At 40.5% G+C, this 121896-nt stretch overlaps 1 protein-coding gene and 2 long non-coding RNA genes across 10 annotated transcripts; 2 read left to right on the plus strand and 1 right to left on the minus strand.

Moving 5' to 3' along the window:
* Window positions 1-14206: 14206 nt before the first annotated feature.
* On the plus strand, window positions 14207-66331 carry CD47 (CD47 molecule). 7 transcript variants are annotated; one of them, XR_006732709.1, is made up of 11 exons: window positions 14207-14412; window positions 25169-25516; window positions 33742-33831; window positions 45820-45927; window positions 47164-47256; window positions 48288-48380; window positions 49755-49847; window positions 51586-51654; window positions 62192-62223; window positions 63545-63569; window positions 66091-66182. XR_006732709.1 is itself a non-coding variant. In XM_045540349.1 (11 exons), the coding sequence occupies exons 1-11, from the start codon at window positions 14367-14369 to the stop codon at window positions 66093-66095; spliced, it is 966 nt and encodes a 321-aa protein (XP_045396305.1). In that variant the 5' UTR covers window positions 14207-14366; the 3' UTR covers window positions 66096-66331. The 7 variants fall into 7 exon arrangements, 3 of the variants coding, with proteins under 3 accessions (XP_045396305.1, XP_045396306.1, XP_045396307.1); XR_006732706.1 differs by having other exon boundaries at window positions 51586-51632; XM_045540349.1 differs by lacking the exon at window positions 51586-51654 and adding an exon at window positions 64182-64214 and having other exon boundaries at window positions 66091-66331.
* Window positions 66332-73616: 7285 nt separating this feature from the next.
* On the minus strand, window positions 73617-74897 carry LOC123630574. Its single transcript, XR_006732710.1, has 2 exons — window positions 74798-74897; window positions 73617-73797 (listed from the first exon to the last, which is right to left on the minus strand). It is a non-coding gene; the product is annotated as an uncharacterized LOC123630574 (long non-coding RNA).
* Window positions 74898-80603: 5706 nt separating this feature from the next.
* On the plus strand, window positions 80604-105585 carry LOC123630575. Of its 2 annotated transcripts, none has more exons than XR_006732711.1 (4): window positions 80604-80902; window positions 81564-81689; window positions 101054-101261; window positions 103154-105585. It is a non-coding gene; the product is annotated as an uncharacterized LOC123630575 (long non-coding RNA). The 2 variants fall into 2 exon arrangements; XR_006732712.1 differs by lacking the exon at window positions 103154-105585 and adding an exon at window positions 102205-102391.
* Window positions 105586-121896: the final 16311 nt, after the last annotated feature.

The raw sequence follows: 121896 nt of genomic DNA on the forward strand, positions 1-121896 counted from the left end.
AAGTTCCACCCTACTTCAATATGACCTCATCTTCTTAACTTTACTAACTACATCAGGAATGTCTCTCAATCACCTTTGTACCCCCGGGGAATCACACAATCTGAAACTAAGTAAATCTTTAACAAAGGTTGTTAAATAAATGACTTTTAAAAACACAAAAAGGAAAATAAGAAGAACTCTGAGAGTATGTAGATAAGATATCATCCATTAAAATGAAATGTTTTCTAATATATCTATTTTACCTTAAAGATAATGTGATAAAAAATGGACATTTAGTAATTTTTCTTTTTTTCTCCTTTAAACTTCAAGTATTTCTGCAATTTTTATTCTTTCATTCAATGTATTCAGTACCGATTGGGCACCAGGCACTGAGCTACACATTCCTTTGACAATTTCACCATGGGTCATGAGAAACAGCCAAGCACATAACAGTATATTTAAACGTGACTTTATGCCTCTCTGGTGGTATCAAGGAAAGGAGTGATTAATTCTAAGCAAGAGATTTGGAGAGAACTTTGCAGAGGATGGGATCCACACCTTCCATATATAATACTATAAAGATTCATACTTTGAAACTCTCATATAAAGACAATATGAAGAAATATGTGATTTATTCACTGATGGCACTTTTCACAGTCTCTCAAAAATAACTGAAGGTAGGCATTTCCCCAAAAGTTTATTGCCTTCTGTCAGGTGACTTGGGGCCCTTCTGCAGACCTGACATCACTGTTAAAATTGACCTTTCCAAATGGGATGGCAGTATGATAGTGTTCTTCTCAAACAGGTGATTTAGAAATTAATATTGTTGTCTTTTTCCCACTAATGTCTTGAGTTTGGTACCTGTGTCCTGAGGAAATTTACCACTAAAACCATATACTTCTTTAGTTCAAATAGCAAATAGAATAGGTTTTGAATATATCTGCACTTTTAGGAGTGGGTTGTGGGGATGGCAGTTAAAGATTAATCTTTAAGAACAACAACACCTGTATCTGCCTCATTGTTCTCTGTCTCAAAGTATTCTATGGCTTCTGCCCTGTCTGAGGCATGTAACAAACACTTATCAAATGAGTTAATGCATGCATACAGAAATGAAATGGTCTGTATTTCCATTTGTTCTGAGCTTCAGAATTTTTATTAAATTTACTAAGCTTTAAGGATATCAAAAATATTAAGGGGAGCAACCGGGAAGGATTTTTTTCCAGTCCTAGAGTGAATGCTGTCTTTGAGCCACCAAGGACTCAAGGTCAGGGAACGTTGTGACCTCCCGAACCTAGCACAAAGGTGGCCTTTTTTTCCCCTTTCCTTCTCTTCACTGGTTTCATGAGCTGGTGCCAGCTGAGTCTAGATGTGCGCGCTTTACACTTGAATGAAACACTCCCTGCCCTCAGTTCTGGGAGCTCCACTCTGCTGCCTCCATCTGCTGCTCCTGATAAATGCTCATATTTTAAATATATTACTATCAGCACACTCCCAATGTGGTTTGCCGGCTCTCCATATAGCAAACAACCCCACTGGCACAGAGCCACTTCTTGGGTGGAAAGAATTTAGGCAGACAGACGACAAATCTCCCAGTGAGGAGGGATGAGAGCAAAGAGGGAGGAAATTGCCTGCAGAAGCTAGTGAATGGCAAAGACCACGGCTGTGTCCTGCGGGTGTTGAAGCCATCAGGATCCATACATGGCTCCGGGGGATCTTTGCAGAGGGTGAGCACATCCCAAGTGCAGCCGTCCTGAGAGTGGAGCACATGTGAAGTTTAAGAAGTTCTATTGCTTTTCTCCAACAACGAGTTGAACGAACTGATCTTAGCCTGGTCGGCTGACAACACTCCATTATTAATAACCTCCTGGAAAGTAAGATACACAGGAATTTGCCTCCAGCCCCGAAAGACTCTTTGGGTACACGTACCGTTTATGACAACTCTTCCAAGTCCCCCTGCTAGTTTCAACTGGCACTTCCTCCCTTTCAGCGTTTCTTCCTTCAAGCAACTGATCTCTAGCTGGCATAATCACCAACTGCGTTTGGGAAAGAGGGAGTAACGTGGTGTGGACGGTCTCCCCGGAGAACACGATCACAGCAGAAGCCACTGGGTAGATGCTATTCTCTCATGCTTGTGGAATCATACAATATTAGAGCTAGAAGGATAGTTAGGGAACATCAAATCCAATTTGTTTTATCCTAAAAGCATCTTAAATTTTCAAGTTCCAAACTGATTCCATATACCCCTCCCTTTGCCCACCTCCCTTTTCCCCAATTCAATAGTGGTGACTCAGTTTCTCCAGTTGCTCAGATGAAAAACTCTGGGCTCATCTGGTCTGAGAGCAAATCAATACACAGCCTGTGTCTGACCCCTTCTCCCACATCTCCTGCTACAACTCTGATCCAAGATGCAATCTCTCCTCTGGATCATTGCAATAGTCCAGGGGCAGCAGGGGCCAAGTCTGGCCTGCCACCTGCTTTGGTAAACGAAGTTTGACTGGAACACAGCCCTACTCATTAGTTTACCTTGTCTGTGGCTGCTTTCGTGCGACAACAGCACAGTCAGGGAGCTGCAGCAGAGACCTCGTGGCCTGAAAAAACATTTGCCATCTCTGGCCAACCCCTGCAAAAGCCTACTGAATGGTAAGTTGGATAACATCACTGCTCTGCTCAAAACTCTCACTCAGAGTAAAAGTTAAAGTCTTCCAAAGCCCTGTATGCACTGCACCCCCAGGAGCTCTCTGACCACATCTGCTGGTATCTCCCCCTGGGTCGCTCTGACCTGACCATACTGGCCACTTCCCCTTTCCCGATCTTCCTTAAATAAGCCAGGGAAGATCCTGATGCAGGGCCTTGCGTTTATATCCCTCTGCCTGAAATGATCTCCACGTTGACATCTGCTTGGCTTGCCCACTCTTCACTCACTCTTTACTCAAATGTCATCCTCTAGGGAGCCTTCTCTGACCACCTGCTTTAAAGCGGCACTCCCTCACTGCTCGAATTTTCTCCATACCACCTATCGCCATTTAATGTACCACATTTCTTTTATTAGTTATGTCTATAGTTTTTCCCCATCTTTCCACTAAAATGCAAGCTCCATGAGGGCACAGGTTTCCACCTGTTTTGTTTCCCTGCTACACCCACAGTGCACAGGCATGTACAAGGTATTTAATAAATGAATACATGGATCCTTGTAAGTAATAACGCTACAGCACAGGTAAAATATATCAGTGTCTCAGCAAGGGTTTCTACAAACAGTCCTGCTTAGAAAGAGCCACCAGGAACTCCAGGCAGAAATGACCTGTGACCGTGCAAAGGCAATTTTATTTGCTACCTTCCTACTTCTATTTTTCCACCTTTTACCACCATATAACCAGTGTCCTCATGCTATGCCTTGAGTTGATGGCTATAGTTTCTACAGTGTTTCAGAACTTATTCCTCTTCTACCTGTCATTATTAAAACATATCTCTCTGGCTCCTATTACCAAAAGACCCTGGCACATTCTCTTCTAAGCTGATAAACTCATTAAAGCCCAAATATTAATGAATAATAATGTCTCTACCTCCTGGAAAATAATTTGCATTTAAACAACTTTTAATGCCTGAGTCCAAAGAGGTAAGTGATGTGGGAATTCCCAGCAGGCACTAGGCCTAGGCCAGCTGGATGGCTGTGGAGAGATCCCTGAAGCAAAATCAAATCCCAGCCCATAAGCAGCTGTCCACTCCACCTCTGCAGGGCGAGTCCAGCCATGTATATCCCCTTTGGAGTGTGCATGCACACAGATATGCAGGGTGCCAATTAGTGACACTGAGAACATCTTAACTTTTATGGCATTAGCCTGTCCCTTGTGATATGCGTACACACTTAAATATATTACCATTGATTCCTCCCCTTACTGCCTTGGTAGCTTTTTGTCTAGCTTACACTCCTGCCAGCATGAAGCCCCTTCTTGGGGAGAAAAAACAAGCCGAATAGCCATAGGACTCCGCCCCAAACCAGGCAAGATGGGGGGGGAGGGGGTCATTAGAACATAGATCACAAGCAGGTTCTATCGGCCTTCTGGGGCTATACTTACCGCACTCCAAAGTACAGTGAGGGTTTTGAGGTGGAGAGGAGGAAAAGATTGAGAATTACAACTTTTTCACTACAAAGGAAAAAAAAAATAATCCTGGTTCACTGATTTTGTGCTGTGCAAGAAACCAGTGGATTTTCTCAGGCAATTCTGTACTATCAGACAAGATTAAGAGACTCATCTGAACAACTGAAGAGGAGGCATTTATCCACTGATTTGTCTTTCGGGAGCCTTGTTAGACTTTTAGTGGATGCGGCGCTCATGCATGCCCCACATACGGAATGGTGCTTACCTTTCCAGGACAGAGCAGGCTAGCAGGAGCCCTTTACCTCAGTTTACCAGAACCAGCTCCAGGTGGTCTAGCCCATTGGGCTGTCAAAAATGAACAAATCATTTTCTTTTGAATTGTGATTGAGTATAACTCGTTTCTTCCCCACTCCACACACTGCCATGCAGGACCCTCTAGGAATTTGCCACCTGGAGAAATGGGTATTGATCTGTCATTCCTCCAGGGAATCTTCATCCTCTAGACAAAGAGACAAAATTGTGTAACCATATGGAAACGTTCTGCATTTTATCAAAATGGCACTTTGTAAATGGAAACTCACAAGAGATTAGCACAGATTTCAGTTACTAACTACTTTGATGGACACACAAAAAAGGCATTTTGTAAACTATGGTGAAACCGGTTTCTTAAACAATTTCTAAACTCACTAAATATAGAACTAAAGAGATCCTCAGGCCACTTTGAAGTGCACATTAATTTCTATTGGAACAAAGGTAGAATATGTGCTGTTTTAACGTGAGGTGTTAGAGACCCTGCTGTCCACATGAGAGGCTTCACTTGCAGCTGACTTGCTTCTGCCTCCTGGGTGCTGCCCCGGCCCCACTAGCACTTGTGACCTGCAGCTAATACAAAACACCCAGTGGGCCAGTAGACAACTGGGGTTCCCAGGGATTCTCCACTGTACTGCAGGGGGGTCCCTCCCACTCAAGCTGAAGAGACAGAGGAGGTGATGATATTTTTATTTATATTTACCAAGATGGATCCCCTCATAGGCAAGCCACCCGACTTCTGAGGTCAGACACTATGCTAGTGGCTCTCAAACTTTAGTGTACATCAGAATCACATGGAAGACTTGCTAAAACACAGATTGTTGGGCTGCACCCCAGTGTGTCTGGTTTAGTAGCCTTGGGGTCGGGCCCAAGAATTTGCATTTCCAACAAGTTTCCAGGTGCTGTGGATACTGTTGATCCAGGCACCACATTAAGCTCAGGGTTTGTATAGCTTTTTTCTTTCCTGCTACTGCTGGGGTTCACAGGGCCTATGGTTGGGGAAAAGAGGATGGAAGTTGCAGCTTCTGCAGTAGCAGTTAGCATGTGGGAGCAATCAAATCCAGGTGGCCATTCAAGACTGACAGATAAGCGAGTAAGATAGATAATCAGGCAACCTTTCTCATGATTCCAGATATGTACGCCTGTCTTGTCTGGCAGTTTGAACCTACTTTATCCACTTCACTTTTAAAGCCCACCTGATGACCGTTTGAGTCCACTGCCCCACACCCTTGCTAATACTGACAGCAGTCAGATCAGTATTAGAGAAAAGAAGATTGGCAGATGTACTCAGAGAACTCACATAGCATCAATAAAAGCACTTCATGAGGCACCGTTTCTCGAGTGATTTTGCACAAGTGGCCATAGAGGGGCAGGGAAGGGTGCAACTAGAGAGCCCTCGTGTACGAAGAGAACAAAGTTTTCTCAGTCAACATTCCTGGCTGCTGCTGGTGGAGAATTCATCTGAAACTGGAGGTGAAACTGTCAGTCCAAAATGCAGACAGCTACTCTGCAGCTAATTTCAAAGAACACCCATGTGCTGTAGCCTTCATTCTCTTTTTATTGTTTGTTTGTTTTCCCAGAAAGCTTGCTCCTCTAAGGATACAAAAGGCAGGCTTTGAAGATCTATTTCTTTCTATACCCTGGCCCCAGAGAGGAACTATAGTGCAGAAAATGTTGCCAATGGAGTTGGGACTAAGAGAAACAGTGAGCTTGGGGAGTGGTTTCGGTCAATTTGAGGGTGCTTTTGTGCGTGATGAAGGAAGTGGGAGTTGCTGCTGGCAATATCTCTGAAGGGCAGAACAGTGGTCATGAAATACTGTACGTGGTGCCCATCGGGAGAGATGACACCTTTATTTCTATTCTTGTTACGTTTCCTTTGTAGGTCAGCTGGGGCTCTGCTCTGCCTCATCCTCGCTCCTGGACCCAGGCTGAGGTGGCAGCTACTGTCTGGGCACTGCTGACTGCCATGGCAGAGGGCAGAGAGAGTGGGAAATCGCATGCCAGGTCTAGGATATTTGGCCCAGATGCAATATGTCTCTAGCTATTGTGCATTGACTATAATCCACCACCCACCCCCAAATTCATGTCAACCCAGAACTGCAGAATGTGATCTTTGGAAACAGGGTCTTTGTAGGTGTATTTGGTTAAGGATCTCTAGATCATATCATACCAGATTCAGGGTGGTCCCTAAGTCCAATGACTGATGTCCTTAGAAGACGAAAAGACATAGAGACAGAGAAGGAGACCATGTGAAGACAGGGGCGGGGATTAGAGAGATGCAGCTCAGGTTGAGGAATGGCAAGGATTGCCAGCATCCACTGGAAGTAAGGAGGAAGCAAGGGAGATTTCTTCTCCAGAGCCTTCAGACGGAGCATGGCCCTGTTGACACCTTGATTTCAAACTTGTAGCCTTCAGAATTGGGAGAGAACAAACTTCTCCAGTTTTAAGCCTCCCATCTATGGTGATTTGTGGCAGCAGCCCTAGGAACCATCACGCTGACCCAAGCAAGTCACACTGTCACTCCAGATTTCAAGGGGGTGGGCAGGGACAGTCTTGCAGTGCGGGATGGTCTTTCTCAGATCCACTCTCCATTTTCCATACTCTGCTCTGAACCTGGAATGCTAAAATTTAAGAACTGCATAAACAGACTCCGCTTCCCTCTGTCTTCTGGTTGAGGTTTACCAACAGTGGGAATGCAGAGGGAGGGAGGAGACTGAGGTCCGAGTACCTACTTTGCCACCTCCCTCCCTGCCAGGCTGGTGGTGGCTGTATTGAAGGACACAGCTCCTGCCAGGCAGCCCCTCCTTCAGTTTCTCTTTTCTCTCAGAATTCTGGTAACTCTTTCTTCCCCATTCTCCTCTGGACCTGGGGCGCGACCGTGGTTGTTAGTCAATAGGTTTTGCCATTCCTTGCCGGTTTCCCATTGCAACACCCACAGCCTCATAAACAGTCCTTTTGTTAATCTCTCCTCAATAACTTCATGTGAGTGTGCCATCTGTTTTCTGCTGGGATCCAACAGACGCGTACATCATGTAACTAGGAGAAGAGTTGGAAATCTTTGGTGAACACAGTGATGACCTCACTAAATTGAGAAACAATAGTGAGAAGTGCAAGGAGAAGCAGATCACCTGACAGCTTTGCTTCTGCTCTTCCCTCTCTGGTGGAGGAAGGAATGTGAGCTCAGAAGCAAGATTCAAACCCCAGCTCCACCATTTATCAGCTGTGATAGAAACCTCTGAACCTCAGTTTCTTTATGTGTAAGATGGGTATAACGATGCTTTCCTTATCTGCTGTTGTGAGGATTAAGGCAGGAAACATGAAAAAACCCTAACTCTGGTAGGCAGAATAGTGTCCCCTAAAGATTTCCAAGCCCTAATCTCTGGGACCCCATGAACATGTTACTTCACATGGCAAAAGAGACTATGTGGATGTGATTAAGATTACAGACCTTAAAATAGGGAGATTATCCTGGATTACCAAGGGGGGCGATCTAATCACTTGAACACTTAAAAGTAGATGAGAGATATGGCAGAAGGAGAAGCAGAAGAGATAAGACATCACTGGAAGAATTTATGTGCCATTGCTAATTCTAGGTGTTTGGAGACTATATATAAGGACCCAAAAGAAGTCTCCAGATGCTAAGAGAGACCCCTGGATGGCAGCCAGCAAAGAAACAAAGACCTCAGTCCTACAGGCACCGAATTCTGCCAACCACCTGGACGAGCCTGAAAAGGATCCTCCCATAGAGCCCCTGGAAGGGAGAGCAGCTCAGCAGACGCCTTCTTTTCAGCCTATGAGACTCGAACCAGAGAAACCAGCTGAGCCCACTGGATTTCTGACCTACGAAACTGTGAGATAATAAACGAGTGTTGTTTTAAGCCTGTAAATGTGTAGGGATTGGTTATAGTAGCAATAGAAAATAAGCACACTAGCTCAGTGAGGTGTTGGTGCGTGGTAGACCTCCACTACATGTATGCTATCTGCTCTCAAAGAGGAGAGGTAGGCAAGATACAAAGGGGCCTTCCCAGGACCCAAAACAGTATGAGCTCTCAAAGAAATATGCCTGCCGTGATTTTACAACCTAACCTAGAAGCTGCCTTTCTCTAGTGCTTTCCAGCTGTCATGTGTATGGGCGCCCTACGTGAGTAGCCTCCAGCTGCAACAGCAGGGGGAGGAGTAGGAGGAAATGCTGTGCATCTCCTTGGTCGAGGCAAAATAAGCCTGTTGTGCATCTGACACGCAGAGAGAAATTCCCACCAGATCAGATTGTTGCCTCTGTGATAGGATATCCCTTACTTAAAACCCTCTGTTCTATCACCCTCATACCTTGAGGCAGTTTCTGCTTCTAATATTTGCTCCTAATTAAAGCACAAGCTAGCAGGGAGATCATTTCCTGCTGTTGGAGACTCACTTCTATTCCCTTCAGCCAAATCCGTCTCTCCAACCCCACACTCCCCGGCTCTCCCTTCCAGGGGCTGTACGGGAGGATCCTTTTCCAGGTTCATCCAGGTTGTTGGCAGAATTCGGTGTCTGTAGGACTGAAGTCTTTGTTTCTTTGCTGGCTGCCATCTAGAGGTCTCTCTTAGCCTCTGGAGACCTCTTTTGGGTCTTGCAGCTCCTTAACCATCCCAACCTAGTCCTTGACCGGACAGCAGAGACCTTCATTGTTCTATTGCTTTATTTAGTGACTGGGTCTCCTGTGCTTGTACAGCTGGGTTAAATTGCAATAACACCCTAGGAAACTGGGTTCTGAGCCAGGTGTCAAAGACATGGGTCTTGAACCACCAGTAAAATGTGCAGAAGAATGAGCAAGTTAAGGGCTGCCCACTAGGCACAAGACATGTGCATCTAGCTGGAATTAAAACTGCTGACACTTCCCCAGCTCACAGTGCCCCTTCAAGGGTCCTGACCAGCAATCAGTGATTCTGTTGATAATAATTTTCGCTGCCCTTCTAGGAGACCAACCTTACTATATGTGAAGATTGTAATAATAAAGGCTAATATTTATTGTGTGCTGAGTGTGCCTCAGGTACTAGGCAACTGCAAAAGTGTTAACATGTTAAATTTTCAAGGCAATTGAAGAGTTAATTTCTATTATTTTTATCTTCCCTGCTTTACAAATAAGAAAACGAGGGCTCAGAAAGGTTAAGTAACTTGTCCAAGGTTAACAGGTAGTAAGTGGCTTAAACTATAATTGAAACCTAGGCTACAGTGACTCTGTATACCACACTGTAATTTCTCTTGATTGTTTCAACATACTTAGATCTCCATTAGGTACTATGTCAGACCTTGGAGATTGTGATGGTTTATTTTAGATGTCAACTTGACTGGATAAGGGACACCTAGAGAGGTAGCAAAGCATTATTTCTGGGTGTGTCTGTGAGGGGGCTTCCAGAGGGGATTGGCACATGAGTTGGTGGATGAGTGGGGAAGATCCTCCTTTAATGTGGCCAGGCACCATCCAACCAGCTGAGATCCTGCATAGGACAAAAAGGCAGAGGAAAGACCAATTTGCATGCTCTTTCTCCTGGAGCTCCTATACCCTTCTTCTCCTGCCATTGGACGTCAGAACTCCAGGTTCCTCAGCCTTTGAACTCTAGGACTTGCACCAGCAGTCCCTTGGGTTCTCAGGTCTTCGGCCTCAGACTGAGAGTTACATCATTGGCTTCCCTGGTTCTGAGGCCTTCTAACTTGGGGCAACCAGACTGCCAACTTCCCTGGGTCTCCAGCTTGCAGATGGTCTATCGTGGGATTTCTCAGCCTCCACAATTGTGTGGGCCAATTACCCTAATAAATCCCTTCTCCTCTATATATCTATTCATCCTAATAGTTCTGTCTCTCTGGAGAACCCTTTCTAATACAGTGATATAAATATACCCAGAACAAATTTCATTTTCTCCCAGCTAACATGATAGAAAAGGAGACAGATTTGTAGAAACAAACATTTATTGCCACATTTTTTAGGCAGAATGAACAAAGAAGCATGGGCCAGTTGATTAGACCCATGGAGTGGCAGAGAGTTATGGGAAGGAGGAAAAAGTAGGAATGAGAAAGACTTCTCAGAGGAGAAGATGTTTGATCTTGGCCTTGAAGGATGAGTTGGAATTCCTTGGGTGGAGGAGAGAAGAAAGCATGGGGAAGAACATAAGAAGCAGAGAGAATAGCATGATTGAAGCATGATCACCTGAGAGTGGAATAGTCCAGGCATGGAATAATCCAGTGTTATTAGTGTAAAGTGTGCCTGACCATGGAATAGAAGTTAGCTTGGATCACATTGGCCAGTACTGTTAAAAATATAAAATCTTTATTACAAAAAAAGAAAAAGAAAATATTCAGAGATACTAAGAAGAAAGAGATAATACTCATGAACTGCAACCAGCTGATGACTGATATCCCAAAAATAGGACCTTGACGCTAAGAACCTCTAATATGTCAGATGAGCTTCAGGGTTAGTTCAATAGTTCACTTCACAGATATTTACACAACTCCTTCTTATGCTGGGTACTTTGCCAGACACTGAAGGAAGATGTGGGTCCTGACTATGAGAGGTTTATTTACTCATTCATTCATTCACTTATTCATTTATACTTTTAACAACCATTTGTTGAGCACCTACTATGTGCCAGGCAATGGGGCTAGTAGTGAACAAGACTCATATGGTCTCTCCCTTCATTGAGCTTATAGTCTAAGAAGGTATTACTATAAAGAGGAAGACAGCCATACAAACAGATAGTTTCAATATAATATGGCAACTGATATACACCAAACAAGACCGAAAAAAAAAAAAACCCCACAGAGAAGGGCACTTAACATATACTGGCATTATCTTGGGCTTTGGTCTGCTTGTGGGATCTTTGCTGTAGGTTCACTTAGTAGGGAGATATATCTGGCCTACACAAAGCACAAGACCTGAGTAGTTAGGCACATACAGGTCTAAGACAACTCTCAAGAGGATCAGGGGACAGTAGTCTGTCTCTCCTGCCACTGCATGGCATACCAATATGGGGCCAAAAATATTTGCTGAGTGAAAAATTACAATAAGGATACAAATGTATCTATATAAACTTGCAGACAATATCATATCGATACCTACTATGTGGTAGGATGTAGATGTAGTTTGGGGAGAGAGATAAAAGTAGATGTATTGTTGAGAGGGTGAGGCAAAGGGGAATTGGTCATGAATTGAGAAAGGAAGCTTGTGAATGTTGTCACTCACCTGGGACTCAGGGAGACTTCAGTACAACTGTAGCCCCTCCCTGAGCTTGTGACCAAGCCACACTTTCTCATCTAGAAAGTGATAACAATGATTGTTTGGGGGTTGTGAGTTTACTCATCTGTAAAGGGGAAACTATAACAACTTTGATGTTGTAGACTAAAAAGAAAAGGTAGGGAAAAGAGGACAAGGAAGAGAGACATTCACAAGAGAGAGCATTATCACAAATAACTGTAGGCAAAGTGTGCATCATCCCTCTTTCTGTTTCCTCATCTCTAAAATGGAGATCATAATGCTTAGCCTTTCTGAGGCTGTTATGAAGATTAATTTAAGTAATATAGTTAATGTGTACTATTTCTGTTCAAAATGTCCTGATACGTATAATCCCCTCCCTCTCTACCCAATAAACCCCTTATGTAAAGATGTAAAGATGAACTCAACATACAAGTAAAAATGCCTGGAAACGTTAAAAGGGAAACCATTAAAATGGTTAGATACTGGACAAAGAAGCTTAAGGGTATCTCAGAGAGAAGACAGCCAAACCCAGGCAGGTTGCTTTGGATTGTCTCCCCTGGGAGAGGCCTCTTTTTGCTCCCCCCCCCCACTCCCCAATACATATCCCAACTAGATTCCCAAGAGCAGTGGTCACCAAGGGGGCCTCTCATTCACCTGACTTAAGCCCATTCCATTTTTTGCACAAAATGACATTAAGCCTATAGCCTCAGCAGCTCCCAGTATAAAATAGAGCATCACTCGATCTCTACCTCTGAAGGTTGGGGACAGTCCTTTCTAGTCATTCTTCAGCTTTAGGGGGTTTGGTTGGTTTCAGGGACAGCTGACAGCCTTATTTAGCCAACCAGCTGCTCTGTGATACACAATGTCCCTAATGCTCAAAGTCTGGTGGATGATTCTTTTGTGTCCATATAAGCAGCATTTGGAGGAGAATCGATCAGTCCCTTTGGTTGCCTCAGGGTGTCAAGGCTGCCATTCAAATCATTGCCACCATAATTATTAAGCATTGTTTTAGTGAGATGTCTGCCAGACAATTGTTTTTCTTTCTTTTTTCATCATTAAAAAACAACCAGATTTCACTAGAGCAATGCTTGCCTCAAGTCACATTGACACATTTATTAAACCCCTTCTGTTTGCCCAGTTCAAGGGAAAGTATTGAAGGAGGAAATACTTAAACTACTCTCTCTGATTTTAAAGAATTGATAATGCTGTGGGGAAGATGTTCACATAAAACAACAACAGGAAAGAGCGCTATAGTATACAATACACTGGTACAGAGTATCACAGTAGAAATTTTATTTTCTGGATTTTATTACTGTGACAACGGGGTGCTTAGGAGACTCTCTGGGTATAAGATTTGCAGAAGCAGGCTATTGTGGTGGGTATAGGATTTGCAGAAGTGGGCTATTGTAGTGAGCATGGGATTTGCAGAAGTGGGGTACTGTGGTGGGAAATTGCTTTCTTTCCCAGCAGGTAAGAGAAAAACAACCAAGGGAGTGGACAAGATACTCAACCCCATTAGAGCAGCCACCAGAGCCTAACATTTTGACAAGAGAGTTCATCAGTTAGGATAAATGTCAAAGGTAGCTTTACAAGGGCTTTTGCTTCCGTATGAATGATGTGGCCTGTGTGATTCAGCGATATATTCAAAGGCCTTGTCCATATTGTGGCTGGGAGCCACACTTCGAACCCTTTTTCAAGCATGTTAAACCCAAACACAGAGCAGAAGACTGCATATGGTGAGGTCAGAAACCAGGCTCAATGACATTGCTGGTAGGGATGTCATGGATGTGTCTGCTACTGCCTGCTCGCAATGAAGCCTCACAGTCCCCGCGGTTTCAGCGTTCACCACATTTTCAGATGTTTACCATCACGAATGGAACTTGTTTGATCAACCCTGTTCAGAGGATGAAGACACTAAAGAACCAAGTGAGAAAGAGGAAAAAGAGCCGCTTCGGCCGGGAACAAAGCCAGGGCGGCTGACGAGAGGGGCGCGGAGCCCGCGCGGGCGGAGAGCGGAGGCCCCCTGCGGGCAGGGCCCGGCCCACGGCCCTGCGCGGCCCCCGGGCTCCCCGCCCGCGCGGGGAGAGGGGAGGCGCCCACGCGGGCGCGCTGCGGGCCGGGCGGCGGAGCGCGGGGAAGGGGTGCGAGCGAGAGCCCGGGGGGCGCGCGGCTCGACGTCCACCGGCGGGTGCCGGATCGGGGAGCGAAGGGAGGACGGCGACCGGTGCGGGGTCCCTGAAGCGTGAGGCGGGAGCGACAGCGAGGCGAGGGGACGTGGCGGGAGGACGGGCCAGGGCTGTGCGAGGGGCTGGAAGGGAACCGCGCGCAGAGGCGCTCGCGATGAGGTGCCCCGCAAGCGTGGGAACACACGCTCAGCCTCCCGCGGCGGGCGAGGACCCGGACCCCAGCGGGTGGCGGGTGCGGCAGGACGTGACCGGGAAGCTGGGCGCGCGCCACCGCCCCGGAGCGGGCAGCCGGCCTCAGCGGAGCGGGTGGGAGCCGGTACTCGAGCCCGCAAGCGGGGAGGGCGCCGCGTCCAGCGCCGCGGCGGCGGGGCGGGGTCGAGTGCGCGTGCGCGGGTCGCGCGGGCGGGGGAGCAGGCGGGGGGCGGTGAGAGCGCGCATGCGCGCGGCCGGGCAGCCTGGGCAGCGGGTCCTGCCTGTGACGGGTGGCGGCGGTCGGTCCTGCCTGGAACAGCGGCGGCTGCTCGTCCAGACACCTGCGGCGGCGGCTACCCCGCGGCGGGCGCAGAGATGTGGCCCCTGGTGGCGGCGCTGTTGCTGGCTTCGGCGTGCTGCGGTGAGTGGTTCCTCCCTCGCCCCCAGCCCTGCGGCTGCTGCCTCCTCGCCCCCGCGGGAGTGTGGGCTGCGCCCCAACCCGCCCGGCGCCCGGGGGAAGGCGGCGGGGGCGCAAGACGGGGGAGGGCCCCGCGGGGATCGGGCGCCCCTTCCCGTCCTTCCCGCTGTCTTCCTCTTCCCGCTGGGGCAGAGCGGGGCTCGTCGCCTTCACCCCGTTCTGTCTCCAGATACGCACATCCAGGAAGACTCCAAACCGCACGTCGCGCAAAAATTAACTGTAAAGAAAGAAAAGGCGCGATTGGAGGCGAGGGGGTGGCGGTTGACAGGGACCCCCTTCTTTCGCCCCTCTCTCCTTCTCTCTTACACGCCTTCGGGGTTGAGGGCGGGAGGGCCGGGCCTCCTGCGATGGAAGTGCGCATTTTGGCGAAGTCCACAAGAAGGGGATTCTGCTGTTTGCCTCCCACTTGAACGCAAGCGCAAAGGGGAAGTAAAGGACACAAGTTTAATTTCCAACTCGGCATTCAATCAGAAGAATCTTCCGGCCACGTATCTTTTGTTGTTGTTTTTAATCCTAGAAATAAGCTTCCTGGAAACTCTTTCCTTTTCGTGACCCCCCACGCTCCATCAGCCACTTTAATACGTACATTCCAAATTGTACGTTGAAGTTTTCCCACTTTATCTGGGGGAACCTTTTTAAAAGTAATCCAGATTTCGCCTGAAATATGAAGATAGTAACCTCGAGTCGAAACACATGTGTGCAGCAGAGTAGGAGTTGGTGTCTTTCAGCGCCAGAGGAGCCCCCCACTCCACCCCAAGCTTTTGGAATCCATTTCGCTTTTTTAAAACGAGTGCTTCATCTGTAAAACATGAGGAAGGAATAGGGATATTCGTGACTCTACAGTGCCTGTCACATTTCACATCTATAGAGCCTTATGTGAACTTTTTGTAAGATTTAGAATTGCGCTTGAGCACCAGTAACAGTAATTGTTACATTTATCCCAGAATGCTAAATTAATTGGGTTTTAAAGGGATTATTAGCCTGTGTGCTGTTCATAAAGGCTTTTGACTTTGAGTGGTTTCCAAGATGCCCTTAAGTCCCTGCTTACCACTTTTCCCCCTCCCCAAGCATCCTGGCATGTTGGAGCTGTTAATAATCAAGATCTCTATTATCTAAATGGTAGGTGTTAGGTAGTGTTTCTTGTCATCATCTTTAGTACGCTTGTTGCCATTATTGTCATTATAGCTAAAATAATACTGTTTTCAGGTATCTGTTGTGTAATCAGAAGCCTTCATATTGAACCAAATATAAATTTGTAATATGTTATCACTAATTCAAAGCTAGTCTGAATTGTAAAAAGTGTAAACCGTGTATTATTTTTAAAAACAAGTGTCCTATTTTCAAGCAGATTAAAACTGTTGGAATGGTATTTTGGGGGACAGGAATTCTGTTAGGCCTTCTTTAGTAATAGTTAAGATCACGTATAATTAGCACTTATTTACACACAATAGGAATGTGTTCAAATCCCTACAGAGTCATAGAATTCATAATTTATAGTATTTTATTATGCTTAGTTAATATTAACATGAAAACAATACAGGCATTATGCATTTGAGTTCTTTTAGGTGTGGAATATAAAAGAGGAAATGATAATGTCTGTCATAAGATAAACTAGATTTGTGTGTGTGTTTAATATGTAGCTTCAAAAGGACCGTGTATGAAGAGATGTTAATAGTCTCAGAACAAAAGTAGTTATAAACCAAAGGATTGGGGACTGAATTTAGGATCTAGATTGAATAAGAAAGGCATGGATTTGTACATTCATTAATACTGAAGTTTGGTTTTGCTTTCAGTTTCATTTAAGCAGTGGTAATCAGGCCATTTCCTAGCAATCTCTATGGTTTCAGTGACCTTTGCTGTAAAAGAAGTTATCTCAAATACCCATTTCATCCATTTATAGGCAATCTGCAACCCACTGTAATGGTTTACAAGATGTGGAATGAATTACTATGTTCCTTTCTTCCCTGTTTCCCCCATATGTCCAATTATACTTTTTTTAAAAGCACATCAACAGTTTTGGTGGTATTCACTAACTAGTAAATAAAGCCTTAAATAAATAAAAACAGTGATATGAACTGTCTTTTTAATGGTTGATTTTTCTTTGTTCAAAGTGAGAATTTAAAAGCAAGGATATACATGAGTAAATTTAAAAACATTTTTATTGTCTGAGTCTAGTAGTAATTTGGTTTGTTTAGATGAAAATGTTTTCTTTTCTCCTAAAGAATATATTATTTTTAAATACAAATTGCCATTTTAAGGAAGTAAATGTCTATTTAAAAGTACTTATTAATGGGGCTGCCCCAGCAGTCTAGAAGCAGTGTGTAAAGCATTACACTAAATGCCTGCCATTAGGACACTTGCTCATGCTGTCTTCTGTGTTTTGGCAGATGTTTTGTCTTTGCCACTGAGTTGTTAATGGAGATTTGAAAGGCCAAGTTCTAAAGATGAAAAATAGTTGTTTCCCCCCCAAATTGATAAATATTCAAAGTCTAAAATAATCACTCATATTACAAAAACTAAATTTGTATTCCTTAATGTGAATTCAGCTATAGCTAGTATAGGCATTGTTTTTAAATACAGTAATATTCTTTTTGTGACACAATTTGCATACAGCCATTTTACCTGTCTTAGGTTTTTGCTGTCCTAGCTTTTTATACAAGATAAAATTTTTCCATTTTTATATCTTATGTCTCAGTTTAATATAATACACTCTTGGGTTATCATAAAGTTACTTTGTATATTAATGAAGATATTTCTTCTATAATAAAAGAACCAGAATAATAGCATTGGATCTATTTTGCTAAAATCACTGTAGACTAAAGTAAAAAATATAGGGCACCCAGGAAATTTGATTCTGATATACCTAGACTAATACATAGAACCTAGGTTTTCTTTTTTGTAGCTACATGGAGTTGAAACAGAAATTAGGAGCTACACTCACCTCTGAATATTTCTTTCCAAATCCATGGAGCAGTTGCACAAGACTCAGAATCTGGTAAACACCAGGGTTTGAGATTTAGACTAGGAGAATTAATATATATATTTGAATACATATCACATTTGTAGGTTAAAAGGGAAGGCAAAGGGTTTGGCAAGTGCAGGGTCTATTAGAATTGCTTTTTTCATGTCGAGCAAGTATGAGCCAATGCTATGCTCTAAGCCCTTTATAAGGCCCTCTTGGGCAGATAGACAAATTGCAAATTGTATGTTTCTTAATAACTTAAAAAGTAGTTTATAGACAGTAGGGATATTTTGATTTTATCCTTTAGTGGTACTTAATATATTTTAAGTGCTTATGCCATAATTCTGTATTAAACTTCTCCGCCCCCTGTAATTCTAAATTGACCACTTCCATTCTTATAAAACCACTTTTAAATCCAGTGGGGAGATTGGTTTGAGTCAGAATTAAATAAAATTTGTGGACACCCCCAGTCTACCCCAGACCTTTATTTTAGTCTCCATTGAGGAGAAATCTGACTAGATCTTCTTTCCTAACCCAATTCAGTTTGAGACTCCAGTTCTTTATGCCAGGGGCCTGTTCTGAGGGCAAAAACTGGTAGGATTTATTTCTGGCAGGTATCTTTACTCATGAGCTTTGTTTCTTTATCTTAGTGGCTGCTGGGGCTTCTCACACCATTCCTGAACATCCATTTTGAGCAGATAATTAACTTCCTACTCCACTGCAAAAAATAGTGATGTGTGGTTTGGACTCCCTCAGTTTCCCTCCCACCATTACTAAACAAATCTATAATATCTCAGACAACCTTCTTCTCATTCTCCTCCCTTACCCAGTTTCAGAAGAATATCTACTTACCCTTCCAGGGAAAGGACAACCTGTCTACCACTCTTTCACTTCCACCGCCTTAGAGACCTGCTCAATTGGCTTAATTCTTCAGTCTTGCATCTTAGATTTTTCCCTCTCCATTGACTCTTTCCCCGCTTCGCTTGCAGACATGATCAAGTTTTACCCCATATTAAAAACAAAACAAAAAGCCCCAAGAAAAACCACAATCTCTGTTGTTGCCTTCTCTCTCTGCTTTCTTACACTGCCAAATAAATTGAAAAAGAATCACTGCTGCTTCTTTCTCCTGTCTCATTCACTTCCCAAATGCAATCTGCATCTGATCCCACTAGTCCATTGACATTGCTACAGATAAAGAAGCTAATGATGTTATAATTTTCAATCCAGAGACTGTTTTTACTCATCCCACTTAACATCCATTTTGTCCATATTAAGACTGTCCCTTGGTGTCTGCAGTGGTATGCTTTGCTGCCTCTCTTATTTCTCTCACTTTTTTCTCACTTCCTTGGCTTGTTCCCCTTTGACTATTTGTTCCACAAATATTGTTATTCCCCAAGATTTTATTCTCTGCCACCTGCTCTATTTGCTATACAAGAACTCTTTGGGCAATCTTGTTTATGCTTATGATTTCAATTACCAGCTTTATTCTTGGTGATTCCCAAGTCTTTTCTTCTTAAATCCAGATTCATATATCCTGGGATCTACTAGATATTTCCATTTCACTGTACCATGGGTACTTTAACACTCAGCTTAATAAATGTTGAAAGAATATTCTCCCCAAATCTTCAGGTCCCTTTTGTCTGTAGTTACTCCACAATCTAACTATTAATAGTCATACATACTGTTTTGGTTAACAGTTTTAGTATTTCCCTCTTTATCTCCCTCACCTTCCACATCTGACTTCTGATGATTACTGTAATTTCTAGGCCATCTCTCCAGTTGCTATTTACGTGGACCATTGCAGTACTCTTTTAATGGGTCTCCCCTTCTCCTTTCCCTTTCTACCCTCAGTCCGTCCTTTACACTCTGTAAATGTTACTTTTTAAAATGACAATGAATCTGAGTGGTTTGCTATTGCTTATATTATCAAGTCTAAACTTCTCAGCATGACATTCAGGGAAGCCTTTACAATTTTCTTAACTATCTTTTCCAACCTCATTTCCTAGAGCTCACCTGAATAATTTTCTGTGTTCAGTTGTTCACTTTCTTCATTCTGCTGTAGACATGTTACTCTGCCTAGAAATCCCTTTCTTTTCCATAACATTCTTACTCATTCTTCAAGACCCAGTGTAAACAGCACCCTCTAGGAAGATCATTCTTAGACACATTCATATGATTTTTAAGGAACTTTTCTATCCAACCATACAACTGACTTGAAATTTTCGATTAAACTATGCAGCTTCCCAGTTTCATGATCAAGTCTATAGAATTGAGAAGCAGTGGGGGATTCTCTTAAAATATGGAAGAAGAATGAATCCTCTCCCATATGAATTTTAGATTTTCCTTTCTTTGGATTCATACTTAAAACTTTTTGCATTCACGAGGAGTGTATCATATCCTGCTCTCTGGACCCTGGGTTAGATCCCTGGGATACCAAATGGAGCCATTGTTTTACTCTCTGAGCTTAATGGAGATATCAGTTAAGTAAAACAGTAATGATAATATTTGGTAGTAGGTACAGTGACAACACTGGAACAGGAGGAAATGGGAGCAATAAGGAGGGGAAGAATACAGTTGAGTGGTGGAGGGAAGGGGAGCAGGGTTGAACATCTCAACTGTGCTTTAGCAAGAAGAGCAAAAGTTAGCAAACCATAGCTGCCATGTATTGAGCACTTGCTGTGAAAGGTACTAGACTAGAATAAGAACTTTAAGTTCATTGTTATACTAAGTTTTAACAAACTCTCCACAAGGTATATACTATCAACATTCATATTTTGTAGATGAGGAAACTGAAGTACAGAGATTAAGTAATTTGCCTAAGTATATACATACAACTAAGAAGTGTTTGAGCTGAGTCTTGAACCAGGGTCTGACTCCAAAGTGTGTGCTGTTTAACTGTTACACACCCTTGTACACCCAGTGAAAGGTATAGGCCTCTTCGGGCTGGAGGAACAGCATGAACTAAGATATGGAGATAAGAATGCATTTGCATGACTGTGCATTTGCATAGTCATGGCATTGCAAGAAGGTCCTTATGATCGGAGGATAGTTTGGAAATGATGGAGTATAGGAGGTAGGGCTGGAAAGGATGTTGAAGGACCTCGTTTGTATTCCAGGCTAACGTACTTAGAATTTAGCCTGAAAAGACAGGAGGGTGTTGTTAAAGTATATTAGGGAAAGGAGTGCACATTTGCATTTAGAACAGTTATTTTGGGAACTGTTGAAAATACATTGGGGCTGAGATGGAGAAACCTTAAGGATGGAGACAGGGAGCCAGTTAGGAGGTTATGGCAATAGTTCAAGGGAGAAAGGATGAATGTCTAATTCATTCATTTAGCAGACATTGGATTTAGGAACTATTAACCAAGAATTTTCCACAGCTAAGGAGAGGGAGGAATCTAGAATGATTCTTGGGTCTGGTTGACTGGTAGATAATAGAAAATTCTCTATTTTCAATAGAAAATATCTACCAGTAAGGATGTCTGCGAAGGGTAGGGAGGGGGTAAGTAGATTTTTAGACATTGTTGACTTCAAAGTAACTGTACTACCTCCAAGTAGAAATGCACAACAGACAGTTGACCATCCAGAGTCAGTGGTTTAGAGGAAAGACAGGGCCTGGTTAAGTTTAAAAATCGTGTACAAGTGGATAAAACCATGGAAGTCAGGGAGAATATTGGTGGGGGTGGTGCTGCTGAATATGAAGCCCTTAGGAACATGAACATTTAGTGTGAATCAAGAAATAGATTTCAACAAAGAAAGCAGGAGGAAATTCATAATCAAGAAATACCATAAAGGCCAAGAGACCAAAGCAAGAAAGGAGCTTCCCGCAGGCTCAGGAACTGTAGAAAAGTCAAGATAGAAAGTGAACCATGCACATTTGATTTTTCACAAAGGATTACTGGTGATTTTGGGAAGAGCTGTAGTAGGAAAGAAGTAGTAGGGGTGAAGGGGTGGAGGCCAGTTGATGGAGAATTAAGGAGTGGATTGGAGTGAAGAAATGCACATACATTATTATTTTGGAATGCTAGGGAAGAGGGAGGCACGTATGAGGGAATGTTTTTTTTAAGTTGAAGAATACAGAAGCATTTTTTAAATACTAAAACAAAAGAACAGCACCTTATAAATAGGATATGGAGACTTGGAAGGCTGATATTCAATTAGGGAAAGTCCTTGAGATTGATAGGTGTGGAGGCAGAAATGGAAACTAGCTCTCAGTTAAAGGGATTCATTTGCAAAAAGGAGGAAGTGGGAGGAAAGAGGCATGGATAGTTGGGGTTGCAGGAAAGTTTATAGGTGGGGAGTGTTGGAAGCTTCTGGATTCTCCTCTGAAGGATTCAATTTCAATTAACAAGTAGGGAGGGAGGACTCTTGGAGAGTATAGGGTAAGAGGAAAAAGGACAATGATTTAGGTGTTATTAAAAAGGAGAACAAATTTACGTGGAAAATGTAAAAAGGTAAAAGATTAAAAGACCTGTGACACACTTCTGTGCTTCTCTAGTAGCAACACAAATTTTCCTAGAAATTTGTAACACTGATTACTCTTCTGCCCTTCCATAGTATATTGTCCACACAGAAAGGAAAACACTTGTGACTTTGTATTATATAAAGTACTTATCATCCCCCATATGAGAATTGTAAACTCTTAAAAGATAATTCCTACATTTTTTTTCATTGTTACTTCCCCACATCCTATTACAATGTTTCATATCAGGTAATTCTCAACAAATGTTTGTTGCATTTTTAAAGTTTCTAAGCTGGACTTGTGTGCTGTGACTACCATGGATTGAGCCTTCTCTGCCACTTCATAGCTGTTTTAAGAACTGTGGTCTGAGACGATTTGGGTTGGCAGTGTGTATTCATCAACACTTGCAAAGTCCAGTACTTTTGGCATTTGATATAAAATAATTGTCCCATTTTATTTGCTAATTTGTAACTCTCACATTACTCTTGGTCACATTTTTCTACTTCTATCTGATTTAGACTGCTATAAGCATATCTGTTTATTCAGAATTTTCTTATTCATGTTAATTGTCTATGTTCCTTTATTTGCTCCCTATATTTTAAATCTTTTCTTCACTTTGCTATTTCATCAGAAGGCAGTAGGTAAAACAGAAAAAAACCCAAATCAGGTAATTTTACTACTTAATAGTTTTTTATACATGTTTATAGAGATTGAAGTTGTAGTTAATAGTTGGGGTGATATTTTTGGACTACCCTTATTTATTAATTATTAGTGCAAAGATTATTAAAATTATGGTTTATCCAGGTCAATTTTACTTTAAAGTTTACTGAAAGTTATTCTACTTAAATTGCTTCAGCTGTAAAATGTTTTTATTACACCCAACAATGCAGTGCAATTAATGGTTTTGTATTTTTTAGAAAAATCATTTTCTAAACATAAGTTATGAAAATGTGGAGTGTTCACCAATCACTTCTTGCTTACTGAGAGCCTTCTTAAAAAGTTTGGTAGGATAACTGAGCTCTTTGTTTGTATCTCTTTTTTTAAAGGATAATTTTTAAAAAGTAAAACCATGATTCATACAGATATAAAATGAACACATGTCAAGGATTTCATTTCACTCATTAATTAACAAGCAAACCAGCAAGAAGGCAAAACCCTTTTAAAAGAAAATTGGAAGAACAGACACAATTTATAGGCAATCAGGAATGCTGAAATGAATTTGCTAATAAATGCAAAATTGGACAATATCCTCAGGGCAGTAAAATGTAATTTTTTTGGAATCTTCTCTTCCACCAGGTGGAAATCAGTTGCCAAACAAAATTTATTTATATCCATATGGATACCAATCATTTGCATTGTCATCAATTTTCTACAACTTACACAATTATAATGTAGCCCAGTCAAAGTCAGTGAAAGGCACAGGCCCCTATAGAATCAGATCATTCCAAAGGATATGTTAAACAATGCCCAGTACTCTGTTGAAAGGACACCCAGTAATCTTTGTGTACATTTCAAAATCTTTCACCATATTTTCTTACACTTGCCTTCCTTCTGAATTCCAACATCATCACCCCTTTATTCTCTCTCACAGGGGAAGTAATTCACAACTCCAAGGTTTTGAAGAATGCTATTGGAAGTCTAAATTTTGCCTGGGGCTTCCTAATGTTTGGGTGGCTAGAAATGTAGAAAACTGGGAAGAGATAAGCTATGGATGTCCACAAGGTTGATTCAGACTGTAAATCCCAGAAATAGAACAATTTGGACTAGTCAGAGAAGGTCCATATCATTACATTAAAATGCCAGATTATCTAGTTTTTATAGTATCACCCTACATTTTTACAGCACAATGTTTAAAGTGCACTTGCCCATATATTTTCTCCTTTAATGTTCACAATTCTGTGAAGTATCCCAGTGTTTGTTTTTGATCCTCTTACTTTCGGAGAGTAAACCAAGGCACAGACAAGTGAGTTGCTTAAGGGTGGCATACTATAAAAAGTAGTAGAGATAGGATCTGTACTCAGGTGTTTTGACCACTGTCCAGTTCTTATTCCACTATGCATCCTTGCATTCAATTCAATGGGCATTTATTGAATACTAATAATATTCTTAGAATAATAATATTCTATACCTCTGATTTTTATTCCAGTTTGTGTAAAAGGAAGAAATGTTAAGAAAGAACTATTAACAAAGTTGAAATTTTATTTACATTTCTTAGTGCTTTGTGCTTTTTCGTGGGAAAAGCCAACTAGCTACTTATATAAAAAGAGTTACTAAATGGCTAAGGAATATGGAAGACAACTACAATTTCCCCACATTCTCGTACATTTTAGTTGAATGGTGAATGATTGCATTTATGTACCTAGTCCCTCTTTTATAAGGCAACAATTGGTAGTTTATCCTATTGAGAAGAGTTGATAGGATACTCCCACTTATTAGCAGTATCTGCTCTTGGTTTCAGCATGTTTCTTAGCTTTTTGAGTGGCTTATGGTTTCTTGAGGAAAGAAATACCTAAAATATACATTTGGGAATTGTCATTCTGTAGTGTCAATGAAATGTGGGGGCAGGAAAATGCCATTTATTTGGATATAATCCTTTGTAAGACTCGTATACAAAATGTCTATTGCTATCTATATTTTGCAGTGGGAACATGGCCATAGTGAAATGTTTTTTTCTCATTAGTATTCTAAGGCTTTCCATCCTAGTGGAAAGATGTGATTTGATTCATCTGATTTACTTTGTATATTAAAATACAGTAGAACCTGCCACTGTTTTTGGAAATGCAACATAACGATAGAGATAAATTTCATATCAGTTCAGCAAGTTCTATTTAGAAGAAGTGTATTGCAGTTGAGACTGAATATAATATTTGGTTTGATTTTCTGTTCAAAATTTTCCCATGGTAAGGACAATATTTTCCTACATATATCAGTAGGCAATAATGATTACTTCAGAGCTTCCAAAGCCAGATACTACACCTGCATGTTCCAGCACAGTAGTTGAATGTATTCCCAAGATGCATGGTAATGTATACTTTGTATTACTGAGAATGAATAAAGAAAAGTTATAGTGTTGTCTGCCAGTTGTGCAAGTTAATATTAAAATAATTTGTTTCTGTTTTCCACCTTTCAGGTTTTCTCTTCATTGCTACACTGCTTACATAAGTGAACAATTGAAACATTGCTCTTTATCTTAAGGATTTAAAAATTAACAAACTTAAGATCTTATGGTATAGAATTCTATAATTAAATAAAATATTTTTCTTTTTCCTTTCCAGGTTCAGCTCAGCTACTATTTAATAAAACAAAATCTGTAGAATTCACGTTTTGCAATGAAACTGTTGTCGTCCCGTGCTTTGTTAATAATATAGAGGCAGAAAACCTTAACGAACTGTATGTAAAGTGGAGATATAAAGGAAAAGAAATTTACATCTTTGATGGCGTTGTCAACAAGTCCACTAGCTACAATAATTTTAAGAGTGCAAGAATGGACGTCCCAGAATTACTAAAAGGGGATGCCTCATTGAAGATTGACAAGAGTGAAGCTGCCTTAGGAAATTATTCATGTGAAGTGACAGAATTAAGCAGAGAAGGCGAAACATTCATAGAACTAAAATATCGTGTTGGTAAGACTTCTCTAATAGCTTCCTTTTTATTTGTCTTGATACAACCTGATCCTATTAGAAGGAGGGCAAAAGAGGGTTAGGAGCTCCTTTGAATCAAAAAGCAGGCTATTAATAATAAATGTTGATGTACTATTTAGCAGCTTTGAGATCATGAGTCCTATCTTATTTACTCTTCTAGTTTTTGCAGTACAGCTCATTTACTGTTAATTTGTATCCTGTGTGGGTCTTAAACTTTTGGTTTGAGGACGATTCTGTTTGGATGGTTGGTCCTGGGGTCATCTAGTCTGCATTTCTCATTGCTGCTATCAAAAGTACTTTCTTTCATTTGATTACTTTTCAAGGCTCTTTCCAATTATTTAGCCATTTTTTATTTATTTATGTGTGTATGTATGTATGTAACCTTACACTTTCGCCAAGGGTTGGCAAGTCCCAGCCACATTCCTTCTTGAGGGAATAGATTAGAAGGAGAATCGGGAGATTAAATCAGGTGATCATGGATGACTTCCTGAGGCTTTCTGTACTTAGCCTTGCTTTGGTGTTCTTTTCCTTGTCAAGATGTGGAAGAGCTAGGGATCCAAATTAATTTATTTGAATTCAGGCTTGGTTATAGCACCATGATTCTGCCCTCTCTTCACAGACGTGGGTTGGTGAGTTGTATAAAGTAGTAAAGTTAGCTGAAGTAAACAGTCTCTTTTCTTTGCTATTTCTTGCTTGATTTCTTCAGACACATACAAGTACATTCTGACTTTGTGTTTTGAAATCTCTATTTAGGATCACCAGTCATATTACTGATCTTGGGATGAACCATACTTTGAGAACCTCTGCTCTAGATGGGATCAGAACAGTTCCATTGGGTCAACTATTTGCCTAGCTTTTACTATTATGAAATATCTGCTGGCAGATTGGGAATGGGGTCTCTGGTTTGATGAAATATTTTGGCATTGTTTAGGATTGGAAATCAGGAGATCTGAGTTATATCCCCTGTTCAGCTTCTTACTATTCACCTATGTGACATTGAGAAGTTACTTCACTGAGTCCAAGTGACCTGATCTCTAGAATGGGGATAAAAGTAGATATTCTTTTTATGTATTCTATAAAATCTAGTGAGCATCAAATGAGGTCTCACATGGACAAGTTCTTTGTAAATCAAAGTGTGTCGCAAACGTTAGTTGTTTTCCTGGGATGTTTATTTTGTAAGGTATCAAGTTGCTGAAGCTAGCCTGAAGTGATACGAGAGGGATTTGTGTGCAGTGAGGAATGGGCAGGCTGGCTCAGAGCAGGCAAGGAGAATTCAGAGCATTTTTCTGCTCAGAAATCTCTCTTACATTGTAACTTTTACTACTGATATTAATTGGGGCTAAGGAGATTTTTAATACATATTATATTACACACAGCCACACGGACACACCCCTTTCAGGAGGGATCTAATCAGTCAGTCGTATGTACTGTGAGTGGTTGGAGTTAGATAATCTAATACCTCCTTGAAATTTTCCTGAGAAAGTATAAAGTTTCATGGGAATGAAAGAATAAGACATGGGGGCACAGTAATTTTGGAGGGTAATGTAGGTCACTGAGGTGTAAACGGGTAAGCTTAAGATACGAGATTTGAAAGGCCAGAAGATGAAAGGAAGGTGGATGGGAGAGGAATACCAGTATCTGAGGTGAAGGCACAATTAATGATTTTGCATGTGATTGTTTTATATTTCCTTTTTTTCCCCAAAAATACCCTATGAAAATAAGAACTAGGCTTTCTTTTTGGGCCCTTAAAATGAGAAAGTATTATTTTATTATAGAGAATGTAGAAAATTTTACCAGAGGCTTGAGACATTTGGCTTTATACCCATTTTTATTTTTTGAAATAATTTTTGATTCATAGAAAGATTTAAAGATAGAAAGGGATTGTGTGCTCTTTACCCAACCACCTCCTCCACCAGTGGTTACCTCTTGTGTAAGTATAACACAGTATCAAAACCAGGGAGTTCACAATGGCATAGCGTGTGTGTGTGGTTCTCTGTCCTTCTATCACATGTGTGTATTTGTGTCACTACCACCACAATCAGAATATAGAGCTCTTCTGTCAACACACACACATCTCCATCATGCTAACCCTTTGTAGTCACATCCCTTATCTCCTACTATCTCTTACCTGGAAAACACTAATTTTTCCTCCATATCTTCAATTTTGTCATTTCAACAATGTTTTATAATGGAATCATACTGTAGGTTACCTTTTCAGATTGGCCTTTTCACTCAGCACAATGCCCTTGACATCTATCCAGTTTGTTGTGTGCATCAGTAGTTTCTTTTTTCTTTTTTCTTTTGTTGTTATTGTTTTTTGCTGAATAGTATCCCATGGTGTGGGTATATCACAACTTGTTTAACCTTCACCTCTTGTAGGACATTTTGCTTGTTTCCAGTTTGAGGTAATTGCAGATGAAGCTGTTACGAACAATTGTGTACAGGTTCTCATGTAGACATAGTTTTTATTTCTCTGGGATAAATGCTTAGAAATACAGTTACTGGGTTGTTATGATAAGTGAATGTGTAGATTTTAAAGAAAGTGCCAAACTGCTTTTTTCCAGAGTGGCTGTTTCATTTTATATTCCCATCAGAAACGTAAGAGTGATCTAGTTTCTCTACATCCTTGCCAGCATCTGGTGCCTCTATTTTGCACCCATTTTTCACTGGAAAAAAATACAAAAAAGTTAAGGATTCTTACTATGGAATACAAATTTGTTGAAGTAAGGATACTTACCTATCATGGGGACTTTGAGGATATAGGTATTAGAAACCATTTTTACTATGTTGTGCTTTCTTGCAGATATACAGATATAGGCATAAATGAGAAATAGAAATTGCTCAATAGGGAATTGAATTCCACTTAATAGAATGCAGATAATGGTGACCATTCTGTGTGGAGTTTTTTTTTTTTTTGAGCACTAGGACTGAATACATGGAAACACAGTAAGATATAGTTTTATATACCTCTGATGCCTATGTATACTATAGTACTATGGAAGGAGCACCAGATTTGAATTTAGAAAGTTATTTTTCTTTGTGTTGACATTTTCTAGCTTAAGAAAACTTGGGTGAGAAACTCAACTTATCTGGCCCTCAGATTCTTATCAGTCCTATGGGGATACCATCTTCATTGCGGAAATGTTCTAGATATCAATAAGATAACATCTCTCTTACTTAACAAAGATTTATTGTGTCAGACACTGTGCTAGGCACTATGGATTCAATGATGACTAAGACATTAACCCTGATTTCAAGGAAGTGATTGCAGTACAAATAAGAAGAATAAAATGACCTAACATTTATTTGAACACATGCCAGATACTTTATGTATGTTGTGTCTTGTTATCTTCTCAAGACCTCTGGGAGATAGATGTAGGTCTTACCAATTAACAAATGGGGAAGCAAAAGAGATTCAAGGTACTTGTTCAAGGTCAGAGTAACAGCCAGGATTTTAACCTAGACCTCTCTGGCTATAAAACCCAACATTTTTACCACCATAAATATATGGTTTCTGTGAAAATACCTGGTCAGTAACCAAACACTAATGTAAATAATAGTAGTCATAAAATTTGTTATTAATATTTATATTATTAATGATATAAAAACTTGGAAGTTTAAAATTTATTTTTCTCTAAGATATTAGAGTTTTGATTTAAAAAGTTCAGTTCAAGTTCAACAAAGTTGTCAATTCCCTTATTATCAACATGATATACACTGTTTATAATGATGACATAAAAGCATTGTAAGATCCTTGTATTGGTTTTCTAGTGCTATGTAACAACTATTTTCCTTTTGTTGAATCTCTCTTTCATATTGAATTCATTTTGCCAGAAAGAGCCCAGACCCTTTTAAGGGATCTCTTGATTAGGTCAGACTTCTCTCCTTCAAGAATAATCTCCCTTTCTTAAAGTCAACTGATTGGAGACCTTAATTATATCAGCAAACTCCCTTTTGCCAGGTGACATACCATAATTATAGAAATGAAATCTAACATTCATAGTCTTACCCCCACACGAGAGGAGGGCATTATGAAAGGCATGTATGTCAGACAGGGGCTTTGGGGCCACCTTGGAATCCTGGGTTTGTTTAAATAAGAGGACTGTAGCCTAGCCAAGTCAGCACATCAAAAAAGCCATCACAATCCTGAAACATCAAGTCAAAATTTGGTTTGAATTTTAGTGTTATAAATGTTACTGTGATTTTTGTTTGTTTTTTGGTGGACACGTGTTCTCTGCATTTATGGAGGTTTGCATGTATCTATTTGAAGGAGAGACACATTCAGTTGATCAGAGTGATCTCTTTTTCAGGTTGTCTCATTTTTGTACACAGTGATAAGAAAAATGAAATCCTGGGGTTTAATAACACTTAAGCTTGGAAGCAAAATTTAAACACTCATTCATATGCCACACCCTCTTAATATCATTTCTTTGCCTTTCCAGTAGTAAGAAGTTAATTTTCCTGGGAATTGCTCTGCCTGACCAGGAGTTGGGGGAGAGTGATGGACGGAGTTATTAGCCATAGCTCAGGTGGAATAGGATGTAGATGCCCTTGGATTACCTTTCTTAATCCTGAGATGGGAAAAAATTTCTGATCTTGTTCTTAGTCCATTTCAAGCTTAATTTATTATCTTAGTGTCATAGAAATTCAGAGCTGAAAGGGGTCTCAGAGACGTATCTTGTCTTACTTCCCCTTGGGGAACAAGAGTTAGCATCATCTGCTGCTACTACCATAACAAATCAATAGCTTAATGGGCATATGAATGGTTTTAGATAAAACATTGGGGATTTTTCCCCTCAGCATCTCAGTTGGTTCTTAAATGTCCAATTCAGTGATCCTCAAATTTTTCCCATATGATAAATTAGAAAGAGGTAACACATTCTTGTCAGTGACGGGAGCTAAACTCCAGCAGAAATCTGCAGCAGTGATATTAAGCTGAGAGCATCATGGGCATCCATCTCCCCCCACTGCCATCCCCCACTTACCATCAGGGAACATATTAAAATCTTGGGGTGAGAAGGGAGAGTGTGTGAAGCTTGAATAAACCCCAAGTGATTTTGATAAGTTCCAATTAAGAATCATATTTTTTTGTTCTATAATCCCGCTCTCTTTCTGTCATTGAAATGTCTCTTATATTTTTTATGATTTCCGCATAGAATCTTGGAGTCCTTGAGTAGTCATGTGGTTTATCTCACCATCTAATTCACAGATTACTTCTATCGTGCCCCAGGTAGTTGGCCATTCAGACTTTTTACCTAAATCCTTGACATGATGAGACATTATTACTTCCCAGAGGATCTTGGTCTATTATCAGGCAGTCTCATTTCTTCCTTAAGTCAAGCTAAAACTTGCTACCCCTGTAATTTCTCACTCACTGGGAGGGCTTTAGTATTTCTCCCAAGTTTATTCTTCTCTAGGATAAAAATCCTCAGCTCTTTTAGCCATTGCTCATGGTTTCAGGATATCCCTTCTAGTCATCTTCCTTTGGAGCAGTTCCCTGTTATATCTTTAAATGTGATGAGTAAAACTGAACTCAGGACTGTATTTGTTGGTCATACCCTTCTACCTTCCAAGTCACCGTTGTTTCTGTAACTTTCTGGCAGGTCTTTCTTCTCTGTAATCTATTCTCACATGGCTGCCAAAGAAGATTTTAAATAAGTCAGGTCATTTTTCTTCCCTATTTGAAGCCTTCCAGTCACTTGTCCTTGATCTTAGAATAAAATCCAAACTCTTAACAAGCTACTAAGACTCATCATGATCTTGCCCCAGCAGATTCTTCCCATCTGATCTCATATCACTAAGTTCCAGCCACAGTGGCTGTCATTTGGTTCCTTGGACTTGTTCCTTTGGCAGCTGTTCTTCCCTGTCTTCACATGGCAGGCTCCTTCCTATCCAAGGCTGTCTTCCAGGTTCTCTCCAGAGGTCTTTCCTTACTGCCCCAAGAGAGTCTGTTCCTCAGGTCCTGCCCTCCTCCAGCTCAGGGCCACCTGCCTTGTTCACTGCTGGACTTTCAAGAGCCTAGAGGAGTAGCTACCCATGGTGGAGCTTTCAATAAATGTTTGTGGGATAAGTGAAAAATTAGTGGTCAGACCAGAGTCGTATGCACTTCTTATTTTTACTAATAATTTCTATTAGTGTATCCTAAGATGGTTCTGTTCAATAGGGGGCGAGGCCAGTGAAAGAACACTTCATTGTCAGCTCATACTGAGCATGAGATCAGATACCGGCTGTGTTTTGAGGGTAGAGCTGGCAGGATTTGCTGTTGGACTAGATGTGGGATGTGAAAGAAACCAAGGGGTCAAGTGACTCCAAGGTTCTTGTCCCTGAGCAGCTGGAGAAGTGGAGTCTCCCCTACTGAAATGAGGAAAACTGGGAGGGGAGGTTTGATGGGAGGTGGGTGGGAGAATATCAGGAGTCAGTTTGCTACATGAAAACTTAAGAAGCTTAAGAGCCTTAATTCACTGTGCCTCAGTTTCCCTGACTATAGGGAGGGGTTTGTAATTCCTCATATGATAATTGTGAGAATTTGAAGAGTTCATATGCATAACTCACAGCAAAATAATGACAGTAGTAGATAAGGAGGAATAAATTGATTAAGCATAGTTATTAAATCATTGAGTTTTTACCAAATCCTTTGGGCATTAGATATCAAAAACCTAGGCATGATTCACAGCATTTTTTTCTGGTAGGATTTTATGCTGTATTAAAGTGGAGTTTTGGGGGGTATAGGAAGATGACCAATTATATGGTTGGAAATTAAGGTATTAATACAGAGTATCTAAAAATATCTATCTCTTGGAAGAGATCTAAAACCATGGGAGCATCAAAAAAATTGTCTTCCATTCACTTGCTAAACTATCATGACTATTGTAACTTTGTATTGAGTCTCTAGTATGTATAGGGAAAAACACTAGATTCTGAGAAGCTAATTTCTCTAAGAGTTCATAATTTTGTTATATTCTGGGGATTAATATAAACATTTTTACAGGGTTTAACATAAGCTTAATACAAGAAGTGTGTGTGGCTATCATTATGGGATGGAAGGCCACAAAGGTCCTCACCCACTGATCCTGCGGGGCAGAGCAGGGTAGGGTTTGAAGAAGTGCTGATTTCAGAGGACGCCAGTGCTTGCTTAGGGCAGTATTCAGAAGTGCTCTTCCTACAGCATGGCCCTCGGTACAGGCAAACGTGGGAATGCTTTCCTTGCATTCATCTGGCTTTATTGTTAGAGAAGAAATTTCATAGCTAAAATTATGAGCTTAAGGGCTTAGAAAATGCAATTAAACTTAATTTTTTAAAAGTTCTAAACAAATCTTATTTGAAGTCTTAATATCTTAATTTCCTTTATATAGGATGTGTGGATATCTTTTCACCGTAAAAGTAATGTAATCCACTTCATAACAGCTTCCTTAATAACCTAAAGCCACTCATGTTACTTTACATGCAATTATTCATGAATAAGTCTAATATTGCAGAGTAAGTTGAGAAAAGGCAGGGCTCATTTCTCTTGGTCTTAGTCATGGAGAGGATACCTAGTGATAGAGCTTCTTCCCGTAGGTCCCCTGAGTCAGTCTTTACAGGAACACTTCACTGTTGCTTAAAGGTAAACTCTTGGCACTTTACACGTACATATATTCAACATACAAACATATAATAATAATTATATTACTAGTTAACATTACTGAGTACTTGGTAAGTGCTGAGCTTTGTTTCAAGCCCTTTGCATATACTTTATTAACTGTTAGTAGTTATAACAGTCCTTCAAGGTGTAGGTACTATTAATATGCTATACCCAGGTAACAATGGAGGACACTGAAGAACAGAGAGGTGTTAAGACATTGTCAAGGTTATATAGATTGTTGAATTAGAGTTGGGTTCAAACCCAGGCATTGTGGCCACAGAGCCCTGTTCTCAGCTACCGTGCTGTATTACCACCTTCCATAAAATATAGGTTAGTAAAAATTTAAGAAACAGTAACTATAGTTTTTTGTTTCATAAATAAAATTTGTTATATAAGTAAATTATGTATAATTTGTTTTGTGTATGTATATACACAAAAAATATATAAATACATGTAAGAATCAAGGCCACTGCTTTAATCATTTTTATTTTCATCTCCACATTAAAATATATGTTATAGACCATTTGCAGGATTGGAAATAATTATAGTAAACATTAATTGTGATTTTTGTTTTCTTTCTCCCCAGTTCCATGGTTTTCTCCAAATGAAAATATTCTCATTGTTATTTTCCCGATTTTTGCTGTACTTCTGTTTTGGGGACAGTTTGGTATTAAAAGTAAGTATTCCAACTTTGCATTTATGATTCAGTGATGAAATTTTTATTTCTAGGAGGCATTATTAGTGAAATATTTTATTTAAATAAGTTGTTTTAGGAAGAGTATTATTGTAATAAATAAGAATATGCAGTTTGCCCTTGAATTGTACATTGTTGCCCATATTTTGCTACAGTTCACTTTTGATTCCTAAGAAGATGGTTTTTTTATTTGTTGTTGTTTTTATTTATTTATTTATTTCAAAATATTATGGGGGTACAAATATTTTTACTTACATGGATCACTTTTGTTATGCTTGAGTGAGGGTTATAAGTGTGCCCATCACCCAGATAGTGTTCATTGTGCCTGTTGGTTAGGTTTTTGCCCATCCACTCCTCCCTTCTCCCCCTTACTTGATTTCCACTGAGTTTTACTTCCCTCTGTGTGCATGTGTGCTCATTGGTTGGTTCCAATTTAATAGCAAGTGCATGTGGTGTTGTTTTTCCATTCTTTAGATACTTTACTTAGGATAATGGTTTCCAGTTCTATCCACATTGTTGCAAAGGCCTTAATTCATCCTTCTTTGCAGCTGAGTAGTATTCCATAGTGTATGCATACCATAATTTATTAATCCACTCATGAATTGATGAGCACTTAGGTTGATTCCACATCTTTGCAACTGTGAATTGTTCTGCAATAAACATTCAATATTTTAAAGGTTGCAGAATAAATTAAATCAGTATTATTTATTCCTTGCCTGGATAAATGTTTACTAGTCTTCAGGTACTACTACAGGGAAAATAGGAATAAATCTTAGATTTATCTTTTTGATAAAATGACTTCTTTTCCTTTGGGCAAATACCCAGTAGTGGGATTGCTAGATCGAATGGTAGGTCTACTTTCAGTTCTTTAAGGAATCTCCATAATGTTTTCCGTAGAGGTTGTACTAATTTGCAGTCCCACCAACAGTGTATAAGCATTCCTTTCTCTCTTCATCCACACCAGCATCTACTGTTTTTGGACTTTGTAATAAAACAACCATTCTAACAGGGGTAAAGTGAGATCCCATTGTGGTTTCTAATTTGCATTTCCCTGAAGATTTAGTAACACTGAGCATTTTTTCATATGTTTATTGGCCATTTGTCTTCTTTTAAAAAGCTTCTGTTCATGTCTTTTGCCCACTTTTAATGGGGTTGTTTTTTTCTTGCAGATTTGCTTGAGTTCTTTGTAGTTTCTGATTATTAGCCCTTTATCGATGTATACCTCGTCAATATTTTGTCCCATTCTGTAGGTTGTCTGTTTGCTCTGTTAATTATTTCCTAAACTGTGCAGAAGCTTTTAATTTAATCAAGTTCTATTTATTTATTTTGTTTGTTGCTGTCATTACCGGTGGGGTCTTTTTCATAAATTCTTTGCCTAGGCCAATATTTACAAGAGTTTTTCCTACGTTTTCCTCTAGAATTCTCATGGTTTCGTGCCTTAAGTTTAAGTCTGTTATCCATCTTGAATTAATTTTTATGAATGGTGAGAAATATAGATCCTGTTTCATTATTCTGCCTGTGGCTATCCAATTTCCCACCACTATTTATTGAATAGGACTTCTTTTCCCCAATGTATATTGTTGTCTGCTTTGTCAAAGATCAAGCGACTGTATGTGGATGGTTTTATATCCGAGTTCTCTGTTCTGCTCCATTGGTCTATGTCTCCATTTTTGTACCAATACCATGCTGTTTTGGTTACTATTGCCTTCGAGTATAGTTTAAAGTCTGATAATGTAATGTTTCCAGATTTTTTCTTTTTGCTTAAGATTGCTTTGGCTACTCAGGTTCTTTTGTGGTTCCCAACAAAGCATAGAATTATTTTTTCTAGAATCTGTGAAATATGATGATGGTGGTATTGTTTTAATCTCTCAAGAATGAATAGTGGGAATATTAGTAATAACAACACCTAAATTCATGTAGCATTTTAATATTTACAGAACACTTACATACATAATATTTTATTTGGTAAACAGTAACAGGCTACCTTAGTGTTAAGATAGAATGTTATACTTTGGAGAATTTAGATTCCCCTCTTTTTATTTTCCCAGTTTGAATTTCACTGTGTACATATGTTCACTCTTGGAAAGGCCCAGTTGGAACCATGTTTTGTCATCCTCTTCATGCAGTTCTGTAGCCTCTAAAGAGGCAGCCATGGGAGAGTTGTGTTTTGTGATCTTGCTTTCCTGTAACACTCATATAACCAGACTTCTGAAGCAAATCGTGATGCTGCATCAGATTTAGCATCAACAATATAGAATTGTCATTACTAGGTCCATAGGTAATATGCATTCTGATTAATGTTTATACTCAACTATATTTGCCTATTTTGGTTAAGGTAATTTACTAAATTACTGAAATCCTGAGGTGACAGTCTAAATTTTTAAACTTTTAAAATGTAAGTTTTATTCCTACTTTCCCTATAGTATCCTGAAAACCAGTAAAAATTTATCCAGGCAAGGAATAAATAATACTGATTTAATTTATTCTGCAACCTTTAAAATACTGAAAGCTAGTAAAATATTGTAGTAGGTTGGCCACTACAATATTCCGTATTTCATGAATTTTACTTTTACTCAGAAGTTTAAGCCATGTGTGTCTACAGTGATATATAAAAATGGTAGGGAGATGACTGATTATGTTTTAAGAGCTTTTCTCAATGTATGGCACTCTGGAATTGCTTAGTGATTTCAGAGATGTTCTCAACTTTTGTCTAAAATGATAAAAAAGGGAAGAAAGGGCTGAAAGTGGCAACTGTCAAGTCATTTCACAACTCGCACTTTCAAGACAGTAAGCCTTTTATATCAAGATGCTGGTGCAGCATCAAGACCTATTCTGTCATCACTGATATTAGGGAAAGCTTTTAACCATATTGGCAGACCCAGGCTTTAAGGGCTAAGTCATATGATTTGGGCAGGGAAGACTGTGAAATTATTTCACATTAGTGTGATTTGTTGAGTTTGGATTGATGGACATTTGCTGATGATGGCATTATTAGTGACATCATTTTTAGCAGAATGAACCAGGAGTGAATCTGTTCACTATCAGCTGAATTTTTATAAAATGAGCTTTACAGGTTTTTTTCCTGACCTAAAGTAATACATGCCACTTTAGAACACCTTACACTATGTAGGAAGTTATAGAGAAAAAACAGAAATCATCTGGAGTCTCAAAGCCTAGAAATAAACTATTGGTGTATTCTAGGGAATTTTCTGTTTCCTTTGTTTTTTTCTATTCCTTTTTGTTACCTTTTTTAAAAAAGAAAACCATAAATGGACTCATATAGCTTACACACTTGTGCATTCTGATTATCCCCCTATGTCTTCAGAAATCTTGTTATAACTGCCTGTGCTCTACTTTTGTGGATGTACTATAATTTACTTAACTCTCATCTTGATGGATTTTAGGATGTTTCCAATTTTTTTTTTGATACTATGAAAATAACTCTACTAAAGATATGTAAGCCTGGAAATGGCAGAGATATTTTAAGGCTCTAGTTATATGCTGCCAAAATATTTCCAGAAACATTGTATCAATTACTATTACAGATGAGAATACCTGTCTTTTACCTCACAGTCCTGACATTATTATAATTCTAAAATCTTTGGTAATTTGATGGGTGAAAAAGCATGTTGTTTTGATTTTTATTTTTGTGTTAGTGAGGTTGAATGTTCTTTTTTATATTTTTTCTACTGGTCGTATTTTAAGGAACATACTTTTGAACCTAAAGAAATATTTTTTGGCTCATCTTAAAACAAGTAGATGCGGTATGTGTACGTGTGTGGAAGAGGTGTCTTTGTACTTGATTCACCCAGCCTGGACTCATTTAAAGGCGTTGATAATAGTAGCTAAACATTTGTGATACTTTTGCTCTGTGTGACAGGCACTGTGCAAAATATTCTACATCTGAAATCACATTCATTTCTGTCAAGCACGCAATGGGCATAGGTACTATTGTTATTCCTATATGGTAGATGAGAAACTGAGGCACAAGTTTCTAACCTACACGAAAACAGGTTAGGCAATTTGCTCATAATTATGCAGCCATTTGCTAATAGTACTGGGATTTAAACCAATGCTGTTTAGCACTACACTATAGTTCCTCCCTGTTTTGAAGTTATTTTGAGGATTTTCTTTCCGTAAAGGGTGAACCTATATTTAGGTGCACACACTAGATGATTAGATGAAACTTATTGATACAGCAGAATGTTAACCTAATTTGTTTATTTAATCTGCAAATACCTATTGACAGGGTGCCTACGATTGCTAGGCACTAGGCTAAATGCTTGGAATACAGAAGTGAAGCTCATATTGCCCTGGCTTGGTAGTGCTCACGTTTCGGCTGAGGAGACATGTACGCATGCCTGTCTTTTGCCTTCTGTCATGTCCTGCATAGATCTGAACCTAACTTTGCTGTTAAGAGCCCTTTGTAAGAGGCCTCCTGTTCATGGCCTGAGCTTCCACCAAATAGGAAAGTGCCTCTCTTTTCCACCTGCTTGGTTGTGTGTTTTATAGGATCTGGTATCTTACAGTCCTTAAGGTATTAATAGTAACTCAGACCCCTTGACTTTTACTTTCCAGATTTCTAGTTCTCTTTAACTTCTCCTAATTACTATATATGGTCTGCCCTTGACTACAGGGGATTTCTCTCAGTGGTTTTTCTGGTTCTGCATGTGAGTCTTTTTGTGATCCAAGATAAAACCTTGGCCTTTACTAGGCTAAAATTTCATTAAAGACAGCAGGTCATGCCCTTTCTTTGAGAAGAAAGACTTTTTTTATACCAGAACTATATCCTGAACTGTATCTCCTGATGCTGTGGGTCCTACTGAGGAAGAAGCCTGTGAAAACTTCTAAACTCCCAAAGCCCAGCCAGGACTTGGTGAGCCCTAGGCCACGTTTCAAAGACAAAGGTCCCTTACAGGGAAATGCTCCCAAATATCTTTGCCTTTAGCTTTAACTTACAAACTTTTAAGCAGGATCTGTATGCTTAGCAAACAGCTCAGAGAATAGTAGACTCAAACGCCAAGCCTTCATTGATAGTGTTGCCTTTCAGACACTTTGTGTTCTGAAAGCAATACTAACTCAGTCTGCCCCTCCACTGACAATTAAGTTCCTAGCTGATTTTCAAGGGTTCTCCTAATTCTTTGATATCATAACAGGTTCTTTCTATCATTTAGATGGTTACTAAATGATTTCAAGTGCTATCCACATAGTCTTCTAGTTCTTGCAGAATTAAGGTCCAACTATATGTAAAGAACTGGCTAACATTGTGAAATTCTTTGACATAAGCCTATCTGTTCTTTCTTTTCCTTTCCTATACAGGGAACCTTTCCTTTTGTTCTATACAGGGAATCTTTGCTTTGCACAGAACTGCAAGACCACAAACATGACCATGTGAGCTGAAACTTTGCAAAGCAATCTTAGTAATGAATGAGAAAAATTACTATTGTTCCATGACTTTTAAAATTTTTTGTCAAAACATTTAAAAACTCACTTACTATCAACAATAATTGCATTGGGAAATGAAAACACAATAGTAAACTAATATTTAGTACATGGTAAATTATATCATTAAAAACATTGAGAATTATTTTATCAAGAGTAGTTTGAACAACACTCGTGTTCTTACATAATTTTGGATATAGAGCAAGCATCTTTTCTATGCCTTGGTGAATTGTCATTGTTAAAAAATTTTTTAAATGTTTAAATTTTTAAAAAATTATTATTTCATGGATTGCTTTTGTTATGTTTGAGTCAGGATTAGAAGTGTGCCCATCACCCAGATAGTGTTCATTGTACCCATTAGTTAGGCTTTTGCCCATCCCCTCTCTTCTCTCCCTCCTACTTGATTTCCACTGAGTTTTACTTCCCTTTGTACACATGTGTGCTCATTGGTTAGTTCCAATTTAATAGAGAATACATGTGGTGTTTGATTTTCCATTCTTTAGATACTTCACTTAGGATAATGGTTTCCAGTTCCATCCACATTGTTGCCAAAGGCCTTAATTCATACTTCCTCGTGGCTGAGCAGTATTCCATAGTGTATATATACCACATTTTGTTAATCCACTCATGAATTGATGGGCACTTGGGTTTATTCTACATCTTTGCGCTTGTGAATTGTACTACAAATAAACATTTAAGTGCAGGTATCTTTTTAATAAAAAAACTTCTTTTCCTTTGGGTAAATACCCAGTAGTGGGATTGCTAGATCAAACAGTAAGTCTACTTTCAGTTCTTTGCGGAATCTCCATACTGTTTTCCATAGAGATTGTACTAATTTGCAGTCCCACCAACAGTGTATAAGCATTCATTTCCCCATCCACGCCAGCATCTACTGTTTTTGGACTTTTTAATAAAAGCCATTCTCACAGGAGTAAGGTGAGATCTCATTGTGGTTTTAATTTGCATTTCCCTAGTGATTAGTGATGTTGAGCATTTTTTCATATGTTTATTGGCCATTTGTCGCTTTTTGAAAAGCTTCTGTGAATTGTCATATTTTTTTCTAAGTGTAGATCAGCTTCCAACATGTTATCCTTTGTGCTCTCAATGTCATGAAAGAGTTACTTTAATGTTTAAAGTTTGTGTGTGTGTGTGTGTGTGTGTGGGCGTGCGCGTGTGTTTTGTTGTTTGTTTGTTTTGCCAGAGTCACTTCCTCTGGGAAATCTTCATTCTTTTTGTTATAACCTCCTCCTCACTTTGCTCATTTATGCCAGTATGTCTACCTTCACTGAGTTCCTCTGGCTGCACCTCTAGAGTCTCTTGTGTGGCACCAGTGTCCCACCTTCCCACAATCAGCCATTTGTTCTCTTACTCCATTAATGGTCTGTTTGAATTTTGTACTCAGGATTTATCAGTTTTTATTTCTTTGCTCTTTACTCTTTCTTGCCTACTTTCCTCTTTTGATTGTTCATTATAAAATATCATGTGGGTTTATCACTGGAATACAAGGAGGTAACACAATTCCATGCTTTGCTGCCTTTGCATGATCTGAATAACAGATGTGCAATGATTAGTCACCAACAGTCTTCAAAAGATGTGATATGATTGATCATGGATCATGGTGCACATCTGCTATTTATGTAGTGATTTGTTGACTGAAGAGATAGCAGTGAAGTTGTACTTATGCAGTTACTCAGTTAATGTATTGTGGTGATTAAAATTTGAACTGTGTTTTGGGGAACTTATTTAACTAAACCATGGTTACTGGAATTCATGAATATCAGAACAGTGCAAAGTGAAGACTATTGTAATTTATTTCAAATTCATATGTTCTAGACATCTTTCCCTTTCCTTTCTAACTTTCTCCTCCCTGCTCAAGATTATTCCACTGGGATTTTGGTCAGAGATATTTGGGTAGATGTTCCTGTAGGAATCATTGTTAGGAAATTCAAGGAAAAAAAATTCTCCATCACAGCAGCCTTGAGATTCCTATTAAGTCCTTGAATCCAGACTTGAGGACCAGCTTAATAATGAAAGTAATTAGGCCATGAAAGCACATTTAAAAGAAGTAACAAAACAGAGAGTTTCTTCATTGATTAGAAAAATCATTCTGAAGAAATGAAGACATATTCTAATTTGAACTAGGACACATGTATACAAGAAAGATATCATTGCAACAAATATTATTACAAATAATCATTCTATGACCTGGTTGATAGCCCCTAATAATAGGACTTTGTTATTAAGTTTACTGTGAATTCTATTCAACCATCTTGGACTCCCAGTGCTTTCCCTTGGTCCTGTCCACATAATCACATTCTGTTATTAAACAATGTGATCATGTGCTAGTTTTATTGTAGGCAGAACTGAATAAAACTTTAGCTCAGCATTTTACTTTTTTATAGAAATGTAGTTACTAATCCCCTGAGCCTTTCCAGATATCCCAACTTCCTTCATAAACTCTGAAATTTTGAAACCATCATCGAGACCAAGAAAAGTTTGAAGCCAAGAAAAGGAAGTTAGTCTGTTGGACATCCCCTTCTTTAATCTTTTATATTGAAAGAATTTGCTGCACAAAGCCTAGGCTCTTTTATTTCTAGTTCCTATGGACTGGGAACGTGATGTCTAGTCAGTATTCATTGTACAAAATTGTTTCATCAGAGCAAATTGGATAGTGTATGGAGTTTATTATAAAATTATTTTACTTCCCTTCTGGTAAGTAACCAGCATATAATTGGCATTAATGTTTGTTTTTTCCAGCACCACTTTCACAAAGCCTTAGTGTGTGTGTGTTTAAATGAATGTGCTAAATATTTGAAAAATAGTAATTTAAACAATTTTCAAAATTGATATTATAATTTTATGTAAAAAGTTACCAGATGTGCTTTATTCTGCATTGAAAACAATATTGATTTTCAGTTCAACAGACACCAAAAAGATTCTAAAATTACTTTCCTGAAGGTATCAGAAAACAGCCCTGTAATAATGAAATCAAACACATCTCCCTGTATGAGTTAGTCTTAATCTGATACGCGTTATACTGGAAAGCCTTCCTGTTTCTCTGATCACTTACTGATCACTCGGTAAGGGACCCTCTAACTGTCATGTCTTTGAGCAGATGTTGAAATCTTGGATTTTGGGGTTTTGTTGGATGGACTGCAATCTATATGGGCCTGTATGGGCAGGTCAAATCCAGTCTTGAGAGTATCTTGAAACCTTAACATGATAGATTTGATTTTATCCCCAAGTTGACTTAGTAATTTCACTAGGTTTCATCATCCCCAACCTACGTTTTATCTTATATGTGCTTTCTATCAGTCACAAAGAGAACAGAAAACCTTATTTTCTATTCATAACATTAGCTGTTTCTTCAGGTGGCTAAAGGGGCATGTCATTGCTTTACTCACATGGATTTGAAAGGTTAAATACATAAAGGAGCTTTCTTAGACTGGAGTAAGTCCTCACCCTCTGTTTAACTGGGGAAGAAGATCTGCAAGTAACAGCCCCCAACCCTCAAAGACACACACTCACCTATTAGAACGTAAGGGCCTTGAGGCAGGCCTCGTGTTTGCCTTTTTTGTTCACTGACAGACTTGGAACAGTGATTGTCACATAGATTGATAGTGCTCAATCAATTATTGTTGAGTAAAGAAATCTTCCACTTGTTCTGTGATTTGGACTAATAAAAGGGCCTGGTACATTGTCGGTACACAGTAAATATTCATAGAACAAATAAATGAATCAACCCAACACATTTCTGAGAAGTAACCTGCTAAGTCTAATTTTTTTATGGAAGATATAGAAGGGAAAATTGTAGAATTCCTAATTTGTTCACAAAAATGTTATATTGTCTCCCATGATATTTGGTATTCCTATGTCAGGCATATTTTTTTGTTGTTAAAAATGTAAATACTATTATTCTTCATATATTTTGTGTATTGATTTCAGTAGTTTTAGCTGAGGGGAATCTTTAAAAGCAGGCAGATTGTCTTGCCAAGCAGCCGGAAAATCATACCAGGAAGTTTGATAAGAGCCTGCTGTTAAGAACACATTAAATTATTTTTATCTTAATGCTAAGCATTTGGGGAATTACTTGAATTTATTTTCTTTGTTGCATTTAATGTTTTGATAAATTTGATAAATAAGGATAAATCCATTTATTAATGGACAATAAAAGATCACCAGTAAAAGGTCCTTGAGATTATTGGGTTCTATCGCATCTATATCAGATTCCTTGCCTGTTAGCGACACTGAGAAAATTGACAACTGGGCTAGCAACAAGATACATACCCTTCACTTGCTTAAATGTGGGCAATATGAGCAAAGAAAATGAGCCTAAAGAAACTCTTTAAGAAGGTTCACTAAAAAAAACCATGGAGATACTTTTTCATTACCTGTGATTACTTAAGTCGACCCCACTAATACAGGTTAAGTGTCTTTATCCAAAATGCTTGGGACCAGAAGTGTTTTAGATTTTGGATTTTTTCAGATTTAAGATGTTCAACCTGTATATTTGTTGGAAATGGCTGCTATTATAATGTAAGGCTGAATTTAAGGTAGCCTTGAAAATAAGTAGTAGTTGAATCAATCAACAGGAACTAAAGCTATATCCAACACATAGTGCACTTATACTCCAAGAGAAAAGCCATTCTATGGTCTAACACTGACTATAGTAGTATTTTTTGGTATTTTATTTTTGTTGCTATTGTGGGCATTATTTTCTCCTATAGCAGCTCTTCTAAGCCTGAAGAGGTGGAATTTTATATGAGATTCAAACTCTTATTTTTTTTAAGAATAACATAAGTCAACCTTTTGCATGAAATTTTACTATACTCTAAGGCAAATTCTTGTTGCTTGATCTTAGTAGCTCTTTTATGTGTTGAATTAAACCTGAAAGAGTCTCTTAAGAATGTTTGATTTTGAGGTGCGTTTGACAGAACTTCAATTTTATAACCCCTTGCAGAACTTTCAAATTCTGTTTAGATAACAATATACATAGAATTTAAATGGAAAGCATGACGTATGTCTAGAGAACATTTCTTTTTCTGTCTGTGCCTTTTGTGACCCATACACTCAATTTCATTCTGCCTAGTATTTGAGCCTAGAAGACAGGGAAGCTGTGAAAACTCTGTGCCTTATAACAAGGCAGGGATATGACTGACTAGGGGTCACATAAGCTCCAAGACTGGGTGGAGGTAACAGATCAAATAAAAATTGGGGAACTTGCCATAAGATATTTTCTGATTAATGTGTATTTCTCTTTTCTGTTTAATGTGAATTTCAGTTATTCAGCTTCAGGGTTGGTTATTTATTGCTTAGACCTCCTTCTCCCTCTAGACTAAAATTGAGGTTATAATCTAAAATATAGGTAGATAGAGATTCAAAAACTCTTCAGTTGCCTATAGTATACCTTAAACATAGATTTTATCATGGTCATTTAGGGGCCTATTTGTTGTTTTTACTATATTTAATCTGTGATTTTTAGCAGAGGAAAATTAAATGCTAAATATAACATTTAAAAATATTCTCCCCCTCACGACAGTTGCCCATTGATTACTGGCATGGAGAATTCCATGTGTGGATGGAATACAGCAGCATTTCAGTCACACACTCTGTTTCACTCTGCTATTCAAATTTGCTTTGAGGTTACCTTTAACAACTTTGTTGATAAAAGTTAATTTCAATATTAACCAAAACAAAAAGGTCAATATGTAGTAAAAGAAATAATATTTTTAGGCTTATCCATTACATTATTCTTTCAGGAATGGTACTAGATACTTGACAATAGAGCTAGCATTAGAAGCAATAATATGTATGATGAATTCTGTCGAATCTCTGTAGTTTATTTTTATTAAAATATTTTAGTTGAACAACTTAAGCTTTTTTCTTCCTTAGGATTTCACAAGGGTGTGTGATTTGGCCAATGTTTATTCTATCCTCTTTCTCAAAACAAAATATCCAGATTTCTAAATGGTTTACTAATTTTATGTAAGGTGGAACAAAGTTCTCTTTTTCTTGATATTGTTAAACAGCCAGTTATTTCCCATCAGCGTGGTGTACCTGAGTGTTGTATTGTCATTCTGGGGTGATTTTGCTCATCAGGGGACATTGGCATTGCTTGGAGACAGTTTGATTGACATAACTGGAGGCTGCTACTGGCGTCTAGTATGGAGAGGCCAGGGATGCTGCTAAATATTCTGTAATGCACAGAGCAGCCCCCCACACAAAGACTTATCTAGCTCAAAATGTTAATAATGCCTCAACTGAGAAAGCCTGACATGTAGAACTTCATTCTTTAAAGTGTAAGGGACAAAGGCGTCACCTGTAAATTCAGCATCCATGTTTATACTGTCATGACCCTGTCCATTTGCTTATGAAAAAGATGTGAAGTGATTTGATGGTATGAAGTTGTTCCTCAGAGGTTAGTCAATTATAGTAAGTGTGCTAGTTTGTCTCTGTACCTTATAAGTTACCAAAATGGATTCACTCCTGATTGAGTTAATATAATTCTTTCTGGTTTTTTTTTTTCAGCACTTAAATATAAATCCACTCATATGGATGAGATAACCATTGCTGTACTTGTTGTTGGACTAGTGACCACTGCGATTATCATTGTTGGAGCCATTCTTTTTGTCCCAGGTAAGATGTACAGTTGCTAGGAGGGAACGTAGGATGTAAATGAGTGTGTTCCAAGGGGGAGGGTATTAGTTTCCTAGGGCTGCTGGAACAAATTACCACAAACTAGGTGGCTTAAAACGACAGAAATTCTCTTGCTGCTCTGGAGCCCATAAGTCCGAAATTAGGGTGTGTCGTCAGGGCCACACTCCCTCTCGAGGCTCTGGGGTGGAATTCATTCCTTGCCTCTTCTAGCTTCTATATTTGCTGAGGAATGACAGTCCTTGGCATTCTTTCGTCTGTGGCAGCGTAACTCCAATATCTGCCTCTGTGGTCACATTGCCTTCTCTTCTACCTTTGTCTTCACCTCTGTGTGATTGTTTTTTGTTGGTTTGTGTTTTGTTTTGTTTTAGGTTTTTTTTTTTTTTTGGTCATATCTCCCTCTGCCTCTCAACTAGGGCCCACCCATATAATCCAAGATAAGCTCCTCTTTTTTAAGGTCTTTAACTTAATCACATCTTTTGCCATGTAATGCAATACTCTTTTGCCATATAAAGTAATATTCACAGGTTCTAGGGATTAGCAGATGGAAATGCCTTTAAGGCTACCATTCCACCCACTACAGAGGCAAACTTCAGTGTTACAGGGACATGGAATGGAACTAGATTTTCCTGAAATGGCAGTTGCATTTGGAGGAGGAGAGTGGGGCTGGGAAATAAGGGTGTATAGCACATGAAAAGAAAAGCAAAGAAAGCCCAGGACTCAAAGTGGTAGGCTGTAGTACACCATTGTTGTTTTTAGAGAAGCATGCAATACAGGTGTAACATGTAGGGACAAATTTGGCAGCTCTATTTGCCTCTGGAGTTAGTGAGGGCATGGGGCAGAAGGAGATGAATTCAGAAGACAACTTGAAAGAACAATTAATTTGACTTTGGGACACATTGAATATGGCAAATGAAGGGAATGGTAGAAGATGACTACAAAATTCCTCATTTGGAATTCTGTAAGATAATTAGGAAAGAGGTAAAGCCAATCCAAGCTTTCAACATGTTGAGATTCACATGTTTTAAGTTTGGTCTTAAGTAATCGAAAAATAATCACTTATTTTGTCCGAAGCTTTGGGGGAAACATATATTTTTAAGCCTTTTAGTTTATAAGAGTATTATCGAGATTAATACATTTAATAAATTAAATACTTTAGTGTCCTGAAGAGTAGAAAGTATGTAGGAAAATATTTTAAATATTTTTATTTATTAACAGGTGAATATTCAATAAAGAATTCTACTGGACTTGGTTTAATTGTAACTACTACAGGATTATTATTATTACTTCATTACTATGTGTTTAAAACAAGTGAGTATTTGTTATTACTGCATCATTTTGCCTACAATTTTCATTTTAAAAAGTCACTTTTGGTGTAAATAGTCTTACATGGATTTCTTTTTACAATTCAATAAATACTGATTTATTAAAAGATTTTCCATGCTGTTCTTAAGTGACATTTTTCCATTTGGATTAATTTTAAGGTTATCCTAGGTCTTCAAGGCATTCAATTATTTTGAAAAAAGTGATTTTCATATGTATTTTATACCGGTCAGCATGATTTTAAATTATTCTATATAATACCTTAATAATTATCTTCATATTCTAATTTTAGTTTTTTTGAATTTATAAGTAGAAATTAAGTATAGCCGTTCTCTTCTTTTGCTAACCATCTCCATTAAAAAGACTAGTTCTATAAAATGGTGTTATAAATCACAAATAGTAGAAACATATTTTTTTTAGTTCTTAGCAGACCTTGACACTTTAGTTTTAAAAGATGGTATAGATATCCAAACTATGATTAGTATGATTTTTACTGCATTTTGAAAATAAATCACTAACATATGTTTGTTAGTTACATTTAACACTTGATCTTAGAGTCTATGTCTGACTTACTGTACATCAGAAAGGTATTGATTTGTTATAAAATTATAGATCTTCTAGATACACAAGATAGAGTCTGATGTTTACAATCAAGTTTGCTAATGATTCTCTCCACCAAAGCAATTCTGTGTGCATGTGAAGAAGCCAAACATAATAGCCATCCCAACTGCAAAATGTACAAGTGAGGTAAAAGCAGCATTGTTCTAAGAGTTGGGATAAGGACTGCCAGTCCAGCTTAGCTAACTGTGAAAATAGAAGGCTGATAAACGTGTGAATTTGGATCTGACTACTTGTGTGGAAGGGTTAGGTCACTGGGAAAGCATCTACCACCTGACAAGGAACTCCAGAGTTGGTCTTTAGTCATAGGATATTCCTGATTGCACCAAATGCAAAAATAGGAGTGATTACTTCTTAAATGCGCTGAACATACTTCTGTTTAATCTTTTTCCTTCGCCCAGCAATCGGGATTCACTCCTTCATCATTGTCATATTGGTTATTCAGATGCTGGCCTATATACTCGCTGTGGTTGGATTGAGTCTCTGTATTTCGGGTAAGAGTCACATCCTTCTGTAGTCCTGATTTGGATTACTGTTGGACAGAGCTCTTCTTTCTTTTCCTTGTTCTTTTTTTCTTTTTCTTTTAATATATAGACTTTATTTTTTTAGAGCAGTTTTAGGTTCATAGAAAACTTGATTGGAAAGTACAGAGAATTCCCCTGTACCCCCACCCCCTCCATACACCCCACAGCCTCAGCCTCCCTCAGGATCCCCCACCAAAGTAGTACTTTTGTTACAATTGATGACCCAACATTGACAACATCATTATTGCCCAAACTTCATAGTTTACATTAGGGTTCACTTATGGTGTATGTTCTGTGGGCTTTGAAAAACATATGGTGACATGTGTCCACCATTGTAGTATCATACGGAATAGTTTCACTGCCCTAAATATCGCCTGTGCTCGCCTATTCATCCCTCTCTCTCCCCAAACCCCAGCAATGCTGATCTTTTTACTGTGTCCATAATTTTGCGTTTTCCAGAATATCTTATAGTTGAAGTCCTACCATATGTAGCCTTTTCAGATTGGCTTCTTTCACTTAGAAATATACATCTAAGTTTCCTCCATGTCTTTTCATGGCTTAATAGCTCATTATTTTTTAGAGCTGGGTAATATTCCATTGTGTGGATGTGCCACAGTTTGTTTATGCATTCCCCTATTGAGGGACATCTTGATTGCTTTCAGTGTTTTGTAACTGTAAATAAAGATGGTATAAACATCCATGTGCATATTTTTGTGTGGATATAAGTTTTCAACTCCATTTGATAAATACCAAGGAGTGCTATTACAGTATGTTAAGGGTATGTTTCATTTTGTAATAAACTGCCAAACTGTATCAAAATGGCTGTACCATTTTTGCATTACCGTTACTGATGAATGAGAGTTCCTGTTTCTCCACCTACTTGATGACATTTAGTGTTGTGAGCTTTTCTTTTTAAACTAAGTTTTCCTGCAGTAAGAATAGCACTTTCCACATTGCTATGAGCATAATGCCTATATATATATATGGCTTATGTGCTGATTATTCAAGTAGCCGAACTGCTATGCCTATATTTGTGGAAGAACTTTTGAAATCATCAGGCTCCAATTGGTTGGAGCATTAGATTTTACACACTATTTCCCATTAGTCTTGGTATGCTAAGATGTGTGCTATGCAAAGGTGGGCTTTTTTCTTATAATAATTTGGAGTCATTTCAGTGGCTGAATTAATAATAATAAACATAAGTAGATAATTTTTGGTTTTTGATCATTAGAAATATAATTACTCTCCTTAAAACTTTTTATTACTACTATTATTATGGATTTCTTTAAAAAGTTTAGTTATTTCTTACCTATTTCTAATACAAAATTTTATTTGTTTTTACAGCATGCATACCAATGCATGGCCCTCTTCTGATTGCAGGTTTGGTTATCTTTGCTCTACTACAATTACTTGGACTAGTTTATATGAAATTTGTGGGTAAGTCAATCTTGTTTTTGTTAGCCTATGCCAAGAATTTCAGATATGTAACTTGGAAAATGCTTTTTATTTGTTTTTTTCAGTTTAGGACCAAAGAAATGTATTGATAACCCCCAAAATGACTAAATATAGTTGGAATGATTTGAGGGTAATTAAGGAGGGTAGAAGGCATATGAACTGATGAGAAGTTTGGATTATTAACTAATTTAAAAGAAAATGGCTTTATGTGTTAGAATGTATAGATTTGTTTATTCTAAGTGAAAGGGGCACCATTTGAAACTCCATTTTAAGTAACAGAAAAGTATGTTTAATTGTTGTTTCTGTGATAGAGCTCTCTTACAGAGACCTGTTTGTCACTTGCTCTTGTTTTTGCACTGTTTGTAAACATGGATGCCCCTAAGTAGACAGGAATTGAAATTCAAAATCATTCAGTTTTGTTAATTTAAAGAGCAGTGACCTCCAGTGCATGACTTAAAACATTTCTCCGTAAAACCAATATAATAAAACATTGAGTTTTACAATTTAGGCTTTTACTACTTTTAAAATCAATTCTTAGTAAGCATGGAATTCACTTCATTGTTTCTAACCCTTGTATTTAATCTGCCAATTTTCATGCAACAGATTTTTGCATAAATTCTTATTTTTGACATGTAGAGAGATAGATGCTACTAATAGTGCCTGTAACTTGTTCCCTATAATCTGATTTATACTAGTCTCCCACTTAAAAAAAATTCTTTTTATTTATGAAATAAAGCAAAGTTACAAATTAATGGATTAAAAAAACAGTGTTTCTGCTTTGCTTTTAGGTGAACTTTACTGTATGTGTTTCTAAAAATTAATGCAAAACTTAAATTGTTATAGTCAAATATTTTCCCATATGACTTTTGTAATACTTTCAAAGAAATTTTACCTTTATTTCTGAATTTTAATTCTTAGTGACTGATAATTAAGTTTGATTCTGTTGTATAGTCTCTGTCTTCCTTTAATTAATGCTTATTAGATAAATAATTAAAATACTTAACCAAAATCTACCTGTCTTCAGTTTGTATTCATAAATGCTAATTGTTTCTCAATGAAATTCTTAGTTTATGTCACGTAAGTCCATGCAACATAATTAAGACATCTAAAGCAGAATGGCATTCATGTGGTAGCTATAGTGAGCATCTTGAATGTTGATGCATATTCTACTTTTGTTGAGTCTTCTGATCATCATATGTCTTGTCCTTGAAGATGACACTGCTGATTTTGTTGCTCCTCATGAATGCCTGAGCACAGTATGTGACCTGCAGTATTCACACAGTTCTGGAGGAGTAGTATTAGGTGTCTTTGACAAGTGAACATCCTCACTATCAGGATTTCCCTCTACTCCCATCCCCCCCACCATGCCTTCTATATCTAGCAAAGAATGATACTCAGTACAATCACCGTCAGGTCTGGGGATGATACCTCAAGTGGGACTCAGCACTGCCTGGCTGCCATCCCCTTAACCTCACTCTCCCGCCTTCTCCATAGCTTCCATACCCAAGAAGCCAGCGAAACCACTGTCATTGCAAATGTCACTGTTCTGACATTAAAATTAAAATGAAAGTGAAATCCCAACAAATACCTAAAATTATTTTTTCTTTATCATAGGTTAGCATATAAGTATACTATATGTAAATTAAAAACTTAGTTCAATTTTATTAGCATTTTGAAAATATCCTAAATTAACTTTTCAAATCAACTTGTCTGATGCCAGAGTTCAGAGGCACACCACCGTTCAGTTGAAAGACAAGAAGAGACAAGGTACAGGAAAGTTGCTCTTTAGGTAATGTAGTAGACTAGGAAAATTAATGTTTTGCTCATATAATCTGACTGTGTAAATCTGAATATACGTAGCATTAAGGTTGCAAATTTGAGCATTTGTATCAGGAAGTGAAAATTGTAACTGTTTTCAAAATAATTTTTACTCATTGAAGATGTTCTGTTTTAGAAAAGCCTAATGATTGTTTCTTGATTTAAATGCAATAAAATTCTCAGATAGTTAAAAAAAAAACAAACAAAAAACCCCAAGCTCTCTATTCAAGAGTAAGTTAATGTTACTATGAGAATTTTAACTTTTATAATTTTCATCATTTCCAAGTTTAAATTTGTAGCCTTGATTGTTGTTGTTTTAAAGAGTAGCATTTTGACTTTTATTTTTTATGGCCTTCTTTTTTGACAGTATTAGATTTTTTTCCTTTTTACTGGAAGATTTTAATTTTATAAAATGAGATAAAGGGCTGGGAACGATAACTTAATGTTAGAGTATATATAAAAGATTATAAGAAACTAAACTCAGTAAAGTTGGGCTAGTTTGTATAGGACATTTATATCCATGATTTATAAGAGTCAATACTTTTTCATTATTTAAAGCTATTACCAGTTAATTCATTATAAGGGCAGATGATAGTGTTTTGCTACAAATCAACCTAGTAGCAGTCAGAACCATATTTACCACAATATCTCATATTTTAGAATAATGCAGATATGGAATATAGATGTAGAATTTATATATGTGTGTATATATATATTCAGAGATATTTTCTTTTTATAAAATTGTATAAACCCTATAATTTTTATTATCTATATAATATTTTATTGGTGGACATAATTAACTATTCTCAATTCTTTTTATTTTCCTTTTTATTTATACAAATGTATAGGGTACATGTGATATTTTGTTACTTGCATAGATAGCTTAGTGATCAGGTCAGAGCTTTTAGGGTATCCTTCACCCAAAGAATGTACACTGTACCTATTAACCAATTTCTCATCATCTTCCCCCTTTCATTCTCTCACTCTTCTGAGTCTCCATTATCACTCCACTCTCTGTGTCCCTGTGAACACATTTCGTAGCACCCACTTATGAGTGAGAATATGTGATATTTGTCTTTCTGTTTCTGGCTTATTTCACTTAAGGTAATGACCTCCAGTCCCATCTGTGTTGCTGCAAAAGATATAATTTAATTCTCTTTTATGGCTGAGTAATATTCCATTGTGTATATATATCACATTTTCTTTATCCATCATCTGTTGATGGACACATAGGTTGATTCCATATCTTTGCTATTGTGAATACTGCTGCAACAGACTTACAAGCACAGGTTATCTTTTGGATATATTGATTTCTTTTCCTTTGGGTAGATACCTAGTAGTGGGATTGCTGGATCGAATGATAGTTCTGTTTTTAATTCTTTGAGAAATTTCCATGCTGTTTTCCATAGAGGCTGTACTAATATACATTCCTACCAACAGTGTATAAGAGTTCCCTTTGCTCCATATCCTTACCAACATCTATTGATTTCTGTCATTTTAATAACAACCATTCTGACTGGGATATCTCTTTGTGGTTTTGATTTGTATTTCTCTGATGATTAGTGATGTTGAGCATTTTTTCATATACCTATAGGCTGTTTGTATGTTTTCTTTTGAAAAATGTATTCATTTCCTTTGCCCACTTTTTAGTGGAATTTGGGGGGGGGGGTTGTTGTTGAGTTATTTGAGTTCCTTGTGTATTCTGAATATTAGTCCCCTGTCAGATGAATAGTTTGCAAATATTTTCTCCCATTCAACAGGTTGTCTTTTCACTCTGTTGAGTATTTCTTTTGCTGTGCAGAAGCTTTTTAGTTTAATTAAGTCCTATTTGTCTATTTTTGTTACCTGTGCTTTTGAGGTCATAGTTACAAATTCTTTGCCTAGACCAGTGTGCAAAAAAGTTTTCCCTGGGTTTTAATCTAGTATTTTCATAGTTTTGGGTCTTGTATTTAAGTCTTTAATCGATCTTGAGTTGATTTTTGTATATGGTGAGAAATAGAGGTCCAGTTTCATTCTTCTGCATATGGCTATCCAATTTTCCCAGCACTTTTTACAGAAGAGGGTATCCTTTCCCCAATATATGTTCTTGTTGGCTTTGTGAAAGATCCACTGACTGTAAATATGGGGCTTTATTTCTGAGTTCTCTATTCTATTCAATTAATCTATGCCTATATTTTTATACCGGTACAATGCTGTCTGGGTTACTATAGCCTTGTAATATAATTTCAAGTAAGGTAATATGATGCCTCCAGCTTTGTTCTTTTTGCTTAGGATTGCTTTGGCTGTTTGGGCTCTTTTTTGATTCCATATAAATTTAGGATTTTTTTTTCTAATTCTGAGAAAATGATGTTGGTATTTTGATAGGGATTGCATTGAATCTGTAGATTTCTTTGGGCAGTATGATCATTTTAATGATATTAATCTGATCCATAAGCATGTGATGTTTTCCCATTTGTTTGTGTCATCTTCAATTTCTGTCATCAGTGTTTTATAGTTTTCCTTGTAGAAATCTTTAACCTCCTTGGTTAAACTTATTCCGAAGTGTTTTGTGTGTACGTGTGTATGTGGTTTGGGTTTTTTTGTCGTGTTTTTGTTTTGTTTTGTTTTGTTTTGTTTTGTTTGCTATTGTAAATGGGATTGCCTTCTTGATTTCTTTCTCAGCTAGATTGTTATTGATATATGGAAACACCACTGATTTTTGTACATTGATTTTGTATCTTGAAACATTAAGAGTTTTTTGATGGAGTCTTTAGGTTTTTCTTGATATAGGGTCATATCATCAACAAACAGGGAAAATTTGACTTCCTCTTCTCCAATTTGGATGCCTGTTATTTCTTTGTCTTGCCTCATTGCTCTGGCTAGGACTTACAGTACTATGTTGAATAGGAGTGGTGAAAGTGGGCATCCTTGTCTTGTTCCAGTACTCAGAGGAAATGCTTTCAGCTTTTTCCCATTCAATATGTAAGCTTTGGGTATGTCATGTATCACCTTTATTATCTTGAGGTATGTTCCTTTTATGTCTAATTTGTTGAGGACTTTTGTCATGAAGGTATGCTGAATTTTATCAAATGTTTTGTCTACATCTTTTGAGATGATCATATGGTTTTTGTTCTTGATTCTGTGTATGTGATGTATCAAATTTATTGATTTGCATATGTTGAACGATCATTCCATCCTTGATATAAAACCCACTTGATTTTATGTTGTACTATCTTTTTGATGTTCTATTGGATTCAGTTTGTTAGTATATTTTGTTGAGGACTTTTGCATCTATGTTTATCAGGAATATTAGTTTGTAATTTTCTTTTTTTGTTATGGCCTTGTCTGGTTTTGATATCAGGGTGGTGCTGGCCTCATAAAATGAGCTAAGGAGAATTGATTTTTTGGAACAGTTTCAGGAGGATTGGTGTTAGTTCTTCTCTGTATGTTTGGTAGAATTTGGTTGTGAATCCATCTGGTCCTAGGCTTTTCTTTGTTGAGAGATCTGTTACTACTGATTTGATCTCATTACTTGTTATTGGTCTGTTCAGATCTATTTCTTCCTGGTTGAATCTTGGGAGGTTATATGTTTCTAGAAATTTATCTGTTTCCTCTAGGTTTTCTATTTTTCTGAGTGTATCGTAATTCATAATAGTCTCTGATAATCTTTTGTATTACTGTAGTATCAGTTGTAATGTCTCTTTTTTCATTGCTGATTTTGTTTATTTGGTCTTCTCCTTGGTTAGTATAGCTAGTGGTTCATAAATTTTGTTTATCTTTCAAAGAACAAAGTTTTCATTTCATTGATCTTTTGTATTGTTTTATTAGTTTCTGTTTCATTTAGTTCTGCTCTGACCTTTTTTATTTATTTTGTTATGCTAATTTGGGGTTTGGTTTGTTCTTTCCTAGTTCCTTGAGGTTTGTTGTTGGATTGTTAATCTTTCTACTTTTTTGATGTAAGCATTTATAATTATAAGCTTCCTAGTTAGCACTGCTTTTACTGTATCTGACAGTTTTGGTATGGTGTATTTCCATTTTCATTTGTTTCAGAATTTTTTTTATTTCTATCCTAATTTCTTCATTGACTCAATAATGGCTATTCAGGAGCATGTCATTTAATTTATATGCATTTGTGTAGTTTCTGAAGTTCCTCTTTGTATTGACTTCTAGTTTTATTCCACTGTGGTCTGAGAAAATGCTTGATATGATTTTGATTTTTAAAAATTTGCTGAGAGTCATCCTGTGCCCTAACATATGGTCTCATCTTGGAAAATGTTCCATGTACTGATGACAAGAATGTATATTCTGCAGTTGTTGGGTAGACTGTTCTCTAAATGTCTGCTAGGTCCATTTGGTCTAAAGTTTAGTTTAAGGGCAGGCGTAATGACTCACACCTGTAATCCTAGCACTCTGGGAGGCCAAGGCAGGAGGATCGCTCAAGGTCAGGAGTTCGAGACCTGCCTGAGCAAGAGCAAGACCCCGTCTCTACTAAAAAAATAGAAAAAAAATAGCCAGACAACTAAAAATATATAGAAAAAATTAGCAGGGCATGGTGGTGCATGCCTGTAGTACCAGCTACTCAGAAGGCTGAGGCAGAAGGATTGCTTGAGCCCAAGAGTTTGAGGTTGCTGTGAGCTAGGCTGACACCATGGCACTCTAGCCTGGGCAACAGAGTGAGACTGTGTCTCAAAAAAAAATAAAAATAAAAAAAAATAAAGGTTTAGTTTAACTCCAATATTTCTTGATTTTTCTGTCTAGATAATCTAATACTGTGAGTGGTATGTTGAAGTCCCCCACTATTATTGTATTGTAGTCTATCTCTCTCTTTAGGTCTAGTCATATTTGTTTGATGAATCTGGGTGCTTGGGTCCATGTATATTTAAAATTATTATATCCTCTTTTTTTTATTTTTTACTGTTTTTGACTCAAAGTTTGTTTTGTCTGACATAAGTATAGCTACTGCTGGTTTCAATTTGCATGGAATATCTTTTTCCACCCCTTTACTTTCAGTCTATATGTGACTTTACAGGTAAGGTGAGTTTTTTATAAGCAGCATGTAGATGGATCATGTTTATATCCACTCAGCCAATCTATACATTTTAAATGGAGCATTTAATTCATTTACATTCAAGGTAATTATCGATATGTGAAGTTTTATTCCTGTCATATTGTTAACTTGTTTTTTGGTTGTTTTATAATTTTTTGTTTCTTTTTCTATTGCTATTTGTCATTGTGCTTTGATGGATTTCTGTTGTGCTGTTATTTGATTCCTTTCTCTTCCTCCTTTGTGTGATTGCTTTACCAGTAAGTTTTATTCTTTTATGTGTTTTCATGGTGGTAAATGTCATCCTTTTCCTTCCAAGTTTAAGACTGTCATGAGCATTTCTTATAGGGCTGGTCTAGTGGTGATGAATTCCCTCAGTGTTTGTCTGGGAAATAATTTATTTCTCTTTCGTTTATGAAAGATAATCATCTTGATGGATATAATATTCTTGGCTGACTTTTTTTTTTCTTTCAGCACTTTGAATATAGCATCCTATTCTCTTCTAGACTATAAAGTTTCTGCTGAGAAGTCTGCTGTTAGTCTGATGGTGACTAGATGTGATGCATGTCTCTTGTGTTTTAAAATTTGCTCTTTCACTTTGACTTTGGACAGTCTAATTATAATGTGCTGTGGTGAAGACCTTTTTGCGTTGTATTTGTTTGGGGATCACTGAGCCTCCTGTAGCTAGATGTCTAAGTCTCTTCCCAGGCTTGGGAAGTTTTAATCTATATCATAAAATGGATTTTCTAAACTTTTGATCTCCCTTTGCCCTTGGGGATACCAGTAATTGAATCTTCATGTTGTCCCAAACATTTTGAAGATTTTCTTTTTTTTTTTTTCTTTTTTTTTCTTTATTTTTGTCTGACTGAATTATTTCAAAAGACCTGTTTTCAAGTTCTGAGATTCTTGCTTCTGCTTGGTCTAGCCTATTTTTGAAGGTTTCAAATGTATTTTGTACTTCCTTTATATGAATTCTTCAGTTCTAGAATTCCTCTTTTTATTTTTGTTGTTGTTGTTGTTGTTGTTTTGTTTTTTTATGTATCTGTCTCTTTGGTAAATTTTTCATTCATATCTGGAATTGTTTATCTGAGTTCTTTGTATCAGTTTTCAGATTTATCTTGTATCTCATTAAGCTTCTTAAAAATCAGTATTTTGAATTCTTTCTCTGGGATTTTGAGAATTTCTTTTTGGGTAAGATCTATTGCTACAGAATTATGTTTCTGGGGATGTCATATTTCCTTGCTTTTTAATGTTTCCTGTCTCTTAAAGTTGATATTATCACATCTGGTGTAACGGTCACTTCTTTGTATATTTGAATTTACTTGCATTGGTGATAGACTTTTGCCTGAAGATATATCTGTGATGTTGGTTGGGTAGGGCCCTTTGGTTTTGCTTCTAGGTACATGCAGTACTGAAGTCTCTGTTTGATTTCTTTAGTTAGTTATAAACAGCACTTGTGGTATCTGTGTTTTCCTTGGTGTATTAGGGTGTGGTTATAGTGGAGGTGGTGGTGAAGTTGTACTGGGGACTAAAATGTCAATGGGTGCATCTTCAGGCTTCAGTTATAACAATGGTGGGCCAAGCATGTCTGTCCTTGTGCCCCAGGGCAGCATATGGTGGTACCTGTATTGGTGGTTCTAGGCAAGCCAATTCTTAGGTCTATAAATAGTTTTGTCAGATGCCAATTGTGGTAGTGGTAGACTGGGCAGGTGAGTGAGCTCTTGAGCCCCTGGGTGGCTGGTATGGTAAGGGCGATGGTGGTAGTTGTGGTAAGGTGTTTTTCTGGGTCCCAAGCCCTGTACACTTGTGTTGGCAGTGGTTGCAATGGGCTGTTCAGGCTTGCCTCCAGGCCAGTAGATGGTGCCTGCTGGTAGGATCCAGCTGAGGTGGTAGTGATAAGGTGGTTAGAACCAACCTCAGTTTCCCGGGAAGAGTGCTCAGGTGCCCTAGGTGGTAGATTGGGTTGTACAATCCCCAGGACCCTGGGCCATGCACTCTGTCTTGGGGTGGGTGGCACCAAAGCCGGGTGACACTTGACCAAGCAGGTTTGAACTCAGGTCCCCAAGTACATGTGCCAGCCATGACTGGCAATCCTCAGGCTCCTGGCAGAATGCTTTGGTGAGGATGGCAGCTGCTGTTCTGAGGCCTTGCCATAGGAGGATAGGGCTGGCCCCAGTGGCCACAGTCTTGGCTGGCAGGTGGGGGGTGCACATCTCTCTAACACCCCAGTCCCAGTGTGTCTTATTCCCGAGTCCCAGCTGTTGCAGCCAACCTAGCTGTCCCATCAGACCTGGCTGTCTGCACCTAGCATACATCTCAGCCCCAGGCTATAGGAGCCCCTGTCTAGCATGGGACCAAGCCTCTGCAGTAACTTGCATCCTGCTCAAGTCCTGATCTCAGTCCTGGTGACGCCTGCTTCCCAGTGCCAGCAGCCACAGCTCACGCCACACTCTTTTCTCAGTCCTAGCTGTGGGAGCCACCCCCCGTTCATGTCCCAGTTCTGTAAGCAATAGCCCGAGTTTCCCTAATGTCTAGGAGCAGCACTGCTGGGTCCCAGGATGCTGCACATTTTGTTATAGGCTAGAATTGAAAATGGCATCTTGCTGTAGGCACTTAGTTTTCAAAAAGAGCCATGTGACCAAGGCAAGCTCCCTCCTTAGAGCAGCTCCTTGTTACAGTCTCCAGGAAGCTCCATAAGTTAAATTCAGGGCTTGGTAGGGTCAAGGTGCTGTCTCATGGTCTGCATTTCATCATTCCCCAGTGGGAAAGTGGACCACAAAGAGTCTCTTACTTATCCTCTTCCCATATTGGGGAGCCAGCTTTGAGCAGGCTGCCTCTTTTCCTTCTGCTTTCTAGTTTTTGATGTTTCCTCTCACTTTTCTGTTGAAATTCCATGTTCTCTCTTGGATAATGTATTCAAAATGTGACTGTCTATATACTATTTTGGTTCTTCTCAGTGGGTGAAGTGAGCATGAATGTGTCTAGTCAGCCATCTTGAAAAAAATTCAGAGAGGTTTTCTTGCTCATTGTTGAGAAGAGGTAAATCTGGCATCACTAGAAGAAGTGTTTCTGAAAAATTTAAAACCTGGAAATACATATATAGCATGTGATTAGGATAGGTTTTCAGGGAGAGAAGAACAAATCAAGAATCATTGCAAGTAAGCTCATATGGAATGCTTAAGGCTTGTAGTTAAAAAATATATACATATGGCTGTTAGTGCCAAAGGCCCGTAGTAGCAGCAAAGCAATCATAATCATCCTTTTCTCACATGGGTTCTATCCATATTGGAGAGAATTAACTCAGGTGAAATTAACTTCTCCACTGTTTCATTTTATAATATTAGAGGGATCATCTCTGACTGTGTCCCTTTGAGTCACTGTTCTTCATTGATCCTTTTTTTTTAGAATGGGCTAGCCAAATATGACATCTCTTGAATCCGAAAATTAGAACTTAGAAACTATTCTTTACACAATTCTTTACAGATTGTTAGGGAAGAAAAGGAGTTACTTGGCAGTTCTTAATATTAATTCTATTTTTTTTTCTTTCTTTCTTTCTTTTTTTTTGTTTTCTGAGATGAGATCTCACAGCATTCCCCAGGATGGCCTTAAATTCCTGGGCTCAAGCAATTCTCCTGCCTCAGCCTCTAGAGTAACTGGAACTACAGGTGTGCACCACCACACCTAACAACTTTAATTCTGATTAATAAATTTATGAGCTAAAAAGATAACTATAGGATCTTATATCTGACCTTTCATATTACCATCAGAAATTTAGATACCTGTTCATTTCTCTTTTCCTTTATAAGACATAGATGTAAGACATGGTTTAGTTGAAGTAAGTTGTATATACATGTGACTATCTTGATGGTGGTGGTCCCTAACAAAGGTCTATAATTCAGCTTGGTTTGTTTGGGAGATGGCTAAATGTGGTACACCCCAACCCATTTTGCTCCATACTGCTTTAAAAAGAGGTTGCCTTCTTGTTTGGATGGAAGGACCAAACCATACCCCTGAAGTGTCTGCACAGTAAGGGAGTTCGATTAAAGCCACACATGGCACTAACAGAGACAGAAATCTTATGAGTTCAGATACATCACCAGCCCTCCCAGAGAGTAGAACAGCATGTGGTCTAGGAATTGGAAGGATCCAGCACCTCCCTAAGGACTGAGTCATCATGGTGCCCTCTCAGCAACAGGAGTGAGTTGGTGCCATCCGTCAGTGGTAGTTACAGAGTCCCTCTACCTTTGATTCTTTATCTGTTAGCCAGCTAGCTCACCCTCTCCTTCATGGCCCCAGTTGTAGGTAGCTTTTCTTACTATAGCTCCAAGCTTTGAGCTCCTTCTTGCCTCCTTTCTCTGTTTCTTTTTCACCTCCCCTTCCCATCACCAAGTCTCTAGTCTGCTTTCTTTTTCTCCTCTTCAGATTCTAGTGGGAGAGAGAAGCTCATCAGGCCAGTCAGTGTGGGTTTTCCTGTCTGAGAGAGCCATGCCAGCTTCTGACTAGCCCACAGATTGGCTGTCCTTAGGTCGGGACTCCTTGTTGTCTTGCTAGTTTTGGGAGTTCAGTGGAGTAAGAGTGGGGAGTGGTAGTGAATAAGCAGCAAGGAACACACATCAGGCCTGGGGCTGCCTCAGTCTCCTTGTAAGAAAACCCGGCGCCATCATCCAGTCCCAGTTTCAGTGGTGTTGACCGCTCTGTTCAGTAGGATCACTCTCTTGCCAAATGATTCATGGCATGTTGCTGGTGGACACTTTTGTATTTGTACAACTCTAATTCTGTATTTAGGACTGGCTTCAGCTGCCCTGGGTTCCCTTCACTTGGTTTTTATAAGGAAGTTGTCTCTTCTTCCTACCCAACTAGAGTCATCATTTTCCCTTTTGTCACTTTCTTCATGCCCTATATTACTTCATCTTCATTAACTAATCTATTTAGAAAGAGTGCAAAGGGTAGCTCAGAAAGCTAAGAAGGAATACATAGAGGAACTCTTTAAACTCAGGGTCATCTGAATAGTTTGTTAGCTATTTGGGGCTTTAAAAACTGGAAAGATGGAGGCAGGAACTAGCTTACAAGGAAGAACAGTGAGCCAAGGGTGATGGCTTAGTGGGGGATCAGTCACTGCACATTTTGTCCACCTTCCGGCTGGATAGAGTAGGGAGGATGGAGAGCCCACGGTGGGGGTGAGTAGGTGACAGTGTTTTTCCACCAAGAAGTGTAACAGTGGCTGATTTGGGGGAAAGATGACATACACAAATGAGAGAAGGTGTGTGCTAGTTATTTGATGTAGGTGGGTTATTTGCTTCATTTTTTTAAAACTCAATGCCAATATAATCTAAGAATATTCTGTAGACCATCAAAGCTGGAACTCTTAGAGTCTCTGGTACCTTTAATTTCAGCCCGATACATTTTCTCTTAAAATTAAACATTACATCGCCTTAATTTATTTCATTTATTAAATTTGTATTCTTATGTTTTTTATTTCTGTCAGCTTCTGATCAGAAGACCATAAATCCTCCTAGGGTAAGTTAAAGTTTATTAAATGAATGGAGAATGATCACTTGATGGGTTAAACTGAGTAATGGTAATGGAGATATTTTGTTATCTATTTAGTGTAACATCAAGTTAAGAAAATGTTGAAGTCATTTCATTACCTTTGCATGAATGGGTCCAGTTCTATTTTAAAGTCTATGTTTGGTCATTTTGGTATCAATGGGATAGAATAAATGAGTCCTTAAGATTGTACTGATTTCTTACACCCAGAACTGGAAAGTTTATGACTAGGAATAATGGCCATATTGTATCTGCGATCAGAAGGAAGCTAATTACAATACATTCTCTCACCTGTTAGATTCATTTGATGTGCATATGCAGAATGACAATTTCAGGCTTAAGAATGAAAAAGAGAAATTTATATTAAATTGTCTTCATTAAAAATGATAATCTATAAATATAAATATTGCTACAAATATCTGTTCAGTTATGATTTATTCCCCTCTCATAAAAATGTTTTATAAATTTTTTTTCCTTAAAACTGTACTCCAGGTTTCACTGTACCTTGGATACCTTAATAATCTTTCTGAGAAAATTCCAAGAAAGGAGCAAATTTAGGAGGGCATAAATAAAGAGAAAAAAGTCTTTATGAGTATAAACTTACTATAGTGACAGGCCCGAGAGCTAGTCAGTAAGATCTGGAAGGGACTACATTGTACTTAGCTTCCTCTGAAGGACTGATGAGAAATCTTCCTGGAATGCCGAAGAGAGTCACTGTCTCTGTCTCTGGATCCACGTGCTTCCAAGTCTGACAAGCCTCAGCAAACGCGCTAAAGGGCAGGGGTGGGGTGGAAGGTGCTTGTTCTAGAAAAATTAGTGCCATAGCTACATTGGTCACAAGCAGCCAGCAGTTTATAAAGTGCCTCTTAGAAATAGTCCAACCACGGGACCTGTAAATACTAACATATTTTCTCTCCCTGTTAACTGATTTCAGTTTGCATGACTTAAAAATGATTCTGTTTTGCTCCCATCTCTAGTTTAACTGTATTATTACTCTTTTGTTGCTATTTATGTTTGAACTTTAATAATTTTTGAGAAGTTAGGATTTCTTGAACTGAAGGAGGCAGGGTAGGTGGGAAATTCTGCTTAGAAAAAGAATATTAAGAGAATAATACAGTTATTATTCAGCTATTAACTAGACTTGGCAAGCTTTGCTTATAGCCTTATTTTGTTTTTAGACTAGAATTCACTGCTTACTATATAGTTTAAATGTTGGTGTATATATGCTTTAGTATAAAAGGACATGAAATAAATTATATTTTTATATAAATGTATTTTAAATATTTTGCAGAAAGCTGTAGAAGAACCCCTTAATGGTATGTGGTTATTTCAGTCTTGATCCCTTACCAGATCATAATTTGAACTGGCCCTCAAAGCAGTTAGAATGCCCCATCTATGCCTTAGGAAAAATCTAGGTTTTTTTCCCCTTGCCTTGGCCTCTCTTCTCTGAATTTTTCATCAAGGATTATGAGTATTGCTTTTGTAACATTCTCACCTCTGGGAAAATGTGCTGTTCTGTGCCTCTTAAGTAGTTACTTACTCTAGCCAAGTGATAACTTGGGCAAGGAGACCATTGTCCTTTGAAATTGGCCAAGATGAAGCTTAACACCCCCCAGTAGAGAAGAATCTCAGTTATTTCCAATTTCTGATTTATAAATTTCAGAAAGATACAGCTGTCCCCATGGAGTGAGACCAAATAATCTCACTTTCTCTCTATGTAAATCTAGATCTGTATTCCCAATTAAATCTCTTTCCTTTGTGGATACTTTGGGTATGATCCACAGAAAGGCTTTGTAATAAAATGATAGCCTTAAAATTAATTTGGCTGTATAGTTGAGTGGTTAGCATATTACTGTATATTTGTTTAGAAATGATTTCTAATTGTAGAACCTTACTAACTGCCTGCTTGGCTTGTTACTAATCCTTAGCATTTAAAGAATCAAAAGGAATGATGAATGATGGTAAGTATGAAATGTACCTACAATTATAAATTAGATAAAATATAGACATTGAAAAATGAAAAAGCTTCTTAAAAGTATGTCTTTCTTTTAGTAAAAGAGACACTGTCAAATGGTAAAGGTCTGCATTTCTTGATGTATAAAACTTAAATCTCCTTTTCTAAAAATTACAATACTACTACTATAAAAGCTATAGAGTATCACAAGTTGACTCTGATCATATGGCTCCCAGAAAAGAGAAATAACCACTTTTTGTAAAACATTTTTCAGATTCAATGTCTGTGGACTGTAACTTTAAAATACTTTTTATATGGCACATAAATAGTTTGACATAAATCTTTATCATTTTGACAGAGTTTCTTTTGTGCTTGTTCTGGTGATTTTGTTGCATTTAACCCATGGGGACTTAATATCTCTGCTTTTCCAAGCAGGAACTTGGCTCTAACCTTTTGGGAGACCATTAAAAAGAGAGAAGGAAAGAGATGTTTAGTCACTCAGCTTTTGCTTCTTTTTTTGGAACTGTGGACTAATAACTTCCAGTCTTTACTGAATGTTTCAAAGACATATATTTGTTACTTCTTAAAGATAAATAAGTTTGAGATATTGAGTGCTGCAAGCATTCATTTGATTGTACCTTAATGTGTTGTGATTCTTGAGGTTTGTTGGCATTTAGTAACTATTGTGTTTTTCTGTAATTGTTAAAAATTTCTTTTTACCTTTGGTATTTGCAGTCATTCTTTGATCATATAGTTTGCTCTGTAATTTAAAGCCTGTGACCTACCTGCTCACCTCTGTAGCCAAGTGCAGCATTTAACACAGAAGGCCATATTGCCCTGAGTGCAACTAATTTTTGCATAAGATTAAAAACACTCCAATCATGTATTGGTGACCAGAGTTTAAAACATTTAGGCTTGTACTCAACAATGAGTCTCACAGAATGATCCCACTTTTATAGATTTGTGTCACAGCCTTTAAAAGCATGTTTTGTCATATGAGCCGCTGCCCTCCTTTAAAAAAAATGTAGTTAGTAGGAATAAATTAAGAGACATTGAAAAAAACAACTGGTACCTGGAATTGAGGTATGGTTGTCCATATTTACATTCTGGTGTCCTGTTTTTTAATTTTTATGTTCTTTCATTTTCCTACTGTCATATTATTGTTCTGTAGTTGTATGAAGAAACTATTCTCCATTTTCAGAAAATCAGTATAAGAACCTTGAATGCCCCTTCCTTTGTTAATTTCCCTTAAACATGACTTTTTTTGAATCTACTGCATCAGTAGATATTATAAAGAAGTTTTGCCTTGAATATTTGCATGTTCATAAGACATGAAATCTATGATGAAAATTTGCTTAATTTTGCTAATATTTAGCTGATGAGAATTGGTTTGCTTTTTAAATGTCTGTCTGGTGGGCTTTTCTTACTGACAACTGCCCAGTCCTCACAGTGTGTCTGCCTTGTCAGTGATTGAATTTTGTCCCATCTTCCCAGGGATCCCAGTCAGTACCATTTTCTCTTTCGCCTATACCTGATCATATTTCAGTTACATTAAATGAATGGTGTCGATCTAAAGTGAATGTGATAGAACATTATTCCAGAATCAATGTCTTTTGCTTTGAAAAATCAACATCTCTTAGCTTTTCCTCAGCTAACAGTGGTTATCAGACTGTGTTGATTTTTATTTTCATTTGGGATTGGCCTTTTTCTTACTGAAAGTAAAAAGGCTAATGATTTGCCTGGTTTATTTAACTCTGAGCTTTGAAGATCTATGTTCTTGATTTTTAGATATTGTATATCTGAAATAAATTTTTCAATGCATCAACTTCTTAATGGATAGAAAATAGATGTGAATAGTGATTGTCCGTTTTTCAATTTTCCAGAATAACTGAAGTGAAGTGATGGACTGTGATTTGGAAGGTAGTAAGACGTGAAAGGAATACACTTGTGTTTAAGCACCATGGCCTTGATTCACTGTTGGGGAGAAGAAACCAAGAAAAGTAACTGGCTGTCATTGTGGGAAAAAGTCATTGACCCTCCAATGATTGTTACAGTTAAGTTTTTATTCAAAGCAGCTGTAATTTAGTTAATAAAAGAATTATGATGTGCTGTGTGCCCAATTGAGATCCAGTTTTTGATTATTTTTATTCAATTAGGGGCAAAAGTAGAATGGGCAGCTTCCAAGAATGATGACTCTCAGATCCTAGAACCTCTTGACTCCAGGTCACCAGTTTAAGTTAGTTCATGGTGAGAATTACGTAGCACTAACCTGGTGGTTACCCAGAGATAGCAGTGAAAAACAGTGGCTTCCATCAAACCTTAGCAAACTCAGGTTCACAACAGCATTGGCAGTTACGATATTAGCTGAATAATGTGTCTGCCACTTCAGGGTCAAGGGAATAGTGAATTAGTACAGACAGGAATTTGATTGGGAACATCTTGTATGCCACCCACGTGTGATGTGATATTGACAGAGATAGTGGTCTTCATTCTTGGGGGTTGCCATTCACACATTCCCGTTCAACATACAGTGTAATAAATCCTTTCCAGATTTAGGGTACTTTGATTGATGGATGTGTTTTTCTTTTATTCACACAACTCTTTAAACCCTGTCTTGTCCTCCTGTTATTTGCTTCTGCTGTACAAGATGTAGCACCTTTTCTCCTCTTTGAACATGGTCCAGTGACACGGCAACATGCAGGAAGGAGCCAGACTTGTTCTCAGAGCACTATGTTCACACTTTTCAACAAAAATAGCTATGGTTGTAACATATGTATTCCCTTCCTCTGATTTGAAGGCAAAAATCTATAGTGTTTCTTCACTTCTTTTCTGATCCGAGGCATGAAAAAGCAAGATTGAAATTTGAACTATGAGTCTCCTGCATGGCAACAAAATGTGTGTCACCATCAGGCCACCAGGCCAACCCTTGAAAGGGTGGTTTTATTACTGTTGTATTCTGTGTTGCATGATAAACACTCATCTCCTTCCTCCTGTAGTCCTGCCTCATACTCCCTCGCCTTTCCCTAAGATTGAGAAGTAAAACAAAACCCACATTTCCTATCCCAGTTAGGAGAAAATTAATGTTCTGACAGTTGTGATCGCCTTGAGTACTTTTAGACTTTTAGCACTTGTTTTTTACCTCTTTGTGGGTGTGTGTTTGTATGTGCATATGTATAAGATAGGCACATGCATCTTCTGTATGGACAAAAGTGAGCTACCTACAGGAGCGCAAAGGTTAATTTTGTGCTTTTAGCAAAAACATTTAAAAACAAAGATCTTTATTGGGTGGAATTATATTTGATGCAAATATTTGATCACTTAAAACTTTAAAAACTTCTAAGTAATTTGCCATGCTTTTTGACTGCTCACCAATGCCCTCTAAAAATACATAATTCTTCCTGTTTGTGTAATAAGACATCCATATGTGTAGTTACATTAATAGTTATTTCTTAGTCCACTGAATGTTCCCATGTGCCTCTTTTATGCCAAATTAATTGTCATATTTCATATTGGGACCAAGTGGTTTGCCCATGGCAAACCTAAATTTATGACCTGCTGAGGCCTCTCAGAAAACTGAATACACTAGCAAGACAGCTCTTCTTGAAGATGAAATATATATATTTTCTTCCCTGATTGTGTATCTGTTCAAGATATTAGCATATGGAGAGGGAGCTGTATTCCTTTATACAAATCTGATGACTCCTGCTGATCTTTTTCCTTCTGAAAATATTTACATTTTGCTAATATAGTTTGTTACTTTAGAAATCAGTTTTGATGAAAGGAGGAAAAAAGCAGATGGACTTGAAAAAGATCCAAATTCCTATTCTCTATTAAGAAAGTCAGGTATGAAAATCTTTATAGTAAAATTTTTTATAAAATTGTACCTTTTAATATGTCACAGACTCATTTATTTGGGGTTCGATCTTGGGTCTCATCCATTCATTGTGTTCTCTTTAATGCTGCCTGCCTTTTGAGGCATTCACTGCCCTAGACAATGCCACCAGAGGTAGCAGGGGACATGCCCTTCCAGTTGTCAGCTCCTCTGGATAAGGGACCACAGCTTCAGGAGTCCTCTTACTTGGGCACCATTGGGCCAGTTCCTTCTCTTTAAATCAGACTCGTAATGGCTCCCAATCTCTATCACATCAAGTTTAAATTGCTAACTACATACATAGCTAACCATGTTTTGAGCATCATATATCTGTTTTGCTCCATAATATGCTCCCTAATCCCAGTTTTTGCTGTCTACCCTTCCATTTTTATTTATTGTATGTTCTCAGAATGACATCATTTGTCATTTTCTGCAACAACCTTTCCAGGCTATTCGGCAAAATCAAATTTTTCTTCTCCTTCAAAACATTCTACTCCAGCCCTGTCCCCTACCCCACTGCTTTGCAGTCTGTCCCCATCTGTCTAGCTGCCTCTTTCATCTCTCTTACCTTTCCTAGTACTTTATGCATCTGTTCTTAGTTCTGTTGGCTTTTTATGTCTTGCTCCTTTCACATGATTTTAAAGTTCCTTCTATAGCAAGAGCCTTTCTTTTCTTCCTCTCTTCCTGCAATGTTTTATATACATTAGAAGCTCAATACATAAGTTAGATGAGTGAGAGTTTTCTGTATTTAGATTTTTCACTGTTTTTAATAGAGTGAGCTAGAGAGGTTTTTTTTGTTTTTTTGTTTTTTTTGTTTTTTTTTTTTTAACAAATTTCGCATGTTCTAAAAACCTTGAAAGGTGATGATTTTTCACCTGGGAACTCCGAGTCCATTCTGTTTAAATTCCTGAGAATGTCAGAATTAAAATGATGGGGCCGCCCCAAAGTTGGGAGTATTGTTCTTTTCAGGATGCTGTAGTCAATTTAGTAAGTGACCGATCAAACTAGGATTTGAATTAATAACGTTCAAAAAGTGATAAGCTTGTTCCTCCATGTCATTAATAAAAATTAAGCTCTATATCACCTTGTAGATTTCTCTTGTCTTAAAAATGGGTATTCAAAAATGTAGGTCTGCAGTGTATGTATGGAAATACCCCTTTATTTACCTGTTGTTGAAAACTGGAGAAATAATTGTCCGGCAACCCTTTATCTTTCTATTGTGTTTTATTTGATTGAGGGCTTTTTTAGAAACAGTTTTACATGTGTCATATTTTCAAAATTACTAACTGCCATCACCCACTGGAGGTCCTTTGTTAAGTCATTTTCAGTGGCTAATAGGGATAAGCCAGGTAACTTTGAAGAGATGAGCAGTAAGCGACCAGAAAGTTTTTCTGCCTTTAGCTCTGGCAGCTCTTAATTATGATCATTTAAGACCAGCTTTCCCATAAATTTAGCCTTTTGGAAAAAAGAAAGCATTTGTAAAAAGCTTCTCTGTAAGACAACATCAGTGGAATCTTAAAAGTGTTGTTATCGTGGTTGGCAAGAGAGGAAAACAGTTTTGTTTTTATCAAACGGAGCATTATTTACAAAAAAGCCATTGTTGAGAATTAGATCCCACATTGTATAAATATCCATTAACCATTCTAAATAAAGAGAACTCCAGTGTTGCTATGTGCAAGATCCTCGCTTGGGGGCTTTTTTGCATAGCAATTAAAGGTGTGCTATTTGTCAGTAGCCATTTTTTTTGCAGTGATTTAAAGACCAAAGTTGTTTTACAGCTGTGTTACCGGTAAAGGTTTTTTTTTTTTTTTATATGTATTAAATCAATTTATCACTGTTTGAAGCTTTGAATATCTGCAATCTTTGCCAAGATACTTTTTTATTTAAAAAACATAACTTTGTAAATAGTACACTGTAATATTATATATACTTAATAAAACATTTTAAGCTATTTTGTTGGGCTATTTCTATTGCTGCTATAGCACATCATAGGCACATTTCTGAGAAATTTAGTTAATTAATGTTTTTTCAAGTTGTTCATAGTCTAGGTAACCATGTAAAGGATGACTTAAAATATTAATTATAAGTTCTTTTTTTAAAGTATAATACCCAAGAAGTAAACTTTTAATTACAACAAACTTTTAATTAAAAGTTTTAAACAAGTCTAATAATTATTTCATAATTATTTTTTAATTAATTTTTCCATAGTATAGTGAAAACATCAAATGAGAAAACAGGAGACCTGGGTTCTGATCCTGGCTATACTACTAACTAGCAGAAGACCTGGTCAAACCACTTACCTGTGCCGTAGGTCCATCTTTATCTGTACATTGAGATAAGCCTCATCCAAGACTGAAATGTATGGTTCTCCATTTTAATTGGTTATCAATTAGGACTATTTTGATTGCAAGTAAAAGAAACCTAAGTCTAAGAAAAATGGGATCTCTTGGCTAATGTAACCTGAAAATTCAGATATACAACTGGATTCTGGATCTCCAGAGTCCTGAGGACACTGAGTCATAAGACATTGGGTCTTGCCAGCTCCCAGCTTTACTCTCCCTGGTGTGAACTTCCTTCCCAGGTTTCCTGTGATGGCAGACAGCTGACTACAGTCCCAAGCCCACGTTCGCCCAGGTTCAGGGAGAGTAAAGGGCTAAAAAAGAGTGCATGTCCCTTTCTCAATAGTCCTGTCCACCCTAGGTTGTACCTCAGTGCTCTGTTTCCCATGCCATCCTTCTTTTATTCACCCAGGCCAAGCATTTCTGGTGCTCTGATTGGGCTGGGCTGACTCCCATATCTAGACTGGAGTGGAGGTTTTGGGCTCTGTCTGTAGCACATAAACCTAGCTGGGGTTGGGGAACAGAGGGCAAGTTCACCTAAAGCAAAATCCAGGGGTCATTACCAGATGATGAGATGTCATTAGATTCTGAGCACAGGATTCCTTCAGGCCTGCACTCTATGATTCTGCATTATATGTGTGATTGTAGACCATTTGAATGGAAAATAATATTTAGCAGCAAAGTACCATTGCATTCCTTACCTCATACACAGTTTAAATTTTATGCATTTATGAGAACTTTTTCCCTCTCAGCAGGAGTAACTAATGGAGTTCAGAAAGCATTTAATGGCCTTCCTCCTGCCCTGAAAGCTGCTCTGTGTAGCACAGAACTGTACTCAACCTGATTGAGCTCCCACAGAGGTGTAGGCTTCCAAATGCAACTGGATTTCATTTTTGTGCAGCACCTTTCCACCTCAAGGCCTCAGGTTTGACAGCTTTAGAAAATAACGGATTATGGTAGCACCATCCAGGTAGGATGTGATTTTGCCAGTAGCTCAGAAATTTAAGCACAATTGGCAGTGTTTGGTGTTAGAAGTGAGGCCGTATGCCAGAACTCACACATCCAGTCTTTTTTTTTTCCGTAAGCTTCATACTCAAGTACCCATCCACCAAATCAGAGGGAAATGAAGTGTTTAACCCTAAATTGTGGATAACTAGACTGAAGACAACATTACAGGCTATACCGAAGTGATAATAGACTTAATAACTAATAATATTAACTAATAATCTAATAGTGGATTAAAACTCTACTAATTTAGCAATTATTTATTTATTTAGTCATTTTACTAGAAGGCAGCAACTTTTCAGCTCTGGTGATGGCCAGTTGTGAAAGATCAGGTATCTTTTCCCAATTTGGATGCTGAGCAATGCTTGGTAAGGAGTCCAGTTTGGAGAGAAATGATTTGTAGTTCTAAAGACTGCAATCCAGCCTAAGTGACAGAGCAAGACTTCATCGCCAAAAATAAAAAATAAATAAAGACTGCAATCTGATGTCAGTCTTGATGCCAGATAGCATGCTAGTTTTGCAGATTTGCAAAACTGATGCTATTGCCATCGTAATGGTCAGACATTGTAACACCATGCTATGGTGCTAGGCTTTCTGAGAGCCTATACTTAAAATAATCCTATTTGATCATAGACCTGCCTTCCAAAAATAAATAAAACAAAACTGTAGTTTTGCTTTCAAATTCTGAGTTGCCTGAGAAATTCCTCAAGGTTAAACTGACAACCTGCCATACGCTGTTAGACTTTCTAAACAAATGGATTGTTTGAAAGTTTAAGTGTATCGTTTAAAACACGGAATATATTTTTCATGGAGCTCTCTATTTTTTTACTCATTTTTATTAAAGAGAATGCTGTAGTTAAGCTGCACTGTGGGTAAAGTGAAGTCTTGTGTCTGTGCCAGTCATCATGTATGTCACAGACTCTGTGGGGAAATCTCTCTCTGGCATGCCCAGGGCAACTGGAAAGCACTGAACTTTTGCTGTCCCACTGTTACAGCCATGCCATGGCACACCTCCAGCCCCTGCCTCCCGGGCAGCTTGCTCTAGGAGTGACTCTCATTCTCCAGGGAGTTTCCATCCCCAGCTCAAACAGACGTTTTATAGAATGTGACGTTCATAAGCCTCACGCCTCACTTGTGCAAGGTGCATACATTTGGTTACCTGAAGAAACCTTTCTTTATTCATGTTATTAAGTGTTCTCACAGTTGACCTGGTTAGGTTTCTATTTTGGATTTTTTAATTTGATTATCATGGATTCAGTAGAGCTCATGTCTCTACATATCTTTAGCTATTTGCCTAGCTATCCATGGAAATTGTTCTGGTAACAAGTATTACTACAGGGAACAGAAAAGATTACCCTGGATCCTACGCAGGAATATATTTGAAAGCATCAACAAACAAATATTAATTTTTCTCATCTCTGCTCCAGGAAAGTTGTCAGAAAATATGGAACTTTTATGCTTTAAGCTGATTGACAGATGGTAGGCCATTTATTAATTGCCTGAAAGAATGATACTTGAAATTAAACAAAAAAAATGTTCAGGTTTTTTCAAAAACATCACATTTAGTAAAATTCAGTATTCTTGTATTATTTTTATGTTTCTGGAAAAGTATTAAATACATTCTCATGGAAAAACATTCAGCTAATGGGCTTGGCTGGGGTAGTTTACCACATCATCCTTGGGCCTTCTGGGTAGAATCACTTTTCTTTATTGTATGCAGAGACTGGATTTAGCAGAGAGACTAACAAGCTCTTTGCCCCCTCTTCAAAAGCAACTGGGATTCTCCGAAGGAGTCCCAATGTGATAAAAAGGCCTCAGAACAGATTTTTCCTGAGTGACTGAGCCTGGGGGGGGGGCGGGGCCCTTGGTTGCTTTAACACGTGCTAATGAGGCCAGCATCGCCAGTGGACCCCCACCTGGGCCACTTACTTATTTGTGTGACTCCATCTTGTTCCTCAAAGGATTTCAAGTGCCGAGAAAATCTGCTTTTCCTGATCACAGGCACATCGGCGTGGGTGTTCCAGGAGAGCAGAGCCACAGCACGTGGATGGCTCCGTGCAAAACCTCGCCGCTAACTGCCTTGCTCAAAGCCAGCCGGCACAGAGGTCGAAAGATTCATTTACTTACATAAAGAACAGTTCTTTCTTTATTTTTTCCCCTGAGAAGCAAAGCCACCATAATAATTTTCACTACATACAGAAAGACTTGAATTTATTTAAAAAAAAATCAAAAACAAAACAAAATTCCTGAATCCACAGATTCCGAGACCCTGGATGCTGTCCAAATCAACCTGGCAGCGACACAGGTGCTGATGAAAACAACATTTTATGAGTCTGCCTTCTCTCTGGTCCTCCTGGGTATTTTTATTCTTCAAACTGGAGATAAAAATAAGGGTTGCTCTCTCAAGGTGAGGAGGGAGAAAACAGCATGTGTTCTTCAAAAGACTCAATAAGATAATAGATTTTTTTTTTAAGCTGTTGCAGAGGGTAACTTACTTAGAGTTTCCAAGGGCTTTTTTAAAGTGAAATCTTTGCAAGCAATAGTAAGGAAATCTAGAACCCCCCGAGGTGATAGTTAAGAGTCCTGTCAGGGATTTAAATCTAATTATTAGCCTGAAAGTAAAGAAGAGAAAGAACCGGCCAAGTGTCAGCCTGGAAAACAATAATAGCCGTGGTGGTGTTCAGCAGCTCAGTTATTAGCGCCTTAAAGGATAGTTCAGCACATTTATTCCTGCCCTTGAAAGAAGGCCACAGAGGCTTCAGTGTTTTCTGATAATAGTTTCTTTTTCTGCGGAGTAGAGGTGCTTCCTATGCTACAAGACTTCATCTCTCCTGAGCACCCGATGGAAGACACTGGAGCCCACACTAAGTGCAGGCACTTGGAGAAGGGCCAGCATGCGCAGCCAGTGCCCCAGCCCTGTACTTCCTCAGCCGTGTGACCTTGGGCACGTAACCTGACTTCTCAGTGCCTCGGAGTCTTCAGTTGTAAAATGGAGAGTAAATGTGAAGATTGAATGAGAAAAGGCATGCGAAGTGCTCGGCACAGTGCCTGGCTCAATGTAAGCACTTCACTGAGTGCAAGCTATTTCTCCTTTTCTCTTCTTACTATACATTGGCCAGGGTGGAAAAAATTTAGCATGACAGAGTCTAGAGGTGAGCATAACATACACTGGAATATGTATTTCCCTGTGCTAGGTTATTGCCAAAGGGGCAAACAGAGCATCAAACGGCTGAGAATATAAAACAACATAACAAGTGCAGCTAAATAACAGACATGTTCACTCCAAGCACAATATTTGTGTTAGAACACCCTCTGGTTCCCTTGTTGAAACCAGAGGACAGAGGGTGACAGTAGGAATTGGGTAATCCTATTTACCTTTTCCGGGAGTGCAAAGAAAGTGGAAGGGAAGGAGCCCATTCCTGTAGTCCATGGAGAGTCTTTGGAACCCGACTCCTTCCGACATTACTCAGCTCGTCCGTTTATTCTTATCAGTGACTGATTCTCAAGACATCTGAAAATGTGTTAAGAGCAGGCCCTCCAATCACACTGGATAGAATATTATTAAGAACTTAGAGCTATCTTTAGGCTAATAACCAGCAGAAACTAAATCCAAGAATATGGGAGTGAAGACGCATGTTAAACATATTGAGACCTGGTAAATATTAGTAATGTCACAGGTGGAAGCATTTTGGTCGGTCGGGGGTTCCTGATAAGGCTCAGGTTAAACTGTAATCTGCCTGCTGTCTTCTCTGACGTGATCAGAGTCCTTGCTCCATCAGTCTCCCGGGTGGCTGTAGAGCCCAAAAAAGGCAGCTGGTGACATGCTGTGAATTGGAAGTGGCTTCTATTTACTTCTTCTCTGCCTACTCATATGGCTACACATAGTGCTCAGTTCAGGCAGGAATAAACACCACGGCTGACCAGCCCAAGTCCCTCGAGGGGAGAACAGACACTGCTTTAGAGAGCAGCTGATCAAAGACCCCAAATTCATTTTAAGCCGTGGTTTTCCATTAAGCCTTTAGTGCTTACCACATTACATACTTTCTGTAGAGAAGGAAGCCAAACTGTCCTAACATGTTAGCTCCTGACTCCCAACCTGGCCAGATATGCGTGGGGAATAGATGTGTCACATTCCATTAAGAAATGCTTCATTGTTTGTTTGTTTGGTGTTTAGAAATGGAATAACTATCCCAGAGTCCTTTCTCAGTCTGTCATCTGTCTCTGAGGGAACAGAAAGTGATGCAGAGCCAATCTCAGCACCGTAATTATGTCAAAATGCAAGCACTTGTGTCCTTCATTAGGAACGTCGCCTCTCTGTGCTCCCAAATGAAGAGGATTTTATAGACACATCCCTCCCGTCTCTTCCTCCAAACCAATCCCATTCAGAGAGAAAAGTACACTGTGAATCGTGGCATAATCAATGAATTTTCAGTGGGAAGGATGCTCTGAGCAGTGAAAAATACAAATAAATTGATTCTACAGTGGAATTAACTGTGGAACCAGAAAGACAAACACAGGACAACTAATTACATCCAAGCAAGATTAACAAGAATATTGTTCTGAGGAAAGGAAAAGTCTACCACATTAATGAAAATTAGGCAATATCTCAGTGGTACTAGTAAATAAATAAATATATATCTATGTTTAATTAAAAGCAAGACCCAATTATGTCTCACTTCTTAGCTGCTTAAATCAAGAAAGTCTAGTGTTAAATGAGAAAAATCAACTCAGGACATCTTGTCATCTGCGTTTAATCAAGACTTCTGTGTCTCATACGAGCTTTCAAGATGAGTAGCGGCAAGGATGTATTTGGGAGTCTCAGGCAAACTTCCCTTTGGCTGGCATTTGACAGGTCTATAGATCTCTGATCTGAGTATAGAAATCTAGAGCAGCAGTTCCCCACCTTTTTGGCATCAGGGAACATTTTCATGGAAGACAATTTTTCCATGGAGTGGGGGTGAGGGGGCAATGGTTTTGGGATGATTGAAGCACATTACATTTATTTGCACTTTATTTCTATTATTATTACATAGTAATATATAATGAAATAATTATATACAAGTCACTACAGATTGGGGACACCTGTCCTAGAAGAATTGTGCCTGTAAAGCCACTTATAACTTTCAGCCTGTGATTCTGATGAAAAGATACCTTGTTGGGCTAATAGAAGCACAGCTTGTATCGTTATCTATAGCCAAAATTATTAGGATGTCGTTATTTTTTCTGACAATAAGAACAATACATAAATGCTCAGCAAAATGTTTACTTAGATTTTGTTTCTTCTCAGCTAAATTTTTTGCAATATTCTAGGCATTGCAGTACACATTAAAGGCCAGATTTGGGGAGAAAACAGATTTGGAGGGGGGGTTGTTCCATCTGCTTTATTTAAATACCTTGCCACAGTTTTCTAAGTTGTTTCTCTTCATCCACCCCATTAACAAAAAACCCAAGGTGAAATGTGAATCCGTGCTCCTTGCTGAGTTTAATGGCAGTCTGTTTCTAGGGGGTGGAGACAGAGCAGCCAGCAGAAGGTATTGCCCCAGAGGAGCCCGCAGAGGGAGTGTGCCTCAGAGACCCCGGGGCTGCAGGCAGGAGCTGGGCCTAGAAGCAGGAGACGACTGTGCCTGGCCCTCGAGTGGCGTGTTTGGCCCTCACCAAATCATTTCTTGTCTCACCTCCCCTCGCTTGCCAGGAATATTGCCAGGATTAGGGAAAAGACCTGTGGGATAAAATGTCAAATACTGCAAAATCCTTGAAAGAAAGATGTTATGACTTATAAATCAGAGTCATTCCTTATTTCACTGTTAATTAATGCAAACGTCTTTCTTTTCTCCTTCATCCTACAAGGTATCTTTTTCATCTTTCATGAAGGTCTGGTTATTTATTCTTTCACCCAGGAAATAACATTAGCGGCAACTATTTATTGAGCACTTGTTCCACGTCAGGCACTAGGCAAGGGCCTAAAAATACACCCAGGATCGGGTAGACACAGTCCCTCCATGTGGGGGCATGTAAATTTAGTAAGTTTCTTACTTTCCCTGAACCTGGATCCCCTCATTTGTTACATAGAAAAAAAATTTTTTAAATAGTAATACACACTTTCTAAAAATGCTTTGAGGACGTCGAATAAAATATATAAAAACACCTAGCTGAATATAACTAAGAGCTCAACAAAGGGTTACCCTTTTTTCCCCAATCGTAAGCAGGAAAAGAAAAAAAAATTCTAAATTCGTGTTTCCCCATTTCTTAACAGTTTTTTTTTTAAAGGGTGTTACTGGGTAGAAACTTGAAGCTTTCGATTAAAAGAAAAAAAAAAGAGCTGTTTAGGATTAAAAGGCAGATCACACGTCAGAAACCCCAGGACAGGCAAAGCTTTCCGCCAGGCTTTCCGTGCCTGGATACTTCCCATCCGGGGAGCAGCTCCTCCACCTGCAGTGAGGACCGGAATCTCAGCAGGTGGAAGCCCCGAGCTCTAGGCTGGGGAGACCCTGGGGTGGAGCTGGAGGAGCTCAGAGCCCACGGCACGGCCTCCCTGGCCACCAGCAAGAGTGGCCCCTTGAAAATTGGTGGAAACTTGTGGAAACGCCACCGCCAGGTCTGCCCGGGATGGCCTGACAGGCCCCAGGAGCAAGGACAACCCCAGACCCTGGAGACAAAATAAGCAACAGACCCTTTTCTGGATGGATCTCAGGGAAATTCTGCTCATATCCAGAGGAAAATGAGAGAGTGTTGGAGATCCGCCCGCCCCAGTCTTCCCGCTGGCTCTGCCCAGGTTTCCCAACTTCTGTACTGAAGTTCGGTCGGTCGGTTCGAATCCCAGCTGAACCCCAGGGCAGGCCGGGAGGGGCGGAGGCCCGGGATGTCACTCCTTAGCTGTCACCGATGAGCTGTGGCCCCAAATGGGACGAGTCGCTGTGGCTTCTGCATGGCAGCTTGTTCATGGGCGAAACGAGGGGCGGGGCCTAGACGCCCGAGCAGCCCTCCCCAGCGCCCGCCCCGGCTGTCGCCTCCCCCGCGAAGCCGGTCAGGACGCCAGGATTGCATTTCTTCTCCAGCCTCCACCCAGGTTGGCCGGCGCTCAGCTCCTACCTCGGGGTCATAGAGCGACCCCAGAAAGGAAATTCTGCCGAGAAAAGGAGCTCACACCTCTGTCCAGCCTGCACCAGCCCCTTGGGCTCCCCTGAGAACGCAGGGCCCAAATCAAGGTCAAAGACACCAAGGCCCTCCGGGTCAGTCCGGATTCCAGAGGCTCCAGCGGCAGGAGGAGGGTTACTGGGAATGCTAAGGTCCCACAGCTCGGCAAGCACCGCGCGGAGGGTGGGATGCAAACAGGCCAGGAGCAGGTGGGTTTTATTTGGTGGACAAAAAGGTTTTTTTTAAAATCTGTACCGTGAAAGAAATGAAGGAAAAGAAAAACAGCAAAAAGAAGAGAGTCTGCATTTTTTTAAAATCCGTTTTTCCAGCTTATGTTAAATAAAAAAGGAGAACACCTGGCTACCCTGGGCCCACCTTACTCCCCCCGCCCGCCCCCCGACGGTGCGCTGCACAGCTTCGGCCCGCTTTGGGCGGAGTACGAGCTCCCCAGTCCCCCAGGGCTCCTTCCACCGTTCCTACTTGAGCCTGTATTTTAGTGTTTTGCTTGTAGTGGAGAAATATTTCTCTGTGCTCATGAATCTACAAAAAGTGAGAAAACAAAACATATACCCAGAGGACTGTGTGTTTTACCAGCAAGTAAAGAAAGCAGCTTTGTGGAAGACAGGAATATCGCTAATGTTTACTATGCAAACCCCTAGCTCACTCCACTCATTTACATTACCTGCCTGGCTCCTAAAGGCTTTTTATTAATATTTTGTACCCTCTGCCTGAAAGACTTGGAGGATGGAAATCTGCAGGTAGTCTGAGGCTATTCAACCAAGCCCTCCTCCTCCTGAGGTCGCGGTGGGCTTACCTTGGCAGCCAACCTTGGCAGGGGTACTGTAGTCTTTAGCCCTTGCTTGCTTCACCACCTGCAGCAAACTTGGTGAATCTCATCCTTCAATCTTCAAACTGGGAGTAGTTTGGGAAACTAACCTTTAGCTTGTTTGCTTGGAATACTAATAATGTGAATTTCTATTATCATCTTCTCCACCTTTCATAAAGATGAGGAAGTTCAGGCTCAGACAGGTAAATGATTTACCCAAAGAGTGGCACTGGAATATCAGCTAGTCTAGAAAGGGATTGGGAAGGGAATCTTTCCTTGTTCCTGTCCCTAGAGAAAGCAAGGTGCCCTTCCCCCATCCCTGTTCCCCCAGCATGTGTGCAATATGTGCCCACACTAGCCTCCAGTTGTGAGCTGGCCAGCTCCTCCCAGCCTCTCCCTGTGTCACCCTTATCTAGCAGATGAGGCCAGGCAGGGAGGGAAGCTGCTGGCACCTGCTGCCTGAGGGATGGGCACTGCCAGCCTAGACTGATCAGAGCTGGGTCCTGGAGTCGTCAGCAAAGCACTGGCTACCCGTGGACAAGGACGGGCCAGAACCTCTCCCAGTTTTCTGCCTCTGACTGCCCAGGGCTGCCTAGTTCCCAGCTGGGAGGACAGGGGGAAGGAGGTAAACACTCATCTCAGATGCATAGAGGGTATACAGATATCCTAGAAAAACAGCAAACCAGTGGCATTGGCATTGGTGGTGCTCAAGTACAGCCCAGGACGTCTGTTCAGTCACAGGCACTCACTCAAGCTGTCTCATGAACACCTACTACGTGCTAGGTACTAGGCAGACACAGTTTCCCCAGCATCCCCAGCTAAGGCCACATGATCTACAGAGACGCTTGTTTGCTGAGCATCAGTCAGATCTGGAGAAAGTGCTGAGAAAGTCCCAAGGCTTCTGTGTCTGAAGTTGTAAGTCAGGGTGGAAGCAGCGAATTCACCTGCTATGGACTGAATGATTTTGTCCCCCAGGTTCATATGTTGAAGTCCTAATCCCCAGTGTGATGGTACTTGAAGGTGGGGGCTTTGGCACGTAATTAGGGCTAGATTAGGTCATGAGGGTGGGGCCCTCATGATGGGATTAAAGCCCTTATAAAAAGAGGAAGAGACATGAGATCTCTCTCAAGAAACTCTCTCTTCACAGCAAGAAGACAGCCCTTTGCAGACCAGGAAGAGGGCCCTCACCAGACACGGGATCTGCCAGCACCTTCATCTTGGACCACCCAGCCTCCACAACTGTGAGAAATAAATGTTTGTGGTTTAAGCCACTCAGTCTATGATATTTTGATATAGCAGCTTCACTAAGGCATCACCCATGTCAATGCTTTAGCAATGAATTCACCACATGATTGCTTTGTAGAATAATCGGTTAACTACAGGTACCAGTCAGAAAATTAAGTCAAACACTTCCACGCAGAGCATATGCTGATGGAGACTTACCTGGGCTCCAGGAAAATGTTAAGAAGAATAACAACTTAAGTTTCTACTATGTGCTAACACTGCACTAAAGGCTTTAGGTATGTTATTATTCATTTAAATCCCAGAACACCCAACTGCAGGTCTCTTTAGACATATTTTATCCATGAGGAATGTGAGGCTCAGAGAGTAAGAAGAATATCCAAGGTCACCAGGTTGGCAACTCTACAGGCAGATTTCAACCCAGTTCCTCTGGCTCAAAGCCCCAGCTCTGTTCTCTGTGGTGGTGCCAAGGAAGACTGAGCTGGAGAAACCTCTTTTGGTCTCAGACTGTTGAATTCCCCTCGACTCCTGGGAAGCAGTTTACACCAGCTGCAAACATGGTTTCTACAACTGTGTTCCTAAAGAGCACACACAGAGTTACTTCTCGTATCGGCATCTTCTTCCGGATGACTGAGATGTGTCTGCTGGTGATAAGAACAGATTAACCTATTTCACATTGATGGCTGGATTTGACATACTGGGGGAAAAAAAGCGCATAAAGGATAAAAACCACAGTTACACTGAACACAGTATTTTCCCTTAGAAAACTCTCAGATTTTACAACCAAATGTTTACTATAGATCCAAAGGAAAATAGAAATTACCATTCTTGCTTGACTCTAAGATATATAGTTTGGATAGTCTGCAATCAGGATGTGTCTTAAAAATCAATGTGTCATTTTAATGTGGTGGTCTTTTCTCTTCCCCTCTTCCCCTAAAGAGAGCATCGACCTTCAAGTCAGGAGACTTCAAAAGCTGCAATTAAAATAATTGTGTGTCTTAAAATAAATGGCATCTTACAAAGAGGAGATATGAAGTAATGATAAGAAGTCTGGCCAGAAGAATGGTAATTTGTTTGTTTATCTCCAATACCTAGTGTGCAATATGGTTTGTTCAGAGAACAAATACATCAATAAAATAAATGCTGAATTTTTTATTAGGGAAAATGCCAAACATATACCAAAGAAAAGAGTGTATTATAATGAACTCCCTTTTACCTAGCTTCAATATTTTCAACTCATGGACTATCTTCTTTCCTCCACCTCTACCCACTCCCTCTCTGCCCCAGATCATTTTGTAGCAAATCCCAGATGTCAGAGCATTTCATCAGCAAATGTCTCAGTGTGTATCTGTAAAATACAAGGACTACCCTTTTTAAAAACAACCATGACAGCATCTTCACACCTCTCTAAAAATCATCACATCTCCCTAAAATCAATATTAATAATTCTTTAATATTATCAAATATTCATTTAATTTGGTCATCCTATAAATGGTCTCTATCTCTTTTCTTTTTTGACAAATTTTTTTTGCCTCATAATCCAAATAAGGCCCCAACTCTTTTCCCCTGTTTATTGTAGTGGTGTTATTAAAGGAACCTGGTCTTCTTGTCTGGTAGAATTTCCCACATCTTGTCTTTGATTGATGGCTTCCCTATAACATTGTTTAACATGTTTCCTTTTCTACTCTACTTCCTGGACATTGGTACTTAGAGCTGGAGGTTTGTGTGGACTTAGTTTGAGTTTTTTTGTACTTCATCAGGAAGTGCATAATGCACCTGGTTGTCAGTTTCTTTCGATGTTATTAGCTATTGATAAACTGCTTAGGTCATAACCAGCACTTTTGCTATGACTGCCCCATTTACTACAACTACTCAAAAACTATACATAAAAAACGAACAAATCTGAGATATTGGGTATGCCACCTGTTCAGTGCCTTTGATTACAAGGAAGAGCAAGAGGAACTGGCCCTGGGTTGGACTAAGTAACAGGAGGCTCTCGTACAGTCTGTTCTGCAGTGACGTGAAAGTTGTGTGTGTACCAGGCACCCTTACCTTAACAAAAACAGCATTATACAAATTTTTGTTTTAGTTAACAAAGAAAATAGAGGAGGATGGGGACTTTCTATAACTAAAGCATTGTTCATAGTTTTAAGTGTACAGCTAGAACACTATACACACAAAAATGCAGCATGTGATTCCATCTGCTCTTGCTCAAGAATCGTGTCTTAGGTCATCACAACTCTTCTTAGACATTTCCATTACTTTTAGCACAACAAAGGGGTTGTGTCACTAAAGCCACAGGTGTTTCCCTCTGCCGACACAATCTACTTCTGTATTGGCCATAGGATATTTCTGCACATGTCCCATTAATCAATCGTGTTATGTTCCATTTAGCACATGGGAATTCACACTGTGTACACACATAGCAAGAAGTGTCTCATAGTCACTCAGGGGAAGAATCACGTGTGTGAGCACACCTGGAAACCTCGTTTGTCTGAGGCAATGGTAGGGACCAGAGTGGCCACTATTAGTGTGCCTCTATATGTCCCTTTCTTTTTGGCTCTAGCATTTCTTTTCCCAGTACAGACTAGCTTCATCATGCTTTACTCTGCATGTCTCTGCAGGTGAGACAGCCATTAGAATAGCCCAATACAGCAGAAGCCTTCAAACTGTTTTTTTTTCTTTTTAGTTGACGTATAATAATTATACATATGCATGGAATCTAGAGTGATATTTTGACACATGTATACAACGTGCAATGACCAAATCAGGGCAATTAGTATATCTATCACCTCAAACATTTATCTTTTCTTTGTGTTGGGAATGTTCAAAATCCTCTCTTCCAGCTTTTGGAAAATATACAATAAATTATTGTTAACTATTTTCACCTTAGGGGGCTATAGAACGCTAAGACCTATTCCTCCTAACTAGCTGTAATTTTGTATCTGTTAACCAGCCTCTCCCTATCTTTGCTTCCCTCTCCTTCCCTCTAATAATCACTAGTCTACTTTCTAATTCTATGAGCTCAACATTTTTTAGCTCCCACATGTGAGTGAGAACATGTGGTACTTATCTTTCTGTGCCTGGTTTATTTCACTTAACATAATGTCCAACAGGCTCATCCATGTTGCTGCAAATGACAGGAATTCATTCTTTTTAATGGCTGAATAGTATTCCATTGTGTATAAATACCACATTTTCCTTATCCATTCATCTGTTGATGGACACTTACATTGATTCCGTATCTAGGCTACTGTGAACAGTGCTGCAATAAACATGGGAATGCAGATGTCTTTTCAATATACTGATTTCCTTCCCTTTGGATAAGTACCCAGTAGTGGGTTCGCTAGATCATATGGTAGTTCCATTTTTAGTTTTTTGAGAAACCACCATACTGTTTTCTATTAATATAAAGGCTGTACTAATTTACATTCCCACTGACAGAATTTGAGTTCTGTTTTCTCCACGTGCTCACCAGCATTCCTCATTTTTTTTCTTTTGATAATAGTCCTTCTAACTGGATGGCATGATATCTCATTGGGGTTTTGATTTGCATTTCCCTGATGCTTAGTGATGTTAAGCATGTTTCCATATACTTGTTGGCCATTTGTATGTCTTTTTTTGAGAAATGTCTATTCAGATCCTTTGCCCATTTTTAAGTTGGATTATTGGATTTTTTGTTGTTGAATTGTTTGAGGTCCTACTTTCAAACTTTTTTGACAACCATTTGATTTTTATCATAACCAAGTACACATAAACATATAGGTGTGTAGGTGAGTGTGTCTGGTATGACATAGATATATAAATACATGCAAATATATTGTCTTTGAAACTAAAGTTGCACATGCTATCATCCTTGCTACGTGATATACTGTGACACCTTATTTTCTATTCCAGTCCTTTGTAAAAGAAGAAAATATTGGTTGTGACCCACCATATTTATTTCAAAACCCATTGATGGGTCATAACTTCCATCTTGAAAACCACATCCTACAGTGAAAATAAAGATTGAAGAATCATCAAAGTAAAGTTCTTGGGAACCAGACTGATTCCAAATGCAAGAATTAAGATTCTTAAGAAACTGGAACATCATTACACTGTGAATTAGATCAGAAATCAGAGCATGTCTATATTTGTCACATAATAGGACATCACGTGACCTAGGTGATCAGACAGCTCTTTGGTTGTAAATTGTGATCAGGTTCATCTGGGAAGTAAATCAATACATCACAGCAGTCCATCAGGGAGAGAGAAGCCCACTGGCCCACTAAAAGCTGTCCAGGAGCCCTGCCTCCGCTATTGTGGCCTTGATGGGTCTGCACTTCCAAACACTCATCATCCATCACACCAACCCAATTCTATTTTTCTAGCTTGACAGGACATACTGTGCTCTCTGGAGCCACAAAGGAGAGAAACTGTTCCCTCCAACGCTGCTGCATGATGAATTTTTCCACCTCTACATAAAGCCCAGCTCACAGGGCATGTCTTTTTGGCTTTTTGAGAGTACTGTCTATGACGGGAGAGCGGGGCTGAAGACCAATAATGCTGCTGCTGCGGCAGACTTATTGCCTGACCTCTTTCACCTCTTTCCTTATAAAGAGTTTGCAGCTTCAGGGAAAGAAAAAAGATAAGAGGAAAGAAAAACCTACATGGTATCAATAAGTTTACCCTTGAGATGAAGTCACTTTTTCAGATGGTGTTTTCACAACATAAATTTTTGATGCATTCTGCTTATATTTTAAGATGTTTGGGCAGAAATCAAAATTTCCCTCCAGATTGTATTCAGCACCAAGTGCTAGGTTTCCTCCTAACACACACACACACTCACACACACACACTCACACACACACTAACGTGTGGAAAGGGATTTCTATGACAGAGTTAATTTCCCATTTACTATGATCAGGGATTTTCTAGGATATGATCAACTTAGAGGTGTTAGTGTATGAGTTTAATAATATTTTCAGCAACTAGAAAAGAGGAAATAACCCATGAGTCATGAAAAACCTGAAAAGATTATTCTGTTGTTTGTTTATCTGGAACTAAATTTGCAGGGAAATAAAATCTCTGTAGCAGCTAAAACTGCACACTCACATTCTTTTATATGAATTAATTATACTTAACTGCTCTGTAATGTCCTGATTAATTATTTCCTGTTCCAGTCAGTTGATTGTGCATTTCGATACGAAACCTGCATCATGATGAGAATCTTGGACCTATTTCTCATCTTGCTTAAGGCCCCTGTAGAGCTGATCTGAACTAGCTTCAAAGGAATCCTGCATCTTCATCAGCGCCCCAGGAGGGCTGTGTCAGACACAAGCGGTGACAGACAAACTGTATTTTTGGCCCAGGGCATGGAATTACCACTTATGCATAGGCAGCAATGAGCTGTGGGTTTTAACACTGCAGTACCATTGAGAAATACAACTCTCCACCCTGCACAAACCCTGGTGACTTATTTCCCACCAACAGACTCTCCGATGTGTACGGAGTGATCGGGCTCTCCAGAGCTGGAATAAAATTGCCAGGTAGGTCCTGGAGACAGGAAAAGACAAATGCATCAGTTTCTTATTGCTGTTGTAACAAGTCACCCCCAAAACTTAGTGGTGTAAAACAACACAAATTTATTATATTAAAGTTTTGTATGTCAGAAGTCCTAAAATCAAGATGTCAACAGGGTGGTGTTTCTTCCAGCGGCTGTAGAGGAAAATCTGTTTCCTTGCCTTTTCTAGCTTCTAAAAGTCAACACATTCCTTGGCTCATGGCCCCTTCCTTCATCCCCAGAGCCAGCAGAATAGCATCTTCAAATCTCTGGCCTCTGCTTTATCCTCATGTGGCCTCCTCCCATTCTTCTAATTCCTTCTTTCCCCTATAAGGACACTTGTCATTACACTGGGTCCAGATGATCCACCATCATCTCCCCATCTCAAGATCCTTAACTTAATCCCATCTTCCGGATCCCTTTGCCATATATGGTCCATATTCACAGGCTCTAGGGATTAAGACATGGATACCTCTGAGGAGGGGAGTTATTCTGCCCACCATATTTAGTATCCTGACTGAGCAGAACCCAGCATAGATCAGGCCAGAGTCTGGGCATGCTGTCCCCCCAGTGGCAGCATAGAGTGTAGCCAGCCCTGCACAGACACCAGCAGAACAGGGTGGGAAGTCTATAGATGTGAGTTCTGATCTTGGCAAGATGATTTAAATGATGCCCCAAAGCTACTCTACTTTCTACCTGGTTACAGGCTGATTCGCATTCAGCTTTTCCTAAAACCATAAAGCTGTTTCTGACTGCCCAAGGTACCCAATTAGCTTGTAAGTATGACTAGGACTGAGGACAGCAGGCAGGTGCCACCAAGAACCTGAACCATGGGAGTATCCTTAGGGTTAAATTCCTAAAATCAACACAAATGTTGAATTTATAAAATTATGCTGTCAATGAATCATTCTAGACTACATTAGCATTCCCACGTATAAAAGAAGAGTATGAGAACACAGAGGGTTAATGAGCACTGGTACAAAGAGGTCACTGTGGGCCGAGTCCCCACACTGCTCCTTTCCCCTGACAAGCCCTCTGAGCCTGTCCCCAGCAGGAGACGGATGCATCAGACATAGAACCTGGGGTCTATAAATCTTCAGGTCATGTAACTAACTGCTCTTCCCTCTGATTTCAGGCTCACCGTGAAACTCTGGGATAATTGGGCTTCCCGGGGAGCCCCCTACACAGGGAGAGGATGGGCTGTCAATCTCTGGTCTACTTGACAGATAGACTCTGTTCCTCATGGAAAATTAACAAACCGGCATGCTGGCTTGCATATATTCACGTTTTGGGAGTTTAGTTAGCATGAGTCAGCACCTCAAAGCTGTCAATCTCTGTCAGTGTGACAGATATATGCTCTAATTTCTCATGAAAATTAACAAACAGCTATGCGGGTGGGTTTGTATTTATTAATGCCTTATGAGTTTAGTTAGCATGAGTCAGTATCAGCACTGATCAGCTTAGAGGTCCCTGCAAGACCTGGGCTGCAATGAACTTCCCAAGATTCTCCTCTGACCATAAGTCCAATCCCACCCTCACCCGTACCTTAGTTTTCAACCCTTATTATTGGCCATGTCCTTGTGCAACCCCAGGGGATCCAGTGACAATTAGTGCAATGGAATAGGAGCCCCTGGGGTTGTGCCACCCTGCGCCGCTGCAGCCCTGCACTGAATAAACTCCCTGGGGGCTCTATTTAAATTCTGCTTCTTGGAAAGCCTCCCATATTACCCCTCAGAGTTCTTCTTTGGGCTTCCCTGTTTTATGCTCTGAGAATCTTGTACTTTCCTTTCTTCTACTTGTCACCCTCATTTGCTGTCCATCTGCCCCACCACAAATGGGGCCAGGTTGGTTTTGGTACCTCTTAGATGCCCAATGCCTAGCACAGTGCCTGGCACAAAATACGTACTCAATAAATATCTGTTGAACAAATAAATGAATAGATGCTCCTCTGACTGTCCCTCATGCTTCTTTTTCAACAACTAGAGATGGAAAATGGATGCTAACACAAAAGATATAGGAGTAGATATTATAAATTAAGGGAAAGGTCACATTCAAGATAAGACAAAGGATGCTTCTGTGGAGTTAGCACGAGGTTGTCTTCCCAGGAGCGATGGAGACACAGCCCATCAGGACAGACTGTGAAAGGACAATGCTGCGCAGTGACAGTACAGCAACTAGCCATCTCTAACAGACAGTTGGACATTACAATTTGAATGTCCTGACATTATCGCAGCTCAACATGTCCCAAGACAAACTCATCATTTTTTCAATCTTGACTCCTAAGTGTCCTGATTTCTGAGTGTCTCCCAGGCTCCTAACCTTGGCATTATTTGAGATGTCTCTCTCTCTTGACAGTTCACACCAATTAGTAAGTCAACAACCCATACAAGTTTTTAACATTACCGCTGCCTTAATTCCAGGTTCCATCCTGTCATACACCTGGGCAACTGCAACAGCATTTTTTTTCCTGTATGATATATCAAGAAATAATGGCTTTTTATTGTTTAGAAAAATAATTTGAGGGTATATATATTAATTAAAGCAGAAAGTATTTAATTAGATTACAATAGTTGCCTAAAATACTGTAGGCAAGAACATTATAGTATACTGCAGACAAAAATTTTTGTATTTTATACAGTCTAGTAAAGTAAATGGTGATAAAATCATTTTAGACTTCCTTACATTTAAAAGCTTTTTTTTTTTTTAACCAAATGCCCATCAATTCATGAATGGATTAGCAAAATGTGGTATATGTATACCATGGAATATTACTCAGCTATAAGAAATAACGGTGATGTGGCATCCCTTTGGTTCTCCTGGAGAGAGTTGGAACCCATTCTATTAAGTGAAGTATCCCAAAAATGGAAAAATAAGCACCACATGTACTCACCAGCAAACTGGTTTCCCTGATCATCACCTAAGTGCACATTTGGGAATAACACCAATTGGGTATCGGACAGAGGTGGGGGCTGGGGGGAAGGGATGGGTGTATACCTGCTTGATGAGTGTGTTGTGCACTGTCTGGGGAGTGGACACACTTGAAGTTCTGACTGGGGGGGATGGGGGGAGGGGATGAGTGCAACAGCATCTTGAGTTGGCTTCTAGCTTCTGGCCTTTCACCCTTTCTTAGTGTCTTAAATACTTTTCTTGAAAGATAAATGCTACTTTTATAACCTCTACTCCTATTTCTCCACCCATTTTGGAATGCCTTCAATGGCTCTATGACACCACACTTGCAGCAGACTGGCCTCTGAGGCCCTGCACGTCTGCGGGTTTATCCATCCTTATCTCCTAAACCTTGCTCCTCTGTTCCCAAGCCAGTTCCTCCTCCTCTTCAGGGCAGTAAAATACTTTTGTTCAGGCTGGGATGAATTGTCCTCCCTTCTCTTTCCGCCTGCTGAGGCCTAATCTAGGTGCACGACCCAGCTTAAGACCCTGGGCCTTCGTAACACTTCCCCTGGTTATTTCAACCACATACAGAGACTTACAGAGAAATACCCAGTGTTGAAAACAGTTAGACCACAGAGCGCAGCTGCCCTTTACAGCTCAGGAAATTGAGCCCAACGAGCCTAACGTTCTCCCTTTCTGAAGCCATCGCTTTTCTTTACCATTCATCATGACAAGCAATCATCATCTGCCTTATCAGGAAGCTGAGCCCCAGGAGGACAAGGGAATCTATTAATATTAGGCTTACTCAGTAGCAGCCTCAACATCTCACTCCGTGAAAGGTTTGAAAGGCTCTCAAAAATCAACATTGAAAGACACTCAGAGAAAGAGAGACAGGTGAATATAGGGAAATGAAAGCAAAAGAGAAAGAGTTTGGCCATGGGTATTTCCAGTCATTGCCAGGTGACAAGGTGACCTAATTTTCAGGGACTCATCTCAATATTCAGCCATCAGGTCACTGGGCCTAATGCAGCTCTGTTATGGAGCTGATCCCTAAGAAGTCCCTGGAATTAGGGATCTAGTGGGTTGGATGGTGGACCCCCAAAAGATATGTCCATCTCCTTAACCCCCAGAAGCTGTGGCTGTGATCTAATTTGGAACAAGGATCTTTTCAGATGTAATTAAGGTAAGGATCTTGAGATGAGGTCATCCTTAGGGTGGGCCCTAAATCCAGTGACAAGTGTCTTTGTAAGGCACAGAAGAGAAGACAAAGAGGCCACATGAAGACGGAGACAAAGGTTGGAGTTGGGCAGCCACAAGCCAAGGAACAGCTGGAGCCACCCGAAGCTGGAAGAGGCAGAGACGGTTCTCCCTTGGAGCCTTAGAGGGAGCGTAGCCCTGCTGAAACCCTGATTGTGGACTTCTGGCCTCCAGAACTGCGAGAGAACACATTGCTGTTGTTTTAGTTGCTTATGGCAGCCCTAGGAGACTAAGACAGACAGCAAGCACCTCCTCAAAGCGGGGCCTGGAAGGTGCGTCTGCCTCTACCACACTTTCCTCAGAAATGCTAATGAAGCCCAGAGGGACAAATAGGGCGTGTAATGTGATATGATTGGAGCTGTGATAGTATTCCTGGGGGGTTGGGTGCGCCCAGAGGAGAAGCATTTGTCCAGTCAGTGCTGGAGTAGGGGTGGGGGGTGGAGGGGAGGCTAATCAGGGAGGCAAGGTAAGGGAGGCTCATCAAGGAGGGCTTCTGGTCGTTTTATCAACAAGACACCTGCACCCAAATGTTTATCGCAGCACAATTCACAAGTGTGAAGAAGTGGAACCAACCTAGTGCCCATCAGCTGATGAGTGGTTAAAGAAAATGTAGTATCTATATCCCATGGAGTACTCCTCAGTCATAAAAGGGAATGAAATAATGTCTTTCGCAGCAACTTGGATGGAACTGGAGACTATTATCTCAAGTGAAGTAACCTAGGAACAGAAAACCAAATACTGTATGTTCTCACTTACAAGTGGGAGCTAAGCTACGGGTGTGCACTGTCATACAGAGTGACTTAATGGACACTGGAGACTCAGAAGGGGAGAGCGTGGGAGGGTGAGGGATGAAAAATTACCCACTGGGTACAATGTACACTATTCAGGTGAAGGGTACACTAGAAGCCCAGACTTCACCACTACACAATTCATCCATGTAATAAAAAAACCACTTGTACTCCCTACATCTATTGAAATCTTTTAAAAAGGAAGACAGAGACCCTGAACTGAGAAGGCGTTATCTGGGTAAGGAGGTTGGAGGAGACTCAGGCAGGTGACCAGCAGAGCAGTCCACTGTTAACAGAGAACCAAGCGTGAGGAAGGGGTGCTGACGGCCAGAAGTTGAGGGAGGGGCCGGTGTTGGAGGGCTTTGCAGGCTGTAATGAGAAGTATGGACTTTTCTCTTAGAGGTGATTATCCACTGGGGTGGTAGCAGGGCATGTTTGGAAATGTGTGCGTACACTTTTTCCTAACCACAACAACTGGGGGGTTTGTATTAGCATTTAGTAGCCTGCAGCCAGCGATGCTTAATGTCTGGCAGTGTGAGGAAGAGTCCAGCACAATGAAGAAGTTCTTGTCCCTCTCTAAATTGCAAAAGAGCCCCATCCCCTTGAGAAAAACTGCTGAGTGATAATTGAAAACCACTGTAGGGGTTTGAAGAAGGAAGTGACAAGATCGGAATTACAAACAGATCATTGGGTGCAATGGGATTGTGAGATTCAGAAACACAAGAGTGAAGGCATGAGAAAAATGAGGAAGCTGCTGCCATTCAAGTACCTTCAAGGGTAATAAATACATGCAGATCTGAGCCAGGGCAGGGCATGGAGGGATGGATGGATGGAGGGGAAAGAGGGATGGAGGGAAGGGATTGGGAAGCAAATTCAAGAGATGTTTAGGTAAAAGCAGCAGGATTTTGTATTTGAATAAAGAGTCAAGAGCACAGCTCAGATTTCTAGTTTGGAAGTGTCATCCACAGATATTAAGAACAAAAAGAAGGTAACCAGTTCATAATCTATTCGAGACCTACTGATATTGAGTTGCCTGCAGAGATAGCTAAGAAGAAATATCCATTTGGCAACTAAAACCTCATAATGTTCTAAGGATGCTGAGAACATTGTAATCTCTAAGGACAGCATTTTCAAACAGACTAGCAGAAGATGGAGGTCTTCACAAGCGGACAATTTGAAGCCTAGAAAATTACTAGTCTCACCCCAAATGGATGAAGCGTTTACAATTTAGTGCCATTTCACAAGAATTTTGTTCCTTTAAATGAAGGATAAAAGAAACTCTCGACCTTCAAATGAAGGGCCTTGTTTGCATTCAGATTAGTTAACAGGAGGAAGACAATTGTTCAGGTGTTCATGGGTCCTGCCACTTTATAGCAAAAAACAGGTTGTTCCTTATGAAACAAAGACTCGGAAAAAAACAAAGCATTAGATCAGTTTAAACAACTAGCGCAAATGTTGACTCTTGTCCTTTGAAAGAGGAACTTAACCTAGAGAAGGTGGTATTTCATTTTCTTTGTTATGCTACTTGGAAACTTTGAGATATTTCTATCAGCTTATGTTTGACTGTAGAACTCACTTCACTACTTTGCTTCAATTTAGTGGGAGGGAAATTCCCAGTTCTTTTCATTCTTTTAAAAGCTACTTCTAGTCCTTGAGAGTTCCCAAAAGTTCTAGGAGCTCATTTTCACTTCTTAATTTTGTAGCTTTATATAAAACCCATGAAGGCAGGGACCAAATCTGCCCAGTTCACCACTGCGTCCCCATAGGCGGCACACTACCCTACACACAGTGGGCACCAAGGCACACACTGCATATTTGATTTTTTATTTATTTATTTATTTTTGAGACAGAGTCTTGCTCTGTTGCCCTGGCTAGAGTGAGTGCCATGGCGTCAGCCTAGCTCACAGCAACCTCAAACTCCTGGGCTCAAGCGATCCTCCTGCCTCAGCCTCCCGAGTAGCTGGGACTACAGGCATGTGCCACCATGCCCGGCTAATTTTTTCTATATATATATATTTTAGTTGGCCAGATAATTTCTTTCTATTTTTAGTAGAGACAGGGTCTCGCTCTTGCTCAGGCTGGTCTCGAACTCCTGACCCTGAGCGATCCACCTGCCTTGGCCTCCCGGAGTGCTAGGATTACAGGCGTGAGCCACCGCACCCGGCCTGCATATTTGATTTTTAAACAGCAACAACAGCAAAAGCTTTCATTGCAGTGAGTGAGGGAGGTGGGCATTAGACAACTGACTGCAGCAGTAATTCCTGGATTGCCTTTTGATGAAGTCTGGTAGCTATGAGAAAGGATAACGGGTAGGATTGATCTATTCTGGGGCAAGGAAGACTTAGTTGAGAAAGAGCCATTTGAACTGAGATCTGAAGGCTAAGATGAGTAGCTTTGATGACAGGAAGCAGGAGGAACAGAGGCAAGGGATGATTAAATGCCATGGTGGGTGATACAGATGAGTGATGTAAGCAGGAGATTAGGAAAGAAAGAGAGGCTGGGCTGTCAGCCTCAATTTCCTGAGCTGTAAAGGGGGCTGCACCCTGAGGTCTAAGTCCTCTCAACACCCAGTATTGCTCTACAAGTCTCTGTATGTGGATTGAAATCATCAAGGAATGTTTCATGAAGGTCTTGGGACGTAAATTGGGCTGCAAGGGTAGACTGTGCTTTAACAGGGGGTTAAAAAAAAAGGAGAACACACGAGGTGGTGGAAATACTCTGAGCAAAATCACGGGAACAGCAATGAACACGGACCTGCTGGATGGACCTGTAAGATGTGCCTGTTCAAAAGGGGCAGGAGAAATTTAGAAATAGAGGAAGAGAGAATGGTTTGATGTGATAGAAAACACTAGGTCAAATAATTTACTGAGCCAGGAATAGATGATCTCATTTAATCTCATGAAACTGAGATTGGGACTGTACTCTTAATGCTCTAATTTTATAAACTAAATGAGAACATTGAGGCGAAGAGAAGAAAAAGCATGTCCAAGACACAATAAAACCAAGCGGTGGGGCCAGGAGTGCAGCACCGGCAGCCTGAGTTCCCAGCCGCCTCCGGGAGAGGACAGTGGGCGCGGGCCGGTGTCACCAGTGAGAGGCATTTCTTCTCACAGTCCTGCCAGGTGCCTCCCAACATGACGTAGGCTGTTACGTCCTTTCTCCCTAATAAGGTTAGAAGCCCCGTGAGTGCAGGAAGAAAGACCTGCTTGGGTTTCTTATAATCCTCTATAGTTCTAGAGCCTGGACGAGAACTCACCCCTACATTCTTCACTGGGGAGGAGTCCAAGTTACAATTGTGCCACTGTACCCAAGACCCCCATCTGTCCATATGCCCCGCCAGCCTGGCCAGGAGTGGACCCCCAAGTCAAGGTCAGCCTGTGACCTTCAGAATAATTATTGCTAGGGCTCTTGCCAACAAAAATGGTCTCTATTAGATGACAGCATCTATTTCAAGTTATCAGACCCTCTCTTATCTGGGGTCTGAACTTGCTCAGAGAGGGCTCCCACTTGCTGTTATTGCCTTGAAATTCTTAAGGGGCTCTACATTTTTATTTTGTGCTGAGCCTGAAAATTATGATGATGACGGTAACTACAATGACAGCAATGATTACTATTTAAAAAAAAGAGCTGAGAACTTGAGCAGATTCCAGATTGGGAGGTTCTCATCTTTCTCTCTCCACCTGTCTCATCCTGAGTTCTCCAGACCCTCCCCTCTTGGCCAGTGCAGGATTCTGTCCACTGCCTCCAGGGCAGTCTATTCAGAACACAAGCCATATCACTTCCATTTAAAACCTTCGATGGTCCCAAAGCCCATATAGGTCAATGCCCCAAGAACCATGAGGTTGACCCTCTGCAATTCACCTGTCCTTGTATCAGAGATAGGTCAAGAACAGGCTTGGAGCAATTCCATTGGAGCACCTTCTATAAGAAACACCAGAATGTAGCCTGGCACCAAATTGTCATCAGAGAAATAGCTCCTTTCAGAGCTTACTGCATGTTTTGGAAAGCTTAAGACATTTGGGTGTGGGTGGGAGGCTGAGACCCCCAAGGGGCAGGCTGGAGGGACAATAGATGGTGCCCAGAATGAGCTGTGGGGTGGGTTAAGAGGGACAAGGTGGAGTAGGTAGATCCCGTTTCCCATAGACTTTCTGCGCGGCTGAGTTATCTGTGGTGTCTGAGGTCAGACCCTAAATTAGAACAGTGGAACAAATGAGCACAGCCTGTTTTCTGCCCTTTTCCTGGCAGAGCTCGGCCTCTCATTTAAACAAATGTTGAATAAATATTTAAAGAACAAAGTTTTAAAGGGTGCCGAACCATCAGACTGCAGGGCTGGATAGCATGTTTCAGTCTAGCCTCGCTCATCTCTTCTCTTTCCTTCTCTGTGTCTTTCCTTTCATACCACCCTTTTCCCAGTTCCTGTAAAATGTTACCTAATGAAGGACTTCTCAAAGGCTATTTCTCCTGCCTAGAGAGTACTTTCATCCCTCTGTATTTGTGGTCCAATCAGATGTGGCCACAGTGGCAGAATTAGATGGAAAGGAAGGGTCATAGGAATGGCAGGTATGAGGCAAAATAAACTTCTTGCCAACTCCAAAAGGAAGACTCTAAGACTTCAAAAAAGTATAAGAAATATGACAAGCCCAGGCACAGTGGCTCATGCCTATAATCCCAGCACTTTGGGAGGCTAAGGCAAGAGGATCACTTAAAGCCAGGAGTTCAAGACCAGCCTGGGCAACACAGCAAGACCCCATCTCTACAAAAGATAAAAAAAAAAAAAATTAGTTGAGCATGGTAGCACTCCTGTAGTCACAGCTACTCAGAGGCTGAAGCAGGAGGGTCACTTGAGCCCAGGAGCTGGAGGCTGCAGTGAGCTATGATCACGCCACTGCACTCCAGCCGGGGTGACAGAGCAAGACCCAGTCTCTAAAAGAAAAAAAAAGAAAGAAGGAAAGATGACAGAGTTCGGGTTCTTACTGCGAGGCATTTCAATGGACTTTGAGTTTCTCAAGGATGGGGACTGTACGTCCCCCATTCCTTTGCTGCCCTGCCCCTCCCAGCAGGGCCTGAGAACACAGGCTGAGGAGTCAGGCCCATGTGGGAGTCTTGGCTTTACCACTTAATGATTGAGTGCCTGGGCATGGTATTTTTTTTTTTTTTTTTGGTTGGTTGGTTGATTGGTTGGTTTGGCAGAGGGAGTTGTTTTTGTTTTTGTACTTTTTAAATTAATCTCTATGCCTGGTTCCTCATATGGAAATTGGGATAATAGTAGCACAATATCGACCATAGAGCTGGTAAGATTAAATGAGATAATTCATTACCTGGCACCATAATTGCACAAAACATTTTTATTGTTAACACTATGTCTGACACTTGGTATTATTTTGAACCACTCAACCCAATAAACGGTTAATAAATGTTCTTTGCAATGAATTGAATGCTGAATCCCAACACTAAGTTCCCATCATGGCAGCCTCACCTCTCTCTAGCCTTACTGTCCCCCTGGCCAGCACTTTTTATCTGAAGTCAAGATAAGAATGAAAAGAGCAACCCAAATTCTCCATTCCCAGATTCCATCAAGTATTTTGGATTGCAAAGGAAAGCAGGATGTTTTCTAATGGAATACTCTACTATATTTTCTTGAAAGACTAATTTAAAATATTCATCTACACTACTTAGGAGAGAGGGCTGGTTTGCAAAGCAGGTGGAAGATATTATGAGCAGAAGAAGAATGTCAGTTCCTGGGGATTTATTGTGTGGGGTTGCTGGGGCCTCCGGGTTGTGATGTTGGCATTTAACGTTAGCAAGAATAGCGCTGAAAGCAAAGCTGACATATATAAGAATGAGTGGGCCCTGGTGCTGCCTTTTTGTTCTTTCAGAAAGATCAGAGCTTATTAATGGGAGCTACTTCAGATTCTTGCTCAGCGGCTGCCACATCAGTCTGAACTCACCATCCTTCAGTCCTCTGGCTGCTCTGTTTGGTTATAATGGAATGAATTTTAACAGAGTCCTTCCTCCCTCCCTCCCAGTGTTGGTTATAAAAACAAACACTGAGCAAGCTTTGGAATGTTGAAAATGCTCACGATAAGAGAGGACCAGCAGCTTCTTAAAGTTCTCCTTACTGTTTGAATTATGACTACTTCCATACCTTGAGTTCTATACCTTAAAGTAATACATAAAAAAATTAAATTTGTAAGAAGCAAATACTCCTTGGGAGGGGTAACCTATTAATTCAGTAACACTTAAGGGCATATATGTTCACTGGAATATTTCCATTCTAACAAGAGAAATGAGGGCAGAACACAAATAATGAATGCCCACAAAAGTTTGAGGTGGAGAGAGGCAGAGATTACGGTGCTAAATATAAACGTCATGCTCTTCAGGATTTCACCTTGTCCCAACTCTTCTAAGTTATTATAAAATATTCTGCATTCCCCAAGCCTGGCTCATATTTCCAATGGGCATTTGTTCAAAGCAGCATTCTTTCTTACACCCTGAAATAGATTTCACCTTCTCCAAGAAAACGTTTCAGATCCTCTTAATCAGAAATTATCTGTGCTCCCTCTCTCCTCTCATGCTGTGTGGTGATATCTCTATTATTAAGAGCTTATTACATTAGTCTCTGTCCTAGAGTTAATTAGGCATTCATCTATTTCCCCTTCTAAATTGTGAAATCTCAGGAATAGTAGCTCATTAATTGTGTATCTCCCACAGGGCCCAGCCTAGTGCTGTGTACATAGTAGGGGCTTAATAAATGTTTACAGATTTGAAATGAAAAAATGTTTTCCCTCGGCTTTAGAAAAAATCTTTAGTAGGAATTTCTCCATCCATAGGCTAGATGAAGAGTTTTTCAGCTTGAGCCATTTGTAGGATTGCTTTGGCCTGGGTGAGTTTTCTTTGATAAAAAAAAAAAAAAAAAAAAAAACATAACCCAAATGCTCTCTCCTGTGATAAGAGTTATAATTTCAAGAGACTGAGCTGTTCACAGACAAACATTTTGAATTCTGTACTATGTTCTGAGCCAATTAGAAGCAATTGGTTTTATGAATTTTTTATTTTCCTGATTGATTTTCTATTTAGTTTCTCCTGAATAAGTACTTAAAAATCTTTCCATAACATTCACCCTTTTCGTTGATTTCTAGCCCTAGAGAACCAACCTTTCAGCAATTATACAAGCCCTTCACACATTTTTTTTTTTTGCCTTCCACTTCTTTTAAAGTAGTTTATTGAAATCCTCTCCAGATAAAAACCTTGAAATCATTAAGCAGATCACTGTTCAGAACCACATTAATTCTTCTATTTTTCTCCTTAAAAGAGATGACTGGTGGACAGCTTAGAATAGCAATGAGCTATGGTATTTATCTGTAATACCTTTTTCATGATGAATAACTAATTTATGCAAAATCCTATTCCTTGGAACATTTCAATCATAGTAGGATGAGGTCTCTGATCTGGGTCTTGGTTCGTTTAGAAATGGCCTCCCTCCCGGGGGACACGCAGAGCTACTGAGGCCAGCTGGTGATGGGGCTTGAATTTGGACACTACAAAGCCAGGAGCCTGTGCAATGGCTTCTTAATTCCTGGTTTAAAACAGCCTGCACGGTCTGGGGCCTTGCCCACCGCCATTTCTTTCCGGAGATTTAGCACCTGTCTCAAAGATCCTCTCCCTGCGCTAAATGGTGCCACGACAGTCCCAGATGGCTTCGGTGTCTACTAGGACTTGGACTCATCAGCACTTAGAGCTGTTGAACTACGACGGGCTCAGACTCTGGGAGTCTCCTCTTGGACCACAACCCGTCTTTGAACACAGTCCCTAAGAACCCATCCTTTAACTATAACCTCTCCCGGCCAGGCTCTGGCTGTGATAAGCCCACTCCTTCCTTACTCTGAGAAGAAGCAAGCTATAGAGTCCTGGTGCTGGCCAGGTACTTCAATAGCATCCTACCCAGGTTATTTAGCCTGGAAATGCTTTCCTCAAGTGAATCCTACAGGGAAGCTCCATAAAAAAGAACAGAGCTGCTTTGGCTGAAGTGTGTGTAGACTCCAAACCACTGATCTCATCTCCAAGGTCACAGAATGGAGCCTCCACACATGGGATTTTGAATAGATTGGGTTCAGAGCCCTAGGCTTTAATTTCCATTGGCAAATGCAGAGCCTCAGCCCCCAGCAAAATCTCCCTTTCCTGCTACCTCTCCCCAGATCTTCTTGGAAGGCTCTGGAAAGCTTCTCACCTATGATCATGAGTGACTTCAGTCAGCTCCCCGCATGGCACAATTGTGTCACCTCCAGCTTGTTCCCCTCTCTCTCTCTGCCCACGTTGCCCTCCTGGCTCATGCAGGGTGGAGTCCGTGTTCCTAAACCTGATAGGCATTGCTACTGCCGTTGCTGGGCGCGTCTGCTGCCACCCTCTGTTGCCACCCTCTGTGGCTGGTACCCCTGCGAAGGCCCTGGGGATGGGACACCCTGAGGCTAACCTCCCTCTTTCATGCATTTCATTCTGCTAAAAAGGTACCAAAGCAAGGTTGGGGTGAGGACCAACCTGTGCCACTCTGGACTGAGACTTTGGTGCTGGGTCTAGCTTGTGGGCTGGATTTTTTCTATCTGCTAAAATGAATTCCATCTTCAGATGCTTCAGTGTCTCACTGAAACCATTTCTTCCGGCAGTCAGCTAGATGCATTGAATGCCAGCGGAGGATAAGACTCAGCCTCGGGGGCATCTCCTCTGGTCCTACCTAGGGACCCCTCTATTCACTGCTGTCCACAAACACAGAGTAGAAAAACAAAATTCGCAAGAAACTCCATTTCAATCTGATTGATCTTTACCAACATGAGAAATTGGGGTATTTTTAGAGAGGATGTATTTCTAAGAAGTGAAAATTGTATTTATCATGGCTGTGTGTCAGGCAATGAGAACTGAAACCTGAGCAATTAACTTAAAATTTTGATCAAGCAAACCAATCACATTGTATGATCTGAAGAGAACACAAGGACATAACTAGTCACTGAGAAGTAAGTGACACACACACAATTCCCTAAACCAGAGGGGGAAAGGAGGGGCCTCTCCCCATTCCCATTTTCTTCCCTGAGGACTGGTTTAAGGCTTTGCTACCCAGAGTGTGGTCCACAGACCAGCAACATGGGCATCACCCGGGAGCTTGTTAAAAATGCAGAACCCCAGGCCCCGCTGCAGACTCCGGGATCTGAATCTGCGTGTTAACAACGTTGGAGAGTCCTGCACACATTCCAGCTGTGAAGCGCTGCTCTAGATTTTGTCAACCACTTACAGACATAGAAAATATGTTTCAGATCTTCAGCATTCAGATGTGGATGAGGTAAAGGAAGAAAGATGTCTTGGGGAACTTGGAGAGGGATCAAGAGAAAAAGTGATAAAGAGGAATGCTGGGATGTTAGAAGGAAACAAAAAAAAAACTTCATACTTCTCAGTTTTGCCAAAAATTGGCTCTGGGCACCAGCTTTTATAGTTGCAGCCAAGAGAAACATCATCCAACTGTATAATTTTAAATAGGAACTGTGGTGTTTTCTCCAACTCCACTGCGAGGCTGAGCTCAGGGCCGCTGGCGCAGCAGCCCAGGCCCTCGACCTCCCCGTCCCCGACAGATGGCAGTCCCAGAAGCCCTGCTGACCACTCTGATCCCTGGCCTGGGAAAGACTAAGACATAATCACCGTTGCTTTTTCCCTTGAAGAGAATCAGTAAATGCTCTGACAACAGTGTTCAAGACATGTAGGTGGGAGAAGAAAATCCTAACTTTAGCAAGTCACAATGATACATCCAGAGTTTCTTTCTGTTTATATCCTCCTTATGCTAAGGCATTTCGATATCTGCAGAACAGAAGTAGGTAAGTACCTGGCTTTGCAAAATAATGCTATTTCGTTAGTAAAAGATGAGTGAAGCTCAGTAACTATAAAGTCTGAAAACAGATACTTCTCTTCCCTAGGCCCAGCGCTCACATTCCCCGGCATGTCGTCCTGCTGATGAGTTTCTCACTGGGAGAGCACCAGATAATGGCATTGCAGGGACAGGGGTGAAACCTGCAGGAACATGCCTTCGCTGCGCCTTCTCCGGCTCACGCTCCGTCCAGTGCTGAAAGCCATCAGGGATGAAGTGCAGCTGCACACGCACCCCGCGCTCACACCCCGCTCCGGGTAAATACCATTGCCTGGGATCATTTTCTTTTCCTGTCAGGGAATCTGTCTTGCTGACCCAGGAAATCCAGGGCTCGCAGCCAGACACTGTGCTGTGGGCGTTGGGCCTCAGCTTGGCCAAACAGCCACAGATGACAATACAGAATTAGAAGTGGAGTCAGGGCACTGCCTCTCACACGCCACTCTGTGAGCTCTGGAGACAGGCTGCTATTAATCACTGCGACCACATCTATCAGCCTTCTCTCATCTGGCCACGGCTCATAGTCACAGAGGCACAGCCAGGGTCTCCTGATAAATCAAATCCAACACTTCTATGATATGAAGGACACAGGTGAATGAGGGACAAAAGCGTATAGTTGTAGCCACGAGTCCACGCTACTAAAATAGTAGAGGAAGGAGATTTCTGCTGACTGGCAGTCAAGTCCCAGAGACTATTAATTATACTCCCTCTCTCCCCTCCTCTTGTTCTCTCTCTCATCTCTATCTCTTTATATATAAATATAATCTTATGAAACCTCCACCATAGCCCCGGGAAGATGTTAGTATTATTCTTATTTTCAGATGAAGAGACTGAAGCTCAGCAAGGTCAAGAACTGTGCCCAAGGTCACACAGTTGCTAAGTACAGGATCTCAGGTCTAGGATAATAACAGGAAGAATTAGAATAGAGAGGGAGATACATGGTAGGAAACTGAGTCAGAGGGACAAAGAGAACATGAAAAGACAAAGAGGGAAAAACAGGGAGGGAAGAAAAAGTCTGGAAAAATAAGAGGGCAAGCCCAGGAGCAGGAAGCAAGCTGCCTTCACAACCAGATTTCCTGCACTGGGGCCCCACCTCTTCACGTGCAGGCTGGTGACTTGGTACAAATCGCATAACCACAGTTTCTTAACCTGTGAAATGAGGTTAGTAATATCCAGCCAACCGCTTCATTGGTTTGTTTTCAGGATCAAATAAAAATCTATGTGAAAAGTTCCGCAAAATTGGAAAATGCTGTATAAAAGGAAGCTATTCAGTGGCGTTTAGAGAAGCGGTATCTGTCCTATATCAGGTATGGGGACAGATGACAATCAAAAGTCCAGGCCCCTGTATAAAGTGAATGAAGGCATCTACCAAGTGGTGAAGGAAGCCAGGAGGAGCCCCTGCTTCAGACTGGAAGCCACCTGGTGTGTGGGCTTGCAAGTCTTGTTTCACCTGTGGAAGTGACCCCACGCCGGGAGAGGTAACTGACCCTCCTGATTCCAGTCAGTGGCTCTGGGCAGAGACAGCAGAGAGCTGAGCCTGCCGGTCCTTTTGCCACTGAGGATTCGGAGAGTGGAAACCCCTTCTCCCAAATCCTGCATGAGAATCTAGAGCAAACACCCCCACTCTTCCTGGGCCAGGAGAATATCACGGAGTTGTCCAAAGCTGGTGTTTTATGCTTTCATTAATGGCAGCCTGGGAAGAGAGTGAGAAGTGAAAATGTGGAGCTGAATCTGGGAGGGAGGAAACAGGAAGTTCAAATGTGGGGATGCATGCCAGGGTGCATGCCAGGGATTCATGTGACACAATTCAAAAGCTGGGGAGAGGAACACTGAAGAAGCTTCTTAGTGAAATAAGGTCCAGGAAGAAGAAGCCAGAGGGGGATAAGTTAGTTGAGGAAGCTTCTCTTGCATTTCTGTCCAGGGCAGAGTGCCAGAAAGGAGAAAGACTAATTTGGGTAGTTGCTTTGAGGTGAGGACCATGTAGGAATTTCTGAGCCTGGAGGTGAGGGAGCTCCTGGGAGTGTGCCTGACCCGCACTGGAAATAATGCCAGATTGGGTTTATCCACTTCGCCCACCTAAAGAAGACAGCACAGCTGTATTTGTCAATATCTACTTTTTTAGTGTGTGCCTTAAGGTCTCTGATTTTTTCAGTGGTACTTCCTGAAGAAACTGGAGGAAGGATGTTACAGAATGAAGGAGAAAGGCCCCAACATGAAGATGTGCTCCTGGAAAGACAGAAAACCTTCCTTTCCTTCTGGTTCCCAAGGAGGGCACGGTGGGCTGAGTGGTATCTACAAGGACATGACCACCTCCCAATCCCTGACTCCTGTGACTGTCACCTTATTTGGGAAAAAGGTCTTTGCAGACGTGATTAAGGATCTTGAGAAGAGGTGATCACCCTGCATTATCCGGGTGAGCGCTACATGCCTTCATGTAGCCTTGACGAGTGAGACAGAGGGAAATTAGACAGATACCCGGAAAGAAGAAGCTGCCAGAAGCTGCAAGAGACAAGGAAGGATTCTCCCCTGGGGCCTGTGGAGGGGTGCGGCCCTGCCAACGCCTAGATTTCAGACTTCTCCAGAACTGGGAGAGACTAGGTTTCTGTTGTTTTAAGCCACTAAGTTTATGGTAATTTGTTACAGCCGCCGCTGGAAAGGAATACAGGGGGTCGTGGGGAGAAGTTGCCCAGTGGCAGAAACTACTCCGAGTGTCCTGACTCCTTAGGTCCAGGAGTGGGTCCACTTGCCAGAACCAGGAAGGCCGTGCTGTGGATCGACACCCGCTCATGCAGTTTCAGGCGGTGGGGAGACCACACAGCGCATGCTCTGCACGGAGGTGCTTGCCTGGAACAGGAGCCAACAGAGAGAGGTGAGAGCAACGCTCCTGCAGATAAGGACACACGAATGTAAAACTGTAGACGTGTATCTAGGATCTCATCAAACCCCCAACAACGTGTGAGTTGGAAGTTGAAGATCAGAGGAAATTGAAGGTCACACATGAGAGGAGTTGGTCAGACCTGGGTTCAAATCCCAGCCCCACCACTTGGTTGCTGTGTGGCTCATCCTCCCTGACTCCAGTTTCCTTGTCTATGAAATAGAAATTCTAAAACCTACCTTACAAGCTTGTGGGTGTAAAGTTTAAAGCGCTTCACAGAGTACTTGGCTTCCTGAAGGGGTTTGGAAAATGGCTACTGTAGTTATTGCCCAAGATTGCAGGGCTGGTGAGACAGGCCTGTCTGACTTGGGAGCTATGATCCTTCTAGAGCCCAAGGCTGAGAAGCTGACTCATGGTGCAGGGGTCAAGCTCTCTCTGTGAAGGTGCTCGTTTCAGCTGCCACACAGCCCTGGGTTGTGCAGGAAATTGCCCGCCATGCACAAGCACGTACTTCTCTGTGCTCTCCTCAGATCACAAGGGCTAGAAACCTGTAAACTACATTTCTCAGACTCCTCTGCCCCGGAGGTGGGGATGGGGGATGGGGATGGATTCCAGTTCAGATTCTGCCCATGGGAGGTATTTGCTTGAGAGCAGGGGGCAGGTAGAGAGATTCTTTTTCTGGCTGTAGCAATCTAATGCCAACCCCTGCACAGACGGTGATGGGAGCAGTGGGCTCCTCTGGGGTGGGGACTGATGACAGCTGGCTTATGAAGCAGCTGAGTAGGCAGCAGGGACACAGAGTCCTGTAGGCTCAGAGGGAAGTGAGCTCCTATAAGGGCCGGTGGCATAGACTGCAAGGCCTGATCTCTAGGGAGCAACTCCTCCACTCCCATTTTTGTTGCCTTTCCTCACAACAGTTTGGGAGCTTCACTCCCTATATTAAATCCCTCTTTGCTTGAAATACTTGCAGTGACTTTCGTTTTCCTAACTGCATCCACCAGCACATCAGCCCTCTGCAGAGGCACAGGGTGCATAGCATAGAGACTTCAGGGGCCCTGGAAGGCCATCTTCACCAGGAAATACAATCTCACATTTTTCAACTAGAGATAAGACTTAAAATGAAAACACACCAAAGAAAACTATCATATTGGCTCAAATACTTACAGAGGATTACTGATTGTATCAGACCCTATCCTTACAGAAAGTTTTTTTTTGGTAAATGAGGAAAAAGAGTGCAAAAGGCACTAGGGTGGGGAGAGGAAGCTGAGATGAGAGACAGAGAAAAGAGAGAGCATCCCTCAGAGTGAGCAGAAGATACCAGTAGGAGAAAAGTGCATGTTAGCCCAGGCAGCTCTGACTATAACTTGACTTTTCTTAATTTTTTTAAATTGCATTAAAATGTACATAACATGGAATTTGCCATTTTGACCATTTTGAAGTGTACAGCTCAGTAGCAGTGAGTGCATTTACATTGTTGTGCAACCATCACCACCATCCATCCCCAGAACTCTTACATCTTCCCAAACTGAAACTCTGCACTCTTTATACAATAACTCCCCATGTCCCCCTCCCCTGACCACCACCATTCTACTGTCTATCTCTATGAATTTGACTAGTCTAGGAATCTCATATAGGTGGACTCATACAATATTTGTCCTTTTGTGTCTGGCTTCTGTCACTTAGCATAATGTCTTCAAGGTTCTTCCATGTTGTAGCACATATCAGAATTTCATTCCTTTTTAAGGCTGAATAATATTCCTTTTTATCTAGATACCACATTTTGTTTATCCATTCATCCACTGGTGGACACTTGGTTCGTTTCCACCTTTTGGCCATTGTGAATAATGCTGTTATTAATATGAATATTGTTCTACAAATATCTGTTCAACTCTCAGTTTTCAATTCTTTTGGGTAGAAAATTTCCACATGAAAGTAGAATTGCGGAATCACATGGTAATTCCAGGTTTCGTTTTTGAGGAAGCGTCATACTGTTTTCCATAAACCCTGCACTATTTTACATTCCCGCCAGCAAAGCACAAGGGTTCCAATTTCTCCACCTTCTCACCAACACTTGTTATTTTCTGCTTTTTAAATAACAGCCATCCTAATGGGTGTGAAGTGGTATCTCATTGTAGTTTTGATTTGCATTTCCCTAATGATTAGTGATGTTGAACATCTTTTCATGTGCTTATTGAACATTTATATATCTTCTTTGGAGACTATAACTTGACTTTTTACATGAATTAAAAGGAGAATAAAGAGGTTTATGTCTGTAGAAAGAGAAAAATGTGACCCCCATATGGGCTTCAGAAATGATGAAAAAAAAAAATTTTGCAAAGAACATGTGAGATCTCCTTCCTTACATATACTGGGTACAAATGAATGTAGAATGAGACTTCTCTGCCTAGTCAAATAAACTTAATCAGAAAGCAGATTCCAATATAAATTCAAACAAGTGGTGAAATAAAATGCATAAAAGCACGTGAATTTCTATTAAAGGGTGCATAAAACTCTATAAAAATAAAACTGCCCTTATCATCCAGACTGCAATTTATATGCATCTGGGCTTCAGGTGACGGAAAGCTGCATTTTAGGCTCATGGAGTAGGGAAAAGTGGCCAATGTGAAGAGGACAACAAATCAGTGAAAATAATAAAGAAAACTGCTTACTGACGTCTCTCTTTCACGTCACACTTGATGCCCGCACAAACGATACCTGGAACTGCGGAGAGAAGGAGAGAAGCCTGTCTGGGGGCAGATGGGATCGCCTGCTCATGTTTGCTAAGGGCATTTGTCTAAAATCAGTGCGTGGGGAGAGCCTGTCTTCAAACCTAGACACAGAAGAGATCTTACTTGTTTTCAGGATTCCTTTCCCCCTCCTTTCTCATATTTTCACTCTAAAGTGTGTGCAAATTATTCAAGTGTCTGAGACCTGATGCACCATCATTCTCCGCAGCTTTTATTGAGCTTTGCACCATTCACAATAGAATAGCAATGAAGTTCATTAAAGACAAATTACTTAGACTCGATATTGCACCAAATTTCTATCTCAATATTTTTGGCAATAGAAAAAAGAAGAAAAAGAAAAGGCACCAATGAGAACCGCTAACAGAGGGGCTGACATAACAGATGCTCAATATAGATGCATGAATGGATCAGTGAATGAACAATCTGAGCCCATATCATTTCTTCCCTAAATTATTGCAATTGCTTTTTAATTGTTCTCCTTGCATTTCACTTAGCTGCTGCCTGTAAGACCACATAACTAGGAGGCACCTTTAACTCCTCCTTGCTCACTCTCCACTTCCCACCCACCATCAGGGGCTATTGTCTTGCCGTCTAAGTAAATCTTCACTGTTTCTGCTCCTCACCATGCTCCTTGCAACAGCTGTGTCCAGCTCCTGATCAACTGTCACCTGGATTCTTTTAATACCCTCCTAACTGTCCTCTTTTCTGATAATCTCTCTACACTCTAATATATCCACTAAAATTCCAACACAGTGGCCTTCCTTTCTAATTGAATGACATCAAGAATATCATTTCTAGAATCCTATGTAACAGAAACAATAGGCATGAACACATGAAGAATATATGTTCTATGACTGATGCTCATTGCATCACAATTTGTAATACAAAAATTGGAAAAAAAACGAATTGTCTACTTATATAGGATTGGTTAAATACAGTGTCTATAAAGAAAATATCATGGGACTATGACAAAGAATTAGGTAGACCTACATGAACTGACATGGAAAGATGTCTCTGATCAGTTTCATCTCTAAAATAAAAGTTGCAGAGAGAACATAATGGCATTTTGGATAAGATGGATAAATAATTGTGCAAGAAAGAGTTAACACAGCAGGCCTGTCTGCCATCCTTTGAAAGGCCTTCCTATAAGGTTGGCCCTTGGCTGGCATCTGATAACTTGGAATTCAGGAGAGTTCCCACCATTCCCAACTAGTAAGAATGGCTCACTGTGCCTAAACTGTTTATATGAACCATATAGTTTATGCTGAACATCTGCTTTCCTTCGGGGAGTCTGAAAATTTGATATGTACCAGTTAGAGGCTGCTCGCCTGACCAGCTCTCAATAAAAATGCTGGACACTGAGTCTCTATAGAGCTTTCCTGGTGGACAACATTTCATACATGTCACAACTCCTTGCTCGGGAATTAAGCTTGTGTGTGACTGCCCTGGTCAAGGACCCTTGGAATGTGCCTGGTTTCTTCCAGACTTTGTCCCATGAGCCTTTTCCCTTCGTTGACCTTGCTCTCTATCTTTTCACTGTAATAAATCTTAGCAATGAGCATAACTATATGCTGAGTCCTTAAGTTCTTCTAGCAAATCAGAGAACCTTGGGGTGGTCTTGGTGACCCCTAACGCATGAATACATGGCTATATTTATAATGCATAGGAAAAAGTCTGGAACCATTATGGATTTTTAGTTGTGAGTTGAGTTGAAATGGTCACTTAATCTCTTACTATATAATATTTTTAAAGCTATAGAAATATAATTAAGTTCTGTGTGTCTTCAGTGATTTAGCACGACGTAATGATTGCTTACATGTGTGTTCCCACATCATGATGAGTCCCTCGGTCCTGCCTCATATTTTGGAACAAATCCAGTGACTGGCATGGGGCCTGGCACATGGAAGGTGATAGAAATGATGATGCTAATTGAATATGAAAGAAAAGCAAGCAGATGGGCGTAGAGGTGATTTAGAAATAACCTAAAAGGTGGTATTTACATGTAGACTCCCCTTCTGTTTCATGTTTCAGCTTTTTAGTACCTTTGATTTTCTAGCTTACTTCAAGCCAATTTTTACTCCCATTTGGAAGAGATAGGGAAAAGGTAAAAATAAAGAACAACAACAAAAAAAGAGGTGAGAGAGAGATAAGGATAGGAAAATAACTACAATTTAAATGTCCTCTCTCCTCAGCCCAGCCAGAGGCAAGGAGCTGGTCCTTTCATTTGACATAGTTTATCCTAAAGAGGACAGTATGTCTTCCTCCTCAAAGAAATCTCTGCCGGCATTCTGCTGTATCAAAAAAGGACATAGTATATAGGGAAGGCAGGGTATGAAACAAATGTGGAAACCCTTTCAATTTGCTTCCTTTGGAATGTACAGTTCTGTAAGACTGATTAAATACATGGTTAACTATAGGGTACAATTATGTGAAAATTAACGGAGTCAAGTGTTTATTCATTGCCTCAGGTTATAATAATACAGAACTGGTGGTTTTGAAAATTTTAGCTGGTACATAAAAGTAAACCATCATAGATTTAAATTCTGGTGCCAAATTCTGAAGACTTAGAGTGTAGATTTTGAGGAAATATGCAGGAATATTCAACTACTGGGTGGGATGGGTCCAAGATACTTTGAGTTTTAGACTCTGTCTTAACTTGGAGTCTATAATTCAAGCTGGCACCGAGCCAGCATTTTCTAAATTTCTTCTTGCTTAATCATACATTAACCATATATTGTATAGACAGATACAAATTGAGATGGCACAGAAATGCATACTTCACATATGTGTATGAATTTTGTATCCTCATGTTGCAGCCAATCTGTGAAATATTCCCACTTGAAAATGAATACATTCGAGTGGTCAGGTTGGCCCTACCCAGGTTCTGAGAATAATTTAGAGGCATCCAAAACCATAATTTAAAAACCATTAAATTCCTCTCTGAGCTACTGCTGCCGTGGGCTCCCAGCCACAGCCCTGAATAGATTTTTATCCTGGTGAGAGATCAGAACCTGTTTTGCATGCTGAAGCTTTGTAAAAAGGTGAATCCATCTACTCCGGTTATAGAAAGTCAGAGTTGGCTTGACATTTTCATTACTAATAGCCATTTTTCAAAGTAAATTCACAGTTCACTTAGTTCTCATTGGTCATAAATGGTTGTCAGTACTTGCCCAGGGCTCCTCTGGATATTCCCTTGAGATATTCTTATTATTGAGTGGCCAAATTTCTTCTACACACTGTAATATATAACCCATACGTGGCCAAATAAAAAATCTCCTTTAAAAAAGGGATGGGGCAGGAGGGGAGTTGCCTGTGCAGATTTTGGCGAGTTTTCCCCTATCTTTCACATAGGTTTAACTGATTAATGAGAAATAGCTTAAAGTCAACTACCCGGATTTAGAATTCAATGCAAAGCAAATGAGCAATTATTTGAATAAAGCCCAACAGGCAGCAAGTCATGCCTGTACTTTGGGGAAAAGCATGGCAGGCAGAGGAAATAAGTGCAAAGGTCCTGTGGCTGAAGTAGAAGGAGCCAGGGGAGGGTGGTAGGAGAGGAAGTCAGAGAGGTGCCCCAGGGCCAAATCCAGCAGGGCCTTGTAGCCCTTGTAAAGCCTTTGACTTTATTCCACATGAGTTGAAGACATTGGGGGAGGGTTTTAAGCAGAGGAGGGATATGATCTAGTTGAACTTTGGCAGCATCACTTTACTGCACTGATTAGACCACAGAGCAGCCAAGATGGAGCAAGAAGGAAGATGTTAGAAGCTGTTAAAAGAGAGGATGGTGTTTGGGACCAGGGTGGAAGCAGCGGAGGTGGTGAGAAATGGTCAGACCCTAGATGTGTTTTGACGTTGGACACTCAGGATTTGCTGACCAGCGAATGTGGGGTGGGAAGGAAGAGAGTAGTCAAGGGCGACACCTTGTTTCAGTCACAAGCCACTAGAAGAACAGAGCTGGCATACTGAGTCTTCTTCACCTAATTTCTTCTTTCAGTAAACTTTGCAGTTATCAGTTTTCCTGGAGTTGTAAAGATACCACCTCAGTGAACCAATGGGCTGGCAGAGTATTTCTCAGTCACAGGGCAATTCCAAAAGTGTGTGTGTCTGGGCACACCTAAGCTGCCATCAATATGAGCCTGGGCACATTCGTGCACCAGAGGCATGGGGGGGGGTTGGGGTGCTAGGAGTCTATTTATTTGAGAAACTGAGGCACTTCCCAGAAGAGAACTTTCACCGATGGAAAAGAGAGTAAACATCAGCAGACTGATGACTCCTTGGTCATTGTAACAGAAGACATGGAGAACTTTCAAAATCAGCACGTGCAGTGTGTGGCCCCTAGGTGTGTGCGCAGCCCGGACCTCCCCTGACCTCTGTCTGGGTCCCAGGGAGAGAGAAGGATGTGACCAACACCTGACAGAGAGAAGTTTTCATTAACATCTCTGGGGGGCCCCTGCCCTCAGCACAACCCAGCTGTGACACCCAGTGGGAGACCAGCAGCTGTGCCTCACCCTCTCCCGTCACCCCCACCCCGCCAGGCGGCCTGTGCACACAGAGAAGGACAGGACTCAGGGGGAGGAAAAACAGGTTTCAGGGCTGAGTGCAGAGAGCAACAACCAGTGAAGCAGCATGGACTCTGGAAGTCTTCAATTCAGCAGTGGTTTCTCAGGCAGGAGAAGGCCTGCGTGCCCTCCCAGGGCTGCCTGAGAGCCTGTCACTCCCACTCAGGCCTGGGAATAGGACTGACAGCTCATGCCCTGCTGACACAGCCCCAGGTGTGGCCAGAGTGACAAGTGCCACGGGCTAAACTCGGGACAAAAGGAACAGTGGAGATCCACACCAAGGGCAAGAGACTTCAAAACCAAAACTCCGAGATGAGAGGATTTTTTTACCTTTTTTTTTTTAAAGTTCAACTCTATGAGAATTTAAAAACTTATTTACCCGTTGAGTGAGGATTAAGTTGCAAAGTGTCAGCAATTATGATTTTAGGGTAAGATAAGCAGGAGAAAGGGTTTAGTGAGCATTTTCCTGGGTTCGGGGCACGCGCAGTCTCTGCTCTGGTCCTGGCAGCCCTAGCACACGGTGCGCCTGAGACTGCGTGACCCGGGCGTTACGCATAAATGCAAGCATGGAGATTTAGCGAACAGGGCTGCTGTCCCTCTAACCTCCAAAATGATTCCACCAGCCTCCTGGGTCCTTAAGTTCTTCCCACGGGGTATAGCTGTTTTCCTTCTATAAATAGGCAAGGGAGGTTTCAAATGCTACCAGAACTTGTTCACGTGGAGGTGCAGATAATGAACAGCTCCCTCCTGGGTGCTGGAACGATGGGCGAAGGGGATGGGTGTGGGAGCACGCACAAACGGGGTCAGCTAGTTCAAGGCGCAGCTTCACTCCCCACATTCTATAGATTTTAGGCAAATTGCTCAACCCAGTGCAGCGGAGCGCAACCTTGACTGTGCGTTAAACGCACCTGGGGAGACTTAAACAAGCCCCACGCCTAGACCTCATTCCAGAACAACCAAATAAAGCTCTCCAGGTGATTCCAATATGTAGCCTCTGTTAGGAGCCCTTAGTTCTCAGGCTCCACCTCCAGGCAGAGTCTTACCCTCAGAACAGTCTGTACAGGGTAGGCCTGGGAATCCACATATTTACAAACTCCTTGGGTGATTATAATGTGCAGCTAGGGCTGACAACCATAGACTCACTAGTCCTGAGATGACCATGCCTAACTCATTAGGTAGTTGTCAGAATTAAGTGAAATAATACATGTAATGCCTTAAGTATAGTGCTTGGTTCTCAATATGCATTTAATAAATGTTAAGAAGTGCTGTTTTTTAAAGTGCCATCATTGTTGCTATTAGCATAAGATAGCACAAGGAGAGAAAAGGATGGATGGAGGGAGATTGGAGACCATAAATACAAACTTAGAGGCATTCTAGGGTGGCCAAGTCTAGCTTCGCCGACTTTTGTGTTAGGCTGAGCGTGGCCCCGACATGGTAGCTTACCTAGAAATATCTCCATGTCCATGAGCAATGCTTGCTCTTTGACCACAACTTCCCCTCCCAATTCTGCCACCCTTGGTGTCCTGGTTCAGCAAGAGGAGGTCAGAGAAGGGAGCAAACTGCCTGGGTGTGGCCCAGAACAGGGAAAGGAAGTTTGAAAAAGAGACAGCCAACCAGACTATTCATTATTTGGCTTTGCAAATATACCTCTACACTGGCCGCTGGGCATTGCAGTGGAATTAAATTAAAGGAGACAGTTCATTTGTAAAAGGCTGAAGTGCCTGTGACAAGCAGCCGCTGCCGAGTGCTACAAAGCAACTCCTGAATGGGATTTATAAAAGGACAAGAGAACGGCGGTCACCCGGGAGATGTAGGTGTGCGGGGACTTCTTTCCTCCATCAGCGACAGGCAAAGTCACAGCTTTGGATTTCACCTTCCTGTCCCTCTAGAAACCCACTGTGCTGTCTCTTCCTTGAAATCAGACAGAGCTACCACCTACCATCTACTGTTTGTTTGGACAACATACATAACCTCTCTGGACCCAAGGTATCTCGTCCAAAAACTGGACTCATAATATACATACTTGGAAGTCTGCTTCCTGAACAAGAAACTCATTCAATGATTGAATTGAAATCATTGAAACGAGACCACATATGTCATGTAACACCCATCGCATGATGGAAATTCCCAAAACACTCTCCTCCTACTGGGGCTGGACTTTCTCCAACAGACCAGTCTCTTGTTTTGATGTCAGCAGGGATCTTCAGTGGGGATGAAGGGAAGTGCAATTGGCTTGGTCAGAAGAAATTCTTCAGGAAGGAACTGATCTGTCCTGCTCTGTCTGGTGTCCCCTACAAATGAAGCCTTTCTACGGCGAAGACACTACGTTGGTCTCAAGGCCTTAGTTCATTCAGGATGCGGCTCAAACTGTGGCAAGGGCAGCAAGAGAAGTTGCTATCACATCACATCCAGCCCAGCCCTGTACACACAGGAAGGGCTTCCTTTAATGACTGCTCACTCGTCGATTACTAGGAATTAATTCAGTAGAGAAGATAATCAATAAATGGCCCACTGCGTGTGGTTCATTAAAGCAGAACTGCTCTTCTCTTCAGGTGTGATAAATAGTGCATTTAGCGTATTCAATACTATAATAAAGGTTGTAATTAAGTGAGGCAACTTGGCATCTTAATAACTGCATGCTTGAAAAGATTTAAACTTCAGGCTGAGACATGCAGTAACATTCATAATCCCTCGAATGGGTTTCCTTTCTAGAAGAAAGAAATTAATGTCTGACTCTTCTCCTGAGAAGCTGACAGGGCAGATCTGTCCCCAGATCTTTACAGAGTTAAAAGTAAGAGGTGACTTTGAGCGCCTGCCACTGCATGTCTTTTGTTCTCCGTGTTTCCCTGCTCACTTAATTATTACCATATTCCTAATGGGAAGAAGGCAGGAGCAGGAGTGGGAAGCGAGGCCTGGGGGATGCAGTTCAGGGAGCAGATGCCCCGGCAGTATGCAAATCACTTAGCAATATACAAATGACTTTGCGGAAGTACAGTAAGCCTTCCCAGGCCAAATTGTCTCCATTTCTGTTCCTTATTATTAAATTAGAAGCACTTTCTGCCATCACTTGTTCTTTTACCCTTTCCCATAATTTGCATAATTTGCATACACACACACACACACTCTCTCACACACACACTTGAGTGCACATGCACACACTTAAAATCCAATGTTTTCCTTTCCCTATAGATTGAGTAAATTAAAAAAAAAGAAAAACTGAACTTCAGATACCTACTATAATTACAAGTCTTTTATTCAGCTGTTTGCAAAACAGATGTATTTTGTTAATTTTCATCCCCTTGGGGGGATGTGTGTAAATTGCTGGACATTTGAAAATGTACATTGACGTTGTCAAACATCCCCCAAGACTCAGGACTCTGAGTCTAAGGAAAGGCTCAGCAAAAGAAAGAAAATGCATTCATTCTCACACTAAGTGCACGCTGCCTTTGATCATAATCTGTGGACAATGTTTATGGAAAAATCACCTACTAATCAGATAGTTTAGTACTGGGAAACGTTTAAGCCCTATGAACAAAAAGAGAGCCTGCCAAAGTACAGCTGAACTCTGTGTGTCTGCCACCCAGCCCCGACTCAATCACAATGCCTGTGTGACCTCCAATTATTGGTGTTCCAAATTCTGAATTCTATATTTAGAGATCCCTAGTGGAGATAACAGACTTCAAAAGCATGAAACAAAATGCTTATGGAGACCATAAAGAACATTTTTAAGCTTAACACTGTTATTAAAGTTTAACTGTGTGTTAGGTGAGAATATCTTGCCTCCTGTGCTGGTGAGAGGATGCACACGCTCACGTGGGGCCTGGTTCTCTCCTGCCTGCCAGGCGGACAGCGCGGCCCCAAGATACAGGCGGGAGTGCAGCATTTTCAGGCTTTCTCCCAGCTTCTCCTCCTCTGAGTTGAGCCTGGAAGACGAAAGTTAAAGCATGCCTAGTAAGGGCAGGCCAGCGGCCAGAACAGAGCAAGTCCTGCACTTTTACATAAAGTGTATCAGCTGACCAGTGTATATTGGACATTTATTTATTTAGAATTTTTTTAAAAAAGGAAACCCAAAAAAGGATCCTTCTGGATAGGGCTGCCTTTATGGGAAGCATTAAAAGTGACTCATCTGGGTCACGCCTTGTTCCAGCCCCACCCTTCAACATTTGCCTTTCCTCCTGCTGGGAAAATCCCTTCCCCAGGCAGGACTCACTGCTAGTGACGGGAACTTGGGTGGGGTTTCAGGCCACACTTTGTTCCCTTGTCTGAGAGTCCTTGCGGTGGCTTGGACTTGCCGCAGTGGAGCTGCATCGGGGTAGGCAGGAGAGGACCCAGCTCTGGGGTGATGAGTGTGGAGCACTGTGAATGGAGTCAGTTGGGCTGGTGGGCCTGGGCCAGGGTGCAGAGGTGAGAGGCAGCTTCTAAATACACAGAGCTCCCTACACACTGACACACCTTGCCCTGCGCACATTTCCTGCAAGTAGAGCCCAGGCAAGCATAGAGCTGCCCAAGACATGTACTGCTATTGTCAGTCCCAGAGTGTGAGGACATGGCTAGGACAGTTTTAGGGACTGAGTATTGCAGATCCTGCGGCCACAGCTGCCAGAAGAGGCCCCAGAAAGTGATCACAGTTGTCTGAAGGCTTCTGCTGCCTTTAAGGTCAGAACAGCTGGAGAACTTTTACCAACCCCATCCTCAGTCTATTTCGCTGCTGAGGTTGGGTGAGTAAGAATCCAGGCCCCTGGCGACCTCACTCATTTGTTCAATGTGTGATTACTGAGTGCCCCGTATGTGCCAGGCACCGTGTTAGACGCTGGGGAGGCAGTGCTGGGCGAGAAAGACATCAGCCCTGTCTTCATGGAGTTTAATGTCTAGCAAGGGAGATAGACCCTAAATAAATAATTACATAAGTAATGGTTAATTTTAATTGAATAACTGGGCTAGGTGCAATACCACATCCTCCAAGGACTTGGCCAGGCACAGGGCTCTTGACAACCTTTCTAAAATCACTCAGACTTAGTTTGAAGATGGACATGTACGTGTAGTCAGAGGGAGTTGAAAGACCATCTGATCCCCCTGCCTCCGCTCACAGGTGAGTAACCTGACATACAGAGAGACCCATGAGGAAATTTGCATGTGGTCACATGGCTTATTGGGCCCACAAATCAGTTTGAGAATATATACCAAATCACATACAAGATGCAAATGTGTATCCTAATGTACTCCAATTACATTAACATAATATACACAATTATATTAGTGGATAGCAGGAAGTAGAGAGGTGGAAAGTCCCAAATCACAGTGACTGTATTTTTTATTTTGGATGCATTTCTGCATAACATAGGAACCTGAGTACGCCTGAAGTCCTGGGAATTCCCTTCCAACACAGTGATGAAACTACAATAATGACCTTCCTCAAGAGTTGCTGGGAAACGGTCCAGTATTTCCACGCTGGCTCTTGCTCAACCCTTCTGTGCAGCCTGCGTCTTCCTGGGTCTCAGAGGGACAGGAGGCCTCTCCTTTGTGCCACCTCTTTCTCAGCAACACAGACCTCCCATTCAGGCAAAGTAGACAGGGGAGGCTGTTTTGTGTCAATCAAGCGAGAATCAAGCCTTTAGAGGAAATTATTACTCGTGAGCACAGAGTGTCACCTGAGCAGAGACCGTACTGTGTGAGGACTCCGCCTCGCATCCAAGAGGCCTGATGTTACCGGGCACTCTGGGATATGCCCTCGAGGGCTGGTTTGCTGCTTCCGACAGGAAATTTCATAATGTTTTCCCTTGATAGCTCCCAGAGGCCACTCATTATGCTGGCTGGGTAGTTCTGTAAACACTGTTTTCAGGAGATGATTTAAAGTGAGCACTGGGTGGCTTGTTGGAAGATACTCTTAATGCAGAGGTAAAACTGGATGATGTAACAATCCCAGTGAAGCTGATGCTGGCAGGAGGGATTTAAATATTTAAATTGTTAAGGTTGTACAAAAATATGTATTAAAACTGTGTGAATTTGGGTGATTTCGCCCTGTAGTCACCCTCTGGCTGTGTCGAATAGGGTGCTCTGACCTCACAGCTTCTCTCGGTCGAAGGAGTTTCTGACCCCGAGGAAAATGAGGCTGTTGGAAAAGGGGCAAGTTTCATGTTTCTGTCTCCTGTGTTACCTCGAGCCCTGTTGACTGCTCAGATACTTTACTGACTTTAGGGGAACTCACTCAAAAAGCCAATCTCCTCCTATTGCTTCTCCCTGATCTCTCATGGAACGGTTGATGTGGCAATAAACTTTTGCGTGAGGGCAGCTGCCCTGTTGGGTGCCATTACTCCCTTTCCTGCACCAACGTGGCTTAATGGGTCGTGGCTACACTGAAAAGAATCTTGCAGCTAACGCAGGAGCACACAAACCCCAGTTAGGAACGTTAAAGATTTTTAAATGGGCAAAGAGGATTTCTGGGTGTCCCATCGAGAGGTCGTCTCCATCTTTCATTGTCTTTGAGCCGTTTTACGGTTTGCAGGTTTGTAGGTTCTATAACCTACAGTTTGTAGGTTATAGAAAACTGACAATGTAAAGTATTCTTATCCATAGAGAGGAAAGAGAATTGTGTCTACTGAAGTGCAATTGATTATTGCCCTGTGGATACTCACCAGTTTTTCATCTATTCATTTCAGCATCCTGATTGCTTATATATGTGTCTTAGCTCTGGCTTTTCTTTTGAACCAGTCATAACATCTTACTGGCTTTCGCATCATTTAATGAGTTAAATAAATAAAATCTTTGACATTTGTTCATTTTCTATTTGAGTGCCATAATTGAAACTACCTAAAAATATTAGCCTTTAAAATAAATGCAAGCCATGTCTTATACAATACAGCTGTGGAAATATTTCTTAACATGGACTGTGATGATCATAAAGTGGGAAGTTGTAATGAGTTCACCTCTATAAATTGCCTAAAATGATGGCAGAGAAGAACATTAGCTTAAATAACTGAAATACTTACTGAAAAGAGTCTGTCAAGTCTTGGATTCCAACACGCAGAAAAGGTGGGTGAAGTAGTCTTGTCAAGGCATCGAAAGGGTGGAACCCCTCCCCCCACCTGGTTGGAGCTTCTGGTCACCACTTCCACGTAATGGCCACACCCAGTTGAGTATTTACAAGTCAAAACAAGGCACCCCAATGTGAGGCAGCCTCACAGACCATGTCCCATCTCAGAATTATGTGATAGCTAACTGTTGCCTGTCCAAAAGCCCAAAGCTGCAAAAGACCTGTCATGCTACCCCAAGGAGCCTCCTTCCTTGATTAAAACTAAATAAGACAAGACCCTACGCAGAGGGAGGTAGCATAATGACCAGACCGTACATAGCTTCCTTTCTTTTCTGTTATCTCATCTTTACTTTTGTTCATCAATACTAGAGAAAGGAGGAAAAGAAATGCAACAAGCCAGCAGCTTAGAGAAGCTATAAGCTACTGCATTTATTTTTGATTTGTTCTCACTTGACTTTCAGAAAAATCTATTCACTATGCAGAAAATTTAAGAATTCGCACTTTCAGGTTTGATGGTAATCCAAAGCAGGCACTACTCATTGCACAAAAGAAAACGGATTACCAAACTGTAGGATCCTATTTTCATTTCAATATAATCTTATATATATATATATATATATATATACACATATATATTTTAATGTTTGGAAGAACATATGCAAAAAAATTAACCATCTACGGTGAATTACAGGTAATTTTTTATTGATTTTATTTTTTCCTAACCAATTTTTCTAAATTTCCCACAATCACAGCAATTTATCTCATCAATTGGACTGTCATCACTCTGGACCCACAGTTTCTAGGACTGAGGTATAGGGCATATCTCCCTGAGAATTAGCTTAAACAGTAAAATCCTCAGAGATCTGCATCCCAGGGAAATGATTGATGCTATGAGTCAGGAATTATCATAGAGCCATGAATTTTGAATAACAGGGAAATTCTTTTTAGATTGTATTCAGCTTTAAAGTTGCTCTCTTCTGGCCAATGAAGGAGAAGGTATCAAAACCTTTCACATGTTGCCAAATTCAGACAGAGTTGAAGCTCAGAGAGTTAGAATTTTTTTCAATTAATATAAAAATTCCTGAGATTTAGGAAATGACCAATTTGAAACAGACTGATATCTGAATGAAAATATAAGAGGATTAGCAAAAGATAGAGAATCAGGATGATGATCCCTAAAAAGCAATAGGGAAAGAGATGTCTGACCATATGTTTTATGTTGAGTGGTTTATAACTGAGTCCCTAGCACAGGCTTATGTTCTATACAAGCTGAAACTTCAGGGATGTCTAGTAGGCCCATGGGCAAACGTCAAGCCACCCTTCACATGGGAGACCAAAGAGCCTCACAGCATGGAAAATTAACTGTCATTTTAGGGATGACCACTGAGCCCTGGATCTAAAATCCCTAAGCCAGAGGAAATATTAGCCTTTAAAATAAATGCAAGCCATACCTCATACAATACAGCTGTGGAAATATTTCTCATTATGGATTGTTAAGTTTAACTCTTAACACCCTCCCTTCTTCCAGCCCCCAGCAGAGTACAGGATGGGGCAACGTTCCCTCCAAGCAGGAGCAGGAGAGTTGAGGTAAGGAGGGAACTTCCGCAGGCATGGAAGTTCAGTGACTGATGTCAGAATGGCCACCCAGCCGGCCCCATTTGTACCAGTTCCATAAGTCATAAGGAGAGAGGGCTGTATGACACAGAGCAAAAGAAAATAAGGGTAATAAAGAAATTCACAAACAAAAAATCTAAAGGCACAAGACCGTATTGCTTCCCTCACAGTATACCTTGAAAGGGTATTTCCTCCTCTCCATTTCCGAGAGCGATGTTGGTATGGAAAGCAGGGGAGACAATGATTACACACTGGAAGACGGTCAAGAGAGAATTTGTAATGAAACGAACCGCAGGAAGCAATGGACCCTCACAGGCCCTGCAGAGGACTTCTGTGCCAGGAAGGGACTCCCTCCTCTGGCCAGTGGAATGGTGGACAGGTAGCCATCCTTGGCAGCAGCAAAAAGTGCAGCTTCTTCTGCCAGCACCTGTGTGCCATGCTAAGGGTTTGCCCCAGAATCAAAGATGGAATTAAGAGAGCGATGAAAATCCTAGAGCTATGTCTGGGAACGAACCAGAGAGTTACTCTTTTGTTTCTCTTAGAAAGAATGAATTGTGGTATGGCCTGGGCAGACACCTTTGCTGCTAGTGGCTTTGGTTATTCTCAAATGATATAGTCTGTTGTGTCACTCATAAATTATATAATAAAAGAACCCCTTCATGTATGGTCAGATATTTTAGCTAGGTGGATACAATTGAAAATTTCTGTGAGCGTTCTAGTGGCCACTTTCACATAAAGACGTTGCGAAGATAAAGTAGTATCACCTTTAGGAAAGCAATTTACCAAGATACAACTCATAAATTTTAAAGGCATTTTTACTCTTTGTCTAGTAATACCATTTTAAGAACCCTATCTCAAAGAAAGAATACTAAATGCAAAGATCTATGCATGAAGATGTTTATTAGCATGTTACCTATAAAAGTCAAAAACTGTTACCAATCTAAATGCTCAAAAATTGGAGATTAGTTAAGTAAATCACGAAAATCCACACTATGGATGTAATAAACTGTTAAAATGATGTTTATAAAGAGTTTTTTATATCATTGAGGTATATCTATGATATATTTTTTTAAATCGAGCTAGTAAAATGTAACATTCAATATAAATTCTCAGCTATATAAAATAGTATGCATTATACATAAAAGTGGGAAATAGATGAAAAATTATCTCTGAGTGATAAGATTATGTCTGATTTTTATTCCATTTTCTTTACTTTTTGGTATTTTATTTTCCAAGTTTCTATAATAAGCAAGTAACTAATTTACTAAAAAAAGAAATGTCTATACACATGTGTGTGTGCAGTGCCTGGAGACTCCTGTGCACACAGGCACACACACATATTCGGTGCCTTCACGAGGAAGCAGCTGGGCACTCACACGATGGCTAGCTCATGTGTTACAAACTCGATATTCTTACTGCTCTGCTTTTCTAGCTTGAATGATAGTTGTAGATACATTTGTTCTATTCCTTTGCTTCCCTCTCCCCATAAAAAAACAGACACATCCCACATACACAACACACACACATACACGATTAAAATCTTCGTGGACGGTTACCTGAGAACAAATTGGATGATGTATATAAAATCCTCTGAGTGTTTTCTCTCTTTCTCCCTCCCCCCCCGCCGCCCCTTGCTCTCTCTCCTCTTCCCTTTCTCACTGTCCTCCTCACTACCATTTTCCATCCAGGGACGCCTGCGGCGCGAGGGGAGAAGGAGGGAGAGAGAGGCTGGGGGAGGGGAAGCCAGGCGAGCAGCTTTCCCTGGCAGGCGCGGAGGGCAGTCATTTCAGCAAGCAATGAGCCAGAAGCTGCCGAGATGGGGTTCAGGGTGGTTGGAGAAGGGCCTGGGGGGCAGGTTGGAAGAGCTTGGATTGGATGAGACAGGCCATTTGGAGGCCCAGTAGGTTCCCCAGCAGGGAGAACCAACATTCCAGAGAAGGCTAACTGGAGGGAGGGCTCAGGGCCAAGGTGCAGGGCACAGCTTGCGCGCCTGTCATCTCCAGCGTGCCAGGAAACGCAGCAGCAGCAGCAGCAGCAGCAGCGCAGAGCTGTTCTTTTTCTGTGGGTTAAAGG

This window comes from Lemur catta, chromosome 1, assembly GCF_020740605.2.
Source record: "Lemur catta isolate mLemCat1 chromosome 1, mLemCat1.pri, whole genome shotgun sequence".
In the NCBI taxonomy this organism is placed as follows: domain Eukaryota; kingdom Metazoa; phylum Chordata; class Mammalia; order Primates; family Lemuridae; genus Lemur; species Lemur catta.

Bases quoted from the DNA above. Each gene is read 5' to 3' on its own strand.
- CD47 (XM_045540349.1), top strand. From the start codon at position 14,367: ATGTGGCCCCTGGTGGCGGCGCTGTTGCTGGCTTCGGCGTGCTGCG. The intron at 25,517-33,741 runs GTAAGACTTCTC...CTTTCTCCCCAG, and splicing joins AGAACTAAAATATCGTGTTG to TTCCATGGTTTTCTCCAAAT. The intron at 63,570-64,181 runs GTATGTGGTTAT...ACTAATCCTTAG, and splicing joins TGTAGAAGAACCCCTTAATG to CATTTAAAGAATCAAAAGGA.